This window comes from Rhopalosiphum padi, chromosome 3 (assembly GCF_020882245.1).
Source record: "Rhopalosiphum padi isolate XX-2018 chromosome 3, ASM2088224v1, whole genome shotgun sequence".
NCBI classification, from domain to species: domain Eukaryota; kingdom Metazoa; phylum Arthropoda; class Insecta; order Hemiptera; family Aphididae; genus Rhopalosiphum; species Rhopalosiphum padi.
The window spans coordinates 12,259,109-12,372,725 of record NC_083599.1 but is presented as its reverse complement, the minus strand read 5'-3'; the positions used below and the strand labels follow the sequence as shown (position 1 = coordinate 12,372,725).

Below are 113,617 nucleotides of genomic sequence, written 5' to 3'. Positions count from 1 at the left end.
AGTTTTCCCGAAAGTTTTAGAATTTATGAATTTATTTATTATGAGAAAACTAAAATTGATGGTACTTGTAATCAATTGTATTGTACTTAGGTGTAACAAATAATTGTCTATCATAATAAAATAAACATCGTACATTTAAAAATATCTTTTTAACCCCCCCCCCTCCCAAATTTAGCCATGAGCATACACACAAATTCATGATTATTATAAGCATACACGACTCCAACAACACGATGGACCATACGCTGATTTAAAAATAAATATTAATAATATATTATTTGCATTGGCATTTATGATTAATTAAAGTTGTTGATAGGTTTGAGGTTTATAATAATTATTATATTGTATTATTATATCGCATTGCACTCATTGCAGTTTATTATTATAATATTATCATCAGAAAATATACGTCTGTACCTAGCACTTTCAACGCCGATGACGCGTATATACGCGTCTGCAATCGAGTTTATTCCATTGGGCCAGTGAGACTAAAGTGACGCGTTTACATGTACGTTTGCATCCGTCATCATTAAATAAAATTATTATCGATTTTATTTTAATAAATTCTGACACGTACACACCGACTGTAAACAATAAACTCTAGACTTGAATCTATAATTAGTTTGAGTTTTCGTTAATTTTAGATTCGAGTTCTCTAATCATCGCGTCACAACAAAATTTAACCTACGAAATCATGGGCGACGTCGAACGTGCTAGTTAATTTAATCACATTTTTGTAAATCGTCGATAATAACGTTGGTAATAAAAAAATTAAAATAATTATGTATTTTGTACTTTTCCTCTCTGATACCGTTCATCATTTTTTAAACTATTTTTTTTTGTTGTCGAGAAACAGTCAAATACTTACTCAAACGTATAACGAAATAATAGCTAAATTAAAATATGAATAACTTATAGACAAGCCCTCTATCCATCTATCTGATAAAGTTTTACTGTGTATCTCGGAATTATACTCCAACTGTATTCTCAATTTTTTAGTCGGCAGTTCGACAGAATCCATGAAAGTTCTCCAAAACACGTAATTCGCTGACGACAAAGTGAAATTAATAAACGTATCGTTGAGGGAATTTTTAAGCGGATTTATATAGATAATTTAATGACGTTTTGTGTAAAATGTTAACATATTATAATTCAATACATATTTATGACAATTTATTAGTACCTAATAATGTAATATTGGTCGGAATTTGAAATTAATGTATTTTGTGAGACCGCAACTTCCCGTTGAAATTTATATAATGTTGTATCTATTTATTTACCTACGTTATTTTAATCCACAATAGAGTGTTTAACACTTTAAATGTCTTCAATTAAGTATTCATAATCGAAAAATGTTAAAACGTTTGAATAATAGAAGATACAACTGTGTTATTTTTTATTATAAATAATTTAAGCTTAACGCAAGTTATTTTGTTAAAATTTGCGAGAATTCGTAAATTATAAGTTTAATGAAATGAACTATGAATACTTTTTTATTTATTTTTTCTGCGACAATTTACATATTTTTATATGTAATATGCAAATTAACACATAAGTTGAGTATACAGTCTATTATTCACGAATATTAGATACTAGTATATTACATGCTGCAAAACCACGTCCCTTAGCTTGGCTTGTCCATATGACATTAATAAATTAATTACATATAATTAACAATAATAAATTAATGATAAACAAATGCGTATTATAGTCTATAGGAAATGTATGATTACAAGTATTTGCTTTACGACTTTATCTCTAAATGGTAAAAACTTAGCTTAATTAATTATTATTTATTATTTTTTTTTTTTTGATAAATTATCTTACATTTATCTTTATCTATCTTAAACTTATGTTATATTTTAGATACATATTTTAAATTAATAATAAATGGTAATACAATTTTCTATACTCTTTTAGATTAAAATCTCAAATACAACAACTTCATTGTTAAATTGCGAAGTTTTTATACTGGTAAACTATTGTAGAAACTTAATATATTAATCATCGCCACAGTTGCTCTAAACGTAAATCTAAACGTATTCACCGAAAATCGTAAAATTTAGTAATTTGCCCTAAAAAAAATAAAAAAAAAAAACTATAGATATCTAAAAAAGGTTAGGTTTAGGTATTAATATTTTAGTAACTATAACTCGCCTAGCTTATTAATTAAAAGCAAACAAAATAATAAGAACAAACAGTTAGTTACTATCAACTTATACCGCAATAATTATTGATCATATAAATTATATATTTACTTGAAAATTTATATAATCGGTTGATCAATCATTTTGAATTCTGAAAGTGTTATCTCGGTCTCCGAGGTACTACTTGCTATGCTATCGGTCTTGATATGTACCCATATTAGTTGCTCCAGATATAATTTTTCAATTAAGTGAGTAGATGTTTAATTTTTTTTTATAAACAATTATTGCAAAAACATCTCAAATGTCAAATGTCTATATAAATAGCTTTTAAAGATTAAAATTATTTTGAAAATAAACCATTTATAGAAATGTAAATTAAACAATTGTATGAACATTTCTATAACACTACAGTTATTTGTTTTCAAATTACAAAAAAATATTAATATTGGTTTTGCGTAAATGCTTCCGAATTTTTCTAATTTTTTTTCCATTACCAAAGAAGTACTGTGATTTTTTTAATTTTGACCTCACCAAGTACCAACTTGATTTATTTGATTCTCCAAAAACAATATAGAAGGTGAAAATTTAAAATTAATTACTACTCAGAAAGGTGATAACAAAAATAAAAATGTAAAATCAATATATTCATTGCTCATCCTATATCTCAAAAATAATAACTATTATGAATAAATGTATACATCAGTTTAAAATATTAATAACACAGAAAACGATTGCGTACGTTTGTCGTTTTTATCAACATATGGTTGTGTAAAGAATAGTGTTTTAGAAAAAATATCAACATGATTGCATTTGAAATTATATGCGACGTTGTCAAATTTATTAATTGCACCATAATATACCTATTAAATACCAAGTACAATAATTTTGTCTAAAATTTAAAACATAAAATATTATTATTAATAATATGAAAACAAATCTAATGAGAATAACTAAATAATAATAAAATAACCTGTATTTAATTTGGTAAAATAATCGTTAAAAATAAATTATTTTAAAGTATAAGTATATTATTTATTTGAAAATAATTAATTAAAAATAAAACTGGTGTCTATTTTGGAGAACTTGAGTCTAATTATTTTAATTACATGCCTACCAATATTAAGAGAAATTTAGTTTGTACATTTACAATTATTGTTTAATTTTCGATTCTTTAAAGGGATTAAATATTTTTGTTTAGTAAAAGCAAAATGTATTTAGTATATTGTCATATAGGTAGGCTATGTTTATACTCAAAAATATTTGTAGGTTCAATTATATAGTAAATTATATGAATTATTAATTTTTCTAGCACTTAAAATTATATTAAAGCATTGGTTATAACTTAGTATAACTTATAGTCATGTAATGACAAGTACAACTATAAATAAAATTGATATTACCGAAAGATCATTTGGTATATTATAATATTAGTTGTTCTCAATATTTTTAGGACAACGACCTAAATTTTTCCCTGAAAATCTATCGCAACCCACATAGTTTCACTTTTACAGGAACAATAAATAGTTCTAAAAAATCAAAATCTGCTTGTTACTTAATTACTACTTATTGCTTTATATTATAATTGCTTTATACTATACAATTTATAGATTTATAATTTATATAATTGTACAAATGTATTTTTAATAATGAGACGAATGAGAAGTGTGTGCTGGTTTTTCTTGCTGTGGCTGATAACAGTACGTTATAATTTATAAATTGTATGTTTATACAGTATAGAATAACATAAATACTCGTATCTCAGAATCTATATGTCCAATTAAGAAAAAAATTTCACGACCCACCATGGCCCACAGTTTGAGAATCGCTGGTAGTATACATAATATTATGTTATCAAATTATTAAACTATTTAATTTAAGTTTTAAAATTATTATCAATCAAATCACATCTTAATAGTACCTACCTGATTTATAAATGTTTTGTATTGTAACTTGATGGTAAGTATATAATGGGGCATTATATGTTGAAAAAAACACATAAAATGCGTCATACGCATATACTGATATACCTACGACAAACAGCAATTAAGATTGGACCGGATTTACATATTATATATTAAATATATTGTTTTATTATAATATGTATATGTAGTGTTGACGGCCCCTGCTGTTAATCGAATTTACTAAGGCCCGGACACGAATGTTAAATACCTGTTCGCCGTGTTAAATTGTTCTGCAAATGTGGCTTTATCCGCATATATAATAACAGTGGGTATTTCAATAACTGTATAACTCTTCCTGTTTACCTAGGCACTCGGCGAAATTTGCGATTTAAAAATAATATAGTGGTATTGAAAAATATATAGTTTTTAGTTCTAGTTTTGTGTAGAAAACACATAAGTTCTCATAATATAGAATGTCTACTAGTTTGATGTAAACTTAAACTTATTTAAGTCATACTCGTATACTTAATATTTGAATATGTTTATAAATGTTTATATGAATAAGAAAAATTGGACAGCTTATATTTTCATTCACACTTTTTTTCTAAACCCTATTTGTCCAATTATTATTATTATTATTATTAACATATTATTCATGTGGTATAAGGCCATACATAACTGAACAGCAGGTTCTCTGACATATATAACTAATAAACATACAAAAACTAGCTGTCCCCGTGCACTTCGTCGACCGTACAAAATGCACCCGTGTTAAGTTTGGTTGTCTATAATGCTAACAATGCTAACATTTAGGGTAAGGATAAAAATAATTTTTGATTTTATAATTTGGTGTGTATAGATGATATCTCTGACATATTAATTTTACATAACTGCACCTTCTAGAGTTGCATTTTTTCAATCGATCAACCGATTATGTATCAACCGTTAAAAATAATCTATTATTCGAATAATCGATTAAATAATCACACGACCCTAAACATAATAAAGAGGTCTATATATTGAGGTCATTAACCGGTATAAAAACTATCCTATCTTATGACGGAGATAAAATTACACACATTGATCACAATTTCATCAAAATCGGTTGAGTAGTTTCGGAGTGCATCGAGAACATAATATCATACTCGTCGTACACCAAATTTTTTTACAAAAGATAATAATATATGAGTTAGGCATTTTCGTATAAGTAGGTATCTATTTTTATTGAATATTAATTAGACTTAACGTGACAAACGATGCAGCAATTGGGGTTTTATAATAAAAAAATAATAATAATTTAAATATATCAATTTGTGATTGTGTGAGTATATGACGTATATAGTAGCCACCGACACCGAATCGCCGCTTATACATATATAGGTATACAATTTACACGTTAAATATTAAAAAAACATTTTTGGAGAGCCACCCTTTACAGTATGAGTAGAGTATGAAACATACATCACTCTCTCAGACCTACTGAATATACACACAAAATTTCATGAAAATCGGCCAAGCCGTTTCGGAGGAGTTTGGCGACACACAGTTTCCATTGTGACACGAGATTTTTATATATTGGATAAAACGTAATCTATATAACGAATAACGATGGTAATAATATTAAAATATTATGTTTAGAAATATTAGGATGTATATTTTAAGCGTTATAAAGCTGGTTTTTGAAGTAGTTTTTATTCTTTCACACTCGAATATGGACAATATATTATAACAATTAATAGTACTCAATTTATTTTATCCGTTAAAATAAGACTTAATGGTGTTACTGTTTTGGAACTTACTCATTAACTATTGGATTCCAACACGTTTAAATTTTGAACATTGTAATACCTAGCAAGTTCTTCAATTGTAGGTATATTTAATTATTTTTTATTTTTTGGCAAGTGTTTCAAAATAGTATGTTGAAAAAGTGACTAACAAGACTAATTGCAAAGGACTCACCACTTTTATTGATGTATTTATTTTTATATCCATCACTGCGTTTTAAATGAATTGACTTAAATAAATCTTAGATAGATCTTATTTTTTATTATATAATAATTTTTATAAGATTAACTTGACTATCCTAAACATGTATAATAATATGCTTTAATGAAGTATAATATTAAAACAATTGGAGCTATTAATTTTTATTTTAAAATACAAAATTTAATATTACTGCTTTATGATCAATAACAAATCGATACGGTAAAAATATTTGGAATATTTGGAATTTAAAAGTGCTGCAGATAGGACCGTTTGCGTTTGTGTTCTACCCCGATAAAAGAGATAGTTTTAAAAAGGCGATGGCGTATCTTCTCACCTATAATTCAAAATTGTAAACATCTTGACATAATATGTATACTATGTCTGATTATATATTTATATAATATATTTAGGTATGTATATTATCGTAAAAAAAGCGAACACGTATATATTTTTTTTTTTTTATTAACAAGTATAATATGTATTTGACATTTGTAGTTTCATTACAACCATATTGCCATATTGGCATAATAAACATCATATTATTATATTTTATAGTACCTTATTCTGTAATACATAATACACGAATAGTTTAAAACTAAAATGGACGTCGGCCGAATGTTACACATTATTAATTATTATAGGTAACTGACAAAATTAACATAAAAACAGGGATTCCAGTCTGTGCTAGAAAATTGATTTCTATGCACTATATTATATTATTATATAATAATAAGTTTTAGCTTTAAAAGATGTCGTTCGAACTATATAGTATGTATATTACTGTTAATTAACACTCTTAAGGCACTCTGAAACATTAAAAAAAAATTTTTATCTCAAATTCGGTCGTATGGACTTGGCTTGCTAAAAAACTTGTTATATTTATGTTGGCATAAGCGTTCAACAAAAATTTGAAAATATCATTGTCGTTAATATACATTTTTTTTTTTTTTGTAAACAAACATACAAAATATTTTGATGGAAAATCACATAGTGAAAAAAAAATAGTGTAATTTTATACATTTTCGAAATGCATATTTTATGGTACATAATCGTTAACTATAATATAACACCTAATTGTCTTGTGTACCTCGCTAAAGAGAACAAAAAAAAAAAAAATGATTAATACAAGTGACGAAGAGATAATTAATAAGATTATAAACATAAACAAATACATTTCAGAAATCGATGAGACATTTTTAAAAGTCGTTATAAAGCGTTCGTAACATATGCATTATGCGTATATATAATCATTTCTCAATGTACCTACCTATATTATATTAAATTGTATTTATGTTCAAAATATATAATGTATAAATAGTACATTGATATTATACATGTTGAAAATTTGCATGTAAGCAGTCCACAGGCCACAGCTAAAGCTAAAATGTTAATAATAATAATAATAATGACAATGACGATGATGATAAAATAGGTGTATATACTATAACGAAGGATTTCAGAAAGCAGATACAATTTAACATTATGAAGGAGGTTATGCCTTTATATGTAATATATATTTTATTGTTAAATATTATAATAAAATATTATAAATATATATATTAATAGATGATATACGATAATATTATACTATATTCTAGCGAATATTTCAAATAGGTACGTAAATTTATTTTACACAGACCGTTTTACAATACTTTTTCTAAAAACGAATATATGCTATGATTGCGGTAAGTATATACCTACTGCAATAAAACAACAAATAATTTTTTAGTTTCCGATCGTATTATAAAATATATATTTTAATAATTTTATCGACTAGAAATTTACGCGCTCTCACCGAATTTAACGTTTTGAACATTTCCTTATACACATTTTGGAACATTGATTGACATCACGAGAAAGTACATAGCGCATATCCTCCTCATTCAAAGCAAGCATAGTTTTGGGTGCGCTATCAAGATAAGTGGACTATTAAATTTAATAATTTATAAAACAAAATATCATTATCGAATTCAAAAAAATAAACAAATCAATAAGTAAAACGATACTGAGCGGAGTCGGTGGATTTTTTTTTTTTTTTTTTTTTTGATTTATGTTCGAAAAAATAAATAGCAAAATCTTGTTTGACATTATCATAATGTACATAATATTTATGTTAAATACTATATAATATATAAGTATAGCCGAAAAACTCGAATTTTCATACATTGAAGTATGATCTGTACAAGGACAGACACACGTGGCGCGCACGTAGTTAACATGAAGTATTTTCCAAAACGCTCGTAATATAACTCGCTAGTATATATATGTCACGCTCCCGCTCCCACAAAAATAGTTAAGCGCATATTACCCAAACAAATACAAAAATAAAAACACAACATTTATCACAATAATAAATCATTGCCGTAATAAATACAATAACCATACAAAGTAATAATAGTAATAATAATAATAATAATAATAATAATATACAGCAATAATAAGCATTATCCCGCTCAGAATCTAAAACAACTATCTACGAAAACAATATAATATCATATAATAATAATGATAATAATTATGCGTTGCTGTTGCTCGTGCACGAAGCGTAAATAATAAACGATCAATTCAAAAACATAATGTTAATAATATTATACCTAACACGTCCTAATATAAATACATAATAATATTGAATTAAAGTCAAATGGCATTTGGATTTATACACACATTTATGCAATAATAATAATAATAATAATAATAATATTATGATATTATTATCACATCAACATATCGACTATACAATAATAATAATATTTTACAGTAACACGGTAAAATGTTGCCCTATATAGGTTATAATCAAAGGGTTAGATTAGGGTAATAAATAATACATTTAACTCGTCGAGTTTAAAATTAATATCGCAACACATACCAGACAGACTTAGTTCAGTTTAAAAAAAGTCAAGAGAAATGTTTCATTTGTATTTACAAAATTATATTATCAAGAAACAATAGAAATTTGAATATTATTATTATTATAGTTTTAATTTACTCTTTTTAAAATCTTCTGTATATATATATATATATATGTATATAGTAATTAATGTATGGAACCATTTAAAACGAAAAAAAAAAAATCTCAAAAATATTTTCAATTTTAACTTAACGGATTATTTTAAATCAAACGAACCAATCTAAGTCATTTCAACAGTCAACCGAACTAGTTATAAAGTTAAAAGTGTCGAAAAATGTTACATTTATATATTATCTCAACTTAAACTTTTTAACTAGTTAACGCGCCACCTTTGATTATAATAATATACGACACGGACATCGACCCCCCCCCCCCAAAAAAACAAAAAAAACCACAGGAATACTTTCATATAATATTATTTCATGTTCGTCGGCAATCAAGACATCGATCCGGACACCGATATGTAAGCGCCGTCGGCCGGTTTCGTTTCGCTGTTGGATCTCGTCGGCGGCGGCGCTTCGTTGCGGCCGTTGGCGCCCGCCGCACCGGCGTTCGCCACGGAATTGTTGTTGCTGCCGTTGAAGTTGTTGTTGTTGGCCAGACTCGAACTCCGTCTCCTCTGCCGGCTGTTTGGGATACAGTAACCGCCCTTGCCGTCCTGATGGCTAATCAGTCTCTTATTCTTGTCGTCTCTGTCCGATTCGACCTGAAACATCGTTACGTATACCGAACACAATCGATCTATGGCCGCGAGCGATGATATCCACAGCTTTTAGTTTCGTTTTATTTTTCGTGCGGAAACGTCGCCAGGGCCGCCGCCGCTCTTGGGATTTCCGCAGTAATAGTGAGTTGATTCCCAACACCTATTTTATGTATTATTAGTCGATTCTCGGGTCATTAAAGAGGTATGTGCGAGTTGATTCCCTATTGTTGTATATATCAATAGATTGAGCTGTTAGAAGTGTGCAGTCGAAAACATATCATATTAAATGTAGGAGAAATGGCACTAGAAAATTCACGACAGACCGAGAAAAACAAAGTTTTTGAAAGAAGTGATGTCACGGTATACTGGTTATCTCATTACCATGTACCAGCTATTAAAAACAATGCGTTTTACATTTTTACTTGACTACTAATTTTTTTTTTACTAACAATTTTTTTTAATAAATAATAATATAATACAATAAATAATTGATAAATAAAATTAAACGATTTTCAAAATATGAAAAAACTAAAAAGAATAACATTTTTGAGAAACTCGTCAGCCGACCTCCTCGTGGTGTCTCTTGGATTACGCTAATAAGCTGAATATTTGAGTAAATATTTCAAAAAATATATACTCCCCGACATGAATTATACAGAGTGACGCGCACAAGCATGCTCGTCACCTTTTTTTTTTCTAATGCAGTAAATTTGATTTTTGGAATTTTTAAATATTTGTTCCGATACTTTATGAATTTTAACTAAAATCATTGTATTTAAGCCAAAATTATCTAAGATACACCTAGCTATGCCGGACTCTAGTACTATACACACAATCTCTTTAAACTCCACGGCGTTCAAGAAAATGTATTATAATAATGACTTTCAGGCCTGTATGATACAGACAACGCAGTTGTGCTAGAAATAAAAAAGTGATTTGACTGAGGAAAAATATTCACTGGTAAAGAACGTCAAGTATGCGCACTACTATTACAGCAGTTATAGTGTCACAATATATTTTATATTCCTACAAGGAAGATAATAACGAGAAGATATTTGTAAAAGAATGTATAGTGATGTGGAAGTCGAGTATGAGACATTTATTCGAGGGCGGATCGCTTGTGTATTCAGCAACACTATATAAAGGGTGATACGCGTTCAAAGGTGGTACGTTGGTCCAAATTTTAATGACACGCAAAAATATTTTTATTTTATTGTTAAACCTAGAATTTAATACTAAAAAATAAACAAACCACTATTATTTGAATCACTAATTGCAGAAAGGGTACATATGTCCAATTTTTGACGAAATCGAGTAATCACTGAATTTATATTTCTCTACGTTATGGATACACATATTTTGTGTAAAAACGGGACTTAAGTCAATAAAACCGTAACGGAAATATCTACCTCTGATGTTTATTTGTAGTGCAAAAAGGGGACTTCTAGTCGTGTGTATACAGTTTTTTGTGTCCCTATAGTTACATTTTTCCTTTCTGCAGCAATTTTAGTGATCCTTTTATAATAATAAAGTTACGAATTATAGCATTTTGAAATTTTGAAATTAATTTTCCGAAATATTTTATTAATTCTTCGAAAAAAGTTGTTTATTCATTCTATATACACTCAATATTCAAGCAAACATACAGTCGTGAAGTACGAACAGTTTCCACTTCAACACAATGAATGCATCAAATCAAAACAAAGGAATAATACATTGGTGGATGAAGCTATATTGTTGTTATTTGCGTTTCATTAAAAATAATAAAATACACACCCAATATGAAAAAAAAAAATAGTGAATTTTTTTAAAACTCCTATCAATCCGAGAAAAACCATTTGTATAGAATATACATACTTTATACAAAGATAATATTGATGACACGTGTATTTCGTTTAAAATTTCTATTATTAAATTGTGACGCATGACCTTAAAAATAATCGAGATTTCCGTGCCATTACTATCGTATCACCACTATCAGCGTAGGTACAATATTTAAGCCGATTTCGTGCAATTAAATCACCAACTTGTGATTTTTGACCTATGCTATTTACTTTTAACGTACAATAGGTATTTTGTTTTATAACTGATATTTAACGTAAAGTTTTTGAATATTATACAGCAAAGTCATTGATAAGTAACAGTCTATTATTATATTTATTGTGTTTCGTATTATATTTCAATTGATATAAATAAAATAATAAATATACTATTACTTTTAATTTGAGAAGATGAACGTCAAGTAAAGGGAGATAGAAATTAAACATTCTGCTTTATAGTAGGTGTCGGGTATATTATACTACTTTAAGTCACAGTAATGTGTGTTAAATTTGAATTCGATGGTAAGTTACTGCAAACAAAAAAAGATTCTGAGCAAGACTGTCTGTTAGCGTACATTACAAAGTTAATGTCATGATGTATTTTTTGATATTATTGCTATTAAAGTAATTTATTTAAAAAAATTTCTCATCGTTATTAACTTTTGAGTCAATACATAGAATGGTAATATATGAATATTTTCGTATAAATAGGTAATAGTTTAAAATTAATCAAAATATTTTAAAAATGCCATTACGTATAGTATAGTAGTATATAATATAAGTAAATATTATTAACCTATAAGCATATGTTTTTAAATTATAAAAAAACATATATATATAGGTCATTTAAATAAAATTTAATTTCGTTAAAATTTTTTTAATAAATAAATTATGTTTTTGTATTTTTTTGGATTATTTGGTTTAAAAGTCTACTAATGAAAAATCTTGTAGGTATTAAATTTTTAAGCCTTTGCTATAAAAGTTAAAAACAGTTTACCATTTTAACTATATATTTTAACATTTTAACTAATTTGTAAAGTTTCGTGAACTTAAATACCTAGTAACTTAACGTAAGTAATAAAAAAATATAACAAAATTATCTAGTAACAATTTATGAGGAATCTTTTAATAAATATTTAAAGTTTTTATCCAAACTAACAATTTGTAATCAATATTTATGAAAAAACAAATAAAATCAAAAATTTCAAATTTTCTATTAATAATTTAAAAAATTTAACTATTTGGAAAATTATAGTAACGTACTTATAGAAAATGTAAAATACATTTTTGATGAAAATTATTGTATAGGTTATTCGTTTTTGAATTATAATAAAATAACAAAATTTATTTTATCAAAACCGGCTTTGCGTAAAATGTTCGGTTATTAGCTATTTTATTTAACGATTTTCTTGGTAAAAGTATTTTTTACTTATTACAAATTTGATTAACTTTCTGTCAGCAAAAATATAGAAGTTGGAAATTGAAGCAATCAGTTGTTTTTAGTTTTATTTCAATAAACATTGATAAAAAATTTTCATTGAGACAATAAACTTGAAAACTTATTACAAAGTTCTTCATAAGTTTTTATTACAATAGTTTTTAAAAATATATAAGTCTGATTTTTTTACATACATTTGAAGTTTAAATTTGGACTAAATTAGATATTTAAACGAAGAATAATACTTTTAGTTATTTTGTTGCGTGTGAGTACTTGAAACTTTTGACGTATATTATTATATTATTGCATACACACAATTAAATTTTTAAACGTAATGTTTTCACCAAAAATGTATTTCACCTATGCTAACTAACAGTAAAATTAATTAATTTAATAGAAATCTAATTATATTACAATACACACTTAGTAAAATGAGGCGACAGATCGTAGAACGCTTGTTATTCGTATATGTGATTATTTATCATTGAATTTAAATTTAACACATATATTATTGTAATGTATAATGTATAATGAAGGACATACTTAATGATGAGGTACACTCGACAACTACTATTCAAGGGAATGTTTACATACTTTTTTTCTATGTATTTTTATGTCGATATTTTCAATTTTCATTAATCCATCGAAAATAATAATAATAATAATACAATAATAAAACATATTATGTAACTTCCTCGAAGTTGGAAGTTTTGTAATATTACAGAATAGTTATAAATGTTTTGCAAACAATAATAGGTAGGTATCAACATTGATGATATTATTATTAACTTGTCGGCATAACATGTTATCAGTAGAACGATATCGAATTATTAATTTTGAATTTATTGTATAAAAGTTAAAACTAAAAAAAGAAAAATAGCCGAATCGTTTATTTTCTGACGTCACGCCGTATCTCATGTCTCGTGATTGTAATCATAGCAGGATATAAAACCTCCCGAAAACAAAACACCGCCGATAAACCTAATAAAGTAATAACATTTTAAAATCAGTGTTCGGAACGTTCACTTTAAAAATGAATTCGTTCACGTTCACCGTTCAAGTACGTGTTTTTTTTTCAAATTAACGCGTTAATTGAGTCGTTCATTTAATTTTTAAAATTTTTTTTTATAAGTTAACCTGCAGTAAATATAAAAACCCATAAACATATACGACTCAACCCAAAAAAAAAAAAAAAAATAAAATTTAGACTTTAGAGCATATACAATTTATAAAGTATCTGAATTATATTTTTAATATTTGACATGTTATATTTGAGTTACAATCAAATAAATATCATAAGAATTATAATGGGAAAACATTATTGTTATAATATATTTTATACATATATATTTATTAAATGATAAATAAATTGAACGTCTTGAAAATCGATCAAATTCATTAAAAATATAAACGTCGTTCGCGTTCACGTCCACATATCGTTCACTGTATAAAAGTTAAAACTAAAAAAAGAAAAACAGTCAAATCGTTTGCTTTCTGACGTCACGCCGTATCTCATGTCTCGCGGTTGTAATTATAGCAGGATAGTATAAGATCTACCAAAAACAAAACACCCCACCGATAAACCTAATAATAACATATTATTAAAACACGATCTAACCCGTATAACCGCGTCTTTCGCGGCGCCGTACAACCCGAGCAAATATTTTATCGGGACGACGTAATATATAGGTACATAATATTATTAACAACACATGCATATAATATTATAACAATATGTATACACAGTGATCGATATGCAGACGCTCTTAAGACAGCAGTTACAGGCGTAATCTTTCGAGAAATCGCGAACGTCCTAAATTATATAATATAATATTATTATTTCAACGCTTTACGTGCAGCAGCTCTACGCGGGGCATATATTATACCCAGCTAGGCCATATATCCTATAATATTATATTATTTTTATTACAGGACGCGTCGACCGTCGTACAGCCGCGGCTATAGCTTGTTTCCGGCGGATTTTAATTTCGACTTACGTTTCTTATATTTACGTATGGCGATAATCTCTCGGACGTGTCTGATCCGCAACTCGAGCTTTCCGACAAATCCGTGTTAAACTTTCTGGTGGCCCGGGGCGAAGACGGCGCTTTCCTCGCGCACATCTGCGTCTGAATGTGTTCGCAGACCCTCCGGAAACGTCTTATATTACCTGTGTCGCACAACAAAACGGCGCGTTTAATCGAATGACACGGGCGGGCGTGTCGTTATATTGACGACGATATATTATATATGATAGGCGCGAGTTTATATATCGACGGACCGCGGCCGATTATAATATATAATACGTACCGGAGTGCAGCGTGAATATGATGGCGAACAGATAGTCCCTGGGAGCAGTACCATGCGAGTTCGTGACGTCCGACAGATCAATTTGGAAACGCACTTGTCTCTGGAACATCGCCGTGCCGCCGGATCCGCGTCTGTATTCGACCCGGAACGACAGCGCATTAATTACGGTGTGGCTCAACTCGGAAATCTGCAAAAATATACGCGAATTTATAAACTATATTTGATTCGAACCTTATATTTTGACGACAATTGTGAACGATGGTCATCACATGAAAACGTAGTGTGGAAATACTATGCACGCTGTAGTATTTCAGTGTATAGGAATTGTTTTTGGATTTTTACGCTAATAATTTCTAGTATTCGAGTGAGAATGTAACGCAATTATGTTTTTTAATTTGAAGCAATCATATAAAAATTAGTTAAAAAATTAGCGAATTTAATAGTGAATAAGTAGAGTTATCATCAACAGTTTGAATCAAATCGAATAAGACTACGTGTGATGATGGCAATACTGTAATCGAGATACTTGAGTTTTTAAATTTGTAATTAATAACGCCTTTTTTGTTGTTGAGGTAAACGGATATATATATATATATATCATTAAACTACCCCGTATGAATATTTATCAAGCCGTAGTGTCAACCCATTTAAAAGATTTCGATGGCCCCCAATAATGCTCTCGCGCACTGGTACTGTGTCGTATAGTTACGGTTACGTTACAGACTTTTCGATCTATAAATTCCAACTACTAGCGTATTGTGTTTCGCAATTCGATAATTCCCATTACAAAGTCTCAGCACCAGCTGCGGGTGGTCATAATGTTGGAGTTTCCACTATATATATATATATATAATACTATATGCTACTTGCACGATTTTAACATTCGTTACACGTCGATCGGTTTTATTTACACACCGGGTGCGAACAAGTCGAACAATACTATTATATTTCATACTTGATGTGCCGTTCAAGTAAATCAACAAATAAATGAGTAATTTATTAAACTTCGATATTTAATTGTTTCAGTTAAATTTTAAATATAAATATTAAAATTATTGTTACTTGCAATAACGCCTACAATATGATTTATGCAGCCTACATAGTATACTTGTTTCTCGTTTAAATATAACTAATTTACCGTTAATCTTGTATATTTAAAATACGATCAAATATGTTAATAAAATATCATGTATAATTGTATCTATTAGATTAAAAGCCATATATACCTTAAATAAACTATGACTAGATATAGGTATAATATACTATGACTAAATATAGGTATAATATACTATCTATTTATCATTCGCGAAATCTTAAAGAAGCTGACCGCTTCTGTGTTAAGTTTAAAATCTGTAACCTGAATAAAATGTTATGCTCGATGAAATACAAATCGAATCTTTATATGTTAATATTTTACTCGAAAAAATACATTTTCAGCTTACATTGTGATTATGTATACGTGAAAACGACGGCAAGGAAAAAATAATATTTAAATAAATACAAAAAAATAGTAAACAAATCATTTATTATCACTATTTGAAAGTTAGTAATAATAATTGTATATCGATCAAATCGTTGCCTAATAATTAAATTATTACATTTGCCTTCAAAGCCGATTCTTTTATTTAATTATTATTATTCAATGTTATTTACAATCTGTTTTATGTTTATATTAAAACAATAAAAAAAGTCGATTCTTAACGAGTTTATTATTACCTTCACAATGAAAAATACGCATCCATATTTATAATATGCTCTCAAATAAAGACATCTAACAAATGTAAAATTAATGTTTAACCAATCAAGTATGAACATATTATATTTAGATAAATTAATATTAACTTAAAACAATAAATTGAAATCAATAAAACAATAGCCTTTTTTCGTTACCTGCAAATATTATAATTTTGTATCATTATAACGTGGACCTAAAAAAAGTCGATTTATATTTAATGCATCGTTTTGACGAAGGTATTATAAGCGAACCTTTGCGATATAATATAATATTATCTTATATCAATATCAATCGCAATAATTATTTATTAGATTTCAAACGTTATTTGTTATATATATATATATTACAGTATTGTCTACTACAATAGTCTATAACTATTTATAATCCCGGCGACATTATTACGAACGTCCGAACATGGATAACACAGATCGGTCCACCATCAAACGGTTATATTCTTGTAATGTATATAGTTGTCGAATGTTTTTAGACACGCGTATCGATCGATGTCACGATAGGAGGGAAAGAATGAGGCTTGTATGTACACGCACTACTTTATTACAGATGTTTCTAGGATTTATAGCTTGAAGGGGCTTATTTGGTCTCCAATTCGCCTCTCATAATCAACATAATAATACGTCAACGCAGTTCTTTACGGAATTCCTATACATTTATATAAATCGTCTGCAACAGTCTTTTGAAAAAGAGGTGTTTACATTTTATTGATTCTACAAAGGCTCATTATCAAGTTACGTGTTAATTACTGATTACCAGATTAACAGGTATTAAGACCAGCCACGTATACGGTGAGGGGGTTTAGGGGGGGGGGTCATCTTCGCCTCGCCGAACTATTTTTTCGTGTACGTGCCTGATTAAGACTATGCATATTATGATAAAAAAGCGAGAAGCTGCAATGGCAATTTGGACTTGGATGGGGCGGCAATAATACAGACAGTGTTGCCCTCCTACCTCACAATTTCTTGGCACACCGTTGACGGCGTATATAATGTCGATTGCAATAAAATAACTTCAGTATGATAAAATAAATTATATTATGCAAATATAGTGCTTTTTTTTTTTAATACGCTATATATTTCTTGTATCTGATCGTTAAAATGTGTTAAAAAGGATTTTTTTTTTTTTGAAACTCGAAGCAATAGTGACGTATAATTAAGTATTTTGTTAAGATGATATGTACAATTTTTTTTTTAAATTTTTAACGGATCCTGTTTATTTTTTATTTTTTTGGGGGAGAGGGGATTAAAATAAAAAAAAATACTTTATTACTTATACAATTTACAGTAAATGCTTGTAAATAGTTACCTAAGGTATAGGTATATAGTATAGCGAAAATGTAATGGGACATTTCAGTGTCGCTCTTGCTATATACTACCGATAAAACAGCCGTATACGCTACGTTCATGACTCCAAAAAGAGTGGTAGCACTACTGATGACGTCGTCATAGCTTTCAATCTACGCACGCTGAACAAAATCATCTGCCATACGGTTTGAAGTAGAAAAAAGGAAGTGCTCGTTTGTAAATACATATATGATACTATATATGTATAAAATATACATCGACACGGGACACTCTTTGAATGTCATAAAAAAATCTACATATTCGTGTGCGGCAAGCTACCGTCATAAGCCACCTCGAGTATACTTATAAAAATTCCAAAAATCAGACGCGTGAATTAATTTAAGGGTAAAAAGGGGTCGATCGTGCTTGGTAAATCATATTGCGTGCGTGTATGTGTGTGTGTGTGAATGTGTGTGTATTATTATGTGATACAAACGGGCAATTAAATCCAATATGGAGAACTGCAGTGTTCGTGTGCACACGCGTGCGGTTGCCGTGGAAACGTCGAGATCGCAGTGGATATCGCGACTGGTGTAGGGAGAGGGACACACCGCCGTCGCGGTCTGGTCGTCGCCGGCGATTTTCGCTGCAGTCGGTGGACGACCGTCGAGTGCGGACCGGCCTACGAACTACACCCTATAATTTTATTATTGTACCTATATATTATTATTGTACGCGTTTTCACTGTACATGCCACCACGGCGAATCGATACCGGAATCTATTATAATATATTATATTCTCCCTCGAAAACTATGCTGGACGCACTTTCTGCACATTGTAATATTACGGTTGTCAAAAAAAAAAAAAAAAGAAACGTACCCCGTTGGTATGCAATAACAATGTTATAGTTGTATGTAGCAGGCGCATTTAACGTTTCAAATTCAGAGAGAGTCCAGTCCGATACATCATAATAGAAGTGGCGATATAATAATATTATTATGAACTAATAAAACAATTTTCCTCGGTTTGTTCGGATCGGTTTTCATTTATTAAGTACACGCGGGTTGACTGAACACGGTTGTAATCGTATTTTCTGTGTCGCAACACTATGATTTATCGCTGACAAGATTTAAACTTTTTACATTTCATTGTACTGGTAATCAATAAAGAAACTTAACACCGTTACAAATATGTGTGATGTATTGAATATTAAGTTTCACAAGTAAAGTAAAAGTGGATTAAAAAAAAAAAAAAAGAAAGAAAAGTACAATCTTATGCCCGTTAGACACCTCGTATTTACCAGGGACTATTTATTGTACACACCGCTAGTGAAGAAATTCGAAAGTCGTTATAACTTTTATAATTAGGTATACATATGATTTTAAAATTATAATACATTTAAATAAAAACTTTTTTTTTGTGGTAATATAGTATAGGCTATGGGCGGGGTTAAACGATCAAGTTTTTTATTTGCCTAAGTGCAATATTCACATCAGTCAAACCTTAAATTAGTCAATATGGCAGTATATACTATTGTTGCAATTAGACGCGACAACGAATCTTCCAGATACCCGATAAAAAAAAATGTTCAAACAATAATTTATAAATTACAATTTATTAAAAATCGGCGAGAGTTTCAATAAGTCTTTGCAACTATAGCATTGATACTTTAAAAAATCACGACAAAAACCTATTTTAAAATGTAAAAAAAAAATAAACTGGTGTGTCATAAATCGGAACGTCGTTTCAGCAGTTTCCCCTTCCGCCATGTTATGTACGCTACCCTAAGTTATATGAAAACGTGAGAAAAATCAAAATATGACCTCTCAAGTATATACTACAATCGACACACGACTTTCCACCGGAAAATGAGTAAGCATAAAACCAGGCGAGCACTCTTTCTGCAGTTCCGCGCAACAAAATAATAAGACATAAAAAAAAAAAAAAAAATGAAATTTTATTCTTCTCGAAACTCGAGTGTTGATACACACATTATTTATTTATCCTTCAAATATATTACGATATAAATGTATAGGCTATCTTCTTCTGACTTTTATTTGCGTATATTTCGTATTTTCGATATGCCCGAATTCAAATCGTATTCGTGATTACACTCGAAATCAAAGTACTAAATATCAATATTTACGATTTTATGATGCAAAATACCATATTGATATAATGGTAACATGACCCGGGTTTCTAGAAACTATAACACGTGGGCTAATAAATAAATCAGGAACGATAAGTCATTGTTGACTATTTGAAATCTTCTGAATCGCAATAATACCGTGCAATCGATAATCCAACAAATTTTCCATTATAATAATATTATAATATTCTTGTTATTCGTTTGAATAATATTCTTATTTCGTATTTTCCCCATCGACAATCAACATGACATCGAATAAATTATACACCTTTTTCTCAAACGTATAATAATATCGTCACGCAATTTGTTATTATACGACCCAGACCAGCAGACTGAAGACTTTTATATTACTAGTATTTTTATTTTTTAATAATGTAAACAATTATATTATTCATTATACTGCGATAATCTAATAATCAATAATTTATTGTCTTTTGGTCTTGTCACACTCATTTGGAATGGTATTGTATTAATAACTGTATATATTATACACGCCGAGTTCTACATCTTAATGTGTTCAACGGTGTATGAAATCAACCGTTTATAGGAATCACGGAACAAAAACCTAAGACAGATCTTTGATAATTATGTCATACTGTCATAGTAATATTAATCTTTTATTAAAATCACGTTATGTAGCTACCCACCTACCGAATAATTGAATCACTATTGTATGGCTTTAACCGGTCAAAATCAAAAGTGACACAACATATAATTATGTAATTTTACCGATTATAAGCTAATAATATAAAAACCAAATTACACAACACTTAAGTGCAGTAACCTCGGTGATAGTTATGAATTATTTATATATTTATGTAGATTCCATTTAATTATAATAAAGTCATATTTTAGATTCTTAGTGGAGCGATAAATGTATTGATTTTACAATGATGTGTGTTTTTTTTATGTGCGTAAATACTTTCTGGGGCATTAAAATTGCTTATATTTTCAACTTTGGAGATGGTTTCTGATAGAAAATTGTATTTGGTTGTTACTATAGGGAGAAGGAGGGAAGTAGGACGGGTCAAAATTAAAAATCATTTAGTACTTTTTTTATAAACAAAAAAGGTAAAAAATTAAATTAAGGAAATACGAATATTTTTTAGCACTTTTCGGCAAAATTATTTTTTTGGAATTCAAAAACGAATATCTGTTAAATAAATGATATAATAAATTTTAAAGTCATACCAAAAGTTTATATGCATGATAGTTTTCAAAATATATTTTATTTTTTTTTGGTTATTTTGAAACTTACAATGTTTCAATTTTTAGTTTTTTTCCATAAATTTTGATCAAAAAATCTTGAACATTTAAAACAAGATCCCACATAAGTTGTTATTATTGTTATATCTGTAGACGAATATTCAAAATATGAAGTGACAATTTTTTTTTATGCATTTTAAGTTCAAATTTTTATAAAATCACGAAATATAAAATCATAAGTATTGTTTATTTATAGTAAAACTTTGAAATTTTAATACAACATTCCCTATAAGTAGTTCATAACTGACTTAAAAAATAAATAAATATAAACTAAATAATTGTTAATAGAAATTTTACGTTAAGCGTTGTACTAAATTACATATTTAAAGTTAAACAATAAATAACGATATTCATTAAGTACTTTTTTATAATTAAAAACCTTGATTGATATTTTCAAAATACGTAGATTTATTTTAGACTAATTAAATAGGTATGAACCTATTCACACCGTTTTATGATAATGTCGTATTATCAACTTACCTAAAATAATACTAATAATAAAATAAATTACATTTTGAAAATATTAACTAATAGAAAGGAGTAATTTAAAATAACTTAATAGCATAAAATGAAATAAATAAATTCTTATATCCATTCCGGTGACCCAATTGATACCTCTTATATACAGCATATCGGCACTCACTTGACCCCCTTTTATTAAATTCGGATGTATATAAAGAATAATTTAAAAAAAAAAATCTTTTTTTACTGGTTGTTAATAGAGGTGGTATAAATTGGTTCACATATCACACCTACTTGTATTCACCTTAAGAACCGAATTAGCTTGATTTTATAAATTATTCACAATATAAATTATTATATAATATCATGAATTGATTGAAATTGAAAATTTGGTAAAAAAAAAAAGTAAAACAAAATAAAATGAACCAATGTTTGCAAAATTGAATATGAAGAACTACGTAAATTATTAAACTATTAGAAGAAAGTCTACTTCCAGTCTGCTTATTTTTCAAATTTTTAACTATACTTAATAAGCAATATCTTAGATAATATCTTACTTCTAGGTTACAATATTATGTTGGAATTAAGTATATAAGTATATCATTACGAAACACATATAGATAGTCTGTACCCATTTGTACGCAATTCGATGAATTAAAAATGTGGAACTGAGTGGAAATATTTCTTTTTCCATTTCAAAAACACCGAAATAATATTATAATATATTTATTTCGAAACACGTATGAGGAAATGAAGTTCGCATGTTTAAATTATATTTCAAATTATTGTTTTTTATATTCACATTTTCGTGTGTCATTTCAGTTTCGTTGAATTTCATGTCATCGGAATTTCAGACTAAGGTAGGTATAGTGTATTATATACCTGTGCATCCGATCCAATTCCAACTATATGGTACGATAAATCTGTTGTAATTTTTATCAAATATATTGCGCACACATACCGCGAAATTGTATACAATTACGGGACCAATGCGCATTTACATTTTCAGGTATATACATAACATTTAAAATACATATGCAAATTGCAAATAGTATACACCGTACATAATGTATCAACAAGCATGCTCATTCTATATTTTGTATCCTTCCATAATGCATGAATTCAAATGCTGAATTTGGAATTATTAAGTTCAATTATGTTCTGTAATACTCTTAAACCATGTTTTCAGATACTTTTATATGTTTGGCGTGACGATAAAGATTTCTTTTTTTTTTTCACTATTTTTACTATATACTGTTAAGTAGGTAAACATATATATATATATATATATTATGTTTTGAAAATGTTGATAATAATTCTAAATACAAATGCAAACAATAGTAGCTTTTGAGTTATCAGACATTGTGTACCTACAAAAGAAAATAATCCTTAATTATACTGTTAAATAAAATATAAATTTGATGTGATATTCTGTCTAGTAGATATTATACTTGACTTAACAAACATAAAATGCTTATATATTTTTTTTTTTTTACTAATCATTATAATTTTCAAATCCCCATAGCCTCGATATCTTTAAACTTATTATCCTGGAATATTATAATAATCTCTAGTACAATACATTTAAATTATACAGAAACTGCTAGTTCAAATTTGTATTTATATACCTACATCAACATTAAAACAAAAAACCCGAGAAACTCACTTCGCCGTAATTATAGGTATCGCGTCATTGATAAATCGTGAAATCGTTGTATAGGTACAATGAAAGATGATTCTGAACAAAGTTGGTCCATTAGTATATTTGTATAAGGACATTTTTTTATATAGTTAAATTAATATTTGTAATTTATTTTTTTTATTTTTATTAATTACACGATTGTTTAAATTCATTTTTGTTAAAATAAAACAAAATAGTAATTATTATAATATTGTTTTGTATAATAGTTGAACGTACAAGTCAATATCAACGAAAAGTAGAACGGTGTGACTAAGTCAGTGGTATACATTTTATAAAATTAATCTAAACATTTTGAAAATTTCATAATGTATAGAATTATACGTATTGTTGAAAAGTTTCAATTCTATATATTATAATAATAATGTTTTAGAATTATAAGAAAATAACAATTATTGTTGTGTTTTGTTTAAATATCCAATGTTGTCAACATTTTAACTTCAACCGTTTATACAGAATAATCTTGCTATGCATTTTAAATATTTTTAAATTACTATAAAAAAAATCCAGTATTACATATAACATATAAATAATATATGTTTGGCCGAGATTTTTAATTTTTATAAAGACGAAAACAATTCGAAATTTCAAGTGTTTATAAATTACATAAAATTATTCTAAATATTTTAAAAATATCATTGTACTTATATGAAATTGATAATCGAAGTTGAAACCTTTAAAGTTTTTATGATAAATATTTTTTAAATTACAATAAAATAAAAAAAATCGTTTGAGTATAAGATATTATTGTTTTGAGTGTGAATATCCAATGTCGTCAACATTTAAACTTTAATAAAAAATAAAAAATATATGTGACTTCTTTTATTATTATTATTATTTCGAGCGTTAAGCATAAGCCGTTATATTTTAAAAAAGTTATGAATTTTTAATTATAAAATTATTTATATAGGTATTTTGATAAATTTCATGAATATTTAAACTTTAAACACTTAGAATTGTAAAAAATATTTTCGACACTTTTTTAATTACCGTAAAAACAAATTATGAGGAACCTTGTATTAAATTTTCAAGATTTTTTACTGGCAAATAATAATTTTATCATAAATAAAATTTAAAAAAATAAGTAAAAAAAAAAGTAGACAATTTCAAACACACTAAACAACATAAAATAAGTTGTCATATTTTGAAATTTATCATAATTGAATGTTTAATGTTCAATGAACATTAATGTTATAATGATTTATAATAATATAAGTCTCTGAAATTGTTCATTTTTGATTTACAGAAATAACACAACATCATCAATTTTGTCAAAATCGAGTTTTAGGTAAATATACCACGTTTTATTTTTAACGATTATTTTGAAAAATACTTGACATTTTTTACAATCGACCCTCCAAAGTACCAAATAGATCCGATGTTCAACCAGAAACCACTCTCTAAGTTGAAGATAGCACTGTAAAAGGTCATGACAGAAAAAAAATTAGAATAACATATATCATTGTAAAATCAATACACTTATCGTCCCACTCAAAGTCTACAAAATGGTATGCTTAACAACTTACAATAAAAAAGAGTGGTTCTAATTTGAAAAAAAGAGATTTGTATTGACTCAGAATAGTCTTTAAATAACATCTAATCAAATATCTAAGTGTTTTAATTATCATGTTTAAGTACACATATTCTATCGTACTAATGAATTTTAAATTTCAGAATTTAAATAAATTCATTATTAATAGAATAACGAGGATAATCAAGCTTGGTGTATAATCGTGTATATAGGGTTTATTTTTATACAACCGCTTTTAAGGACTATCATACTTAATATAAAAATTGTAATAACTAAGAAACTATTTGTTCGAATTTTGAATTTGATATGTATATTAATAATCATTAACTAATTTATAGTAAAAAGAAGGATTCTGATAAAAAGAACTGAAGTTAGTATGACCTCATGATTCTCTTTATTAAGTAGTACAAACAATCTCAAATATCTGAAAATATGGTCATGGTGTATAATATTATAATACATTTAAAAATATTCTCAGATCAGAATTTTAATAAATGCATTATTAAATGAAAACAATTTAAGCATGCTTGGCCAACTATCTAGTACCATAATTCTATGATTCTATTTTATTATTAAGCCCTTGGTATATTTATGTTATTCTGAAAAACATTGTTTTTTTACATTATTCGAAGTTAATACAGCACAACAATTTGACAAGTCAATTTTTTTTAATAACGATGGAAAATGGTGCAATTTCTTTAAAAATTATAGTGTGTTGCTGTACCTAATGACTTTAAATTGTGTAGGTAAGAAAAAATATTTACAAAAATAAATAAATATACAGATATAAGGACTGATTATAGTGTTATAATAATCACTTGGTATATTTTATGTTTGTAATTAGGTAACTTTCAGACGAACCCGGAACCAACGAATGAAATTTTCTCAGAATATTTCTCTCGCAAACACCAATATAGTAAATAATAATAATAATAATAATAATTCAACGTTTTCCGAGGTTATTTTTATGCGGGCCGGAAACGAGAAAACCAGGGTGAAAACCCTGTTTACGGGTAATCGTTATATACGCTTTTTCCACGCGAAGGAAGTTACTCCGAAGTTTTGTGTGTTAGTGTGTGTGTGTGTGTGTACGACTTTATTTCCATTTTAAAATCGACGTGTCATCGCGATTCGTGACTAAAGAATAACGTATTTTCGAAAATCGAAGAATAATATTACGAGTATAATACAATATTTTATTGGCGATGAAAGTGTGCGGCGCGTCGTCGGAAAATAATAACATTATAATCGTTTTTTGAATATAGGTATATAGGACGTAAATTGTGTTGAATAATATGTACGTACCGGCGCGGCATCGCAAATGTGAACATTTGTGACACTGACGAATACAGTAATAATACGATGATATAATACGCGATGCATAATTTATTTTTGAAAATACTTATATAATACGGTATCGATATATAGTGTAATTTATTTTCACGAGTATTCTCCATTGTGCATATACGAGGGAGTTTATTTATTGACAGAATTACGCAGTCTTCATACCTATTATAATAATAATATGTTTCACAATATTATGCTTTCGGGTGATGTATTATCATAATAATATTATACAACCACATATTGGTTCGGCGAAAAAAATAACCGATAAAAATAAAAATGTTAACACATTTTTAAAGTAGATACCGATGATTAAAGCAATTACTATACGTTTTTGAAAAATAACAGTTTACACATATTATTTTATTATTAGATAGGTACACCATATACATATGTACAAAAATATTATAACGATTTGGCTTTGGCTTAAAAGTTATACATAAGTATAGGGACATTAGAAACCCTAATTAATGATGCCCACAGCACGCACTTAGAAATGCGAAAACATTATTTCAAACGACTCTTAAAAAATATGCAATGGATTTGCATATTTTTACATTGGATATTGAAGTAATAAATTTTAAACGTTAACTTTTACAATTATACAAAATATTATTTCGTTTTTCTATGGTTATGTACTAATACAGTCAATTTACCTATAGTAAGAAATATATATATTTATATTATATTGGCCATTGGTCATGACTCGTAAAAAAGCATAAGACAGACAGACGTGTTACTTTCGCGTTTATAGTATTAGTAGGATCGTCAAAAAATATGAGCTAAAGTAATCAAATATTTATTAAAGAATTCGACGGATAATAGGTAATAATAGTCCTCGAAGTATCAAAGTAAAAAAAAATAATATGCAAAAATATGCATCGAAAACTTTTAACGTTTCATATTTGTATAGAGTCATGAAATTAATTTATAGCTCCCCTAGCAATAATAAGCTGAAAAATAAAATAAAAAACAACACAGAAATCCGACAAAGTTCGATCCCTCGTATAATATTTATAAGCACACGTGCGGGTATAGGTACATATCACACCCGCGATACACACTCAGTATATTATTGTGTTATACCTACAACACGGACATTAATCTGATCCCAATGTTATTACGTACGCATACGTATACAGGACGATCGCCGTCGTATATATAATATAGAATATCTACCGTAAAAGATTTCTTTTTTTATAAGGTCGATTATTTGATTTTGGTGTGTTCTCCAACCGTTCTACACGGAATCGTTTAAGCTCTCCCATATAATATATTATGTTTACGTCATTTTCAGACTTATATTTTTTTTTAGATATGTACTGAGCGTGAACGCGCGCGGTAAAGCGAGAAATGTATTGGTTTTAATATTGTCAAATGACGTATCCGTTTTTTTTTTTTAGTTTTAGTTTTGTCGGTGTGTGTGGGTTTTTTCTATGTCGAACGAGCGATCCGAAAGTTTCACGTGACCTATCGACCTATCTTCTAAATTGGAAACTTTTATCTTGTCCGGTGGACTTAAAATAGGTCGTTTTTGTAATTCCTTTTTATACAATTTCTCCGAATCCGAGGTAAAAGTGGAAAACTAGAGGAACATTTTAAAATCCAAGTCTCGGCCAAATTAAAGAACAAAGATTTGGCCTTTTTTGTTTGTTGTACTTCATCGTAATAATAAACTCGAAATACCAGTTCACAAATAAAAATATATTTCAATACTTTCTTTGTATACACGCGAAATATTATGCATAATATTTTTTTGCTAAATACAACGTTTATAAAATGTCTAATATTTTCCTCCAGTTTTAATAGTATAAAAGTATAAAATGTGCGATTTGTATTTCTATATATTATTCTGATTCGTTTTAATTCAGTAAATAATATTAACATATAGTATTATTCTAACTACAGTTATTTTTCTGATCATTTGGACACAGCTGTAGATACGGCATTATATGCTCTCAGACTCTGAGCCAATAATGGTCAATCGATAATAGATAATTGTTCGTAGACATCCGCCGAGCACAGAAAAGTGTAATCAATACACTTTAAATGTAATCACGAGTATATTGCAGTATTATATACGAGTTTACAGATATACGGACCGACTCATCTATGCGCCACGGTCATCCGGACAAGTATTTATCATCCATGTATATTATTATTGATCAGCTCCGTCGATAGGTATTAAACCTATGGGTGTGGCGTCGTATAAAAGTCTGTAAGCCAACATGACTGATACCGTTGATAACCGCAAGGTTAGGCAAGGTGAGATTCTTTATGGCTCAGGCGGAGCTTGTGTGCAAGTGATCGAGCGAGAACCATTGTTTATCTCTCTCTCACTCCCTCTCCGCAACGCTGGATGGTTATAATAGTGAAAATAGAAATGCCGCATTCGTTTTAATATATTATGTTTAATGATAATTTTTAATGTGATGTCCGTATTTTTCGGGTACGTCTTGTAATATCGCATTTACACCTATATATAATATAGAATTTTGGCTACGATTTGGTTTTTACTAATTCGCCTACGGTGATGACGACTAAGTATTAACAGTGGTTAATCATTTTTTTTGCATAATGTATTTTTAAACATTGCACTAGCTATACTTCACGTCCTGCACAAAAGGTGTAACGATCAGCATATACAATTCAACTCGACGGCGTCGCTGCGGTTTACGGCTTAGCTGTTCCGGGAAGTATTGTTGTTTTCTGTTCATTATAATATGCGTTCGCCATTTTATCATGCACAGTATATATACACCGACTGGCACACTTGAGCGTCTGACCTAATTCGACTCGAGTTTTTAATAACAGTATTCAAACCGAGATTAGCAAAAATCGATGTATTCATTACATTTTTTTTCTTACTTATCGAACAATATGCTTTTGCTATATATTTTTTAGTACAAAATAGCATGATATATTCATATGCACCGATATACGTGCGTTATTACTACATCTTATCTATCAAAATCGGTGTGCCGCAGAACACCAGTGTTCTGTGAATTGGCCTTAGGTGTACCGCAAAATTGTTAAAAATTTAAATCATTCATAATATTATGAATAATAATATAATTCATTATACATTGTAGAATAAACGGTGTTCCGGGATTTTTATTAAACATCCAAGGATGTAATAAACAAAAAAATTGTTAAGAATCACTGATCTAAATCTTATTCTAGGTACATCCATTATATCCAATATATTATATTTAATATTACTTATAAATGAGCGTGGATTTTCAGTTGTTTTACAAAATCACATAATGAATTCGAAAAAGATTTTAATTTTTGGTGTTTTGGCAAAGTTTTAGGCATAATTATATGGACCCAACCTCTATATCTCCTGAAAAATTAAGCAAAAATATACTCGTGACGTCATCTGTAAGCTACCTTTTTAAATGTGTACAGAGCCACTCACTGAACCGTGTAAAAAAAAAGTTGTGTTGTTTTTATTATATTTATTGTTTGTTTTTCCCGAGACGAGAACTAAACCGATTTGATCATGAAGTTATTACGCTTAAACCCAAATGTACAAAGCGCTGTATCCAATCCGCCGTGTATCCACGTCTTTCACCGAAAAGCTCATTAACCGAGATGAACATTTAAGCTAAAATACACCTGTTTATAGTCCCGTATTATAGTTGTTCAATATTTTTTCCCTAGACAATATCGTGAAATACAGCTAGTTTAATTTTATCCCTTGTAGATATTTACAAATACATTATGACCTAAATGTCATAGTGTATTCAAGAATACGTTACATTCAGATAAATAATTTAATAATATAATAAAAATGAATGTTACGCAAAGGCGTTTATCGAGTCTCAAATCATATTTTCGAACAGAGGAGCTACAACAATCGATTTTTTTTGTGATTATAATTATATAAGTTGTAAATTTTTATCGGTTCTATAATAAATAATAATACCAATCTAATAAAAATTATTATTAAGCCGTAGAGATGAATACGGGTGACTTGAAAATCCAATTCAACTCACCCATTAATTGCGACTATTTAAATGATGATACGTAACTTATAACTCGTGTATGCGCCACAGTTTCGAATTTCGATTGAAGTCTGTTGAAAAGTATCGGTACTTTACTATTTTACTGCGGTGTAAAAATGTTTATACGATTTATATTATTAAATTTTTACGATCGCGTGTTCATATATTACCACCCGCCACCTCACATAATGTATCACCTATATATATTTAATATTTAATATATTTATTTTACTTTATACATTATACGGTCGACCACTGGGCTAGTAATTTGTTTTTATTATTTTCACACGTTCGAATGGTATATATTTCATTTTCGCTCGAACCACAAGGTGGAAAACATTCCAACCTTCATTATTTCGTCGTTACCGACTATAGGTCTGTGCATACTCAGAGATGGTATTTTCAAAAACATATATTCTTGATGGAATTTCATAAGTATGATGTCCCGTGTGGACATCGTAATAATATGTCTATAGGATTTATACAACACATGCATTCGATTGTTTATCACTTCATCGCGGTAAGAACGTGGTAATAGGTTAGAAGATTTTTACTGTCGCAAAAGAAACTATACTAACACTAGTTTTTACATTAGAGTTGTTAAAATATCTCGATTTTTAAATTGAAGTTCATACTTTTTTTTTACTGGTCTGATCTGATTTACAACATGTGTCTAAATGAACATTTTCTATTAAGCGACGATAATACATTATTTATAGGTACATGTAAATATTTTAATGTTAACAGATTTTTTGAATTTGTTTGAAGTACAATTTAATTTATGAGTATATTTTTTTCTTCTTTTTCGTATATAATGTTTTGAATGACATAAAAGAACATATATGCACACTCATATAGGAACTTTAAATAATTGACAGTTATTCAAACTGCATAACATCTTATTAGCATTATATTACATGAAATAACTTGGAAACAAATAAACGTGTTCAAATTTTGATTTCGGTAATGCATAATAAGAAATCAATAATTTTCATAGGTTAGGTTAGTTCCCATTTTTTGAAAAAATAAGTTTACATCATCATAGGACACAACTTTTCGTAATATATAAGTACCTATTTGAAAGTTTTATGTTTATGAAAAATCAGAGATTGATAGAACAGTGAAGTGCATATATTATATCGTTGTGTATAAACTACGCGTGAAGTGTCTACCACCGCATTATGTATAATGTACACTATACCGTATAATATATCGTTAAGTATAATATTATAATATGTTACGGTCAATGTGTTTACACTGTCATCAGTTGTTGACAACAGCGAAGTCCTCGATAATATCTGGTCATTTATTACCATGTCAAGATCATTTCACCCATAAAATTAATATGATTTACCTACTTATCTGTGTACCAAATAGTAATATTGTAATTACGATTAATGTAATTAATGAATGATCCGTCATGGGTGACACATATTGAGCCGAGCCAACTTATAACAATATGCAGTAAACGTATTTTTTTTAACCTAACCAGATGCGCAAAGTAAAAATAATATATCTATTCCTCTATCATTTGTTTATATTATAATTTATAACTGAGTAAAATGTCATTTAATATTAACATAAGTACCTATAAATAAATTTGGTTATAGGAATCGAATAATGTACATAGTTTTGATGTGTAGGAATGTCAAATATGTACAGATATATATATCACATATTATTATACAAGTAAAGTCACAGACTTATCTTAAATTCATCGCATTGATTTTATCGTTTTTAATTTTATCAACAATCGACATTGAAGGTTCTTATTTCCATTTTAAATTCGATAATATCTAATGATTTTAAATTATTCACAGTACTTCTATGTAATCTTTTTAAATAACTATTCGTCAATTTCCCGAACAAAATAAATTGTCAAATGCAGTGACAGCACAACTTGCAGCATCCTTGCACACGCCTATGTAATCGATAAATCGATTTTAATATTATATTGTTTGTTACATTAGTAATAATTGAATGAATTGTACAGATACCTAAAGTATTACAACCACATCTAAAATGGTGTGTTTTGTTAATGCAATTTGTGTGGTACCGTGATGTATAATATAAATATAACAGTGTTCTGTAGACGATTCCTAATAGATAATTTGAAAATTATTTAAATAAGATAATAGACAAATATCAATCTCAAAATTTAGATAAAAAATAACTACATTTATCTATATAAAAACAGATAATTTAGAACTCGTAGCATTTGTAAAATAGCAATTCTACAGTTAAATGTAAATATAATAATATATAATATAAGCTTCAACTTTTACACTCGTAAATACCAAAACACGTATGAAATGTATTAAATACGACTACAGTCTACAACAGTACAACACCTTGGTGTTTGCAGAGAATGAATAATATAGGTTATTACAAAATAACTAAAGTAAAATACACGTAATAAATGCACATATAAGAGGGAAAAACTTGAAAAGAAAATCGAATAATGATGCCTACAATAGGCATTGCTTAGAAAAAGTAACCTAAAACCCTATAATAAATTCTACTGTAATTATAATAAATATAATTATACATTATTATACAAAAATAAAATTGAAAATTATGTCACAAAAAACCTACATAATTTATTTCAGATAATTGTTTTATTTGAATAGATAGATAGAAAAATACTTTAAATTATTTAAGATGAAAAATGTACTTCTATGTAATACGATACCTATCTACTTGGAAAGATGTACCTTTGCCACTAAAACATGCTCTTAGTCTAATATGAATAATTCTCAATTGATCATAATTTTCGTCGTGCAGACATTCTACGAGGTGGTAAGTATGTGTTATGCCTGTGTAGTATGTACTTATAGTATAGCTTGTACTGTAAATTATATTTAAATGAAATAATAGTAATATCTAAATAGATTAAAAGGGTTATTGATATAAAATAATGTAATTAATGCATATTTTATCATATTACTATAAAATAGTTATACAGATTAAATTATGAAAAAAGAAATAGGTATAGCTAGTCCACTTAAATTTCAAAATTATGCAGTTATACTCTTTTTTTTCTGTAAATTAGTTAGTGAATAATATTATTGCAAACGTCGATGTATCTAATTTAAAATTCGAATAGGTCATTTTTCAGTTATTACAATTTTTATAGGTACTAAACATAATGTTTCTTTACAACGGTTTTATAAAAAAAAAAACTTTATAAATTATACATAATATTTTATCTTGTATAGTATTTATTATACTAACATTTTTACTGATTATGAATTTTAATCGATTAATATTATAATTACTAAAATGTTTAAATCACCCCAATTCCAACATATTCCAGACGGCAATTTAATTGAAAAACTATTCGTTCAAATTTTTATTTTCAAGCGTCAATATTTTTTTTATAAAAACTACCCGTTAAATAATTTATAATAAAAAGAGGGTTTGTAATTCGAAAAACAGTAGTTTGTATCTCCGCAGGACACTTCTTGTGTACCACTCAAACATTACGTGTAGTATTATAGTGAAACACATTGCACGGTATAATAATATAGAAAATCGTTTGCAGCGTACACACATTTCTGGTGTTGTGCCACTCCACGGTCGTGGGGTAGCGGGTGGTTCCCGGGGCCCGGGATCGGCATTCTACCCCTATTGTACGTACCTAGATATATATATGTATGTATATGAGTATATTCGAGGCACAATGGCAATACGTAGTGCAGATAGGTCAGAGAAAAAAAACACGGTCCACGCGTCGACCGGAACCCATAAGAATTTTTCCATTACGTCTGTGACATCATCACGCCGCCACCTCGGAAGTCGGCGGCCGACATTAACGGCTTGTACGTACTTTTATCCCGACTATCCCGCCAGCCGTTTTATTATATTATTATTGTTATAGTGCGGTTTTCCATGGCTCTCCCGTTTCAAAGGATTCCGCTATTCAACGCTTTTAAACCCTTTTTACCTGAAAAAATCCTTTAACACTATATATATGTTATATATATTATTTATTTATACAATTTCAGTGCACCAAGCAAATAAGAGCGAATCATAATTTTTCTTAAAAAATACTGATGAAAAAAATTAATGTAATGAAACAATAATGTATCGTTCAAATGTTCAATAATTGTAGGTATAAGTAAGTGGACACCGTTCTGCTATATTATATTTGTGTCAAATGAGTCTATTATGGGTGTGTTCAATTTGAATTCAATGATATAATTGTACAAGTAAAATGATACTCAGCGGAAACGGTCTTTCAGCCTATATAACTATATTCATTAGTTCATGATGCGTTTTTTTTTATGTAGCTATTAAAGTCATTGGTCATTAATTAAATAATTAATAGTTTTCTATATATATATATATATGAATAATAATAGATATTGTAGAATATTGATTAATTAAAAACAAAAAATAATTGGAAAGTTGGCATCCTCACACTTTTTAGATATTAAAATAAATTATATGTATTCAAAAGTAGGTAAGTACTGCGTAAAATGGGGTATATGTATAAATATGACTTTGTAGTTATCTTTATTGTTCTTATACTTCGTCAACTATGGCTATTATGAACTACATTAAGCTAGGTAAAGATTAAATTTGATAAGTTTTAAGGTAACTATGGTTATAAAAGAGATATTTTAATAATAATATGTAATATTGGGCTTACGTAAAAATTGATATTTTTCCTTAATTTATGTTGTTTGTTTTTTTTCCGATTATCTAAAAAAAAATTTTTGGTTTTGACTTTTTAAAGTACAAATTAGAAAATTAGAAAATTGGATCTATTTTGATAGATCCAATTTTCTAACCAAACCACCATGAAAGTTGAAAAAGTTTTCAATTAATTATCGTGTACATAGATATTACACACGACACACCAAATAAAACTATTACACATTTTTATAAAATCAATACATTCATCGCTCCACTCAGAAGCTAATATAATATTATATATTAATATTATAATGTTTGGTTAATTGACCTAAAAATAGGGAAAGGAAGTAGACCAAACTGTCCAAACTCATAAGCAACATCAAATGATTGGTAAAATAATATTCGACTTATAAAACAATAGTTTACAAAATTTATTTTACTATATTTATTATTTTTCAAATATTAATAAATTTGTGTGCTTATATATTTTTTTAATACTTTAGAATACGCCACTCATGTGTGTTGTGTACACATAAAACAACGATTTACAATTTAAGCGACGATATAAAATATTAATGTTTAAATATTTGTTTTTTTTTTTTTTTTTGTATTAATGTAATTTATTGTTAAATAAATTATTGACTTATTTGCTGAATTAGGTATGTATTGTGATTTGAACATTTTTAAGTTTGGCAAAATAGTGTGAATACAAATAATGCCCTGAGAGATTACATATTATTCAAAAAAAAAAAAAATATACTTTTAATGCGTAAACTCGGCCCCCAGAGCATTTTCCTATTTGCGCCACTGCAGCGCATTATATAATATATTATTAACGCCCGAAAGCGATGAAAATTACTTGTTAATACCCTATAGAAATGATTTGGTCCGCTGTATTATTAAACATATATTTTATATTCGCACTGCTCTCATTCGAAAGTAGCTACAAATGATGAAACACAAATAAAATGATTTCAGACCAGCCGTCATCATCGGCACGATTTTGAGGAAGTGCGAAAGAGGAAAACGCTGTTTCCGCCGTATCGTACTCTACAGCTATATTGATTGTTTGACTACTTCGATCAATGCTTACGGTGTGAATTTTAACGTTCAACTTTATTGTGTATTCAAAATATGATTGAGCGCGTATTTCACATTACTCTGCAACACCGATTGAAATTGCAATCTTATTTTGTGCGTTCTGTGCAGTAAAATCGATGTTAATATAGAGTGACTACTAACTGTCAAGAAGAATGTAAGTGAATCGAATTGTGGAATTTGGGGCAATGGAAAAAGACAAAAGAAATTTTTCTCGAGTAGAGACGTGTTGAAATGATCGATAAAATAATATATGTACCTCTGTACGAATACAAAATATTCTTGTAAAATCATTGAGTCGCAATATTACATATTATTATAATAAGGGGGCGGATTTAAGGAGCGAATAAAAATGAAAAATGTTGGTATATTATTTTTTCTATAAAAAACCACAACGCCATTAGTGCTATGATACCTAGGAAAATGTTATCTACTGTAAATTATAATAATGATATTATAACAAAGCAAAAATGTGTTTATATATTTTCTATGTAATTCATAATAAATTAATGAGATAAATATAATCAGAATACGATTACACAAACTCGCAAGGATTAGGAGTTTAAATTGATTAAAACACTATTTCATTATATCAATATTATAGTTAATTATATTATATTTATAAGATTGATAACGTCATCGGATCACAAATTAAAATCAACGGGTAAAATGGTGCATAGAATCAAACGATTGGATGTATAATATAGATCTTATGTTTTTAAAAAATCATAATGAGAGACGACACAATATAATATATGATCAATACAAGGAAAATGGTGGTATTTAGTTAATGTATCAAGTAAAATATGTTAAACGTTTACAGAAATAACGTAAAAACAACATATTCATATAGGTTTTTAAGAAAATATAAATTAATACAATTTGTCAGTAATAAATAAAATATTACAATTAATGAAAATGTATATTACTGCCTATAGGTATATTAACATGGGCACCTACTTAAATGGCCTTGCAATTCATTTGTAGGTAGCTTAAGTACATTACAATGTACCACGTGACAGATTTAATAAGTTATTATTTTAAAGTAAGTAGCATTAAAAACCATTACATACGAACATATTTTGTTCCTTATGGGTCGAAATCGTTTGTTCGCTGTCTTAGATTATAAGTAGATAAGTAGATTCTGAGTTTTTAAGATACCTATACATATGGACAATTACTCGTCCAGTAATCAGGTTTTAGTGAAAAACACAAATAACAAAATTTAAAATCAACATTACTTTAAAGAGTGGATAACACGAGAAGTTACAGCTGACTAAGGAAAACGAAAATACATTTTTTTAACATCTCAAATATTTTTAAATAGGTAGGTAAATTTTATACTAATAAATATAACCAAATCATATTCAATATAATGTTCTGATATGCCTTAAATATATTAGACCCATTTTTTTTTTCGATAAACGGCATAAAGTGAACCGCGTTTTAATGAGAAACATACAGGGACATTTATAATAGGTACATCGGTATCAAAATATTTTCTGATTAGACTGATTTATAGAGGATTGTCACTAATATTTTAAAGAAGAGTACAATCATATAAATGAAAATTAGAAATAAAATTTGCAAAACGTATTATGTTAAAGTATGATATGGCCCGACTGCAAAACTGAGGAACGATTCTACTAACTCGTGTTGGTCGTATTGAGCATGTCTGCATGTAGTTGGCATGAATGCAAAACACTGATATTTAGTCTATTTTTTTTAAAGACGTAAACGTTAACTTTAACCCCGTCATGCAATGAGTTTTTATTTTATTTTTTCGAAAAAAAAATGTACTTATTGTGAAAATTCATCGGGATAACGGGAAAAATATTTAAAAACTATTCAAGTTAAACTAAAAGTTGATTAAAGTTTAGTTTGTGCCAAATATGGTAGGACGTTCACCAATTGTACGTCCGTGCCATATAATATGGCCACCACGATGCATCAAACAGTAAAATTGTTATTCGTACCGTATTTGGCTATTATACACGAAAAACTATACATTGTTTATTTATGCCATTTCGGAAAAACAAATATGTTTTTATTATTTCGATGCCCATAAAATGGCCGAAGGACTGTTATTAAATAATATAAATTACCAGTAGATAATAATAATAAATATAAAATACCTACCAAACCAATCGATAACGAAATCATAATGTACATACAATGTCACGCTATATGCGCTCAAAACGACGGGCTTTTCTAATCGTTTCCAACGCGATCATTGGAGTTCATCTCGCGCGTCTGCTGAACACACAGCAGATGAATGGCAATACGCCTTACTGTGGTAATTATGCGCATTGCGATTGGTACGACGATCACGCGTTAGTATAGAAGCGTTCCCGTGTACAGGACTTGAGTTTTGACGGATTTTAATTTTAAAAACGTATTCTGATTTGTTAACAAGCGCTTTGCTGTGTCAATTTTAATTGCACAAATAGTTTATGGGACATTAAAAACCGCTCCGATTGAATATCTATTGTAAATAAATCCAAATCCGTTTTAAAAACTAAAATCTATGCAATCGACGGGCCACAGTTTTGCCATGCGTGACACACTATATCGAATACGATTAACTCTAAATACCACTTTTTTGTTTAACGACCGCTAAAGTACACTCGGCGTTCTTTTTAAACTTATAGTTTATAACAATATGTCAATATATTATCGTTGTTGATTGATAAAATTAAATAAAAATACCGCCATTTTTCCATATTATATTCATTGTAGTGTAGTTGTGTGTAGGTAGGTACGTCTCCGCCTACCGTGTCCAATAAATTTATTTAATTTTCTTCCTCGTATATTATATGTGTATATCGATATTATAAATGATCCACTCGACTACGCACCGCGTCGAAATGGTTCGCGTTAATCCAATCATACCGAGTGTGTTGCAGTGAGTGTGCACTTGTGCATAGTTGAGTAACACGTACGTCTGTTGTTCAGATGCATAACAATAATATCGATGGGCGTAGAAATCCGTTGTTTAATTACCCAACAGTTGAACATATATACTTTATACTCAAATCAATAATCATACCTATTAATACGGTCTAGACACCAAAACTATAATATTACCTATATTATAATAATACATGTAATATACATTAACGATCAATACCTAAACACTCAACAGCACGCCTAAGTCCATATTATATTGTTATGTCCACGTATAGTCCACTAAATGGTAATATCATTATACAAAATAAAAACATGAAACGCGAAGTACGCTAACCACCCTTTTTTCGATAAGGCAATTAATAAAAATCTGATTCTGATTTATATTTTAAAATGTTTGAGGTTTTTTTGTACCCTAACCTAAGGATAGTGTTTTGTAGAGATGAAAACTTCTATTTGTCATACAAGAACTCCCCGTTTTCAACTGTGAATAATTAAGTGAATAATTTTTCTGAAACTTATGTCGACATATCTGAATCAATTTTCGAATGAGTTTAGTTTTTGATTCATCTAAATTATTAGTGTACTAAGGATAATAGGTTCACGATAAAGGGTTTGGAAGGTGTATGGGTTAAGACGAGTAGAACATTTTAGTAATTAATATTAATCTACAATAGTAAACACTATATTCAATATTACATTTATTTTATATTTATCCTTTCTCGTTTAATAATTGACAATTTTTCTGTTCAAATTATTAATTAGTTACATAAAAATTTTTAGGAAAATAGCCATTAAATAATTAACCGCAAAAAAGAGTTCTCTTTTGAAAAACAAAAGTTTGTATCGTCTCAGAACACTTTTGAAGTAAAACAAAAAAATTTCAAGAACTTGAAAATGTGATCTTTTAGGGATTTTTACAAATTTAAAAATCAGAATTTGAATATTAAATGAAAAACAGAGGTGAGCATGTTTGATGGATCAGCCTGTATAATAATAATAATATAATAAAAAAAACTACTTATATATTCAAAGCATACCGCAATAAAGACAATTTATCGAATGGTTGAATTATGCCGAATTACGATGTAATTTATTATTTTTAATAAATCTGTAAAAATATAATTATTTGATAAAAGTAAAACCTTTATCGCATATTTATGCGCGAGCATTACGGCGACCGTTATAATTAATATACGCATTATACAACAAATACAAGTACGATATCTACTGGATGATTGTTAATAAAATAGAGTATCCATTGTCACGAACGGTAACAATTTTTATATTATTAAAAATATTTTATTTGCTGTCGTAAATATACTATAAAAAATAATATGATATAAAATAGTATTATAAATATATATATATACTATATTATCATTGTAGTTTTATTGCACCCGTGATGGGTGGTATATTAGAATAGGTCGTCTGTTTTATCCCATAACACAAATAACATCCAATTAACGTAATATATATTATTTCTATGAGCCATAAAATGGTAAAAAGTCACTTTTGGTTTGTACCAAAACAAAACCCTACATTGTTACCCGTGGACATTATATAATATACACCATAAATTATAATAAACTGGCCATTTGTGCACGCAGAGCGATCAGAGATAGTGTGCACTTCTAGTGTGTGACTCGTGACTGCACTCGAATGTCATTGCAGCATATATTACCTGATATTAGTAAATATTAGGACATTTTGAGAATCGATGATTTTTTTATTTAGGTACTTTATTCTTATATTAAATGTTAATATTTTATACTATTTTTCTGAATTTTCGTTTTTAAATGTGTCATTGTGTTTCGCGTTTTTCATTGGAATTTTATGATTTTTGTTTGGAAAACTACAACGATAAATAAATAACCAGGTACATTAATATCCACAATAGACTATCACTAACAGTTTTAGGTACTTATCTAATAGTTATCTACTATTTTATAGGTATAATAACAAGGGCTGAAAAGGAATAATCATGTCAAGCTAAGAGAAGTTTAGAACATTTTTTTTTACAGAATGATAAGGTTTTTACCATTGTCAGCTATCCACGTGAAAAAGGCGTATCCCACAAATATTTTTAGCAATACATTAGTGAATATATATAATATACAATATTATATTATTAAAAGCCACACCAATGCTTTATGTTTGACCGGTCACTACTACAGACTACCCTATACAGGAAAGGCCGGTCTATGTTGTCGAGTATTGCACCATATGGATTATATCACTGTTGTTGCAAATGTTTTCTATAACTCGTTTTTTCTAGAAATACAATTTTTTTTTATTTTGATAACATATGGTGCATTGCTCAACAGCAGACAAATAATCAGATGAAAAAAGTAACAATAGTAAATATTTTGCTCTTCGATTATTGCTGTCGAATAAATATAACAGTAACGCTGCACAGCACCGAAGTGAGTGCAAAATAAACGCGGTTAGATTATATATTTTTTTACTTTTTATATTTTTAGATTTATGTCAGTAATCTTTACTAATCGCAATAGTTTCAAACTAACGACGGCACTTTTTATTTTTTTTATTTTTGTATACCTGATGATTATAGTATAAAGTTAATATTCTCATATATTTTGATATTATTTATTGCATATTGAAGTGAAATTATACTATATGTTGTTTTCAAAATATAATATAGATGTAAACAATAATATTTTATCGAATAAAAATTCTCTAATAATATATATTTTTATTTTTATTATGTATACTCTATCGTTTTTCGATAAGCTACCTTGTATACATTTTATCGTTTGTAACAGGAAATGATCTTTCTTGTTTATAAGCTTGTCAAGCGATTTCACTGAAAAAAATATTTGTTTTGTATTAAAGGTCTGATTAAAATGTTACAAAATCATTTGAAATCCCAAATTCTGTATTTTTACACTACTGCGAGTATAAATAAAAAAAAATAAACGCGAACTGGTGAACGTATATATGTTTTGCGCATTCGGAAAGTCGGTACTACACAGTGTTTGACATCGGTCGATCGAAAAAACAATACCGATCGACGAAAAGGTCGGTAAACATCAAACGAAAATATTTGTCGACCAACTGATGACGAACCAGTGTAATACCGGCTTATAAGATGGAAGCAACAAAAGTGGCATAATTCTCATAATATAAATGCCTTGGAACCAAATAACAAGTTCACACAGCAAACACATAATGGGACGTATTTATTTTACGCGATGTCACTTTTGTTTACCACAAATCTATCGTTCGTCTTCATTGCAACGATGATGGCTTGTACACGCGCCGACTACGACGTCAACGGGTCACGCGAGAACGTGACATTCTCATCGCATATAGATAATATTATTATTTTCGTCTCGCCCTAAACCACTCGAGGAACGTTTCAAATATCTAGAAAAAGATTCTTTTTTCACTGTTATTATTATTTACTTTTGCATCAACATCGTACGTTTTTAATATAAGAAATGTGCTCGGGGTGAAATTTAAATCGCGACAAAAATATGTCTTATTTGTTTCCTGCCAACATATTATTGTTGTTGTTGTTGTTACAGCGATTTTTGTTGTTCGTTTATTTGACTTCTGTCTGATTCACTTTACTCGAAATTTAAATATTACGGATACTATTCTCATTGTACAGGACGGTTCACCAAGAATTCTCTCCCATAATTTCTTATTTAATAATGAATTTATTCAAATTCTGATTTTTGGATTTTATAAATATACTGATTAAAGACCATAATATGGTATCAAGATTTAATTTTCAAAATTTTTAAATGGTTTTTTTTTCTACTTAAGGAGTGTTTACTGTTTAGTGGTAATACATTTTACATTTTATATATTTTAGATGAGAACCCTCCTCTCACTTTTACTGTAAACTATTTAATGGGTCTATCTTTTTTTTTTAAATGTTAATATGTTATGTACCTACCTAATTCAAAATTCAAACGAATAGTTCTCATGTGGTTTTACAAAAATATAAAATAGATATGTTATATCAAATCTAGTATTTATTATACATTAACTATTTTTATGAATTATCCATTTTGTTAGATTAATATAAATTACTGAAGTTCTCTACTTAGCATATACCCTAAATTGCCATATTTTCTAAACACATTTATCTCATTATATTTGTGTGTACACAAAGTTACAAAAAAACTAAAACATTATTACTCGTTCGATTTTTATTTTGATGCATCATCATTTCCAGGAAAATTATCTCCTAAATAATTTACAGTATAAAAGGGATGACTTCATATTAAACATCCTAATATGTAAACCTTAGGTTACATCGGATTCTGGTAATTTGTATCCGATTTCAAACAATAAAATATGTGTGTACACAAAGTTACAAAAAAACTAAAACATTATTACTCGTTCGATTTTTATTTTGATGCATCATCATTTCCAGGAAAATTATCTCCTAAATAATTTACAGTATAAAAGGGATGACTTCATATTAAACATCCTAATATGTAAACCTTAGGTTACATCGGATTCTGGTAATTTGTATCCGATTTCAAGCAATAAATATATAAAATCAAAGAAACTTCTAAACAGAGTCTGATTATACGTCGCAGTTTACAAGGTGTATTATATTATATTGGATAAAAACGTATTACATTATTTTATATACATGTATATATATCAGCTTATGAGTATATCCTCTGACGTTTTGAATTTTATTTGAAGTAGAAAATTCTATCGAATACATTGTAAATATATATTATACTGGCTTTCATGGTTTTATTAGTTTATTTCGTTAGCGGAGTTATTTAAGATGAAAGGATCACTGTATGATGAATAAAATTGCTACAAATACAATCAAAAGCTTACACACTATACAGCTTTACGTCCATTCCCTGTAAAGACATATCTGTATAGTAATTGCAGTTGACACACGATTCCGTTTGAGTTCATTCGTTTTTCGTTGTTCCCGGGATAACTACATAGATACATAGTACATATGCCTATAATATACTAAACCAGGGATCGACAACCTTTTTACCTACACGGTCCATATTTTTTTCAGTTTTTTCATTGAGGGCCGCATATAAAATTAAAATATTAAAAAATATTATTTATTATATATATATTACGATATATCGTATACATTATATACGATTAGATTACGTTCTTGCTCATAGCTTATCTCATGAGATGTGCACATTATTATATAATAGTTATGATTAAATTGTATTTATATCAATTTAAGTTATAAAATTGAAATTTTGATTACTATGAAATATATTTGGAGGGCCGCAGCAAAAAGTTCCGAGGTCCGTGGGTTGCTGGTGCCTATACTTAACGAATACGTAAAAATAGTTCAAACACATTTCTTACGATGGGTGTGCTCATACTGTATAAAAGTACACAGTGAGTACACTGTACCGAACTATAAAACAGTTTAAAAATGGTTTTAAAAAGCTAGTATTAATAGAATATATTTTTTTCCTAATAATGATTGCAGAAAACATGAAAAGACAAATTTATAGGTACAATAACAATATTGTGTTCATAAGCGGAATTTGGTGGGTAAGGGTGAAGTTATTCCCTTACATACTACCATTACTACCTCATCAGTGACAATAGAGTATGATTGCGTGCAGCGCCGAAATAACAAAAAACATGACGTTGACTCTTCAGAGAAGTAGCAAATATTTTAATTAATATTATATATATATTAATAAACAATAAATATCAATTTTATAATTATTTTTATTTAATGTTATACATTTCAACTATTTTATCTCCTATTTTTATTAACTATAATCAATCAAGATATCACGTGAAAAAATCGTTACACAAATGTGAATAAGATAAAATAAAAAGTAAATTATATTAAAAAGTTAAATTAAATTTTAAAGCTTCGATACCGAGAAAATTATTATTAGTTTTAACAAAATAGTATTTTACCTATACATAATGGTAACATAAAGATATATGTCAATAAAGGCAATTATTATTATTAAAAAAAAATATTTATCTATAGCGTGTTTATACGTCCAAGTATTTTGTAAAACGGAATTATTAGTTGTTCTTAATAATGCAGCTGTACATGTTTTTTACAGCACCTTTATCTGACATATCCATCAGCCCGCTGTTTGATATATCAAAATGCGTGCCCATTCACTATTAACAAATGTCTCCCTATTTCCAAAGTGAATTTCATTCTCCATTTTAAAAATAAATATAAAACGTTAACGAAAAAACCACGAACACTCGCTGACACAATTTAAACACGAACACAGTGACATTGCGTATATTATACGCAATTCAGTCTATTCATAGGCACATGGACAATAATTACAATAAAGGCAATTATGATTATATATAAAAGTATGATCTAAATTATAACCAATTACTTCTTAGTTAGAGAAAATTTATATGGCATTAACAATAATTAGTATTTTAGTAATAAATAACTTACTATAATAGTAACGTACGGATCGCCATAAGCTACGTGGACATTACCACGTTTTATACTTGACAACGTTGCGATATTGAAAGTAAAAATGAATAGTGTACACAACCGTAAGCCTAAAAATGTACCAAGCGAAATCGTTTGATGACCACTATTATAGTGTGATAAAGATATTATTTTAGTCGTTTGTTTTGAACACTAATTCCTCAACGTCACAACACTTTTTTTTTTAAAAATAATTATTCTTAAGCTAGAATATTATTTTCCTATACGCGTTAGCATGCTTACTATATATCTTGCTAATAAAATATTTATATAATTATATTATAAAGTCCAGTATACTTAAAGTTTTGTGGTGAATAATTATAATTTATGATATAGATAGTATTAACTTGATAATCTTAATTTTATAATTCTAAACGACGTCAAGGTCTGCTATATGCTTACACATCACATAGATTAATGAATGGTGTATTATTTGAAGGTCAAAAATGTGTCGCTTCCTCCCCCACTATGATTTTAAACACGATAGACTTAAAACTATTATATTTATCCCACTAACCCTAAATAAAATAAAATCAATTCAAATTAAGCCAATGACTGTGATTAATACATACATTCATTATTATAAATAATTTTTTATTTCACTTTCAATTGTCTCGGAGACGTTTGAAATCAAAGCTTATTCTCATAGTATATTACTTACCGAAAGCAGAGCGTGGATTAAGTCAGCCTTTACGGTGGATAACGGTTTTCCTGTTATCAAAATAGTGAAAGTCTCGTCTTTCTCAGACGCCATCAAACTTCCGAACCACGATTTTTTTGTTAGTTCCGGAGAAGATTCCGGTGTCGGTTTATATGGCGTGTCCATGTCAACTAATTGCACAAAATACATAAAATAAATAAATACTCAATTTTATTATACGTATTTTTGCCTTAAAGGCACTCATAAAACGTTTAGATTTTTTAAGTATAGTTTTTAATGAAAAAAAAAAAATGAGTTACTGTTTATTACCTATCATTCATGGAACCTATCACTCATTCAATGGTTAGACAATCATAATAATATGTTTGTACGTCTACTAAATTGTTATTAAATCAAGAAATATTTATTGGTATTTATAATTTTAAAATAATTATACAGGTAGTTTATGTAAACAGAATGAAAAAATAAAAAATAAAATGATTTTAATTTCACGGTTACGGTTATAATATATTATATTGCTAATATCTATAAACATGAATTTAACTTGAATTTTTAAATCAATTGGAAAATGTAATATTATTACAATGGTAATTTAGGAAGCTACTTAGGTAATCGAGCTAATTAGAAATTAAACAATACCCATTTAATAACTATTTAGCAAAGTTAAAAATGTTGTTTCCCACTGTCTATGTAAATAAACTATATCATATTAAGTGCATGTGCATCACAAAAACGCATAATTACTTTGAGGTTTACGTCTGTGGAATTTTGGAGACCCCAGTACACTGTTTCGGATCGACGTAAGCCTCGATTTCCAATGGTTGGACAGGTGTTGAGGCGATCCCGGAGGCGTGCAGATGACCACTGAAATAATAATAATAACACATTCGCGTTATTCATAATAATCCACTCGATATGGTTATCGATATCGCATCACGATATTATTTTGTATTTTATTTGTATTATGTCAGTGTTTGAATTTACTGTGGTTTGGTGACGAAGGTACTTCGACTTTTGCCTGCTTAGCGTGGTGCACGGGCGACGGAGGCACGGGTGCCGAGCACGAGCTGTTCGTGTCCAACGTCTGGTTGTGCGCAGAAATGTAATTGCCGTGCTGGGAAATCGATGGGTTCTTCGACTGCTGGCTCTTGTGGTGATTGTGGTAACGATAGTTTGAGTTATTTGACCTAACAGTCGTAAAACGACGACGGGTCCGTTAGTGCCGAAAATGAAATAGTTTTCCGTTTTTACCAAATGTTACCTTTGAGGAAGGGGTGACAATATTCCAGCTAAGGTCGAGGAACTGGCTAAACTTGAACCACTGCACATGTTGCCGCCCGTAGAACTTACATTGTTGTAACTTCCTCTCCTGTAGTAGATGCGATTTCTGTGGTAGAGAAAAAAATTAACGTTACAAACCTCAAGTTATAAAGTTTTACACATTTTGCTCGACGCTTTTAGTTTTCGATAGAGTACTCAAAAACAGATTATAAAAGTACAAACAGAATTATATTTTCGATTATTGAGATAGTTATAATCATCGTTAATAGCTCAAGATATTGTTAGTCACATTGATATCGATATTGTTATTTTGTGTTTGTAGAAATAATAATAATGTCACACGAAATATAAGTAAATTTCATCATGTACGATCAAGCTTAAGAAAAATGGAGTTGTTGTTATGTAGATAAATGTTACAGAATGATTTAGACGATCTCAAAATTGTATTTTTGGATTTTACACCACCGATTGCTGTCAATAACAATAATACAATTAATATTATTATCGAATATATTTTTACAATTTGTTTTTTTTTTTTTATAAATAAGAACAAATATTCGAAATTAGTACAACATTAAATTGTTTGAACTATATAATTTAGGCGAATACGCGATTACATCACATACTGTTCAAACCATCCAATAATATTTCATCTAAGTCCATAGCTGGCAATGCGAAATACGAGGAAGAGGATACGCCATAGGCAATAATATGTTTTTAAGTTATTGTAAGATATACTAAACATAGATGCCATTGTTGTAAAATTGATATTTTATTATTCAGCTCGCTCAAAACGTTTAAAAAATAAAAACAATTTATACCACTGCAATCATTTCAATCATTTATAAGTGCAAGCTGTCTCGTTGTTCTCACTACAACGATCTCTTTTAGTAATAAAAATATTATATAATACCTAACGTCTATTTTATACCAACAACAGCAACAACAAACAAACAAAATAATAATAATAATAATAAGTAAACATTTACATGTACAGTAATGACTAATGGATTGATATTTCCGAAGGGGCTTTAGTCATTTCTGTGCGGACTCCATACACATAACGGCGCCACTCAGGCCCACTCCCCAGACGCCTTTGACTACCGGATAAATGGTCGACAACTCAATACGAAAAACAATCAAAACATTACATTGTACGATAAGGTTTTGTCGCTATATTATATTATAGCTCAAAAACAAACTGTAGAAAATAACCAAAAAATAAGTATCAATAGTATATCGATAAAAAGTGCTTATATTGTTGTGTTTTGTTTTATGTCACACATAATTGTGCACACATTTAGTTTAAGTTGTCACAGAGTGCGATTTTATTGTATATAGAGTCTATACTACGGACCTTTTCATTCTTTTGCCCAAGTCCTATATAGATTTATTGAAAATCATTCATCACTTTTGATGTGTATATGTGTTAAAACAGTCCTGATTATCCTGAAATTATCTGTATTTCTAATTATACGCAGATTAATTAGGTAAGGTCAGTGGCGTGTTCTGCTTTTTTAAAAAGAAGGGTTATATTAATTTTTTATTTTTTTCAAACTACGTTGTAACAACTAAAATTTTATTCTCGCATTTATCTATTGTAGTTTATTATGGTAATAATATATCATTGATTATGTGTACATGGGGAATATTTGTATATATATATACAAATATTTTGTTTTTATGTTTATGTTATTATTAACATTTTGACGTAAATCAACCCGTAAAGATGATGAATATGAATTTATTACTTCGTTAGTCGTTACAAAATAAATTATGTATATATTTATAAGTGGAACGTATAGTACACATTACGTATATTAATGATGATGATATTTACCTTTTTTTTAGATTCTTAAAAATATTTCCGTTTGTTAGTTTGTGGTTTTTTTTCGAATTAAGTCTTTCAATGTCGAAATGTTTTCAATGTTGTATTACAATTAAACATTTTTGAAAATTTAAAGTAAAAAAATGTTTGTGGAGATCGTTAAAAGTATTTTGTTTTAATTTTGTATGATAATCGTGTACATTATGAGATGTTCACTGTTTTGAGAAAACACCTTTGGTAATAATATGAAGTGTCAGGTGTACACGGTTACGCTGGTATGCTAAGAACCATTAAATACATATGCCACCAGACTTATCATTTATTTATTAACTAGCCAACTACTGATTTTACGTATACTATTTGGAGGAATTCATTTTTGACGTTCGACGCAAGTGATCAATGCTAAAACTGAAAAAAGCTTGAAGGGAGATGTGTCAAAATTTTTAATAATATTTCAATATACAATTAAAAACAGTTTATAAAATATTTATAAGCTATCTAAAAAAAAATCTGAAGGTTTTTAAAAGCATTGCCAGTGATGCCAATTATATTATTATATTGTCTTACATAAAATTCATTGACAAGTATCTAAACAATATAATATTATACGAATTACGAATCTTAAAAAAATTATTTTTTTTTTTACTTACTGTAACATTTGTTTTCGCGGCGTAGCAGGAGATCCAGCACTGATTTGAGAAAAATTACTATCAATGTCGTCGATCATTTTACACGTATCAACTCGCTTTTTCGGCGGATCGAAGCTGTTTTTGGTATTTTTTACTGCAACCGTGTCGTCCTCGTTAGCTGGTCGTCGTTTTTTGCGCTCGAGCAATAGGAAATAAATCACTTTTTCAGTATTATGACTATACAAAAAATAAAAAAATAATAAAATTAAAATTAAAATACTCGGCTTTTATTCAAAACACATTTTCTAATAAATGTACAAAACAAATCACTAATCAAAACACAGAGTACTTATAATATAATGCATGTTATAATGGATTTGTTTGTTTTTGATTGTCATTACAATATCATCAATACCCGTACCGGATGATGTATTTTAATATACACTTCACGTTGACCGTAGTTATTGGAATTCCATTCAAAAATATAGGTAGGTATTATTACTATTCATATTTTGATATCAATTATTAATGTTGAATTATCATTGTATAATCGATTTAATGGCTGATTTTGAAGCGTGACAAAACAAACTGTTAATTTACAACAAATCGCTCGTACTCAATTACGTTTTCATTCAAATATAATCATATAATAATATGACGGCCCGTCGTATAAACATAAATATTATGTTAGTCGCTTTTATGCATTGAGTTCATTCAAAGCGCATAGTAATGTTTGTACATGCCATCAATTATAATAATTTAATATATATATATATATATATAGGTATAGGTGGTACAATCAAAATTCTAATAAACGTCGCGGGAGTCATTTGCATGCGTATAGACGATAATTTTATTTCTCTTTAACTTTCGGTTCCGAGTTTCTGAGCGCGCGTTTAATTCAATAGTATACTACTTACTCCACACTCAGCAGAGCAGCGATGAGTTTTTCCCGGTCTTTGAAACAGCCTAAACTCGATATGGCTTGAAGAACGTCGGTGTCTAAGTCGTTTGAGGACGGAATTATGTGGGTTTGTATGACATCTATCATTGACATACCTAAGTGCACTTCTCCTTTACCTCCGGCGATGACCCACGAGTGTTTGTTTATATCTTTCAGCTGAAACATATAGATAAATTGGTTTGTACAAAATATATTATAAAAATTCGCGAGAAAAAATGTTTTTTAAAAAAATGAGGTAGGTGGGTATAATATAATATTATCACGAATGCTAAAATGTTTGTTAAACTAATAATTATTTACAACATATAGTATTGCAACTTGAAAACTGTCGGATGGTGATCTTCATATTAAAACAATATAATAATAATCTTTCCTAGTTATTATGGAACCAATAATAATATGATACTGAACACCTTTATTTCTAAATAAGCACCAATAAAAATATTTCATGTTTAGTACTGTAAACAAAACTTATAAAACACGAATTTCTATAAAATGAAATTTCTGTTAAAATAAATACATAATTATATGGTTTTTGCCAATACATTTATTTAAATTTAGTGTCAACTCTATGTTCAACAACTACGGTTACCACATTTCTAATAACAATATCAAATAAAGTAATAACTAAAAAAATAGCAGTGGTGGCTCGCCGGACGAACAATAAGTGAGGCACAACTTCATCTCTATAATATTATGTAAGAAGGAAATTAATTATTTATAAAAAATTATAATTTATTATTATATTTTAAAATATAATTTATTTATACTATTTAAAATAATAACATTTTAATAATAAGGATATATAATATTATACATCATTTTAAATGATCTTCATTAAATACGTACTTTATAGTATTAAAAATTATGTCCATAAACCGAAACCTATACCTAATCAAGTAGTAATTGTGTGAGCAATTAAAAATATAATCAATTAATACAATTGTATGATATAAATTATAGAAAAATGTATAGAGAATAGGACAAACGGTACAAAAGTTAAATACTCAATAACTCCGTTTGGTCAAAAATGTATGAACATCATTGGTCCTCGTTTGTAAAATTTACTAAATCTATAAGTAGAGCAACGGTTTCCGACCTTTTTAGTTGTGCGGACCACTAATTTTGTAAAAACGTCTTTGAGACCAACTAATGACTAAAAGCATACCTATGTACTTTTGTATATAATATGTATATTGTATAATATTATTAGGTATATAATAAAAATATATAACACTATTATTTTAAATATATACGTTAGTAAAGTAAGTAGGTACTAATTTTAAAATTACGAGTATATGGTCCACTGCTCAGTTCTATGCTGCCCGAGGCTCATGGGTTGGGAACTGTTGAAATAGAGTACCTATTATAGTACTCTTAGAAATATTCATGATGGTTATAGTTTTATACTTTATGTAACAGTTATAAAGAAACGTGAGTCGTTACAATACTTCTTAGTTATTTGCAGTTAACAGTTAATATACCTACTAAATACTAATCATTTAAAAGCATTATGCTACAACTTGAATATTAATTTTCGTATGTATTTGTACTAATTTATCTTTATAATAAGTGTATTATAATTGATACACTTAAAGTTTTGCACATTATAATAATATAATACGAACAGTGCTAACTTGATATTATATTTTCATTAATTTCATAGTCTAATGTTATAGTCATAGTTTGTAATGCCCCATCCTCCAAATAAAAATACTCTAAGTTACCTATCTGTATAATACACTAAATCTAATTTTGGATCAGTCACGCTGTATATTTTATACTTTCGGAACACTTACAGTTAACCGTTTTTCCGGGTTGACTTCAATCATACCACGGAGCAAGTTTTGACAATCCGGTGGTACGAAATGCGGTATGTGGAAAACGCCCTTTTTCACCTTCTCTAACAGTTGGCGCAAATTGTCGTCGTCGAATGGCAGTGCGCCGACCAACAGTGCGTACAATATTACACCACACGACCAAACGTCCGCTTTTCGACCGTCATATTTCTCGCCCTGAAAATTATGTAGGCAAAAAACGCGTGTTATAATAACGTGTATCTGTTAATTTATTATAAAAATGAATAAATATAATTTGTAATCGAGCTTGAATATTGGAAACATGACGTCATTTTATAAAAGTGTTATTATACGAGTGTATCGACTATAAACACGGATTTATCATATCTGAATAAAATGTATTAATGTACCTACGACAAATTCAAATAAAAATTTAAAACAATTTTGTATGCGATTTTTGATAAGTATGTCATTTTAATAAATTTAAATTAAAAAAATTAATATTTTTAATAATACATTTTTTAAACTCAATTTGTGATTTTTATAATAAAAAATAAATTTTTAGTTACACCAATGTATTCGTGGATATTTTAGAGACTATTAAAATTATAAGAAATATGCATTGATAGAATATTAAAGCATACCAATTATTAAAGAATTACTCAAATTTAATACATCATGCTAAATAGCTTAAATATATAGCAATTTTCAAAAACTCGTCGAAACGAAATAAAATGCTCAAATTAAGGTATTAAATTTATATTTTAACATTAAAGTTGCATAGAAACGGTGACATGGATATTGGGTTACAAAGTAATTTTTTTATAAGAAACAAAAATCATAAGGTTTTATTATACTTAAAGTAGGTACGTTAAATATCTAAGCCTCTAAGGGAACAAAAAGCTGGAAAATTTTAAGTACATAGTTTGAATATATTGTGGATTATAAGGAATATTATCACTGAAAATTCTTTACTAAATATTCTAATAATATTGCGTTATTATAATGATCATCAAAGGCAAAACACTCCAGTGGCGTATATGAAATTTATTAAAAGAATAGAAAAAAAAATATATTTATTTTTTATTTTGTTTATACTAATTTCACTGTTTATTATTGTATTTATGTATAAAGATACAATTAAAATTTAAAATACATTAAAAAAAGATCAAGACCCAAATTCAAAGAGTAGAGACCTCTGTCAAGGAATCTCCCGATTGAGTTACCCAATGAATACCTCAAATAAGCCACCGGAACATTCCTCTCAGAAAAAAAAATTGTATTTATTGATGATTCATTAAAAATTCTCAAGTTTTTCTATCTTCTATCTGGAGCATATTTAATAAAGGCCCGAAAATCATTTGAATTAGCCCTCTCCACCACTGTGTAGCGTACAATTATAATCATGTTGTAAAGGATTATAGTTGAATATAATATAATGTATATAAAAGAAAAAATTACTCGGATGACTTCAGGACACGCGTAGTGTGGAGAACCACAACTGGTCTCGAGCATGCTGCCGTTGGGCTGCAAGGACGCCATACCGAAGTCGGCGATTTTGATGTTGGTCTTTTCGTCCAACAACAAGTTTTCTGGTTTCAAATCCCTGTGACTGTGAAAACAAAAACCAAACACAACCGTTTAATAAAATATAATGTATTATTAAAAAAATATCACCGTCAAATAAACGTTTTAATAACAATATAGTATATTAATTATTGATCAATATTCATTTCACAGTTGCCGATTGACATGTCAAAGACGATCGACCAATAATTGTAATGTAGTGGAAGTGGATTATTAATTTGTGTCCAATAAATCATTTCGGTGGCATAGTATATATTATATTATAATATTAGAGTCACGTAAAAGTGTACCTCTTTTTGACGTAAGAAGTGACTAAAGAATTTCCTTACACTTATCCAATAAAACATGACAACCAATGACTTAAGTGTGTGTATATTCTCTCATTATACGATTTGACACGACTTTTTACATTTTTTCCCGAAATTGTGTCAATTTTTATTACTTTCCTGACATGTCAAGTCTCGTATGTAAGGTGATGATTTTATTATAATAGTGTTTAACTTATGTCTTCCAACAACAAGATTACAGTTACACGGCATCCTGGATAGGCAAATCGAGTACACCACTGTCGTGCATGTCCATCATGCAAATATTAATACAATACAAATACCACATTTTAATATTATTAATTTTTCAAAATATTATAACGTGTATGTATTTTTAATATTTTATACAGCTAATGCAAAATCTTGTATTATATTTTTGAGTTATTTAATTTTTTTTTTATCGTTAATAATTAAAAAAAAAAATTCATCTCTATAGATAGCTTAAAAAGAGTAAAAATATTTTGAAAAATTATTCCTATTCATAGAGAAAATTATAGTATAATACAAATTTTCATGTATACGCTTTGTTCTAATTTTTTTTAATTGCAACAAAATATCAAAAATCGTTCAAGGAGAAATAGTTATAATGTTCAATGTTATTAAAACTACAAAGGTCATGAAAAATTAATGTGACTTTTAGGTAAACTTGTTTTTGTTTAAAGTGCGAAAATTTCTAAAGAATCGTGTATAACTTTAAATTCTAGATAAAAAAAAAAATAAATAAAAATTTAATGAATTTCTATCTACAAAATAATTAGCGAATTTTTGGATTTTGACGATTTTGTCAAAATTCAAACCCGAATAACCGCTATTAAAAAAATATTATAACCACGCTTATAAGTCTAATTGTTACTTATAAAGTTCATTTAAACATTTAAATTGTCATTTGTAGGTGAATCGTAATAATATGTGAAAGTCCATCACAAGAGTCAATAGATAATACAAAATATATAGATCATCACAATAATCGCAATGTACGCTGTAACCGTAATCAAAACGTGTGTCTACATGCAGGATACAATGTTTACGGTTTTACACGTCATCTTCGTCATTATTAATATTCGACGAAAACTTTCGAAAATCACTGGATATGACAGCGGTGGTCATTTATTATTATCCCGGAGCAGATCTTCGTGATGTTTAGTTTAGCGGGTTTATAACGAAAAGGGTGCGAATAGCACCACTACCAGGGTGGATACATATATAAGTCCTTAGCGGTTCCCCAATCAGAGTTACTCCCAAATAGAAATGAAAATATTGTTTATTTGAAAATTGTTAAAAATTATTTTAAAATTCAAATTATATCTATTACAAAAATTCAACGCTAAAATGAAAAATAAATAAGCACTATATTAAAGAAATACGATGCATTGCGATAGGTTAAAATCGAATATTGATTAATGCGGTATTAAAATATATTGTAAGTGAAAAATATATAATTAGAATTTTGGATATATTATTGATATATTATATCGTTCCAGACACTAACACCAAACTAAGAAAAGTCAACTTTAATGGTGCAGCCTTTTGTCAGCGCATATTTCTACCCTTGACCCACCAATACACTTACGTTTTTACATAGAAAAAACGCATTTAAAAAAAATCATATTCTATAGTTTAGAATAGTCTTAGTAGAAAATTAAAATTATAAAAATTCTAGATGATAATATTTTTGAGGATTAGAGTTAATGGTCTTGTATTGTATTTATTATTTGATTTAAAAAATAAAAGAATATAAAATATTTTTTTATTTAAATAGATATTACATTTTTGAGAAAATATTTGGACTAAATTATACGTTAGAAAAAATCTAAAAACATTATTCAACATCATTTTTGTAATAAGTGATTTTTCTTTAAAATTATTTAAATTCGATTGATATGTTTGTGGATTCACGTTTTCCCTAACCACTGTGCGTGCGGGCCCGAGAAATGTAGTACGCCGATATACTTTTAAACAACTTTTAAAAAACTATTTAGAGCCAAGGTTATAATATTCGTACACATCATACGTATTATACGGTACGGTCGTAATGTAGGACTGAATTTATCGTCGTATGCTCCATAGTGTAAAATAAACACAGGAGATTTTATATTATTTTTTAAAATGCATAATATTATTGTCTTTGAATGACGATAAATGGCTGGCCACGTCACTCTAACAATAATAATATTCATACATCCGTATAATTATTTCTGGTCCTTTTTTTCTAGTAGAAATTAATGGGATATTCGTACTATATGAATGTTATGTGGTTCACAAAAGCCTGGGATTAAAAGTCCCGAAAAATAGCTAAATATTTTCTCTCTTTTTTTAAAACCTTATTTGAATTAACGTTAAAAAAATAATTAACAATTTAATGGTATTATTATTTGTATAAGTATATAAGAAAATACTAAAACATTGTATATTTTATTGTATACTTTATCCTGGCCATTAAAAAAATTAAAACAATCAACTAATTCTATGTGTTTTTAAATTTTTTCTTCATTATTATGAAGTTCTAACTTAACCTAAACACTTCATCGAATAATACACATACGTGATATTATAACGTATACTCTTATTTATATTTATAATTACCTAAATAGTTGTGTTTTAATAATACATGATAGGTATTCAATATTCATATATAATTTTTTCAGGCTTTCAGTTCGATTTATTCAATGATAATTATTACCGATATTTGTGAGTGTATAAAGAGTATTGGTGTAAAATGATATTACGAGTTGAAAATTCCTAAAAACGTAAAAAAAATACAAATATGTAAACTATGACTATAGTATTAGGAAACAACATCCTTAAACAAATTTGTTTAGTTATGTATAAGAATAGCATTATAGTACTATTATAATACTACAAATTATATATTTTATACTGCATATTTTTGCTAAATTTCAGTAAAATATAAAATAATATGTATAATATTATTGGACATTTTAAAAATTAAAAATAAACACGAAGAATGAATGTTAACGATATATATTATATACAGTGTAATTCACCAAACATCGCTCTTCCCACATTTTTTCATCAAGAATAAATTTATTCGAATTCTGATTTTTGAATTTTTTTATAAATAATAATATAGTTAAAGATCATATTTTAAAATTCTTGAATTGTTTTGCAATACTTCAGTACTCCTTAAGTAGTACGAAATCATTGTGATAATATAAATTTATATTTTTCAAATGAAAACCTTTTCTACTGTTTCTAATATTTAATAGATAATTTTTCTTATAATTTTAATGTATAAAAATTAAAATTCGAAAATTTTGAGTTATATTTTAACTTTGTGTACCTACTTACAATACTAGCCATTAAAAATAGTACACAACTATAAAGTAGATTTAATAGTGGATCCAGTATATTTATTACACTTAGACTATTTTTATAAATCATAAATATATTGATAGATTAATATAGATTAATAAAATGTTCAACTCATCATAACTATCTTCTTCGACAAAACTGAAACGTATTAAAAATATTATGTAGGATTTATTTGAGAATAAAATTTTAATCAATTAAGGTAGATTTATTTTAAATAAATACTTATTATTTCATTTAGTCCTCGTATTAGGAAACAAACAGCAAATATAATATAATAATAATATATTATACATAAAAAATATGATTTATATTTTATATACGTAAAATCTTATCTATTTATTAATTCCTTATAAAATATAACCAATATGATGAATATAACGTCATCTTAATAATACATTTATTGTAACATTGAATGTAAAAAATATTTTTTCGATTGTATGGAAATGGAATGTGAGGCCAAATTGTGGTAACGTCCGCCGCGTAAGAAATATACCAATTTCGGTAAATTTATTGATACATGAATATTGTGATGGTAATTGGAGTGGAGAATGTGCGTAATTTATTTCTCTGGCTGCATCACATAAATATAAGGCTTAATACGGGGACCATTCAGACGTGATTAAAACATAATTTGCAAATGCATGTGTAAGCTACTTCACGTCACTCATAGACAGCAATAGTTTTAAATTGTAAAACAGTGTATTTTCAAAAGTGTTTAAAAGAAAATATCTATTATTTTAACTTCAAAGTGAAGTCACATCCTTAAATAAAATTGTTGTTTATTTTAACATAAAATAATGTATATTAAATTAGATACCGTTTTAATATATAGAACGTCACAATAGTACCAACCTAGAGGAACTAGAAGTAAACTAAAAATAATAATAATAATAATATAATCTTAGGTATTGTTAAACAATAACCTTCCTTTGAGACGATTTTTGGATTCATATGAAACAAATAATCCAATTATTGAGCGTACTTATAATTGACATTCGAAACCAAATTTTGGACTCGTTTTAATCTAAATATTAAACATAAATATCTACATTGTCTTTAAATTGTTCATTATGATAATGTAAAATCACTGTTCATTTTTTAGACTGGATGCCTTCTAAGTATCTATTGCCACAGGTATAGTTAGCTATCAAAGTTAGCCCACCCTTATTAATGATGCACCAGTATAATGTTCGCTATAAACTAGTGTCTGCAGTAATATTTTGTTACAAATCGATTATCACGAAATGTTAAATTACACTTAGTCATATCATTTATCATCACGCCTCGCTCATAATATGCTACTCTGCATTATTATAAATAACCATCTGGCGCCCACAAACTGACCTATTTCAAATATTATACAAGTCGTGCAAAAATATAATCTATGAATTTGATTGAAAATGGTTCACTAAATTTGTTCATTATTGTGCTGCGCACGCAGTTAATTTTCAAACATTATTATTGTATGTTTAAACCCAAGTGACGTGCAGTAGTTCTGCGGTTAAATTCGTCAATCGAATTAATCTAATTAATATTATACATGATTTTTTTTGATTTTTTTATTATCTATTTTTAATGAGCTTTTGCCAATAACATTATACGACTTGGTAAATTTCACAATATTACAATTATAACTATAACACATTCATAGTAACGATTTAGTGGTAAAATTATAAAATTAATGAATGGTAACAAACAGTTTACTTGTAAATTATAGAAAGAATTCGTGATTATGGATAAGTAGTATGCAGAAATAGTTAATGTATTGGAATGAAGTGAATTTAAAACTGTTTACATGGTGTAAATTAGTGGACTTATAATATAATTTAAGTCCGAAACGTGTTAAGATTAAATATTATAAATAAATGGAGATGGTTTTTATTGTGTGCCCTTATAGATTGTTTATACAAATTATTTTTCCTTGAATTATGTATGTTCGAAAAAACACTTCGTTAGTCTGTTGAACGACTATGGAAATGTTTTAGGAACTTATTTAACATAACCTATAAGGGTATTTGTAATTTTTTTGAATGATTTTAAAAGTTTTGTATGACCTGCAAGTTGTATAATTCGCATCATATATGCGCAGAAGCAATTGACCGATAACTCTAACACGTTACTTAAAAACGAAAAACTTTTTTTTTTTATTTGATTTTATATGTTTCTATATTATATACACTACATAATAAATAAATAAATAAATAAATAAAATTATGTGATTAACATTCGGAGTGACGAATATTTATCTTTTGGGCGAGTACCAACTTATTAATCTTAAAAACAATTTTTTTGTGTTTTATAAATTTATAATATATTATAATCGATTAGAATGAATTAACTTTTGATAAGTGATAAAAATCTAAAAGATTAAATATGTTGTATGGATGAATCTATAGTTAATAATAATTAATTATTTCAACCATTATATTTCGAATTAAAAAAAAAAAATCAAAGTAAAATATATATTTTATTATGTATTAACATTATATTTTTTTCTCAATATTTATACATATGACAATTATAAAAAATGTTTAAAATTTTAAACTCAATTTATTTAAATATAATTTTAATCTTTATAAAGATATTTCATTTCATTTTTTTTCAGTGTTCACCAATTTTTTAGAGATATACATAATATCCTATAACTCAATTATTGTAATGATGAATGTGCATAATAACTGCCAAGGGAAATATATAGGAAGGTTAAGTACGTTCATTTTCTCATTATCAATGACATTTTTTATTATAGTCTTTGACCTAAAGTTTTGGATTTATAAGACGATACGATACAATTGAATTGTATTTAATGTATAAGCCTTGCCATGAAATATAAAATATATCATTGCTAAAATGTGCGGACTAATTGTACCTAGTACGTTTAAACATCAAACATTTTTGCCTTAATTAAATACAATAATAAATTAAGATAAATATAATACCTGTATATTATGATTTATGTACAAAATGTACATAATATCTTGCATTAAAAAAATAGTTAAATTAATTCTATGTCTAAATAATTATAGTTAGTTGTTAACTATAATACCAAATTTAAATTTAAAATAAAAACTGTTTAACAAACATATTGTAGTAGAATCATATAAATTTGTATTTATTGAACAATGTATACATTTTTATTATTTATAATTAACTATAAAATAAACTTACGGGCCACGAACGGCATGAACTAATGTATGATGTGCATGCTTACCATATTAAATGACTGTGACAAAAGTCCAACGCAGAGATGATTTGTCGAAAAAATCTTCTAGCTTCTTTGGGCGTCAGCCTCCCTTTTTTAACCAAGTAGTCAAACAGTTCGCCACCGGACACGTGTTCTAGTATCAAGTATCTGAAACCGTAAGCAATATTACTGTGTTACTGTGTAAAATATTACAATTACGACTACTGTTATCACGCTTTTTCGCGCTGTACAGTCGAAAACGTATTCATTTCCGAGGACAAATAACACAATTTAGTGTTTATATAAATCGTGTAGTCTTTGAAACATTATAAGCCACGGCGTAGTGTTGGGGTTAAACTGTAAGATTCATTGGCCAGATTTTGGCCATTAGTCTCGGCTTGCTTACTCTGCGTAACATGAATTTATTTTTAATATATCACCGCATTCGAAAATTATATAATCAGATATAATATTTTTTACCATAGAAAAAAATAAAAATATTCTCAATGGTGGTCGGTTATTACTATTAGGTGATTTAGAATTCTGTTGTACAGTCGCTTATCGTGCTTTAATTATAGGTGTATAAGAAGTGGCGTTTAACTAAACTACAATTTAATTTAATGTTACTTAAAATTAATAAGGAACATCGTCAAATGGTTCTTAGTTAAAAATACAAGTAAACTAATTTAATCTTTGTAATGGAAAAGTATTTAATTAAAAAAATATATTATGTTACGCTATTAGCCTCGGGTTGAAGTGTTGGCCGTTGGGTTATAATATAGTAATATTATTTAATAATGTATTTAATTTTTGAATTCCATAAGTTTAGCCTAAAGGTATATTTGTATTACATTTTCAGCCCTTAAAATAAACTAAATTCTGAATCGTATAAAAATTAACAATCAAATTGTTAAACCTTCATATTGTTATCCCATAAACTAATATTTCTGTATATATTAAATTATATCTACTTAAATTGAAATTCCTTAAATATTTAATATTTAATATTATTATTTAATATTTAGTCTTATTTGTTATTATTCTTGAAATACATACAAAGTATTATTAAAAATGGGTATTTCATAAAATTCAGTGTAAACTATAAACAACATTCAATCTTACGATAATTTTATCTTTACGCTTGAAGAGACCATTGAGAGAATCAATAAATTATCTCTTCAATAAATAATTACCAATATGGCAAAATTATATTTTAAATTTAAATTTAAATAAACAATCAGTACATTACTATTTTATTTGTGATAATTGTTGGTTGCTGTTAATTTTTATATCTAGTGTTAAGACAGAAGTGACTCATTACTCATTAGTTACACTTTTTTTAAGAAACGCTACTATAATAATAAGTCGTGGCAGGCACCGTTTTATCCTGGGATGAAAAAAAGTATAATAATATTGCCTTTAATTCATCGTCCTTCAGCTAAGAGTCCGTATGAACATGCACATTTTTGAGTTTTAGGAGATAGAAATGGAAGCTTAACTATATGTATAGATGTATGTGTTTTCTATCGTTTTCATATGGAAATGTAAATATATAATTTATTCATTTGTGATATAATATATGACAACGTTAATTTAGGCGAAGAGTTTTTGACTGATATGTTTGAATTTTTTGGCAGAACTACATTTGTGGATACCATACAAACATATGCTTGAGAACTGAGAATACATTTGTAAGTATTTAGTTTAGCGTGCGTGGTGAGTTTAGTTGATTTGTATATGATAGGTAATGGAGTGAAAGTTTTCTGTTTTTTATTGCAATTATTTTTTTGTGTTTAATTATTTGTAATGACTAGATTTGTCGTATGTTATTCCTAGATAAGTATTTAGTTTTTTTGTCGATTTGTATATGAATAAAAGTTGCAACTGTACAATTTATATTTCTTAACGAAAAGGTCATGTATTCATGTCAGAGATTAAACCAATCGGTCAGATTGTATAATTGCGCCTGTAGATTTTTTATGGTATTAAAATTATTATTGGATCGAGTATATCCCGAGTGTGTTCCGTTTTTAATTGTTACCTTTTTTTTATCACTAGTGAGTCCACAACTTTATCAACAAATTATATTGAATAACCCGAGAGCGTCCTCGGTCCACAGCTATAGTTACTTATTTAAGATGAAATAATTAATTATTCTTTCAAGATACAGGTTTGGCGATCGAATATTATTGTGGATTCTACAACTATAATACTTTATATAAGTACCTACTTAATTTTTACAGCTATGATTGTGCAGCACTGAAACGGTGGGAAAATTGCATTAACCTCCTCGTGGTGCACCCTGGCTAACTCTAAATGAACTGAAACGCACTAAGGCTATGTAAAAAATAAAACCTTTTTTTGAGGGGGGCGAACTCGGGTATTACCTTATTTCGGACGCACTTGGAACATTAAAAAAAGGTAATTTCGGGACTCAGCACTCAGGAAACTCCCATTGGATCTATATTTATAGTACGTACTATGTGAATCTATGCAAATGATACATAATTTAACCATGTTTTATTTTTGTAACTAGTTTATAGTTACATTCGGTTACACATAAAATATGTATCGACGACAATTGTTCAATAAACGTCTATAACTTTATAAGTCATCATTTGGTTGATAAATAAATCATAAAACCAACATAGATATCACGTGGGCACCTATCGTATAATATGTAAATAATAAATAAATTGTACCACACATATTATGTGCGTTTTACTTAACAATATCGTTGAAACTGTATATCTATGTTTACTTTTTTCATATATACCTTATATTTGCGTTATTTTTATTCGTTGGACAAATATTAATGCACATCGGTTTCAGTTTTCGGGCGGTATTGAATGTCATTATTTACTTTATCTGTAAAATGCATTCGTTCCAAAACCAAATGCCATTATACTATAACAGCTGTATATGCGACCCATCGAATTTATTTTCAAATAATCTGTACCTAATATTAATGCATTTTTAAGTGATTAATTAACATTGATGGGTACACATATAGACAGACAGGACGAAAATAAATGTATAGTCATTTTTGTCATTGGACCACGTATAATAAATTTGTTTTTTTTTTTTAATTTGAAAACTTCATATTTCATTATAATGATTCTAGTAGAAATTTCATAAAATACGCGTCACCCTTATTAACGTTTGATAGATCTCTGAGTTTCTATACATTAAGAAATACAATATTGTATATTTGTAATATAATTATATATTTAAATTGCAATTATAAAAATTGATAATTATTTTGTTAAATAAGGAAATTGATCTATATTTTTAAAAACGAATAATACAAAATAGTAAGTACTGAATGTATATAATATTATATAAAAAATAAGTTGAAATATTCGAATTATTTCTTTATCAATATTCACATAATATATTGAATATCGGTAACCATGGAAATGAAAATATCATTACCATAAATTAATAGGATTAACATCCTCGAATAATAATAATATGTACAACACCATTGTGGCATTGTTATTATGGTTCTCAGTAGTTAGACCCATCTTTTAGTGTAGAATTACAAATGCGTTTTATTGCAGTCATAATATAATAAGATATTTTAACCCGAATTGGAAGTCGTTTGAATAATATAATTATTGTATTTTATTTATTGCTCAAACCCTGACGTTGATTTAATTTGTATTTATTTTTCCAGCTATTCAATTGATAAACATATATTATACAACTTCTAGTGAAAAGTAACTAAGACTGAACCTTTTTCAGGTATAATAAATTTTAAAATTATTGTAAAAACAGCAGCATTTCAACTTTAAGCCTTAAAACAATAGGTTAAGACTTAAAATACAAAATAAAATGAAGTTACTAAATCAAACGGTACTATTATTGTTACCCATTAGATTGCTCACAAAATATCACCATAAAAAAATAGGTCATTCGATTTTTAGCATAGAATTTCGTATAATGGTGCTGCATTTGGCATTTCAATTTCAGAATTAGGATAAGGATTTCAGATTGAATTTTCCGGTGTTATGATGATATTCCGTATACAGTTATATCAATAATTTTGAATAAATAAATATGTATGTATGTGTTAATATTATTTACGCGATGTGCTGAATACGATATTATATATTACTGGAGTTCATATTTCTTCCCAAACATAATATAGATTGGAGATAACGTATTGAAACCAAATATAATATATAATTGTATTATATATATATTATAATAAAATTACAGGTAAAATATAGCCAACATAGGATAAACTTAAATCGAACACGAATAAAATTAAGTTTACGTAAGCAATCAAAATATTTAACCACTCAACTCACAAGTATCGTTTGTTTTCGTAGACGTCTGACAAGCCCAACACGTGTGGGTGGTCAATGAGTTTCATTATTGCAATCTCTCTTTCCACCTGTAATCAAATAAAAATAATTAATGTTATTTAAATATTTAACTTCACAATAATTTAACGACGTTTATATATACTTAAAATTGTCATAAAATGTTTACCTATATTAACATTTTATCTTTATGATAATATATTCAAAATATTTTGGATTTTTTTGAACTAATTATTATAGACATTTGAAATTATATATATATTTATATATTTTATAAATGTTAAAAAAAAAATTCGTTTAGTCAAAATGTTTGAAGCTTAAATAAAATAATCCTCATACATTGTTCGTTTATAAATTTAAAAAAAAAAACGAAAATATATAATCACAATATTTTCTTATGAGCATTTAAAGTTAGAATTTTGACAAAATTGTAAAATCTTGAAAATGTTTAAACTATTTTATACAGTTATAAATTTCTTTTAAATTTTAATATGTAAAATTTTAAAATGTATTACAAGATTCCTCATGAGTATTTCTTATCCATGAAAAAAAATAACCGATAAGTCACATCAATTTTTATGAACATTTGAAGTTAAATGTTTACGATATATCCATTTTCTTTAATTGTTTTCAATTATTGTCGATAAAATGTTCGTTAGGTAAATAAACATAGAAATTTAATTTGACATTCCTTATAAGTTATTGTTATATCTGATTCAAAATAATACAAATATAAGCCCAAATTGTTTTCATAAGTATTTGAAGTTCTATTTTATATTATAATTTAAAAGGCTTAGATATTGTGGCTTTTTATTATAATTTGAAATATTTTTTATTATTGTTAATGATTTTTTACTTTATTTTAATTGGTCAGTTTAGAGTCTTATTTGTCGGTACAACATTCAAACTCGAGTAATAAACGATAAATATAGCAAATTATCAACTATTGTAGTGTCATAGACAAAATCATAAGGTTTATGTTCTTATATGGTTCAACTAATAAACGAAAATAGTATCTCTGAAATAGTATTACAGAGCCTCTCCAGATTCAGCACGTATATAGTCCTGTAGCCATCGTATCCTCCCCCGACAAAAAATAACAAAAATATTCATAAATACGTTATAATATTATATATACCTACACTGCTATATAATGTAATATCATTACAATGTGTACCAACATCTGTTGTAATATAATTATAAGACGGGTCAAGTCGTCTAAAATGAAGTCTGAATAAATATAAAAACCACCCCTCAGGTTCACTTGAGTATGGTGTTGTTTTTCTTATTCTATGGGTAACGCTTATCACAATAATTATTACAAACACGTCATCACTCATCGTGTAACCATCACTATCATGGTCAAATATCTATTGGTTATTGACGGAAATCTTTTGAACTCATTTATCTCACGGTTTTCGATATTTTCTTTGGAATACATCGTATTACTGAGCCAGATAGTCGGGAATAAAAATTAAATACACCTATTCTATCCTCTTCTTCGTAGATATACAACTCATAATATATATAGTTTTAATATTATTTATTATTATTATATTATTATTTAAAAATAGAGATTAGATAGGTATTACGCATACCGAGTTACATTTCGTGTTTGCATATTATCTGCTAGTGCTTATACATCAGAAAACGTTTTTTTTAAAAAAACAAAATCTTTAAAACAGAAATAAATAATATTTAATACGTCCTGGGATGAATAATATTCTCGGTTTCTCCGTCCTGAATTTTGCGCTGACCGACATAATATTATTATTATTATTATAGTACGCTTATATTATATTTTCGTACACTGAACCGCATTTGCGAAACGTCTTTGTGGTCGAAAAACAAAATATATAGTACGTTCGATCGAGTAAACCGGAAATCGTAACATACAATACTAACATTGAAACGGTATAATAGTTATACCGCCGGCGTCGTATTTATAGATCCGGTGAATGGAAACGAAGAAGATAGCTATAAGCCATTGAACAAACTTGACACGATGTGCACGCACACACGGTGTGCTCGTGCGAGCGGGTGAGCGAGTGTGTTATTATTATTACGTACATATTATAGCAACAACGTGCGCAGGTATGCAAATAAATACAAATCGTGTTCGCCGAAATTACATAGGTACACGGCGGCGGCGGAGCTGTGCTTTGTAAAACAATCAAAGTAACTCTGTCGCCGCCAGTTGACAAAACGCCAATGAGCTTTTCGCGGTTGCCGTAATAACACCAATTAATTAATTAATTAATAGACAAAATATCGTAATACCTATACATATAGACTGCGTTGCCGAGAAAACTTTCCGGTGGTAAACCCTTCCGAGAATAATATCGCCAGAGCATATTATTCTGTTTTCGTGTTCGTAGCAAGGGCGCAAGGACGATGCGAATGTGTAATTGATATTCGTACGTAGCAACACACGCGCGCGTGCATATTAGACGCTTTGATCATTATTGTCGTTATTATTATATAATATATTATGCGTTTCCCCGCAGACATAAACCGAGTTATTAAATATTAATATAACGATACGATTACGACCACGCGAAACGATGTTTCGGTGTTTAAACCGCGGCGTATTACATCTGCACCGGCACGTGGACCATCCCGTTCGAGGGTGCAGCGACTGCTGTTTTTCCGATTTGTTTTCCACTCGGCAATTAAAACCGCACGCTCGCCGAACTGCGACTACTGCGAGGTCACGAAAAATAAATCATAACAATTATCGTGATTTAGCATAGAAACTGTACTTTTAGCAAACAATTAAAAGAGTTTCTGCTCTAGAGATGATCACAACGACTGCAGCAGCTACTTTTAAACATTATTTCTCGGAATTTATTACAGAAAGAATAGTAAATAGTTGAACCGTATATAGGAACATAATATAGAATATTATCATACAGCTCGGCGAAAGAGTAAACTTACAAATTACTATTTGTCTAACATGTTTCGTTCCCAGTTTAAAAATTAATTCTTACGATGTTATTCTGTGCACAAGCCGTCATTACTCCGTGAGATAAACATCATAATTTCAGATGTTTCATACAGTGATGTTTCATATACTGATAACTGATAACAATTACAAATATAATTAATTTAATTACAAATAATAAATACAGGCGTGGGCCGTGGCAATAGACTACGATAGGTACAAAATGATTAGCGCAAATGGAAATATTAACATTGGAAAGTGGCGACTGACACATACTCATCGATATACTTGTTTAAAGTTGTTTTAGTTTTATGTTAACTTATATGTGCTTGTGTTTTCATTATTTTTTATTGTATTAAAATTGATTTTCGTGCTAAAGGTTTAGGTGTAATACTTTAAATAAAAACTTTTGAATTTGCATTTGCATTAAACAATTTAGACCCTATATTACACGTATGATCAATACTAAAAGTTAGTGGAATTTTACAAACATTAGACATTAATTTTATTAACTGCAATACAATTAGTTGCGGTCTACTATGAGAAATATCGAATTTCTTTTTATTAAATTATATATATAAAAAAGTTAAGAAATTATGAGAAGATAATCAAATTATGATTCCATTAGTAAAGAAGAAGAAAGTTTCAAATAAAACCGATAGTTATTCTAAAACACAACATTTCATGGATGTTGAAGCAGAAGAAGTTAGGTGTATAATACAACTTTAGATAAAACGATTTACTGGTATTTATTGTAAGGTGTAGCCAAGAACCTTTAGATATCATAAAAAGCATTGCCAATTTATTAGAACTGAATGTTGATGATAATGATATCTCTGTATTCTATAATATAGAATCTATATTAATAAAAACGTTTAATCTGAAAGCTGAAATGTTAAAAAATGAAGTGAATCTTCTTCTACGTACAAATAATTTACTCAAGTGATAAAAAAAAATTTAACATAATATGGATACCTACACTGGTTAGAACAGAAATTGGCAGCGGAACATAAACTATTTTCAATAATATTCTTAGATATATTCCAGTTACTATATATATACTACTATACTAATATACTAAAATAGGTAATTAATCTAATTAAAATTAATATTAGTCTAATTGTATTATAAATTATATTGATTGATAGATTATGTCACACTAATGAAGTAAACCTATTTGGTCCCTTCTACTTAGCAAATATTTCGGCAAGCACTGATGATTTTGAAATAAAACAAAATTTTTGCCCCCCCCCCCCCCTACTGTCACACCTCCTACTGCTATAACGATCTGCACACGCCAATGGTCATTCGTCTGCAATAAGCCACTGTAATTAATATAAATTTGGTTTGAATTTAATGACAAATCATTTTAGACTTCAAAAGCTTATAGAAAAAAGTATATAACCGTTCTGTTGTACGGTAAGTGTTGAGTATATAAATTCGTGATTGCAGTAAGTAACTGTAACACATGTGTTCAATTTTAATTCAATGATAAATCATTGCATATAAAAAAATGATTCTGAGCGAATGCGGTCTGTCAGCATAATAACTAAAATATATATTATTATAATATACTATAGCTGCATTATCCGACGTTGCCAACAAAAGATAAATGAAACCGAGATTGGCAATCCACCTACAGCGGATAGTAGCAAGTAAATAAAAACTTGTTTGATGCACGCAATTTTACAAGGAATAAACGAATACGCGGTTATGATTTAATATTATAAATGGAGTGTAAGCTACCACCCTAAAATAACTGGTTCAATCTTTAAATCATAGTATCTGGACCTCCCGTGAATCTTAAAAATCAATCAATTATTAATTACCTATTTTAATATAAAAACCTCTACCACATACACTTTGAATCAATGTACTCATATATAATATAATCTAATATAGTAATATATAATAACCTAGCTGATGTTATTAAGTATTACATTTAATACATGGAATAGCTATTCGACTAAATTATCAATTTATTACGATACAAAAATTATTTTCATTCCTACTAACTATTTTATTATCAGTAATTTCTCAATGACAAACCTAAAAAAAATATTCGATTTTTACATTTTGCTAGCTAAAATAAAATGCATGGGTGAGCTAACCTTTAGTTGAATTACAAGACTACAACCCCTTTTCCCACACGAAAAAGAAAAAGCTATTTAATTATGAATGTAAAAAAAATTGTTTATATACATTTTTTTTAGATTTTTTAAGTTTTAGTACGACTATATTTTAGGAATATTTAAAACTTTAGGAATTTTTAACAACAAAATAATTTGTAATTTTGAGATGAAATTTGTTATAATATTAATTTCAATCATCATCAAAAGTAATATGGATTGACGGTTAACTTTTATTTTATTAGTATATAACAAACATAATATTATGTGGAACATCTTGTATTAAATTTAAAATTTTTTTGTTCGTGTGAAAATTTTCAATCTATATCAAAATTATTAAATTTTCTTAGTAATTATTTTAATTTATATGTTTTTTCCTTAAACTAATAAATTATTGGTAATAATAAAATTGTAACAAAAACGCTAAGTTTTTACGATTTACACGAAAAATATATATCAAAAAAATTGATACATTCCATCATGTACCTATCTAATCGGCACAACGGTTTGTGCTTTTTAATATTACAATATTATAATGTCAAAATCCTGATTTTTAAGCCTTCGTTTCTAATACCCCCACTTTCGCTAACTCGATGTATACATTCATATACTATATAGAATAGTTTATTTTCGGTCAATTGATAATTGTACGCGTATTGTTTACCAGCAGTCGAAACGAGAACGTAGGTCTTGCGGAATGAACAATCATCAATGACTAACTGATGGAAATAAGATGTTCTATTTGATAATTATTTACGAGAGATAGACTTATTCAGTTAGAAAAGCGAACGATGAGCATACTGTTAATAGAATCTGTAACCGATTATTACCACATTGTTTGTAGAATCAACAAATGGTTAACGTTCCGGGCTTGAGTATTTGAAATTCCGAGAGAATTGAAAAATGTATTCGTCTTTTACAGTGACGTTTCTTTATCTCGCCTTTTTTCAGTTTGTTTCTAAAGTCTCAATTAGTCACGTCTGTTAATATAAATTATTTCTTCCAGTTGGTAGGTATAGGTATTATATCGACAAGGGATTTTTTTCATTCCTCTCAGTCGTCACTGTTGGTCGCTGGGGGCTAAAGAGAATTGTTAGTAATAAGTGCGGTTTTATTGGTTTTAATCAATTTTCACTCAGATTAGTTTTCCAAACGTATTATTTTAAATCGATTGCCGATCTCTATAATAAATATAAAAATACGACTAATGCGAGTACACACGCCAGACGAAAAAAAAATATCGATCATTCGCTGTGTTTATATATCGTCCGAGCATTTTTCTCGAATTCAAACGGCAAATCAATACTCCACTTTACTTTATTTCAATTTTACCAAAAACTCGGTGTGAATCGTGTTTGAAAATAATATAGGTATCTAATTTATATATTAAAGTGATCGACCTACTTTTCAATCAGCATAAATAGTATATAGTATACTGTATAATATAAACACAAATCAATGTACTCGATCTGTACCATATATATATAGAGAGAGAGAGTTTATATATATAGGAAGAAGTTTTGCATTTATATATATTGCACAGAAATACTCTATAGTTATATAGAGATAATATTATATAAATATTATATTTTAACTATTTGTTAATTTATATTACTTTATTATACATACGATGATGGTCGATGGAAATGAAATTGTGTCGCAAACTGTTTGATAATATGCAATTTAAAATTAATTGTTTGTAGCTTATGAACAAATCGAACAATGCAACGAGTAAAACTATATTATAGAACATGCCTACAACATAATAATATTATTATGCACGACAGTGCAGTCATTTTAATTATCATAATATTCGTGCGTTAGACAATCGTATACATAGGTAATAGGTGTATAATGTATAGGTATAATGTGTATATATATTTTACAACTTTATAATGGCCGGTTGATATTCCACAGGGAAAAAGACCCAGGAAAGGTTATATTATTCAATTCTCAATGGACTGTGCGTGGGATATTAAATAGCTACCTATTATGAATTGAGCGAAAATGTATGTTGAATGGGTAGATGATTTATATCGGTTGCGTACCTAACATTTTAGTGCGACGGACATAGTTAAAGGGAAGAGATGTGCCGTCCGTATACCGTCAACCAACTATAATAATATGTCTGTTGCTATCGCTTCACTTGCCGTTTAATTAATATGTTTCATATTTTGATATCACCACAACTCGACATTGCACATTCACCCGTAAACAGTGTAGTTGAACAGTATCTAGATACATTTATTTAGATAAAACTACTGCAGCATCTTTATCTCATCTAGATAAATAAGATATTAGGTATCTGGTTGTCATCTAAGATAAACTGTATTCCTATCGAAATAGGTACATTAATTATTTCTAATTTTAAATGTTTGATTGATTTGTTGGTAGTTTGGTACTTTAAATTTTTAATTTTATTAAACATATTTTAGTAAACTTATCATTGATCAAATAAAATATTATTACACTGTTCCTGAAAATAAACGTGAATATTTTCATTTTTTCATAGCAGTTAGTATAATATTGGTATATTTTTCTCATTTAATGTTGCCTACTAGAAACGGTTTTAAGGAAATAATATCGTTCTTTTTTATTTATTTATACCAAAATAATATTATATTTATTACGTAAAAATTGTTTTTACTTATTTCTTACACATAATTCTATTTTTAAGTTACATATCCTAATGGTACTTGTATGCAATTATTATTTATTATATTAGGATAAAAATAATTATTGTGGGTTCAGAGTTTAAATTTCATATTTCTTAAAAAAATATAATAGAAGTTGCCAATTAGTAATAATTGAAAAAAATTAATAATACTGCAGTATCTCCGTGTTCAATTTGAATTTAAGTAAAAAGTAGCTACACAGAAATAAATCATTGTTTAACAATGAAAATAAGGCATTGCATACGAAAATTGTTTATTAAAATTAATGGTCATAAAATATTAAAATAATTCGTTTAAAATAATTAAGAAATACCTATATTTGTTTTGTTTTTATGCGTTTTAAACAAAAAATGAAAATCTCTATTATGGTATCTAGGTAAATTTTTTATCTTTACCTTTATCTAGATAAAAGTAAAAATTATCATCTGAATCTGAATCTAGATAATTGTTTACAAAATTATTTTTATCTCATTTAGATATTATTTTTTTTATCTGGACTCAACACTGTCCGTATATATAACTATTTCTCATCAAACAATTGTTGTTATTTTGTTGTAATTAAAAAACAAATGACCGTAAATACATGACTTTTCACCGAGTTTTTATATTATCATTTTCCATACATGATACAATTTTCAAAATATTTCGATTTCTTTTGAGTTTTTTATAGGCATGAAAAATTTTTGATTTTTTTTTTTTTACGGTTTTTCTATTAATATCGATAAAAATTTATTCGCTGTCAAAATTCTTAAAAAATTAATACAAGATATCACAAAAGTTATTCTTATATCAGTATACAAATACAGTTGAGTCGCGATAACTCTAAGTTGAAGGGAGATAAAAATTCGCTTCGAGCTATGTATTATTCGAGATATCTAACTCAAATTTATATATAATTTAAATTTTAAATTTCTAGGGGAATAAAAAAAAATTCTAGTTGTCAAGTTTTTTAAGTTATTGATGTTCGAGTTATCACGAATCGACTGTATTAAAAATAAAAATATAGTTTTTTATAATCATGAAAATTTACAAATTAGTAATTACAAATAATTTGTTGTAAAAAATGTATATATCTTAAATTTGTATAACTATAATGTATATAAAACAATATTCAATTACAATATTCCTCATAACTTGAGTCATAAATGGGTTATTAATAATTGTATTTATTTTGTAACAATCAAATCTGGACACAATATGAATTCTACTTTAAGCAACAAAATTTTCAAAATATATATTATATACATTTTAAGGTATTACCTATTTATACTATACAGTTTCACGGTAAGGTGTTATTGACTAAAAAGTTAATAATTATTATTAGTTAGCAATAATATAATATATGGTGTAAATTAATTTTATTATTTTCATAGTCATTAAATATAAATAATATAATAAATGCAATGTTTTCAACAAAAATTAAATCAACCTATACCGTACCTACTACTAATAATAAAATTAATTATCTGAATAGCTGTATCATAAAATATTTCATGAAATGTACGTAGTAATATAAACCGACAGATCGTTTTTGCTCAGAATCATTTTTTTTGTTTTGTAATGATGTATCATTGAATTAAATAAATTGAACATATATCCATTACAATGATCCATCGACACCTAATATAGAGCAAAACAGCAAGTACCCACTTGGCTACTTACTTACCTTTTTTCAAACAAAAATATTCAGAATAAGGCTACACAGAATATTGAGGAAAATTATGGATCAGCTGACCACCTATCATCTCACCCCTCTCTCGTAGATTCTACGATTAGATTATAATATTATTTCCATAAGCTAACCTAAGCGCCTATAATAACCTACTTATAAGCGCCCCAGTGAATATGAAATGTTTTGTTTACAAAATTAAATTTATAATGAAATTTAAACCACGGAAAATATCATAGAGATGCAAAGGGCTAATATACGTAAACGATTTATAATTTTTAATTTACTGGTTAGTGTAAAAATTGTATAATTAAAATATAAAGTATACCTGCACCGGTCGTGATTAAATTTTGCAACTACGTGCGCTATTTGTTATATAATATTATTACACCAATATACACTGTATAATATGTAATACTTACAAACTTGAAGGGCTAAGTTCAAAACAAATTGCGCTGCTTAGAATCTTTGAACATTTAATTAATTTTTTTATAATATTCTCACTGTGTTGATGTAATATTGATAAACCATTGATCAAATAAATTAATTTATTGATGATTGGTTTAATAGAAAATAAGATGTATGAAATTTAATAATAATATTATACACTGCGTTGTATATAGTACCAACCTTTTAATATTATGTTATGCCCCGGTTTTGAATTTGTGAATTTGTTATATTATTTGCTAAAAATATTTTTATTAATATTTGCTGTTACAAAAACACAATTTTAAGTTTTTCACAACGTTAAATATGGTTATAATTAGCTGTGGAAAATTTGTATCTAAGTTTCCGACTTTTAAGAATTCACTCACTTAAAAAATTTTAAATTTCTGTCTAAATTTTTTTTTTTACATAAGTACATCAATGTTTTTCTCATAGTTTTCATTGTTTAGCAAAATGTATTTTTTATTTCCCTTTTGACATTAAATAATTAGCAACGTTTTACTGTAATGAATCACTTTTCTGCGTTTCTAGAAATATGTTTTATTAATAAGTGAGTTTGAGACGCAATACTGCAGCGAACATTCTTTGTTTTTCTTCTCCTCAGAAATTGAATAGCTAGCTCGTGTTATATATATATAACATTGGCTCGGTAAACTGCTTCTAAGAAATATCTTATTGCCTCTAGTCAACAAAAATAATCAGAAACTAATAAATAATATAATGTTTTATGTATTTCATTAAATGGAAATGTAATATGATATTTATCTTTGTACACACCTTTCTTATTTCAACAAGACAAGAAATCAATTTTTTTTTTTAGTGCATGTGGATATTCAAATCGTGAAATTTGTACTTTAAATTACTTTTACTTAAAAAATTGTTTAGATATATTTAAGTATTTTAAAAATATATTACCTAACTTAAACAGACAAAATAAAATAAAATTATATCATTCAGCATGCATATAAATAGCTGAAAAATAGTTCAAATAAATAGTTTATAGAGAATTATGATATTAATAATAGTGGAATATTTTAAGTTTTTACGACTTAAATTTGTTTTAATTAAAATATAAAAATGAAAAGAAACTTATCGATAACCAATGTTTTATAAATATTCCATTTTTCTTAATGATTTTTGTTAGTTTTAAAAATATTTTTAATTTTGATACTTTCCTATTTTTGACATCCCAAAGTAGAAAATACTTACTATATAGATGACATTTTTTAACAAAGACCTCTACTACTTCAGACGATCGAATCAAATTGTCTGCTATAAATAATAATAATATATAACAAAAGATAAAACAAGAACATTTTTAATTCCATATAATTATTAAACTTGTTTTACTCATATTTCATAATCTAAAAACAAATACAGGAAATTGTTTCGTAGAATATTAACACGTAATTATTGATAATACCTACGTACTAAGAAAACAAAAGTTTTAGAAAGTCACTGGTCGTTATAAATTTTCGGCGAGCAAGCAATTACATTTAAGATTATTTTTATTTTTTGGAAAAAAAAAATAAACTTTCCAAGACTTGGTATATGAAAGGCTAAATACATATGAAGTTTCATTAAGTACTTTTTTAAATTAAAAAATGAACGGGAGCGATGATAAGTATTGTCAAAATTGAAAATTGTCCGTATTATTAAACTTAGAAAATCGCAAACAATTGAAACAAAAAATAAAAATAGCAGCGAACAACTCGGGAAATTTATTGTGTAACTATAATAACTTCAAGATATTTTATATAAACCGTTTTTTTAACGAAAACTTACCAAATAATATTAAGTACCAATAAAACGATAAGCAATATGAAAACATTATTAAATTTACTATCGAATTTAGTATGAGCTTTATGATTGAACTTTCAAATTTCTTCTCTTATTGTCCCTTTAACAATCACGAACCCGAGGAATGACACTATAGTACAATATTTTATTAATTATGGTTATTGATGAACATTGCCAAATCACCACCTTGAAAATAAGTAAATAACTAAAGATTTTAAATAATTACGTAAATAGTACGTAGCGCATACATATATATTATGCTGTGAACATTTGGTGTTTTAATATTTAATTTTTTCAGTTGCGACTTGCGGTTTTACGGGGAGAAGAATCCAGGGGCGTCTGTTCCCCCTGGGTCACCAGTTTAGGCTGTGATATTATATTATTCGTCCTATGGGACGCTCGGATTTTGATTAGCTGTTACGATTTTTATATTATGCGGATATACGCTTATACTACATTTATACACAAATCTGGTGATCTCAACCGTATGTCCGTATATTTGAATAGTTGTCACGACTATTTAGGTATTTATATTTTCCCTAAAATGTCGACGTTTACGATAACTATTATTGGTATTTGGTGATAATAATAATAATAGCGTTCAAACTTCGAAGAACGTATATTAGCAGCGATAAACTGACAATCAATAGGTACGCTAATACTCTATTCAATATTCAGATGTCACGTCCATTGAACGTGTACACAAATTGTACGATTTAGACGATTTAGTTACCAGTTACGAGTCATAATCTGAGATTACCTGATATTCAAACATTCTGAATCACATTTGAAAAATATTTGAAATTCTTGTTAGTTAAATGCATGACAAATATCTTAAGTTATTTTGGTTTTAAATTTACGAAATGTTTGTTCGTATTATTTCACACGTAATATATTACAATATGTAGTTAAATTAAAATGTAATCATTGTAATCCAAATAAATGATTTTGTATCGTGGATGTAATTTTTATAATTAATTATTTTAAAATTTCAACACATTCTACTTTGACATTTTAATTTTGAATATTAAATGTATATATCAATAAATAAAATATGGTTTCCTTTCACATGACTTACACTTACGTGTTACTGGTCTAGCTATAAATACATATTCACAAAGATTCGAAATTAATAACTGACAAAATATTGAACGAATTAATAAAATAAAAACAAGTAGATTTTGCAGTTTTGTAACTTCAAACATTTTATGAAAAACGAAAACAAATTTATTAAATTAAATCGCCTTACATATTGTGAGGTCCCTAATTAAAAAAAACAAGTATAGCAAACTTCTTCTGAGTATCTAATGCTATAAAATCCAAACTACCTAAAAACAAAACTATTAATTTAAAAACCAATAATAAGACCTATCTAGTCTTATGGAATCTAAATTCGGGGACCAGCCAAAGCCTTCCGACATCCGTCCATGAAATTAACTTGGATGATGTTCATCAAAATATATCTTTTTGACTAATCATAGGCGCACCGTAGTACATCAGTAATGCTACCCTTAAGAAATACTTTAAAAGCACAACCATAAAAGAACTAGCAACTACATACTATAAACAATTCCATTCCAAACTTCATTCCTACGCACATAACCCCTGATCCCTACCTGAAATTCCTATACCACGCCTAAAATGGAACTGATCCGTGACCTATTATAATTTTAAAAAAAAACTGCTTTATTAAATAACAATTTAAACTAATGGAAATCTTTCCCCGACCATATCTAACACTCATGTAAATTTATTATATTCATCATTTATCATATTTACTTATTGTTCTCTATTGTACAGATTTAAATTTTCTCTTTTGATAAAAAATAAAATAAAAATTAATTTAATTTCAACTTTAAACATTTTTAAACTGCTATATAGGCATATAGCAGCTATAATTTTAGAATAAACATTATATTTTTTTTTGTTTGTGAAAGAATTAAATGTTAAGTAATAAATTATTAATGGATTTAATATTTTTTTGTCGTAATATAATATTATAATAAGATAATATCAAACGACTCCCCAGAAAAAATTCTAAAAACCACCGCTGAGTTTGTGTTTATAAGTTTTAATTGTACAAACTTTAATATTTATTAATCAATTTACGAAAACTTATTATTTTTTTTAACTGAAATAATATAATTTTTAACATATTGGAATTTATATTATATAAGCAAAATTAAAATAAAAATATTAAAAGCACATGGGGCTTATTTAATTTTAAATATATACAATAAAACTCATGTAAAAACATTTCGACTAAACGATAGGTACTACGATAACCATACAGCGCAAAAAAAAAATTAAAATTAAATTTGTATTTTGCATTAAACAAAATATTATTATTAAAAAAAAAAAATCGTGTATGATGCATTAAATCCACGGTCAACGCGATTCTGTGGGCTGTAACTTACACTGTCTTTATGTCTTAATTCAGGCCTGAGAGTTTTAATATAGTCACATTGTAGAAATGTTGTATTGCATATAAATAAAAAAAAAATTCTTTAATATTACAAACGTAAATAATAGACATGTGTAGCGCAATATCGAGAAACATTATAATTTATGCGTATTTAATCAATATATTGTATCGCCATAATAACCAACTGCAGCGGGCTCCAAAAATATACCAATAGGTCAATAAACTGCCTGACGTTAAATCCGCCCCGAACATTCGTAACAAAGCTAATTTGATTACCAGTTTAGCGTTTATCAGTTGGTTTTGTATTTTGTAATTGAAAAAAATATCAAAACGCCATCGGGAGTATAAACCGCGAGTTATTTAAAAAAAAAACATAAAAAAATACATTTTTCGTCGGAGTAAAAATAATATTTTAAACGTATGCATAATATTATTATATGATAGTACATATTCGTATCACATTAAACTACTCGAAAAGTCTAAAAGTACTACGTATCATAAAAATGACAATAACTGAGTACTTTCTATGCACACACGCCAATATGGCTATCGTATGAACGAATTGAACGATGACACTTATGCTGCGTTATATAGTTATGTTTACTTATATAATATTTTATATTAAATAGAAATGTTTCATACGACTAAAAAAATAATTACCTTTAATAACACCGACTCGCTCAGCTTCTCGCGGTTAATTATTTTTATTGCTACATTTTTTCCGGTAACGCAATGAATGCCGAGCTTCACTAATCCTGAAAAAAAAAATACATTTCGATATTATCAACATTGTAGTATTATTGTTTATACAGCAATCGACACAATAATATAATATTATTAACATCTGTTAAAAAAATATAATATTATTAATGCAGTTAACAATTTTTTCTAATTTACTTATACTAATATATTACTGTATACGGTTTTAAATAAAAATAATCCAATACAAAATTATATTCATAGTAATAGATAATAGTATATGTTCTGCTCTTTTTCTTGATAAAATAATATAATATGATGTAGGTAGATATAGAATAAACGATAAACACAATATGTTCTTTATCCTATTAAGTGTTAGTGGCAGCCGGCAGGTATATAAGCTACTATATTATAATGTTTGTACGGCAAGCAGTCAGAATACAATTTATGAATTTATTTCAATCGTGGTATTTATACTATTTATAGAAACCACTTGTAAAAATATGACAAACGATGGGAAGATTTATTATTTATCTAAATACTTCGACAGTTTGGTAATCGATTACTATTATTCTACTTATTTCTAACATTTTTGGTTATATAACCTTGTAATATTAAAACCTTGGCACAGATGGTGGTTGAAATATATGCCATTAAACTATAAAGGGTCATGATTTTTTTCGACTTAGAATAAATCTAGGAATTAATACTATTTTCATATTTTATGTAATTATTCTTATTAAAAAAATATGACTTAAATAATCTCAAAATTTTGTCATTTGTGAACTTAGACATTTTTTATTCAGAAACTGTAATAGAAATACTGTGTTCATAAAAATTAGTAAGAATTACGAAAATCTAATACATAAAATAGTATATTTATGATAGTTTTAATTAAATTATTCTCGAATATTATCTTTCTGCTTATGAGCTTATGAGTTATGGTAACAATATATTATTTAAAACTATGTCCACGATATTAACGATTATATTCATGTACCATTTGTTAAAGACATTTAATTTAAAAATATAAAAACCGACACTTTAAAATAATTATATTTCAATAATAAAATGATTGTTCATTTATTTTATATTAAACTTGCACTATAATAATTAATAAAACAAAAATATACATAATACGATATATAAGAATTAAAATCATGTATGTATTTAATTGTTCAATATCACTGCTAAAGCATTGGCAATTTTAAACAATTAACGAAAAAAATAATTTGAATTTATTGGAAATAAAATTATAGTCTAAACGTTACTCTCCATTTATTAATTAAAAAAGTAGATTAATTTCTTTTAAACTGAGTTAAAGTAATATTTGTTTCTATATTAATTCTAAACTTGGTGAGTTAAATGTATTATTTGTTAGACATTAACTTCTAACTTACCGATTTTGTGTTCACTTAACTTGAGTTAATTATTTGTATTAACATGCCCAACTTTGGTTAGGTAAATGGTGTAATAATAATAGATTAGATATTATAATAATTCATCGTGGTAGTCGGACGAATGGTGACGAATAACTAAACGTAAGAAATATTTTAATAATATTTCTATTGATTTTAGTAGGTATGCATTTAAGTCTTAGACCATAATATAATGATAAATATTTAGTACAACAACCCGATAAAACATTAATAATTGCATTAAAATAAAACTAATAAAATCATTAATATATTTTTATTTTTACCGTAATAGAAACTCAATATGATTCTTGTATCAATGGTGTTACATAAATGCCTTTTTTCTTTGACTTTGACTTTTTAATAAGATTTATTTCGAAAATCAAATTTCAGTTCACAAACAATTCTCAATGACTAAATTGAAACGAATCACACTTTGCCATGAAATTCAAAACTTAAATATCACTTCACTTTCCTCAGTAACAATGTATTATATAATAATTTAATGGTGTTTTTGTATTCTTGTTATACGTTTGAATGTATAGAAAACATTTTGAATGTAATTCAATTCTCAATAACGTTGTAATTTATTTCTTTTCATAATTATTGACGTAATCATAAAAAAATAAATAAAATATCTCTAATAAATGATTTTTAGGAAATGTGATAAAATTACTTGATTATAATATACCATATATTAATTTTATATTAAATATTCAAACTGAATTGAAAATGTTACTATGCAATATGCATTTTAACTTTTGATAAACATTCAGAACTAGGTATCTAATAACACATTTTGTATACGATTTATTTTATTTACTTCGTACGCAGTTTTTGATTTGATATTATTATATAGTAAATGCCTTTTATACAAGGATACAATGTGATTTTTTTAAAGTTAAACATTAATTATTTATCCAAATGTATAAACGTTTCTTAAAATAATCTGTTTGACATAATTATTTAAGTCATTGTAACGGGTCATGTCCATCCATTACAACGACTTAAATAATTATGTCAAATGGAATATGTTCAGAAACGTTTAAACTTTTGGATAAATAATGAGTGTTTAACTTTAAAATAATCGCCTTGTATCCTTACAAGGATCCTACTATATGACAACGGCCCTTTTAAGGACCACATAATGACGAACAGCCCACCACGACGCAGCAAACACTAAGAACACTAAGCACACCCGGGTATGCCGACTTTTAAACGATATAAAACAAAACCATACGTCAGACAAGGATGGCAATACCACCACCACAACTTAGGGGTAAATCTAAATAAGACAGATACCACCCTGTCCGAGACAAGTCAAATAATGACTGAGATACCGCCAAATCCGTTCCGATCGCAGGCACAAACGGATAACTGAAGAACGACGTGTTTATTATTCAGTACGGAAAATATATATTATAGTACCTACTCATACCGGTAATATTCGGCAGAGCGACATCTTCGCTTTTCCATTTGTTCGTCGGTTTTCAATCAAAACACAACGAAGACCGGAAGAAGGAACTTCCAAAGCCGACCAGCCTACCGGCACGATCCCGTGTGCAACTTGTCCGATCATCCGATCGTACGGGCCGATCGACGTCGCCAAGTCACGGGCAACGAGAACCGCACGAAGACCGCGGTCCACGATACCTGCAGGGGGACTCGACCAGCCGCAGCACGACGGACGACAACACACGCACGTCGACGCGTCACTTACACTGATGCCCCCCGCACGGCCTCTGTTGTCAGTACCACAGCTCACGGACAGAAACAACTCAAATAGTATAATAACGCACTATCCGCGGTCTGCCCCGTCACGTATACATTGTACACTGTACACACACTCGACTATGTAACCCCTTTGTTGTTGTAACTCGGGACAAACCTGACTTGTCGTAAGTATGGCGGCGTGTACGCGGTGGTCCGCTCCGGATAGCCTGGCGTATTCGCGTCGCATCGTACATTTGTAAATATACCTATTTATCTGGCGTAGAAATTATCAAATAAACAAGCAACTGATACTGGAAACCGGGAGTTATCACAAGGCGGGAAGCCTTGAACGCAAGACTAGCGCGTTTCATCGTTACAAAACGATATTTTTGAAAATAAAAACATTTTTAGTATTTTTACCATTCTTTAACCATGTCTTTTCAATTTTTAACTGTTCTGTATGACATCATGCATATTTTTTCGTATTCAAAAATTCAAACACAAACAAAATAGAGAAAGTACGTAACTGCTATTTTATGCAGTTGTAGGTGTCGAGTGTAAATCGACATTTACCACGTTTATATATGCAGAAGTTAATGCGCATTAACTGCTGCATATAAACGCGGTAATTGAGTAATTCGTTATAATGCATAATATCAGAAACCTTATGCGATATCTAGAAAATTGTATTTATTTTAAGTATAAAGCAAAATAGTAAATTTATCTAGTTGTTTAAATAAAATGGATAACTTAGGTAAATTATATCAACTATTTTTTATATGATATAATTTTTGTGATGAGGAAATGTTTACAATTTAATTTTTACATACACTTTTTTATTACACGAAAGGGGTTCATTTTTTTTAAGCTATAATTACCTACCTATTATATTTTATTTGTATGCTGTTTTTTGTGTTTAATTGTGTAATTTTTTTTTATTATAATGTTCATTTTCTGAAAAGCACAAAGATAAAATGTTCAAAAAACACACGTGTTTACAAGTTTAAAACATTATACTTATATTATACCAAATATTTATAGTAAAAATACTATTTTACAAATGCATGTTTTAAATCATAGTTTATCTATTAGTTAGACGAATATTTTAAAGTTTATCTATTATATATTATCTAATATCTATACAACTGCAATGAATTATCTATTACATATCTAGGTAATTTTTGGATTATGTTTATACAACACCGTGTGTGATGTATTAAATTGAAATTCAATGATAAGTATAGCATAAAAAACATACTGAATGAAAGCAGTCTGGCAGCTTATATTACTAAAAAATATATTTAATAATATTTCTATTAAATTTATTTTACTATTAATATTATGATTTAATTTTTACCGAAAATATTGCACCTAACCGATGTATGATAATAATTTTTCAAACTACGAGTAGTTTAATCATTGATACGTATTTAATATTTATATTTACGTAATTATCTGTCATTCTACTTTGCTCATTTAAGCAATAAATACTTAAAATTAATAAATTGATTGAGTTTGAAAAAAAATTTTATATTATAATGAAATTCTTAGAAACATATTCTGCTTCCGAAAATGATATTAAAATGTGTGGTGAAAAAATTATAATTTAACATTTAAAAATTGCAACGATATAAATATAGATGATATATTATAAAAAATATTGTTTTATAACGACTTCACATTATGTAAAAGAATATTTCTAACAATGACTTTTAGGAAAAAATATTGCTTACTTTTCAAAGAATCACCTCTTTGTATACATATAATATTTATTGTTACACAATCAATAATAATAATGTCAAGTTCACTGGCTCCATAAAAATGTTCTAGTTACGTTAAATTATTTGTAAATCGTCAAATTAATTTAAATAAAAAGGTATGAATTTACATACAACGTGTGGATACATCCTAAAGAAAAAAATTGATATGAATTTGGTTGAATTCGGCTATAAATTATTTTCAAGCGTGTATGTTATACATTATACACAATCGTAATAAATACGTATCAATCATGTTTCGCATATACCTAAGCTGGATTTGATGGTGAGCATTGGTTAATAACTAATATTGTACGACCTATTTCCTCTGGTCCCAATTATTGGACGTCATTCATAAACAGTTTCGACCGAATATAATATTATATTATCCACTTGCCATACGATATAAAAGTTATGTTTTATAAACATTTATATAAAAAATATTTTGTTATGTTCATTTTTAGATTCTGAGTGGAGCCGTGAATGTATTGATTTTACAATAGGGAGTGTGAGTTTTTTTTATGTCACCTTTAAGAGCAAAAAATCTATTACAATTTCAACTTCAATAACAATTTGGTAAGAAAGTGAATCTAATTAGTAGTTAAGAGGGTCAAAAGAATAGGTCCCAATAATTTTCTTAGCAGTTAGTTAAAACAAAAATATAAGACAAAACGGGAATATTTATGATATAATTTTCAAAATACTTTGACTATTTTTGATAAAAAAAAAAAAATGTTCGCTTGATTCAAAACTTTAAAAATGTAATATAAGATTCCTCATGAGATCTTATTACTAGAATTTTTTAAAAAAAATTGCGCGTACATTTTTTAAGTATTTTACGTTAGAATAATACTGACAAATTTCATCAAAATCATAAACATAACCAAATTATTCTGTAGTTTCCTAATGACATTCATATAGAATAATTAGAAATGTAATATAAGGTTTATCATAAGTAGTTATTATAGCTTTTAAAAATATTAAAAATACAAACTACGATTTTTTATATAAGCAATTGAAGTTTAAATATTAATAAAAATCGACAAAACTTAGTAAAAAATGTATCAAATATTCCATTTTTATAGCTTATAGTCTTTAAAATTTAATGCAAGGTTCTTCATATTATGTATTTCATACTGTGAAATACGATTATGTCCATTTTACCTTTTTACCTAAAAAAAAGGGAGTAAATGATTGCGTTCCATGAAATATAGGTGTTGTCCTTTAAACAATTGTTTTTCTCGTTTATATTGCCTTGGGACTGACAAAAAAATTAAAATATTTGCTTGGTTAAAAATTGTGTAATATTAATACCAGTACATAATAATATTAAAAAAATAAATATTAATTCATGATATAATAAATATTCTTATTTTTTTTTTTTTAAATAAATATATTTCGCTTAAAATTTATAAAATTACAATAATACTGATAATATTTATGCATAAAAAACCACGAATTACAATTTGTTGGTAATATGTATACTTATAATAAATATTTTAAAGTAATAAGTTCATGGTTTTGTCCTAAAAAATTGTAATTGATAGTTTTTCATTTATTAACTTTATTTATTTAAAAAAAAGTTATTTTATATATTTTAGGGAATATATATTTATTTAAAAAAAAATACGAATGTTCATATTTATAATGTATTGTGTGTACATATATAAATATGAAAAAGTTATAGTTCTAATAAAATTGGGAAGGAAAATGTTTATAATTCATAAAGCCCAAGTTTTAAAACAGGCGCAATCGTCTCACGCCTTAGTACTTTACACTCCATTGTAGGCTATAAAATATACTAGTTTAATAAATATAAATATAATATTACCAATAGTACCTAATACATAACTATAGAATCCGGAATTCTGTGCACTAAAAAAGTGCAGAACATCATATATTAGTATCATTAAAATATGATTTGAATAATATAATATGCACGCCATGATACAAAAAAGTATTAACATTTATCTAATTGAAACAAGTTTAAGGTTATGCAATTAAATAATTGAATTATCAAATAATCGTACTATACATTGAACTTCTATAACTTATTGGTGTATTGCATTATTTATGTATTTTGAGTATTCACTAATCGAAATAAAAATGAATGAAATAACTTATAGTTGTAAAATATAACTAATATACTATTCATCGTGTCTTAGTGATTGTTCTAAAGATTACTACTGTTACAGATATAATAGCTATAATACTAATACAGTGCTATACTTAATAGTTAATATATACATCATTTTTTTTTAAAAGCACTGACTATATAATTTTGGTTGATAAACTTATGTGTTTTTATACTACTTATCTACATAATTCTAAGTCATAACAACACAATATTTTTTTATTGAAAAAACTATATTTTTTACCATTATAATAATTGTTTTACACTTTTTTACTATCCCAAAACAAAATATTTTTCTGAGAGTTTCGACTAAAATATATATTGTTGTACATACCTATAGCAGGTATCTATAATATCTATTTATATTTAAAGTGTATATGAGCAAAATAGTGCACTAAAATCGCATAGGTTGACCACTCCATTGCTCGTTTAAAACTTAAAATTTCATAACTAATATAATAAACAGCTATATATCGTAGGTACTCACATAATGAGGAAAGAACCCATGCATTTAGACATGTAGTGGGTTCACAGTAGCAGCAAACGATGAATTTTCAAATTTTCGTTGTCAGGTTATTGAAAAACATATATCGTCATCCGAATATCGTGCTTTAGGTAATTATAATAATTGTCATACGAATACGGATTCAGATGATGCGCTTAATTATATGATATTATTATAAGTACAACGAAAAATGTAACCAGTTGCGATTTGGCTACAGGCAACAATATATTATGACTACAAATATTGACTATAGGTCGCTATGAATTATTACATGCTTGACCTAACTCGCTATAAAAGCTTAAAAATAAACATTTAAAAAGGTTAGAATGGTTAAAATGATTTTTGATACACAACTAAATCCATTCTGTTGATAATAAAGGTATTAATTATTTGCAGTGTAATATGCTGTAATACAAATTGAAAAATCTGTTAGACGTATTTTTAATTTTTTTTAGATTAAAAATCTTCATTTTTCCCCTCTACCGTTTTTTTTATCATTGACGTGATTAATTTTATATAATAATATTATTATGTACTGATGTGCTGATCGACCCAGGACGGTTTTCTAATTTGAAAAGTACTGGGAAATGTTTACCCTAGTACCCTACAAAGAGTACAAAGTACAAACTATAATTAATTTGCTATACTTCAAAAATAAATATTGAATTATGTCTACTGCTTCAAAAAGCGATGACAGACACAAAAAAAAACAATAAATGATAAATAATACACATAATTGTAAAACACTGAAATACATTCATCATACCACCCAGAGCCTAAAATAGATTACCGTACATGGTGCAAACCATTTATAACTAATGATAGACGGGCATAAATAGTTTAAACAAAAACGTAGATTATGTATGTGTATATTTGTGTTTGTGGGGAAGAGGGTTAGTTTGAAATCTGTAATCGTTTCTCGACGAGATTAAATTGGACATATCTCTTATAGGGTGTACGCTAGTATAGGGTGTACACTAGTACAATGTAACAATGCAACTACTTTTATTTTAAATTTTGCAAATGAAAAATATCACCTGTCAAAACTCAACAAGCTTGAAACAGATTGCTACAAGACTTTATGTAACATTTCTCACTCCACCCAGAATACTTTAAATAACTTTTAAACATACGCCCGAAATGAGAAAATGTACTAGACAATAAATAATGTAATAAAATAAGATGGGATTTTAAATTTTAAAATATGCAAAATAGATTTTGTTTTTTTTAATCAATGACGTTGAAATGCATTTAGGTATGTCTGAAATACTATAGGCTTTAAGAAAAGAACAAATAAACGCAACAAAAACCTTTCCCTATAATATTATGATTTATGATACTAACTAGACAAATATTTTTAAAGGGCACTTGTATTGATACATTTAATTTTTTATAGCTTTCCACTACTTTACACATTATTAAATTGTTCTTCGAGTTGTAGGTCACCATAGTATTAATTACATTTATTAAATACTGTATGCAACAATGAAAGCATACATAAATAGACAAATAGTGTGTGCGTGTCAGTGTTTACATTGTTACTTAATAATTATTTATTAAAACTTAATAAATGTAAGATATTATAAGGTTTGAAAAATATTACAAATCATAGAATCGATTATACTTTTAAAAATATTAAAAAGCTTTATACATCAGAAATCAGTGTATAAAAAACTCTGACCTCGCCCACATTTATTTCATAAAAATATAAAACCTTTTTATAGTGTAAATCCTACCATTAACATTATCAAAAAGCACGCTTCTACCAAAAATTCCAAGATCAATTATAATGAAAAAACCTACTTAAAAGGCTACATATTTTATAATTCATACAGATTTTAAGCCAAAACATAATATATTAATAATAAAGCATTAATGATTTTGGACTATAGTATTCGAAAAAATAATAAATATTCCACGAGTTATTAAACAATTATAAATAATAAAACTGACATTTAAACACTATATTAATCAACTAATATATTATTATGATTTTTGTATAATATATAGTACATTTAATTAATTATTTTAATCTATATTATGTCCTGTCTAATATCGAATATTATTAAAATTTATTTTTATATTTTTTTGAGAGAGGAGGTAAAATTTGATTACCTACAAAACTGATACTTAGTGTTGAATTTAGGGTGCTGAATTGGGATTATGATTTTCAAATATACTTATTTTTCTCTTATACCATCCAGAATTAAATTTTTTTATTTTTTAAGTTTTTTATATTTTTTAAAAAAGTTTAATGTCATCAGATTGATACAATAAGTGTAGCCTTTAAATCTACCACGTTTTTAAAAGCGTTCATACACTAGCGTAAGTTAGTTAACAAATATACAAAAAAAAAAAAAACTTTTAACGTATAAATCGTTTAAATGTTCCCTTCATCATTAGCCATTTAAAGTTTATTTAACCCCAACATTAACATGCATTTAATCGGTTTTATATAATAATATTATATTATTACGTGCTGATCGACACGGGATGGTTTTCTTCTAACGCGCAAGCCGTTAAGCGATGCTCTACACACATGTCATTGTTGTTCGAACGCTAATCGTCTGCTTGGCCCGACCCAAATCAGCCAAACTTTATACAGTTTTCATAAAATATTATACTACGATAATAATATACAATAGTCACGTATCGAAACTCTCAGAGTGGCAATAATGCCTGTCCGGATATATTTTTTGTCGTTGATACATTTTATTTAGAGATATTTTCATCGACGATATCATTTCGAAATCGTTGTTCGGGACATCTGACTCGCATACAATAGCTAGACAGTAGACAATCATATTATAATACCATCGTTTTTAGATCAGTATTATTGTTTTTGTTCAAGTTGAAATATTAAAAAAATCACAATAAACCATAATAATGTATAGTCAGTGATGTATTGAAAGAAATATTCATGGGTTCTAGGTATACGTCATTTTCATACTGGTAGCAGGTAATAATGTAAAAACCATCATTAGGTAAAAAAAAAGTTCTCGCTCCATTCAAAATAATTGTATGACTTAAATCAAATAAAAATTCTAATATCAATATTATATTATCACGGAGAACTTAAAACACATAAAATTAGTTTATAGCCTAAGAATGAATAGCGATTATACTATTGTCTATTTATACTATTATAGAAAATATTATTATTCTGAATTAAAAAAATTCTGGATAATTAGTTTAATAAACAAATTGTTAAAATAAGAAGAATTTAGAATATATTTTATATATACTCATCATACGCAATACCCAAACATATACTCATATATATAGATTATTATTATACACATCACAATCATAACATGTTAAAAATAGACATCATATAAGGATACTGATATACTACTAAATAATCATTTGAGAATTAAAAATCGACTATTAAAAATAAATATATATTTTGTTTTCGTTAATGGAAATTCGAATAAGTCAAATAAGGGCAGTATATTACCGTGCATTTAAGATAGTATACACTAAAAAAAAAAAAAATAAAAAAAATATAACTACGACGTATGACCCTTAATACAATACTGTGTGTCTATGTATAATAATACAATTTGAGTAGCATAATTAATAATACCGTGATGTATTATGTAAGAGGTAGATACAATGGAAAAATGTCTACACGCTTTAATAGATTCCACGTTATTGCTTATTATTATTTTTGTGGTTTATGAAAAGTAATTCACTTAGTGCAACGCCGGCAGAGGTATTATCACTATTATAAGGTGGGAGCGTATATACGGTGACGATCGAGTGTATACTGTATATACTTATATATATACTTGCACGTTTTCGAAGCGGCCGCGGCGTTGTCATTATTAATATGTTTTTCGTTTGAGTGCCTTTCCCGCGTTTAATGTTTTAAAACTTGGGGGGTTAACAATATTATGTTAATCGATATTGTTACGTCGTTAGAATAATGAAATAATAATAATAATGTGATAAAGAAAAAACTTATTTTTTTTTTAGTTTTTTTTTTTAAGACCCATTAACAACATTAACCTTTACTCGAACAGGGGAATTTATATTATTATATCGCTTCGGAACAGTATCACGTGGTTCTACACGGTTGGGCCATGAGTAGTGGGGTCTTAGAAAAATGTGGTTATCAGAGACCACAATGTCGACGATGTTGATTTTCCAGATTCTATTATTTATAGTTACAACTTGCGTAGTGCATTACTATTATTACTATGTCTTATTGTTGTTTTTTGAACCTAAAATAATTATGAACTGTGGTTATACGCAATAGTAATAATATGTGTTCAGGGTATTTGCGCCAGAATATGGGAATAAAATTATTATCAATTAAAAATATTTATAATATTTTTATTTAACTCTTACTCAGATATAAAACCTAAAGGTGTTTTCATAAATTTTTATAAGTTGAATTTCAAGCAATAGATAATAAGTAATACATTCCTTTTTAAGTTTAAAATGGTTACGCTGGTAAAAATATACGAAGACAAACATGGAAACGAATAGATTCATGACGTTTTTTTATTCTTAAATTGACTATTTTTTAGATTATTTAGATATATTAAAATTACATTTCGGACAAATAGTTTATTAGTAATAAGTATTTAAAATTTAGACGAGTGAAATAATATAATAACACTTTGCGAGATACCTCTGTATCATACTATTTATTAAGAATATATTGTATACTTATAGTTTGTAAACTAATTTAATACCGAACAAAATTCGGTTTTTATAAATATTACTAATTAATAAGTATAATTCGAAAAATATCTTGATTTGTAATTACTAATAAGGACTTTAAATTGCATATTGTCTATAAAAAAAGGAATAAATCAGTAATAGTAGAAATATTTATTTTTTAACGACTAACATTTTATAACAAAAATATATTAAAAAATGTTAATATTTTTTGAAATAATAAGTGTTTTACGTTTAATGAATCTCTTAATACATGTATATAGTGTATATTATATACTTCAATAAAATTGTATCAAAAGGGCACAGCCCGTTTAAGCATAATAAATAAATAATAATAAAGTGCAGATAAGTGTATTTTTTTTAATGGGTCACGAAGTGTGTTAATCTGCTTACAGGTACGAGAAAAAAAATGTTAATCCTTTTCGGAAGGTGTCAGGTGGATTATGTAAAGTATAAATCTAAAAATCAAGCGAAGACTACAAGAGGTTTAAAAACGTGTTAATCATCGACACGCGTACCTGTGTAGGTGCGTCTGTTTCGATCAATCAATTAGTTAATGATGCCGTTCTTATGTCAACAACACGAAATTGGTTTTAGCTTGTTTTTTTATGTTTTAAAATTTAATTTATATCATGAACAAGAGAAAGCTTATATCGATTTTATAGTAAGTAATGAATTTTATTTTTTTGTTTTCTATACATAATATGAACTATCTGCTATTACTTTTTGGAGTAGTAATATAAAACGAAATACGAATAAGATCCATATGCCGTAATCGTATTGTTTGATGCATTGGAAATTGGTCACAGGTGATGGCATTCAAACTTTTCTAAACTTGCAAAATGTATGGTTTTTCCTTTATAGTTTTCTAAAAACAAAAAATTTATTGCAACGAAAAATATTATTGGCAATATTTGATAAAACCATAATTAAAACGGCTCCACTAAATGTCTATAAAAATCTATAACATAAATTAAATATGAATTTTTGAAAAGGAAAAAATATATTTAGATTGACTCAAATAATGTAGTTTTAACAAAAATATACTGTACAGTATTGAAGAGATTTAACATTTTATTTTTTAAATTGTTGATTACATTATTATTTATTATCATAGTAAAATAAAAAACATTAAGAAATACTTAACATTGGAACCATTAGTAATGCAGTAATGTACCTATTTTGCCTATCCATAGTGCCGGATTGCTGGATCACCAAAGTTATATTGAAAAAAAAACAGTTATAATACAAAGTTAGAGGTACTGAAAAATAAATAATACGGAACAAAGCGCATCGCCTATCATGATAATTAAAACCAAGAAATAAAAACTGCGCCTATAATAAAAAAAAATATAATACTAGTTCTCAATTGAAATTTGAAAACAATAAACGGCTATTACCTCTGTTGCTGAAGAGACCTACCTATACCGCTACTACTACCGAGAAAATAAAATTTATCTTTCCAAATCTATACTCTATCTACTAACGTATATAAGGCTAATCTAATTAATTTCGAAAAGTAAAGTCTGGGGTCAAGGGTCACAACACTTTCACACAAAAAACAGAAAAAAAAAATTTGCTACAACCAATATTCTTTAAGGGTACATAAACTTTTTTGAATTAAGAAATGCATTCTCGGATTTACTTGGTCTGAAAGTTTAAATTGTAAATTAAGTTCTATACAACTTTAACTTCAACCCAATACATCAGAAAACTGCAAATAATAATTAATTTTCTAAATAAAAATGATACGGAATTTCAAACATATAAACTACGATCTGATAAAGTATTTAGAACAGTAGTAAAAAATCTTTATCCATCAACTCTTGTTCTCAAAATTAGAAGAAATTTCACTAAAAAATTAACTAGTATCCTGCACTATCAAACCAAGAACGCACTATCTTTAACTCCCCAGCGAATAAAATGTTAATCTTATGGTCACACTAAAATCGACTGTTTCCATTTCCCTTAATAAGTCAAATGCGGTATAAATCATCTTACGGCATTGTGTGCCAAACCAAGTAACTTTCCTACCATTTGCGCACTATGCAATGACAATCATCTAACTAACATTAAGTAATGCACTATTAATAAAGAACTCTATCAACAACGCTGACCTCCTTCTAATTAAAAACAAATCTTATAAAAATATTAAGTATTAACAGCAGTCCCAACATCTCAATACTCAGCCCAGCAGCCAATCAACAAATTTTTCATACACGAACATACATGACTAATTCTATGTAGAAGATATGACAGGTTACGACACTATTCAAAATAAAAATACCGACTCTCCTTCCTTCAACATGTGAAGTGTTATTTCTAAATTCATAAATGATTTTAAGTATATGATTAATCCTCTACTCGCTTTTCTGACCAAAGTAATTTCTAAATTGTCAATAACTACCTATCAAAATGATTAATATTACATACGCTTCCAACTCTCTCATCATTCTATTATGGAACGCTAACCAAACTCTCGTCAAAAACTATTCTAGGTAATCTTCAAAAATGACTAAAAGCACAGTGATGTTATGACCTGTTTAGATAAATTTAAAAGAAAAAATATATAAAAGTGTATCTCTTGACGAAGTATTTTCAGTAGGAAGTCTCTCTAATTCGTTATTCCTGTCCGTGTATTATTGTATCAACTATCACTCATGCTTATTGTTCAAATTGAAACAAATTGATAAATAAAGAATAATGTCAAAGAAAAATTAATGAAAATTTAAATCAAGCACACTTATTGATATAAACAAACTATAAGAATGTAGCATATGGTTTAGTAATATTCTAAGTGTTCATATAATATATTCGTATTAATCATGTTTACGTGATAATTGTTTAAAAAGTTCTGTTTTTTATTTTTATTTTCACGTACATTTTAATGCATAGTATATTTTATTTAAGAGTATTCCTGTCATGTAAATTATGAAACAATTTATTTCAATCTACGGAAGAGTATTTTTTATCCGCCATAACGTATTCAGTTACAGTCCATGTACGTACTTCATATTTCACAATTTTCTGTAAAACTTATACGTAATATTGTTTTATAAAGTGTAAACAGTATTTTAATATATTTGTTTTAATTTATAAAACATAGGTATATTTTTATATCTAAAAACAACAATCATGATTAACTTCTTAAGTTCTTTTTTTACTTTCCGGTATATAATATTTTCATAACTATAATTATAATTATTATACATTTATAGGTATCATTATTTGATTAAATTAAAAGTTTTTAATATTGTAAAACAAATTGATTACTTTAATAAATATCAAGTGTCAAATATAAGTTGGTAGGTAGTCAAGCAGGTTGATATGAATATTATATCGGAACACTAAATATAATTTTTTGGACTTATAGACTTTTATAATATTGATATAATCGTAGTATCGGACATTATAGATTACTTTTGAAATTAAAAACTGTTGGTTATTACCTATGGTAATTAATTTCTGAGATTTTTTGAATATTTTCGTTTAAGCCGTTTAAGGTTGTAAATTCTAAACTGATCTATTTTTTATAATACTCGATAATAAAAAAGTAAAATATAATGTGAAACTTATAAAACAGTTAGATTATTTTTTGATGATAGAAAACTATAAAATACGTTTACAATATAATAAACAATAAACCAACGCTGATTGATAATATTACGTAATAAATTGTGCTGCTGACAAATAGATGCTGCTACTTATATCCTATATTATGTATAATCCTTAACGCGCGCTACTTTCTTCTCCTTCTAAGTGTGAAATTATTAAGTGCGGTACATAACATATTGAACAGAATTAGGTGTAGTGTAGTCTCGGTCAGATACCGAGATTCGGTATAATATGGATTATATTATATTAATATTTAAAATTATTTCAAAAAATTCCGTCTACGATTACCGGGTAACAATAATATGACATTAGGTAGGTACCGATGACGTCATAAAATAACAAGCAGCGTAATGCAATATCAAAATATAGCGATCAAATTGACACACGATAACGTATAATTACATATACTAAGTCATAACTATTTAAAGTGTACATTTTTTTTTCAAAACTATTTTTTTTGATACAATATTACATTAAATACCTAATTCATTTTGTAATAAATGTAATCCCTTGACTAATTAAATGATCATATTTGAATCATTCAGCATTTAGTGGTTGAATTAAAAAGAATGATACGTTGAGTTACATTAGTTTACTTCAATTAAAATTTAAAATATTTTAATAATTTAGTAAATCCGAACATTGTACCTATGCACTAATGGTATTATTATACCTAACCACAATGTAAGTACATCATAACTCGTGAATTGGATGAATTATAAATATATTTATATATTATTTAAAACATTTTAGAATTGCACAATCACTATATATGACCAAGGTGGTAATTAAAAAATAATAATGTATTCTTCATTAGCTTAAAGCTTATATAGTTAATTATATTATTTGTTAACGTTGGCTTGACTTAACCTACGCAGTACGCATATTAATTTGTTTTATCCACTTCCACGCCTTTCTTTATACGTGTATAATGTATAAATCGAATAAATATTGTACACGCGCGACGATATTGCATTATTCGTTGTTATACACTTACTTGTTAGGCGCTCATCGAAATGTGTTTTGGTCTTAATTTTTCATTGCCGACCATCAATTTTATTATTATAACTCTACGTCGGTTTAAGTGAGCACAGATAGTACCAGGTTACATATGATTTTACAACTGTGCGTACACTTTTTAAACATTATTATAATACTATTTTTTTTTAATAAACGTTCGTTATTAAGCGTTCTCCGCTAGTTGTCGTCGGTTTACCGCGTGCGGTATACGTGGCATACCTACGCAGCATACGTAACTTTACAGCTATACAGTCGACAGTGATATCTCAGAGCTTAAACCAGTGTATAAAAAACCCGTGCTGCGCTCATATTCGTGCTGCGTTCACAAATTATTTCACCCTCTGTTTACACTTATTATTTGAGTGGGGTGGGATGGGGTGGGGTGGGTAGCGCTTCGCTCAATAGTTAAAGAGCTTTTAAATGGGTAACCTTTTGGTGGCTTCCCTAACGCTATATATATACTGCTCTTACGTCAATCAATAGTTTTTTTCTTTCCCCCTTTCCGGTTTAGTTAATTTGAAATTAAAAATGTATTAAAATGCACACAAGACGTATATGCATCATAAAAAAGTAATTAGTAGATACATATGATTAAAATATGTAAAATGTAGACAGCACCTGCTTTACCGAAGTAATACAAGTATTCCTGATTTTTATACCACATAATGCAATACACGAATATATTTTGTGTGAATACACATGTACACAATATATATATACATATATATATATATATAATTCATATAAATAAACTTATAATATATTATATATATTATTGTTATTCAAATATTGGATTACGACAATTATAGAGATGACATTAGTCATAAAGTATTCTTATGTAACAATATGTATTTTATATAATGTGTGAAAATATTATAGCAGTAACCCAAGTATTTATATACTTATATATATATATATATATACCGAGTGTTATCCCAAGTAAATAACAATTTATTTTAAAAAATCCAGCTACTCCATGGTATTTTTTAGATGTATGTATTACGAAATTATAAGTGCTGGAGCGTTTAGAAAACAAATAACCGTTAAACGAAATAAATCATTTTTTTTTTAGATTCCAGTTTGGGCAAGTACTGTATTGGTTTTACAATCAACTGTGTTTTTTCGTCTGTCATCACGTTTTGAAGCGAAAAATTTACTACAATCTTTTGGGTAGGTATGTGATTTTTAATAGCAAATTTTATCTACCTAGTTATTATTTTTGTGAAAAAAAAAACTAAAATTACCAATATTTTATTAATGATTGAAAAAAAACTAACAAAAACTGTAAATGTTTACGCAACACCAGTTTTTGACAAAATCGATTTTATTTTTTTGCTAAAATACTCAGAAAGGAATGACCTTAGTGACTCGAAACTTTTAACAAATATTTATATTATTCTAGATATTATACAATTTTAAATATATTCTATTAAATAAAGAATGATTATGAATTAGATATATATAAATTTAATATTTGTCAAAACTCTAAAAGCTTGAAAACTTAATACAATGTTCCTGGTAATTTGTTATATGCATATTCTATGATTTTAACTTAAGTATATATAAGTTATAGGTATGCAATGTTCTTGTTGAAACATTTATCAACTTATCTAATTAAGAAAATACTAATAAAAACGTAAACTATCATTAGAAATAGGTGCTAATTGTTAATCTACACGTGTTCTTTGCTAATTACTGTAGATCCAGGGACTTTATGCTCATTAAAATATGCATGCATTTATGTCCTTGAAATTATCATATATGCTCTAAAAATATGCAAAAATGCTAAAATATATTTATATTATATATTTTATTATTTATTAAAAAACCAAAAATTACAAATTTATTTATTAAATAATAAGGAATTTTTTTAGACATTTTTCATTTAATTGTCACAAAAAGAAAAATTGTATCCAATCTAGAATATCATACTAAAAATATAAACGCAAGACGAAAACACGTACAATACGAACAGACAAATTGATGTGTTGATATACCTATCAACTAAACGTAATCGGCGTATTCCTTATCGACTGATTTTATGTTTTTCATAACATACTAATAATTGTGAAAACACACATAGCTAGTTATTTAATAACTTATATTTAATCATTTAAATGTATTTTTTTTCAATTTCTATAATATTCATATTAAATATTAAAATAAGTAAAATATTTACAAATATATACAAATATAACAACATATGCACTTAAAGGAAAAAAAAACTGAATATGCAAAATATGCAAAATAAAAATGATTGCTTAAAACTATATCTTTATTACTTAACTATGTTTTGAATGATTATTGAAAAACCTGTTAACTTCTATAAATCTCTAGTCCTACCGTAGGTAATTACTGAAATTTCCAAAAATCTATGTACTCCCTTACAAATACGTCGCTGACACCTAAATGTTTGTTTATAAATGAGGATAAGAATAATATTATATTACGTATCTACTCGTATATATGTCATATAACTGTTGTCTAATTTACTATTTTATTAAAAAGCTACATCACGTATTCACGTTATATACGATTTTGAAAACTACAAAAATTGAATAATAATTATTATTATGTTGGTATGCGACGTGTAAACTTCGTAACATTATTCTGTACCTATAGGTTCCATAGACCACAGTTGTGTGTATCTAATATAAATATTTTGTTCACAATACGTTTTCTCTTAAAATCAATTCATTCGCGTAGAAAAATGACATAAAATATATATTAAAACACTATAATACTGTATACAAGTATACTGTATAGTGAGCGCCGCACCACTGAACACATATTGACTTTGACGGGGTTGACAGCGCAGTAAATTCTTTCCGCGCGCCGCCCGGTACGATTTAAGCGTCTTATCGTGTTCGAATTAAATAACCGAGTTATCTATTATTTGAACTCGATTAGCCGCGCGACTGAGATGGAGGGATTGTATTCGACTATACATTTTGGGCATACACCATTTACAATGAAATCGGGGGTATTGATTAATTTCGTGTCAGAGACGAACTTACTGCGGTCCTACACAGACATCGCGACTCCACCGATAGGGTGCTGGTTTTCTTTCGCTAACAACACACAATATAATATATAAACATGTACAATGGTTTTATATAAGGGTGATAACAATGGTTTTAACTAAATAACTGCAGTAACGGACTGTCTACATTAAAGCGATTCTGTATGGTACGAATCGATTTTTCGTTTCTATTCGCGACTCCTCTGTAAAAACAAAACATAATCGTTTCAACCACTATTGGGTATTTCATAACCACAATATTATCTATAACGTTATTAAACATAGTTTTTGATTTGAGTTGTTCATTTCATAGCAATAATAACATTTAAGTGGGAACGTCGATTGTTATCTTATTCATTTTTACTGTATAAATTAGATACTGAATACTCTTCATGAAGTGTGCCTATAAATGAATTATTCAATCGAATCCAAATGGAGGGTACTTAAAATATTATAAGTATGTGTTTTATAATATAGTTTGATAATAATTGATATGGAAAATTAGCAAAACTGGATTTACCTAGTTTACTGCTGTATTATTATTTTATACGAGTTAATAAATAAACTTGAAATAATTTACTGTTATAATTTCAATGAAACCAAAATAAGATGGTCAAACTATACATCTGTAATTGATTATAAGACAATATTTTAGTTATACATAACAAATAACCATGGGATAAATGTTTATATATTGTCATTTAATTTACTTAAATACCTACTTATATTTATAGGTTTTATAGTATATAATTAGTAATTATCCAATAAAATAAGTGTTTAACAAATACATAATATTTGCTAATTTCAAATATGATAAACAAAATATTTGATAAAATAACATTATTTTACGTGTTGATAACACTCAGTAAAAATCTAATAAATTTATCTATTAAAGAAAATTAATTATACAAAGAAATCAACCACACGTGCCCCATAAATTTATTATGTTCTGGTACATATCATAGAACATATATGTTTTTAAGTTATTAATAAGTTTGTTTGGCATTTAAAAGTTATTAAAAAAGTATTGTATTAATAATAATGAAAATTAATAATCGATTTGTTGATCCACAATAAATTAAATATACGACTATATAGATCGTTCAATATAAACGTATATAAAAGTTACATAGTATAGTTATATCTTATGCAAAAAAATGTTACTTTGTTTTAATTGAAGTATATGTATAGCATTATACTATTTAACTCTGTTTGAAATAAATTATCAATTAGTATACCTAAATGTTCTTGTAATTATTTTTTTTTCTTTTATTTTTACGCTTTCTCGGGGTGACATCCAAATTAAATAAAATAGCAGACTCACTTAAATATTCAAATTTATTTCTGAAAGTATAATTATATATGCAACCATTAAGTAAATATATGTTAATTTCATATATGGGCAAAGTAAGTCGTAATAATTTCTAGAAAATCAAAATCAAATTATGAACATTGCAATATACTGTGATGAAATGCACAAAAAATAGCAATTGTATTTTCCGATATCTGAGATAGATTTCATATAGATTTAAATTAGGTTCTGACTTTTCTGGAGAATGAAAATAGTATTGAATAGAATAAATGTTGTTGTTTATTGTGCAAATTTGTTTAAAGTATCATATTTTTGCTCAATTCTCTTCCTGAGATGGAAAACTTTGATAGTAAGTGGGCAGCCGAATAGTAATTTGGACCTTAAAATATTGTGCAATGTTTCTTAAAATCATTCTTAGAGAAAATGATTTAGTCTAAACATTAAAAATATAAAATAGAAGTTAGAACAGTTTTTTTCAAACTTATAATTGGTTTAGTTGTTTAATATTTAAGCATGGTATTAAACTTGAAAGATATGATACATATAGGTTGATTTAAAAACAAGTTAGAGTGAAGTTAGGTTAAATAGTGATTGTTCAGTATCGATATAATTTTTTTCAATATCTCTTTATAGTTAATCTACATGTTAAGATAAAACAATTACAAACAAAATAGATTTGAATTTTAATAAAATGATTGCAGGAATGTGAGTTATATTTAAAACTTTCATTCTTTACAATTTATTCTACTACCCAAAAAATTACGATTGCTCTACAGAAAGATAAAAAATAATTCTCAAGTTAATAAAATCCGTAAAAAGATTAATATCTAAATAATATTAAATATAGTCTAACAATGGTCGGTTTTAAAATAATATTTATAACTAAAAATGTGTAAAATTTAACTCAACCTAAATAAAAAATGAATAAATATTTAAGTTTACCTCTTATATTTCGTAGACTTTTAAGGGATGTAAGACCTCTATAAATCTCCCTGTGTACACAACTGTATTATATATGTATATAAAAAAAACTATGTACATTAAAATACCAATAATGATTTCTCAATACGTTTTATTTTTATCTTGTTAGTTTTAGACATTATATATTTTTTCATTCATATACACATTCACATTTTCTATTTATAAATAGTACAAATAATATTGGTATAGAAGAAAACACAATAATACGAGTATTATAAAGAAGATTTATCAAACTATCCTAATATAATATAGTCTATTGTAATTGTCACATAGTCTCCATGACAATTGAGTGGTTGCTTTCAACGATATTCATCTTCTTTATAATATTACATTGATATAATTAGAAAATATTATCTATAAAGTTATTTGTATACCTATTGTGTTAATACTGTAGGTACACCTTATTTATTACAATTTTAATATATCACATAACGTTAAATAACTAAATATTTACACGTATTTAAGTATTTTTACAAACTACGAAGTTATAAAATAATAATAATATTACTTTCAATAAAAATGGTTCTCAATAATCAGAAAGTATTTAGATTTGTAACAAAATTAAAAATGGTCTGTTTCAATATTTTAACAAATCTACTAAATCAGTATGTATTATTTTAGTTTAAATTGTATAAATTAAATACCATTTAAATAGTGATATATCCTTGATACTTAAAAAAAATTTGACTATATTACTATATGACGATAAATTACCATTTTATGCGTTTACTCATTGTAATACGGATGAGAATTCTTTGTGTTTTATTGTCATAACATTATTAGGTAGTCATATATTCTTTGTGATAATTCAAATTAATTTTGCCAATTTAATAATGCATACTTACACATAGAGACACATTACGGTTAAGGTATACATGGTCAAAGTGAGTAGGTACTAAATATATCTAAACAAACCCTAGGATTAGAATTTACCTTGGCGATTAAATTTGAAATTTCAAGGTTTAGATCGTGTTTAAGATGTTATTACATATTATAGTTAATGTATTACTAAACAAGCAACTACGTGTTGGGGTATACAGGATTATTCAAGAATAACAAGTTTCGGACTTATAGAGGTTCAAGCGTTAGGAAGGATTATTAAAATAATACATATTTAATTAATAAAACCGTAATTGAATGTGTCAAATATTTTTTGTAATTTAATTATAATGAAATAAAAAAGTAATAATCATATCGCCTTAGTAATCATTACATTAGAGTTTTTTATTGTAACTTTTGGAAGTGATTAAAAGCTAAAACTGTTAAAAGAAGTAAACATTTTTTAGCCTCACTTTAAGAATGTTTAAGGGGCATTCAAATAAACTGACACTTAATAAAATTACTACTACAGTGACCTTAGTAGAAGTATAAACCCTCTAGACTGTACAAACAAATAAAACAAAATGAAAAATTCGATAATTTAAAATCTTCTATATTATGTACACTAAAACCACAATAATCATAATTTTGTATACCATAATATCTGTACATTAAAGCAATAAGTATAAATAAGTATTTGAGCTAAATATTTGTGTTAAAATAAGGGAAAAAATATATCATGTAATATTTAATTCGTATAAAGAATTATATGCTTGTAATTGAATTGTAAGTTGTATTAAAATGTATAAAATCAGAGTTATGCTAAATTACTAGTAGAGTAATCAGACTAAAAATATATTTATTTTATAGCAACCGGGTTATAACATAATATTTTAGCTTAATATACAATATACATCATCAAATGATATGATGGAAAAAACAATAAGTTAGAATTTTGATTTCTATATTTTATTTTTTCACGATTTAAATTTGATTGGGTGTTTCTTTAGGCATAAATTCTAATTTTGTATTTTAAAGATCAGTCATCACCTCGGAAAATATAATAGATTATCGTTCGTATAAATTGTTTATATAAAATACGGCATTTGTTCGATGTAGTAACAAGTCTTTTAAACTCTATATATTATCCTGAAGGTGTACTATCGCACATTATAACTCATTTACCCTACAATAAAAAGTACAGATAAATTCAAAATTACGAATCCTATTACTTACATCAGGGTATACCATATGGCAATTTACTTTTTTGATTTTTTCATTCCTCGATTTTATTACATTTAAATAATTAATTTCAATGTTTTACTATTTTTATAGGCTAGAAATTAATTTATATCTGAAAACAAAATACGGTTGGCGAGATTAATAGTTCCTTACGTAGCACTAAGTATTTATTGTTGGAACCCGGAGCTAGTTTATTCGGGTAGTTGGACAGGAAATGAAAACTACCCGTGTCATGCCTTGGGTTTCTACTAGAAGTGTTTTGACCATACTGACGAATGACATATGTCCAACTGTCTGGGTCTGGGTTTTAAATACAATAAGTAATAGGTTAGTGTAGAATTGCTTTCCGTTTACCGTCGGTAGAATTTAAATAGTTATCCTATATTATACTGTACTAAAATTCATTTAATTTACATTCAGCGTAAGACTTATAACCAATCACTAATCAACCGAGGCTCACTCACATGTTTGGTCATCAATATTTTTTGGCATAGTGCCATATTTTATCTTACACGAAACAACTTATGAGTTTCGAAATGGCCGCACAAAATAAAACAATATTAATATTAAATATAATACATCTCATAAAACCTAAACAAAAACACTATTCATGCTATTATAATTTTATAATTTATTATAATTTAATGATCAACTATCGTACTATAACTTGATAAACCAGAGTCTTGTAGGAAAACTTGCAATGTATGTTCTATACCCCCCCTCCGAGCCAAACTATTCGAAATACACGTGTACCGATATGCTGTCGGGGACGTATATTATGCCATGTACATTTAAACTACATTTTTGGAACGTACTAGAAGGTATAATTCAATGTTTTTCTCGGGGGACTAATTGAATAAGTAAACAATGAACCACATATGGGTCATTGGACAATCAATGTGTCCTTAACCTAGTAAACCTTGACAATTTAAACAATGGTAAGGTTTTATTAGTATATATATATTATATATAATATACATTCATTACACAAAACACGTACACGTTTATTTACTATATTCGTTTAGCACAAATGTTAAGTCTTCGATTAAAACTGTTTTCATAATTTATGTTGCACGTAGTATTCAACTTGTGTATTTAATAAAAACATCTTAAATTTACCTACTTTGCGCTGTTATAGATGTTTGTATAAAATCTACTTAATTCAGTAAAAGTTTGGACCAAAGATTAAGTTAAATGTGGATAAAGAAACTAATCAAATATTATTAGTTTTATATAAACATTATTAAAAGCTATAAATATTTAAATGTGTAACAAATCAATATAATCTTATAACTTATAATAATATCTCTTCAACTTATCGTTGAAATAAAGCCAAGGTTGTAATGAAATGAAAAATTATATTGAATTTAAATGATGTTTTAATTTTTTTTTTAAGTTCCATCTCATAAAAAATTCAATCAAGAAATAGGTACTTTTAAAACACTTACTAATTTTTCAATTAAAAATTAATTCAAGTAATTTACTAAATTTAGCATGCAATACTTATAAATGGTGAGTACTAGAGTACCTACATAACCTGTATTGTGTTTCAACTTTCAGTACATATTTTAATTAATTTTATACTTACATTAAATATCACATTTCTACTTTAATTATTTTAGTTACCTACCTACCGAAAATGTATTGTATGAAGGTATATTAGCGAATAATGAAATATAATGTAATGCATATTTAATTTGGTAAAATATAATGCGTTGGTTTTTATTTTTATTTCAAACATATTTTATCGTGAAGGTTATTTTCTACGGTTTTATTGAACTTTAAAGCTTAGAATTAATGGCAATCGATTACATTTCTGCAAATATATCGCAAAGCCACTAAAGAGTCAATGGAACAAAAATGCCAAAGCTTATTTCCTCTTTCTTCCTCCGAAATCTCTAAACTTTATAACAATATATACCTTAGTAGTGTATGACAATAGGTATTTGTACTCTTATAGGATTTGTTGATGGTGTATTGTGAAGAATGAAAAAACATATTATACGTAAAATACTTACCTATATACTAAATACTTATATTTATAACACGATATTGATCGTTTGCATAATCTATAGCGAGGTTAATTTTTACAATAAACAAATGTGACTGCTTAATGAAAACGTTTTTGTGATAAAATTTTATCGCATGGAAATTTATTGAAACAAGTCAGGAACATACAGTTTGGAAATGAGCAAATGAGAAGTTTAATAAACGTATAATGTGATAGTAATGAGTCCATATAAAATAACTGAGATTCCTGTGTATTTTATGGGTAGGTCGAAACGCTTAAACACATAACATACATTTTAGCCCACATATAATAATATAACATCACATGTTTGTATTAGATAAAAGTTATTTACAATCTGTATAGGAATTAATTGTAGTTAAGCATTTATCTACATTTCGTTATTATGTTTACAATAGCTCATGTATTTATTGTACAATGCACATATTATTATAACAAACACGTATTGACGTTTACGAATGTGTGTGATTTAGGACAACAAAAAGGCTCAGATAATGAAATTCAAAAATGACTTATGTAAAAAAAAAATAAAATTAACCTAACAATTAAAAGCGTTTACATATAGTTTATATTCAAATATAATTTGTAGATACATATTTAAAATACAACTTATTAAGAGTTCTAAATATTTGTCTTTTTTATGTATTATAATTATGACATGTATGAGTTTCGGAAAAAAAGTTTTCAGTTATAAATCAATGTATGTATAAATGTATACGTAATTATATTTTCATTTAGCTTTCCGTCATTATTTATTGTTTTGGCTTGTTTTACAGACTACCGCAAAATTTATTTTCAAAATATTATTCATATATTTTTATGATATTATTTTTATAGTCACTTTTTGTACACTTCGTGTAAGTATAATTAAATTATTTAAATTAATCGGATTCAATAAATTGTTGTCAAACGCAATAAAGAATTAACGATCATCAGTTTTTTCAGAAAACATTCCTTAAACGTTTTACATATATCATTTATATTTTTTTAAATAAATTAAAAACTCGAAACAAACTGTTTAAATGTGTTTTGTTACTTTAGATAAGTTTTCATAATGTTTATCGAAGTATAAGACATAATTATATAATCAAACTTTAAATAGTTAAGTATAAACTATAATTAAAAGTGTTTTCTGAAAGAAAAAATATATCTTTTAAAAACCAATGAAATAATAAGACGTAATCCCTACTTTGAAGTCTGAACATAATTTATATATTTTTTTACTAATAAACTATACGATTGTAAATTGCAACAATAACTTAAATGAGCGTTTTAATGTCGTAAATAATACATTAATATTATTAAATATTAATTAATAACAGTATTATATAATATTTAATTTGAATAAAGCAATAATTTATTCTAATCATAGTATTAATCAAAAGATTTATTGTTTTTATACTTATTTAAAAATGTTACGTTAACGAGTAAAACGGTTTAGATCACAAAATCATTTCGAGTGATAAATACTTTTACCAAAATCTAGTAAAAATCTACAATGTATATAATATATTTTCAAAACGTGTTACTAGAAATATTATTACGTTTTTTAACGGTTTTAGTTTAAAAAGCAATTTCTGAACTTTAGGGTAATCGAATTTTGTTAGAATTTGTCATCATAATTTATATCTATTAAGTACATATGAATTGTTTTAAAATTATTCACAGCCAATTTCAGATTTTTCACATTTCCAAAAAAAAACACTTTAACACCTCTTTGTAAGTTTGCTTGAAATTTAATTTTAAAGAAACAAATTAAAATATTTTTAAATTTTCATAAATATTATTATCTAAATATATTTATTTATAAATATATCATACATTTTTAGGTATACCTATAAAATAATCAGAATTATATCACATTGTAAGAAAAAAAATAATAAGTATTTATAGAAGTAGAATTACTCAGTTTTAAAATTGTGTATATCATACATAATTTTGTTAAATATAAAGTCCTCATTGCGTGACATACCATAATATTAATGAATTATTCAAAGTAAAAAATATAATTATTCTCTTGTGAATGAATAATACGTTTATTTGTATAACGATAGCTAGGTATAGACTTTATAATACGGTCTGCTTAATATCTATATACTATTTTTAATGCAGATATATAATGTATACATCATTTTATGTTATTTGTGATGAATAAATAATAATGATTTTTATAGTAATAATAATTTATTATTATGGTTATTTAAACTAATAAAGTAATAATAGTTACATTTCTAATGCAAAAATACTAATAACTACTACCAATAATTAATATACATTTTAAAGTTTACGTAAATACTAGTTAAGCAATCCTTGTACATTTTTTTTAGCCCGTGACGCTGTAATAATATACAGTTTATTTTATTTTTAACGTTTATTTAGATTTCGTAAAAATACAGAAAATTATAAAAATGAAATTAGTTTTTTTTAGGTTTTACATTTTTATAAAATATATAATTTTGATGGCAAACATTTATTATAATTCATGTATTATCAAAACGAAAACGGTTTAGAGTAAATGTATTTAAATTATAAACAGTTAATCTTAAGTCTGACAAAACGTAGAACATTGTTATTGTATTATAGTATTATGTGATTCATAAATGTAAATCACAATGACGATATAATATATTTTATGATACTTAAATAAAGTTGATTCGAATTTGAGTTAGACAAGACATAATATAGTTAACCGTCAAATTCCAATATTAAATTTATTATAAATGTAAAACTTTTCAAAATAATTAATTATCAAATTGTGGTCCTCTCCCTTATTCAATTGAATGACATATCTTCATTCACATATTTCATCCCTCTACTTAATTTTTCCTTAAGAATTCCATCCCCCTTATAATATTTTATACACCGATAATTCATCTTTTAATCATGATTTATTTTCATTTCATATAAAATAATTTAAAGTAATTTTCAGGAGACAATATTTTTTATAATCTAAAATGCGAATAATGTTAAGTCATTTTATTAATTTTCTTAGAGCTAAATGGTTATTAAATGAAAATATTATAATATGTTTACATCTTTCTCTGAAAACTTGTAATAAGCCACTTTGGCCACAATATATAACACGCATTGTATACCTAATAATGATAATACGATAACGGTTTATATAATATACTATTACTTTTATATATTATTAATTCGTTTAAGTTGAGTCAAAAATATAAGTTAGTTTAGTAAATATTAACTTTTTATCTTATTGAGTTTATTTTTTTTCTATTTATTCGACTTATTATTAACATTTTAATTTATAAAATTACGAGTTGACATAGAATCGAATCCCAGTCAAACTAAATATAGCCATATAGATACCTAACTGCATGTTACTAATTTAATTCCTCTCGCATATTTTTCATACCACTGTCCACTAGGTTAAAACGAGTATTAATTTGTAACTAGATACTTAATTTAATTATTTTTTTCAGTAGAAATATTTCAAAAAATTCTTAGGTACAAATTGTTTACGACCATTAAACCCTATCCTAACCATTTGAATTCAGGTATACCCATAAGCTATACAATATGGTTAATAACAAAAATAATAATATACAATTTGTGCAGCTAATATCAAATTATTATCATTAATCACCACTGATCTATAATAGTAGATTGTTATTTAATAAAGTGAAGAAGAAGAAAGTGGCCTCTAAATCCGGTTTCTATCACACATTCGCACATTCGTTATTATAATATCTCGACAGCAGCATTACTGGTTTCAAACCTACCAGATCTTTAACCCGACCTAACTCATGCCGACTAGGCACCCAGCCATCAGCCATCATGTCATCGCGTCATATCGTTTTACCTGTTTGTCCTTTGCCCAGTGTCTTCTCCAATCTGTACGGACCGACGTACTGTTGGACGTCCACGGTCGTCGAGTACACGAACTGTTCTTGGTGCATGGCTAACGCGACGGTGTGCTGTTTCAATGTTTTTAGTGTGACAACCGTCGTGGCTGCGGAACCGAGCTGATCAAAGACCCGTGCGTGCCATCGTCGCCGGTGGGACGCGGACGAGTAGCCACATTCGGAGAAGCATCTCGGGTACGGCGACGGCGGCGGCTACGTCGTCGGCGGTGTGCTCCGGTGAAGTCCGTGCACATCGGACGTGAAAGATTAGCGGAAACGATACTAGATGTGAGATTACCGTTTTCTTCGGTCCAGTGGTGGTGTGTAATCGTGTCTTCAGAAGTCGAAAAGTTGTCGGAATAAATATTATAAAACCTTCGTCAACAATATTAATAATGATAATAATAATATTAATAATAATAATAATAATACGTAATAATCACGACGACGCCGACGACGAATAATAAAAAATCGACGGTGAAAATATTTTTATTACAGCGATCGCGGAAAACGCGTGTGCGAGTACGACGCTGATCCGACGACGACTGCTGGCGACCGTCCCTTGCGCGACGCAATACACATGGTGCGCGTGCCGAACGTTTTGCCTAACTGCTTTGGTATTGCGTTTTAAACCCGGGGAGTGAAACCGCGGTATACACAGCGCGTAAGCCGCCTCGAATACATCTGCAACGGGCGGCGCAGCCGGCTATCGATAGCGCGCTCGGGAAAATTATTGACGGACCGCGCGCCACTAGCGTGCGCACGCGATAACGTTATTATTATTTTATTATTATTATTGTTTTTGTCAGTATCATTATCCTATACAACACATGCGTGTATATCTATACACTATATTGTCGTTGTCGTATTAATAATATAATAATATATTATTATATGTATATCATTAAGGTATGCGTTGTCGCATTACGCGCGGTTGACGACCCCCGATCGCCGTTGCCGAAAAACCGCAGTTACTATTTTTTTTTTTGTTTTTCATTCCTCCGCGATCGCATATAGTTCTTACTAACGCTTCATGCATATATATTATTATTCATCACGAGACGATCTTTTCGCGCGCCACACCCGCGATTTATACGATTTTTATTACATCATATTATCATTATTAGATACCCTCTCGAATTATACCTACGCCCCGGTAACCGATCGTCAGCCGTGATAACACCGGCTACCGCGAGTATCGGCTAACTCGTGTATACCGTTTTACGCGCGATCGAAAAAAACATAACCTCCTCGTACAAAGATCCATATAGAGGTATTATACAGGTGTACCATCATCGACTTGGATCGCCGGTAGTCGGGTGGTCGGGTTCTATAGAATTAATATCCTACTGCACTAAGTTATAGTAAATATACAGTGCGTCACCATAACGATATAAAACTACGCGACGTGCGCGTGTGTCGAATGGGACATATGCACCACGCGGGAACGACGTGCTCGTGTGGTTTATAAATTAATCGTTTTATCGGGTGTTGCGGCGAGAATTTTTGAAATTTTCGGAACCCACTGAGCGGCAACGTTGACGCGAAGACCGGAAAAAGCCGAGACCGACACGCGTCCGTCTACAGCGCCTTTGCAGTGGTGAATAAGGGGAGGAGCGAGCAAGCGAGAAATCGTCGAGTCCGCGGAAGAAAGACGAAAACGTGTGGGAAAATATTATTTCAACTTAAAATCCGCTACTCGCTGCAGGTGGCGGGGGGCAATGGACTGGAAATAAATAATTATAAAAACGACAATTCGATAACGGCCGACTCGCGGGAGGCGGCGGACATCGGCAATTATAATATATAAACACGTGCGCACGAGTCGAAATATTATATATTTTTTTATTCTATGATCGATCGCGGCGATGATCGGCCACCATCGTGCCCGCGGCGAATCGATTACAAGAATTATATGTGGAATACTGTAACGATATGAATAAGTGTGGATGATTGCAATATTTATCTCTACGCCTATATAATATGCAATAATATTATGATTTTTTTTAAATATATTTTTGCTCGTCCGCGGTCTACATTTTCCCATCACACTTCCTGCAATCCCGCCCACGCGCGTCCAAAATCCAAATAACCGTTCCGTCGCATAAGCCCCACGCACGTGTACCCACGCACGGCATATTCTGCGGTCGCCCGAACGCACCCCACGCGCACGCACTGCAGCCCCGATAACTTATAGGTAAACTACCCGGTCGCCGTGTACGCATACATCGCGGGTCGTACTATGAGTATGTGTGTGTGTATGTGTGTGTGTGTGTGTACACGCACGCACACAGGCGGCCGGCCGAGTTAGGGGCGGCGCGGTGTGTGGGGGTGGGGGGTAGGGGGTGAGAAAAAAAAACGCACCGCGTCGGGCGTGTGACGCGTGTGCGTGTGTGCGTGAATATACACACAATCGCGAAAAACGGTATACGAAAACCCGCGGCAAGTATCGATTCGAGAAAACAACGCGATGTTTGGTCGATAGCCTAGCGGCGGCGGCGGCGGCAGCGGACCCTTTTCGCCGAGTAGTGTCGGTAGCGGGCCATTGCGCATGTCTCGTCCGTCCACCCCCCGTTCATGCGGCAGTAACGACACCGCCACCGCCTCCACTACTGCCGCCGCCGCCGCCAAGTCGTCGTCGTCGTGTCCCCTTTTGAAAACTCCCCGTGAAAAATGATCGTATATTACGGCGGCGGTGGCGGCGCCTCTCCGAGGCCCGAAAGTGGCTCTCTCGGTTTTCGCTCCGTTTGCACACCGGCGGCGGCGGCGGCGGGTATTGCGTGTACGGTCGTGGCCGGCGGGGGTGCGGATAGGCTAGCGGGGTGTGGGTGACGCGCCGGAGGGTATATCTTGGGCCGCTGTACAAGGGACGACGACAAAATATATATATATAAATATGTTGTTATATTATTCCTCGTTATGTGGAATAATATGTGAGTGCACACAATATAAAATAATATTATGTAT

General features: G+C 27.8%; 1 protein-coding gene across 2 annotated transcripts; it reads right to left on the bottom strand.

Moving 5' to 3' along the window:
• Nucleotides 1-6,482: 6,482 nt before the first annotated feature.
• On the bottom strand, nucleotides 6,483-111,326 carry LOC132924582 (serine/threonine-protein kinase BRSK2). 2 transcript variants are annotated; one of them, XM_060988974.1, is made up of 15 exons: nucleotides 110,608-111,326; nucleotides 80,496-80,590; nucleotides 65,732-65,817; nucleotides 61,443-61,583; nucleotides 54,447-54,597; nucleotides 52,986-53,201; nucleotides 51,143-51,342; nucleotides 50,244-50,459; nucleotides 47,746-47,871; nucleotides 47,469-47,671; nucleotides 47,229-47,348; nucleotides 46,485-46,654; nucleotides 15,214-15,400; nucleotides 14,901-15,073; nucleotides 6,483-9,648 (listed from the first exon to the last, which is right to left on the bottom strand). In XM_060988974.1, the coding sequence occupies exons 1-15, from the start codon at nucleotides 110,702-110,704 to the stop codon at nucleotides 9,379-9,381; spliced, it is 2,451 nt and encodes an 816-aa protein (XP_060844957.1). In that variant the 5' UTR covers nucleotides 110,705-111,326; the 3' UTR covers nucleotides 6,483-9,378. The 2 variants fall into 2 exon arrangements, with proteins under 2 accessions (XP_060844957.1, XP_060844959.1); XM_060988976.1 differs by having other exon boundaries at nucleotides 9,471-9,634; nucleotides 110,608-111,325.
• Between the last annotated feature and the right edge of the window lie 2,291 nt (nucleotides 111,327-113,617).

Excerpts from the sequence above, each read along its gene's own strand:
- LOC132924582 (XM_060988974.1), bottom strand. The coding sequence starts at position 110,704 with ATGCACCAAGAACAGTTCGTGTACTCGACGACCGTGGACGTCCAACAG. Across the intron at positions 80,591-110,607 it reads ACTGGGCAAAGGACAAACAG|GATTAGTGAAGCTCGGCATT; the intron begins GTAAAACGATAT and ends TTTTTTTTTCAG. Across the intron at positions 53,202-54,446 it reads CGTGTCCTGAAGTCATCCGA|GGCGAGAAATATGACGGTCG; the intron begins GTAATTTTTTCT and ends CATAATTTTCAG.